The 140,065-nt window shown below is 36.4% G+C and overlaps 1 protein-coding gene across 1 annotated transcript; it reads right to left on the bottom strand.

The window, feature by feature from the left end:
- Positions 1 to 35,006: 35,006 nt before the first annotated feature.
- On the bottom strand, positions 35,007 to 116,456 carry LOC149573124 (uncharacterized). The gene is made up of 5 exons (XM_089814303.1): positions 115,873 to 116,456; positions 97,987 to 98,181; positions 58,512 to 58,541; positions 57,309 to 58,415; positions 35,007 to 35,716 (listed from the first exon to the last, which is right to left on the bottom strand). Exons 1-5 carry the CDS (start codon positions 116,224 to 116,226, stop codon positions 35,165 to 35,167), a joined length of 2,238 nt encoding a protein of 745 aa, XP_089670429.1. The 5' UTR covers positions 116,227 to 116,456; the 3' UTR covers positions 35,007 to 35,164.
- Between the last annotated feature and the right edge of the window lie 23,609 nt (positions 116,457 to 140,065).

Genomic DNA, 140,065 nt, shown 5'->3' with positions numbered 1-140,065 from the left:
ATCAAATCTGTGTGTTCAAGTGTTGCAAATGATTTTGTTTCATGCTTACAATAGGTTACTTGGATGAATGATGAATATATCAGTATACAGTTTTATTGTTTGAAATTTTAGAAGTTACTGATTTACCCCTCCCCTCTCAGTAACTTGTCATATCTTGAATATTTCCAACAATTTACATGGAAACAGAACTTGCTCCTTACACTCAACTCTTTACTAAATTTATTCTTTCAGCAATGAGAATAGATGCTACAAATTCGTGGGAACTAAGGGACAATGGACCTATGCTACATTTTTTGGAGACATGGGAGGATTTTTCATAACATTCTAGGTCATATAGTGATTGCCAAATTAATAGCAGCAATAGATACTTGGGATCCTCACTGGGAGAGTGTGCCAATACATGCCTGGTTACATCCTTGGCTTACATTGTTGGGCCAACATATAGAGCATTTTTATCAAACCATTCAAGAATGTGCTTCATGCCTAGCATTCAAGTGATGCATCTACATATGAAATTTTATCACCTTGGAAAACTATATTTGATCCTACTAGATAGAAACAACTGATTGTTCATTTTATTGTACCTAATCTAATGATAGTTCTATAAGAATTTGTAATCAACCTAGCTAATCAAAAATTAGACCCATTTAACTGGGTTATAGCTTGTATATATGTGTATAGACATACATACATAAATACATATGCATAGATTAATATATGAGTTTCATCTACATTTGCTTTGTCATTGTTTATAAGAGTGTTTCAAGGTTGGGAACCACTTCAACATCCTTTGCATGGTTTAGAGGTAATGTCATTATGGTAGAGGCTTCTACAAGAGAATGAGCCTCATGAGTTAACATATAATTTCTTAAAATACTTAAGTGCTACCTAATTATGTCTGAGGCGTTTGCACACTAGAGGCATACTCTACCTACTAGGTTGCCTGAATACCTGTATCCACAGGATTAAGACCATTGAACTACTCGCTCTAATGAATATGTAATTTTTATTTATAATTATTTTGATATAGTTGTATTTATATAACCACTAGTGAGCTTTACTCACCTAATATATCTATTTTTCTCCATACACTCACTCAGGCAAATTAGGTGGTTTTTTATAATTACAATATTATAATACCTTGGTGCAACCTTTGTGTTATAGTTTATAGTTAATGTAAGGTTAAGTTGTATACATCCTAACTCACTCCTTATATAGTTAATTTTAAAATCTTGTGACAATAATTAATGGGTCTAACTAGACTAGTCAAGTTAATATTGAAACTCAAAATTTAGCCTTCTATTTTCAAAAGCTAGGTAAACAAGGTTGCATCTGCTGAAATGTTTTAAAATAAACCACAAGTATGAATTATTCATTCTATGAGGGGACTCTTTATTCAAATGTAAAATTGGTTGAGTGTATAACTTCAATGAAGAGTTAAGTGTAAGGAGTTACTATCTTGAACCTATGCTACGAATTCTTGGGAGCCAAGGGACCCTAAACCTATGCTACATTTTTTGGAGACATGGAAGAAGTTACTACTGGCTTCAATACTTCATAACATTCTAGATCAAATGGTGATGCCCAAATTAATAGAAGTAGTAGATACTTGGGATCCTTGCAAGGAGAGTGCACCAATACATGCATGGTTACATCCTTGGCTTCCATTGTTGGGATGCACACATGATGGTCTTCAATTTTTTGGCTTTGGAACTCTCGGTATCAATCTAGATTTTGTAAAACAACAAGTGCTTGCATAATCTAGAGATAGATGGGTGATTGCATAATTGGAGTAGCTAGTTGAGATGCCTTGCAATTGAATTAGAGGAAAACATAGATTAACCAAACATATAATGAAGAGGAAACTTGAAAACTTGAATGCTGAAATGTTGAAATGAAAGCTATCGAGGATCAAACACCTATGCCAGATCTACAACATAATGTGAAGTTGATTTTAGATATAAACAAAACAAAAAACACAACATAAATCATTCCCCATTTGTTTTGATTGTGGAGAGTTGCGCGCAAAAGAGCATGGAGAGATCTAAACATTGATGGAGAGCTCTAAGCTCAAAACATTGGAGATTTCATTTTCGTGCCCTTGTGATTGCTACATTTTTTTGTCATTCCCTTATGATCTATGCATTTCATTGATGTGCCCTTGGTGAAGATCAGTGGAGATCTACAATTTCATTGATGCTCCCTTGTAATCACTGCATTTCATTATCGTGCCCTTGTGATCTCTGCATTTTATTGTTGTTCCCTTATGATCTTCATACCCTTTCTCTATGATTTCATTTTTGTGTCATGCCCTTGTCATCTTTGTGCCCTTTGCACTGCAACATTTAGGGTCAAATTCTGACAGTGATGTAATTTGTGGTGATTTTCATGTTTATTTTTGCAATTTGTGGTTTAATTCGGGCCCAAATGTAGTAGTTCTTGCTCTATCATTTTCTTCAAGGGGAGAAGAGGTACCTATGTAAATGTTCTTTTATTTTTCTTCCAAAGATGTATCTCTTTATATTTCCCTTGGCAGGTGATTAGAGAAGCTCCTCTTTATGTATATGTATGTGTATATATACATACATAAACACACACATATGTGTATCTGTCTATGTATGTATGTATGTATTAACATAAATACACATATGTATATATATATATATACATACATACATACATAGAGATCACAAGGGCATGGCAACAAGATGCAGAGATCACAAGGGCATGACAACAAATGTAGAGATGTAGAGATACATATATACATACATACATATACACATATATACATACATACATACATCTACATATGAAATTTTATCACATTGGAAAATTGTATTTATCTTTACTCAATCACCAAGAGATAATTAAGCTGAGAGGCTTTCTATAGTGGAAGCATTTATCAATGTAAACTTTTTAGCATTTTAAAAAAAAATGACAGTCATTTTAGTGTCATGTATATTAAAATGGAAAATAAATCATGTTAATAATATTGAACATTAACATAATTCAATTTAATTAATTTTGTAATTGAAACAAGAACTAGCTATTTTTATCATTGTTGTCAGCTATTATTGTGTTTCTAATTACAAAAAGGTGATCCAAACAATCATATTGAATATATAAAATATTTCATAATAAATTTATTATCAGAAGGAAAGAATCATATTTGAAATATATTTAATAATAATACACCTTTTACAATATAGCTCTTATTTTATAATATTGTTAGGAGGAAAAATAGACTAAGGAAGCATTATTGAATTCACCATTATAGAGTCTGACATTTGCATAGACAATTACAAGCTAGGTAGTTGGGTGTGAAAAGAATTGAAGCACCTCCATAATGGTAATTGAAGGGACAAATGCATGAAGATTCAACAGCCTACTTGACTTATTTTATTGTATTTTTCAAACAAAATTTTGAAGAGCAAATGCAGGCATGGTAATGAAATCACATGCCATAAATCTTGACTAGGCTTTCTATGTAATTTCTTTCTTAATTTAAATCATATATGCATATGAAAATCTCTTTCAAAAATATAATGATTTCCTTTACAATATTTAACTTAAGTTGAAGATTTACTTTGATTTTGTGCCAAGTATGATTATTTTAGAGATTCATTGAAATGGGTTGTTTGCAAAAAGCATGTTAGTTTTTAATCATGTTGCTTTGAGAGACAAAAACTTCATTTGTATAATGACAGTGAAAGATTTTTAAAGCATACTTCCATTAATTTTGGTTCTATAGTTTATTATGCTTATCTAGCTCTGTCTCTTTGCCCCTTTTGATTTACTTTTGATTGAAATATAAATGTACTCTTTTTTCCCAAATACAATTTCCTAACATTGTGTAAAAATCAGCATAATTTCACTTTTTTTTCTAGATTAGTAAATCAACATTTTCTTATCAATGTAAAATATATATCCTACTATTACTTTGTTCATTTATATATATCTAATATTTAAAGAATGCAAACATGAACAGATTTCTACATACTTAGTTTGATATGAATAGTTTTGATTGAATACAAAGATAATTTCTTGTGTGAATTCAAGACATGAATGATTAGTTTAATTTAGCATAGTTACTATGCAAGTGTGTATGTATGCATGTAAAGTAGTTCACATAGTGAACTGATATACATACATACATGCACATATGCATACAATCATCATAATTAGTTATCCTTAAATCTGACCAAAGCTATTATATGTGAACAAGAGATACATATTTAGAAGGGAATAAAAAATAATATTTACATAGATACCTCTTCTCCCCATGAAGAAAATCGTAGAGTAAGGGCACAGAAATCACAAGGGCATGACACGACAACCAAATGCAATGATCACAAGGGAACAGTAAGAAAATCCTAGATCTCCACTAATCTCCACCAACATTCAGAGCTCTCCACCCTCTTTTGTGCGCAGCTCTCCACAATCAATCAAAACAAATGGGGAATGATTAATGTTGTGTTTTTTTTTCATTTTTGTTTATAATCCATAATCCCCAATCCACAAGATCTTTTTGTATACATACATACATATACATACATACATATACATACATATATATACATACATCTATACATACATACATATATATACATACATACATACATGAAAACAACAATGCACTTTCTAAGAATTTACAATGGTTCAACAAAATTAATGTTTTACAAGAAAATATGCCTATGTCAAAGTTTCAACACACTATGATGTTGATTTTAGATAAGTTAGAGGCAAATATTCAGAAGTTTGATAATCAAAGTTCAAGTCACGAGAGTAAAGGAGGAATTGCTTTAGAAAGAGACTGCATAGTAGAAACAATAGCTAGACAAAATAAAGGATATTATGGGAGCCACTGGATAGAATCCAAGAAAATGTTTTAGTAGATACTATGACATTGGAAACACTAGTTAAATTGATCTAGTTGTTGATTAGCTGGGTTGATTTCTTATTATTATATGATCCAATGGTAATGTTACTTATTATTTTGATATACATGAAAACATAATTATTATTCATTATTATTTACATATATACATAAAAATAACAATTCACTTTCTAAGAGTTTACAATTGTTCAACAAAATTAATGGTTCACAAGAAAATGCACCTGAAGAATTGTTAGCTCATAAGCAAGAACATAGTGTTGAAATGGTACAGAATGTGCTTGACATGAGAGGTTTGCAAGTGAGGGTGTTGACCAATCTTGAAAACTTGAATGCTAAAATGAAAACTATTGATGATCAAACACCTATGCCAAAGCTACAACACAATGTGAAGTTGATTTTAGATAGATAGAGAAAAATATTCATAAGTTTGATATTCAAAATATAAGGCATGAGAGTGAAGGAGGAGCGGCTTTAGAAAGAGAAGGAGAAGGAGTGGCTTTAGAAAGAGACCGCATGACATTAACTACATCTAGACAACATAGAGGATATTATGGGAGCCACTGGATAGAATCTAGGAAAGTGTTTTGGTAGGTACTATGACATTGGAATCACTTGCAAGTGTCTTTGAGAATTTATAGCCCAAATATCAAGTGCTTGTAAGAGTGTTTCAACTATTTCCATAGTCTCCCTACAATGATCACAACTATCAAATGCTTATAAGATTGTTTCAAGGTTGGGAACCACTTCAACATCCTATGCATGGTTTAGAGGTAATGTCATTGTGGAAGAGGCTTCTACAAGGGAATGAGCCTCGTGATTATGGCATTTACACAAAAGAAAAAATTTCTTCTTCAACTCCTTACACTCAACTCTTCACTAAAGTTATTTTTCAATTCCTTGCATATGCAATTTTATCACCTTGGAAAACTGTATTTGATCCCGCTAGCTAGGAATAGTTGATTTTTTTTTTTTATACCTAATCTGATGACAACTCTACAAGAATTTGTAATCAGCCCAACCAATTAGAAACTAGAATTATTTAACTAGTTTATGGTCATTTTCTTTCTTTAAATATCTATTAGGATATGTTTTTGTAAAACTCCTTGTGAACTTTTCCCATTTTTCTTGGTTTGCATTATTTTTTTGGAGGATCTTGAGGTAAGTCACTTAGCACAGGTTGAGTGAGTTTTATTATTTTATTGTTTGGTTTCTAATGAGTGAAAAAAAATTCCAGTAGGGGTCATTTTTCAAACTTTTTTTTCTTTGACAACCATTTGACAATAAAATTACACTCGTCACATGCTAACATCAGCATTGCATCAACATCTTGTCACCCCTTCTGGCTCTATTTTAACCTACCTTTGGCCTTTTGCTCATATCTCAGGCATATGGACTCCATTTTACCCAAACAAGATATTGTTAGAAAGCTAGTTCTAAGCTCGTCATAGTCATATAGGTACTTTTCAGTTTTGAAGCTTATTTATGGTTTTTTTGCTATCAAATTCAAAGATTCTATTTTTGAGTTTAGGAGACATATCTTGAGCATCTGATCTCTGATTTGAAAATTCTTTATATCATTGGAAATCTCTTTCAAAACCTTTTCCAGTGATGTTGGTTGTTTTTTCAAATTCTACTCTAGGAACATTCTATTCAATTTTTTGCATTGTTGCATTCTAGTGGATATCTTGGTTGTTTCAAATCTGGGGATCGATTTTGTTGTTACAGATGATTCTTCATGGGTTGTACTATCTCTTGTATCGACTAGATGTCTCTTCTGGTCTATTCAAACATCATTAGTATGCATTCTTGTAATTATAATTGCATTGAGATAAAGTGTCACATTGCATTTGTATTTTGTTTCTGTTGTTTTTCCTTCTAATTTGAGCAGTGTCTTTTGAGGACACCATACAAATTATTGTATTCTTGGGATTCACCATATCATGTGCCTTATTGTGTATGCACTACTCTAATTAAAATGTCATGGGGGGTTGATTTTTTTCTTTTTTTTTTCATCTTCATTTGTCTAGTGATCGGCCCTTCTATGACATTAACCTAATGAGGTGTATGAGATTTATCACCTCAGTACACTCATATGTATTCTTTTGTGCATATCGATCATGGTTCCTTGGCATGTAGTTCTTTTGGCCCACTTTTCCAGTAGTCTATCACCTCACCTTTGTCTGCATTAAGGGGAGTTCTTCTATTGGTTCTTATGCTTCCTTGGTTTGATGGAGTGAGCTATGTAATCTATTTTTGTTCCTATGTACTAAGTAGATGCAGTGGTTGGGTGCCTATGCATTACGATGAGATGGATCATTTACTATATAGACACTCTTTTTTTCGTTCCTACTTTGGTTGTAGCCTTCCATGTTTGATTGATCAGCTCTTTAGGCTTTTGTGTTTTATTCCATCTATATCTTTGAGTTCAATTGTTTTCCTTTGTGTGCCTCCTTATTCGAGTAGTGTCTCTGAGAGCACTCATGCAAATTATAGCCTTCTCTACCTGGTCAGGTTCAATTTTAGTGAAGGTTCTTCGAGTCAATAGTTACTTTTGATAGAGCTTTGTAGCTTCTACATGCTTTAGTGGTGTTCTTCATGATCATCTTTTGTTCTTATCTTCTGGGACATTCCCTAATTTGGAGGCTTCTTCAGTCCTTCACTAGTTCTTTTTCAGCATTATTTCCATATCTTTTTTTAGGAGGGTTTTCCCCATGAGATTTTCTCTATTTCTTCTCTTTTTAGAGATTTGGTTGTGCTTGGGTACCTCATCAAACTTTGTTGTTGGGACCCAATTTTACTTTCAGTAGTAGTTTCTAGGTTTTTAGCTACTCCCTAAGTTTATCTTAAGGGGGGTGTTAAAGTAATATAGTTTTTCTTATTAATTAAATCATATTGATTTAATTATTAAGTCATTTATTATCTCTAGTTTACTTAAGCTAAAATTTGGACATATAATAATTAATTCTTTTATTAATTATTATCATATAACCTAGGTTAGTTATTTGTTAGAGTTTTTATCTCCTTTATAAGACTAATCTCTCTTTGTAATTATTACATTGATTCACTTTCGATAATAGAAATTTATCTTTTTTCTCATCAAGAATATCTCATCTATGGATTTGGTAATTCCAGCCTTCATAGCTTTTACTTCACTCTTTCTGTTACATGTGTTTGCATGCAAGTGATTCTTGGGAGTTGTTGGGTTGACCTTTCATCAACTTCAACAGTATACATACCATATCATAGAACACGTGAAATCATCAACGATGCAAATACAAGAGGATGATATGCAAACAATCATAAAGTAACCATATAGTCTATCCCAAGTCAAAACAAACAACTTGGTAATGTTATAGCATAACCTAGATCACCAAGGAAATACCAATGTAACATAAGCCAATTGGTCAAACATCATATATTTATTTGACATGCAATAAGCACATAAAGATACACAAGTCAACCAAATTGCATTGGAAACTAGGTCAAGACATACAAGACTCCACATCTAGAGGAACATTAGATTGTAATCGAGTGAGAAGGATAATACAAATATATTTTCTCTTTAGTCACCATTGAGATGAATGAATCTCTCATTTGTTCAATCTCTCTATCTAAATTGGAAGAGATGGTTTTTGGGAAGCATAAGGGAAAAGCTCCTATTTCGGATGGGTTTCCTATGAAAAAAATTCAAGATTTTTTGGATGCTATAAATAGGATTTACTAGAGGTGGTCTGAGAATCCCATGGTATTACACATTCTCTAGGCCTTGAATTCCACTATTCTTGTATTTATTCCTAAAAATAAAGGTACTAATTGATCAAATTTCCTTGGGCCCGCCCCTCATTGTAATTTGGTGTACACAATCAATACTAATTTCATTGTAGAGAGGCTCAAAATTTTCTCCCATCTTTAATCCCAAATGAGAAAGGGAATTTTGTAGCAAGGAGGCAAACTCGAGATAGGGTAGTGGTATCTTCTAAAGTCGTGCACTTTTGGAAATGTTTAAAGAGAAATATATGTTCATCAAACTTGGAACAAACAGATATTCATAACCAAATAAAGGTGAACTAGAAAGAATTTTCCTCAACTAACTATTGAAAAAAAATATCTTGAATTCCTTTTCATGAGATATTACCTGATTTTAACTACTAAAGATTAACTGAGATATCAAAACCAAACTGAACAAACTGTAATAATGATTAACTAAAATAACTAAAATAATTGTAGCAATGATCAACTGAAATAATTGTAACAATGATCAACTAAAATAACAATTTACTATATTTCATTGCATATGAGTAAAGTAAATGCATAACATGAAATAGAAAGAGGAACATACGAGAAGTAACTTGTGAGTCTTTAATTGGTTGTGCAAGCCTCAGCTTTTGGTAAGAGGAGAAGCATTGACTTAGGCTTAACCTCCCAACCTCAAACCATATTCATCCCCACACAATCTATTGAATAGAAAGGTCCTCCCTAGCCCAAGTTCATGCTTGGGATACTTTTAGTCTAGCCACCTGAGCATTCTAGTGTTTAGAATGTCTACACAGTTATGGATGGAAATGTTTGAATAATTGGCACTACTGACATCGAGTGATCATAGATGAAAAAAATGTCTTTAACGACCTTGGCCAAGATTTTCGGATGGGTTCAATGACACGATCTCCACAGCTTGACTTGACAATAGGGTAAAAATAAGTATGAACATGCATGAGCTATTAAATGATTTTCCTTTTTAAAATAATTTACACTTGTTATGTCATGTCTGATTTTTATTTCCATATTATTGTAGATTTCTATCTCACGTCTTCACCTCTCCCTTGGCTATACAACAAGGTGAGTCCCAAGTGTTTTGAATCTCAAAGCAATCAGCTACATCTGTTGATTCTCAACTTGATATAAGAATATTACATGTTTTCAACATATCACGTTTTTGTGACCTGAGAAATATAATCTTTGCAAAATGAATACCATTTGATTCTGATATTCAACAGTAAAATAAAGATGTGAAATCATATCATGAATAATTTGGTCTCGACTTATCATGAGAAGTTATAACTGAAGGATGAACTTATCCGATGATATCAAACAAGTATGTTGTACAGCATTTTCAAGATTTTGTAGCTTACTTCTGTAAATACAATGCAGTGGTATCTAATAAAATATATATCTATATATAAATTGATTGGATATGGTAAGTCAACCACATAACCTATAAGTTCAAAATTATTGGAGCCTTGGTTGGACACAAATAATCAATTACTTCACAAAAATAACTTCAACATAGATCTCAATATGATCATCAATCACATCTTCGGCAAAATATTCAATGAAATGGGCTAATCACAACAAAGAAATATGCAGAGGGATATCGGGTGGAATAATGCAAAAATATATCGTGTGTAATAATGCCTATGGTCTCTCATGGCTTCATAATGTAAAGAAGTATTCGAAAAACCTTTTGGCTTCCAAGAAGCCATAACTTTAAAAGAAAAAAACTTGGCTTCTTGAATGCCAATATGTCAAATGTGCATTTCGGTTTTTAGCAAGAATTTGAATAAATATGGAAAAATGTTTGAAGGTTTCAAGGATAATTATAATATGTTTATTTACTTGTATGTAGATGTACTTATGAGGTGACATCATATTATTTATTTTATCCAAGGTCGTATCTATTATTAAGTATATCTAAATACATTTTTTTTTGGAAGATTATTTTATCTTCTTGTTCTTGTATTTAAATGTACATATTAGATAAAATCTTGTATAAAAATAATATTATGGTGTCACCTTTATTCCTATATCTATGTGCACATACATAAATATATGTTATAATGATGTGGTGGAAAAGTCAATCAAAAGTTATTTGAGGTACATATTATTTTTAATTAAAATAATTAATGTTTTAAATATTTATTTAATAGCTCATGCATATCCATAAATTGTATCCTGATGTTCAAGTCATTAGGTCCTTACCAAGACAATTAAACGTCATACTTGTCAACCCAATAATTGGACTAAACTAGTATCTTATTCCTATTGATCTCATTTAGCAATGCTTCTCCCCTTCATCTTCTCCTACAATCACCCGTGCAACATTTTTCATGATAATAACAAGTTCTATGATAAATCCATAATAACATTTAATGTAGATAAGGAATTTAATTATTAATCATTATTCTAAAATCAAGCAACTGCTAATCATCACATAACAAACAATGGATAACGACTATCATCGTTAAATAGTTAACATAATGAATACAATAGATATATTTAACCACTCTCTTCACATGATTATGAAAGAAAATCCATTCAATCCAATGACCATAAATAAATTTAAATTAGGTCAAAATTTGGGATGTAACATACCCTCCCCCTTAAGTTTTTCATCGTCCCTGATGAATGTCAAAACAAAACTTTAAATTAATATCTATTCAGATCATTACATTAATGAAAAGTGTTGGTGTAAATAAATATTCACTATTTACACTTTACTTAAGTTTACTTAGGTTAATGTATTATTTTATTATTATGCATTATTTTATTATTTCTTTAGTGAGACACTTAGGAGTTTGCGTACTTTTATGAGTTTTCATGTTGACAACACAAAAGTAAGCAACTCTAGTTCAACACATGGTGTCTACAACATTGGAGTTTGCATAATTAACTAAGTTGTCATGTAGACAACATAGTTATTCGCACTCCTATTTTAGCACATGGTGTCTACAACATTATTTTGAGTGCTACACATTTGTAGGCTTATCCTCTCATCATCGCACTTATTGTGCTTAATGGAGGATAATCCACTTCTGGTAGACATGTGCCTTGTTATAAGACGTATCAGTGTGTTGGCTCCTAGACATTCTAGAAGCATTCCAGAGGCTTGTATATACAAGCACTCCTAGTGTACTTGTACATTGTACAAAACATTGAATTGAGTGACAATAAATCAATTGTGGATATTATTATTTTGATCTTACTCTTTTGGTCTATTGTTGTCCTTGTGCTTGAGTTCCTTGATATTGGAAGAATTTTTTTCTGAGGCAAATTCTTACATGGTATCAGAGCTATACCAAATTCTTACATGGTATTAGAGCTTGGAGAATTTCTCTTCACATAGTTGTTCGAGACCATTGTTGCTTTAGCACCTCGAACTAGATCTAGTATATCACAATCATTGGGAGTGTCTAGAGCCAAAGCGAACCTCGCCATTGTGTCTGGAATGTCGATTTGATAAAAATCAACTATAAATTTGCCAACCCTAGGCCAAAATCAATTTTGAGGCCAAAAAATTTTGCAAAACGGCAACCTAAAGGCTCGATTTGCGAAATTGGTATGATCATTTCAGATCTGTACATTTAATTTTCAAATCTACATTTTTTTTCATCTACATCTCTACAATTTTTTTCAAATCTGCATTATTTTTTTGGAAAAAATTGGCCATCAGGCCTGTATGAGTGATTTTTTTAGGTGAAGATTGAAGCTTGCTGATGCAAATCAGATATTTGCATCACATTCAGAAGGTCAAAAAAACTCCCAAATCAGATATCTACGGTAAAATCTAGAGCCAATTGATTTTTGGAGGCGCAACAGCGGCAATTTAGGAAAAATAATAATAGAGGTGATTTTCAAACAACAATATCTCCCTCATACATACTCCTTTTTGCAAGCAATTTTTTTTATTTTGGGGTGGAATTTTGTGATCTACACATTAGTGCAGGTGGTTTGAGATCTATCTTCCTAATTTTTTTCGCAACTCACAAATCCTGATTTTTGCCACTTCAAATGCTTAGTATAGCTCATCTGGACACATAATCAGGTTCCATTTTTTTTGAAAGTGCATTTTTTTTGTCTACTTTCTACATATGCAATTAGATTATAGGTTCTGTGGATAGAAATATTGTTTTTAGAAATAGGCCCTAAATTGGCTATTGTACACACACTACCTATAAAGTGCTTGAATCATACATTGGGGGGGTTTCTTTGATTTTTTTTTGCATTTTGGGGGGTACATTATTTAGTTCATCATGGAAGAGGAAGATTTAATTATCTTAACACTAAAAAATTATTAGCAGTGGAGTCAATTGGTTGTCACATATTTTAGTTAGCACAATGCCCTGCCATATGTGAAAGGTCTTTCATATGATGGTGACACTTTTTCCTTCATTTTTCATACTCCTTTATATGGATATGGAGGTTATGGATTCACTTGATGACATGAAGTGATCTAATTTATATGATTATTGGATCTATCTTTGGATGCTTTATGAAGATCCAAACATTCCTCTATTCCCAAAAGATCTTTTACCTCCAGTTGCAATTGCATCCTCTCCAAATGAGATCACATCTCTAGATGCTCTTGTTGCTACTACTGATCCAGTTCTAGCCAAAGATGTTTTGGATTCAATGCAGTAGGATACTCTATGTCTTCCTACTTCAGTTGCACAGGACAACTTCCTTTCGGACATAGCAAGGTTGTTCATGGAGTCTCACATTGAAGATGTGGGATACATCATCAATGATATTTGTCTTCTCTTTGTTGAGGCAAATACTTCATCCATTGCCACAGTGATTGATCTAGCACAATAGGGTACACCTTATCTACTAGTTCCAACATTAGTGGATGACTTCTTGACAAATATTTCAGGTCTATTTGTGGAGTCACACATAGAAAATTTGGGGACATCTTTGATGATCTACATCTTCTCTTTGATGAAGCAGAATCTTCTTCAATTGTCATGAGGGCTCACTCTGACCCTCTTGTCCATTCTTTATATGATCAATCTTCATAGATTGATGTGATTGTGGATCCTTATGTACAGTAGTTGCAGGAGGTCTCTTTATCATTTGAGGAGATAGTTTGTTATTTGGGACATGTTCTACATCCATCCTTGCTAGAACTACACTCATTCTTTTCAGTATCAACACAGGGACAGTTGAGCAGGTTTCAAAGACACCATTCATCATCAAGATTCTTTCTACACATATGGGAAGCATCTCATTTGTACCTCTGCCATTGTTTCTTCCAAAGGGGAGGAACATTATTCAGTACTCATGGATCAATTTCTACATTGGAGCAGCTATCACTGTGCAACACACTACATTTATGGGGGGGAAAACTACCTTGTCTCCTTCTTCTTCTCTTTTATGGGGGGGGACTTTTTCTGCTTATGGGGTTTTGTCCTACTTCTCTTTTGTATAAACTTGATGTATGTCATAATGTGGGGGTCTTGATTACTCCATCCATCCATGCATCCTATCTTTTCATCGCTCTTTTTGGGGTTGGGTTTTTCCCATGAGGTTTTCCCTCTTTTTCTGCTTTATAAGAGATTGCATTTCATTATGTACATGGGTACCTAACATGGCCCAGTAGTTGAGACCCATTATGCATTTCATCCTAGTTTTTGTGAGCTTAAGTGCATTCCCCTATGTTGCACTTAAGAGGGGGTGTTGGTGTAAATAAACATTCACTATTTACACTTTACTTAAGTTTACTTAGGTTAATGCATTATTTTATTATTTCTTTAGTGAGACACTTAGGAGTTTGCATACTTTTATGAGATGTCGTGTTGACAACACAGAAGTAAGCAACTCTAATTTAGCACATGGTGTCTACAACACTAGAGTTTGCATAATTAATTGAGTTGTCATGTAGACAACATAGTTATTTGCACTCCTATTTTAGCACATGGTTTCTACAACATTATTTTGTGTGCTACACCTTTGTAGGCTTATCCTCTCATCATCGCACTTACTCCTATGCTTAATGGAAGATAATCCACTTCTGGTGGATATGTACCTTGTTGTAAGACTTATTAGTGTGTTAACTCCTAGACATTCTAGAGGCATTCCATAGGCCTTTATATATAAGCACTCCTAGTGTACTTGTACATTGTACAAAATATTGAATTTAATGACAATAAATCAATTATCGATATTATTATTCTGATCATACTCTTTTAGTCTACTATTGTGCTTGTGCCTGAGTTCCTTGATCTTGGGTGAATTTTTTCCTGAGGCAAATTCTTACATGGTATCAGATCTATAACAAATTCTTACAAAAAGAACTTTTAAAAAAAAATCGAACTTTATCCCTAGAGAAAAGATGAGTGTATTTTTGAAAAATTTTGTGATAATCTTCCCAGGTAGCATTATCCTTTACATATTGATCCCACTAGACCTTGCATTGAGTCACAACTCAATTTCGTAAGCATAGCTTACACACCTTGAGTATTTTGAGTGGTTCTAATTCCACCACCCCCAGTTCTCATACTTGTAATAGGTTCCAATCAATTATATGATCATAATGAGTGATGTATTTCTTAAGGTATGACACATGGAAGATTTCATGCATCCTTGCAAGAGTAGGTAGTAGGGAAATTTTGTAGGCTACTGGGTTCATAATTTTCAATATTTCAAAGGGTCTTACATACCTTGGGGCCAACTTGGCATTATTACCAAACTTAATGGTACTCTTCTGAGGTTTTACTCTTAATAGAACCTTTTCTCCCACTGAGAATTCTCTAGGTGTTCTTTTTGCATTTTCATAACTTTTCTGTCTATTGTTGGCTTCTTTCAATCTCTTATGAATTTGGATTACCTGTTCTTCCATTTCCTTAAGCATTTCAAGTCCAACAATAATTCTATCCTCCAATCTATTCCAACTCATAGGGGTTCTACATTTGCAATCATATAGATCCTCAAAAGGGGTCATTTTAATGGTGGATTGATAAGAATTGTTATAAGAAAATTCTACCAAGGGTAAATATGTTTCCCACTAGTATTTATGATTCATACAGTAAACTCTTAAGAGATCTTCTAAAACCTGGTTTACTCTTTTTGTTTGACCATTAGTCTTAGGATGATAAGTTGAACTAATGTTTAGATCAGTCCTTAATGCTAAAAATAATGTTTGCCAAAATTTGGAAGTTATCCTAGCATCCCTATCTGAGAAAATTTTCTCTAGAACTCCATGTAATCTGAAAATCTTCTTTATGAATTTATGAGCACTTTTTGGTGCTCCATCGGTTAGATTTCCTAGTATAAAATGAGAAACTTTTTTCAATCTATCTACTACTACTAGAATGGTGTTGTGTCTATTCTATGTCATAGGTAACCCTTGTACAAAATCCATGGAAATTATTTGGTATCTCATTTGGTTGCAAAAGGCAATTTGGGTAACAATTTTGGGCCTTTATTATTTGGCATTCCAGGCATCCTACCACAAATTTTGTTATTTCCCTTTTTATTCCTTTCCAAAAATATAGAGGTTTTATATTTGGCAACATTTTAGTCACTCCAGGGTGTCCTAAATATGGAATTGAATGGGTTTCTTCCAGAATCATTCTCTGAAGTTCAATTTTGTTGGGTATATAAATCTTGTCATGATATCTTAACAATCCATCCTCTTCTATCCTAAATTTTGAATACCTGGGACTCTATGGGTCTCTTATTAGAGCTTGGTTGGTCTCTTCATAAAATTCATCATGTTATAGATGTTGTAAAATATGTTCTTTTAATCTGAAATTTAGAGTAGCCATTATGGGAATGTGTCTCCTTCTACTTAAGGTGTCTGTCACTTTGTTTTCGTTGCCCTTGATGTAATTAATGTCAAACTCATAGTCTGCTAGAAATTCTAGCGATCTCCTTTAGCTAGCATTAAGGTTGGGTTGAGTAAAAATGTATTTTAAGCCATGGTGATCAAATCAAATATCAAAAGGTGTCCCAATCAAGTAATGTCTCCACATTTGGAGGGCATGTACTATAGCTGCTATTCCAAATCATGAGGAGTGCAATTGTGCTCGTAAATCTTTAACTTCTTTGACTCGTACGCAATTACCTACTCATTCTGCATTAGTACTCCTTCCCCTAATGCATCTGTTATGATGGAAAAAAAAATTGTGGGTCAGGTACTCATAGTATGGGTGTTGTTGTTAACTTTTCTTTCAAACATTCAAAAGTTGATTGACATATTTCAGTCCATACAAATGTCCTTCCCTTTCTCTAGAGTGGCATGATCGGATAAGCTATCTTGAATTTTTTTTTGACAAACTTCCTATAGAACCCTACCAATTCCATGAAACTTCTATCATTTTTTTAGGTATATGCCATTTATTAATTGTCTTGATTTTTGATGGATCTACAGCTATTCCCTAAGCTGATATAATGTTTCCTAAGTATTGGATTTCCTTTTGATAGAAAGTGCACTTAGACAATTTTCAGTATAATTTATGTTCTCTTAGTCTTTGCAAAACCTTTTCTAGATGTTCTTGATGTTCTTTTTCATTTTTTGAATAAATTAGGATATTGTCTATAAAAATTAGTACAAATTTATCTAAACAATCCTAAAATATGTTATTCATCAAATTCATAAAAGTTGTCAGTGCATTGGTTAACCCAAAAGGTAACGCTGTGAATTCATAATGCTCATACCTAGTTCTAAATGTAGTTTTGTGAATATCTTCATCCTTAGTACGAAGTTGGTGATATCCTGACCTCGAATCAATCTTTGAAAATACTATAGTGTTTTTCATTTGATCAAAGAAGTCATCAATTCTAGGAAGTGTGTATCGATTCTTGATAGTAATCTTATTGAGAATTTTGTAATCTATGCATAATCTCACAGTTTTTTCCTTCTTCCTAACAAACAATATTGGGGCTCCCCATGGTGAAACATTGGGTTGGATCGATTTCTTATTTAGCATATCCTACAATTGTAATTTTAACTCCATTAATTATGTGGTTGTCATCCTATAAGGGGCTTGGGAAATTGGTTTTGCTCCTGGTTTTAATTTTATAGTGAAGTCAAAAACTCGCAATGGAGGAAACCCAAGAAGTTCTTTAGGAAATACATCCTAATATTTCTTTAGATAAGGGTACTTCCTTTCAAAGGTATCCTTCAAATTTCCCTTCATTTCATGTGGGGCATCCCTCAAATCTTCAATCCTTACTGCAAAGATCTCACAACCTTTTCTTCCACATTTCTTAAGTTGCATGGTGGATATTTTTTTTGATTTAATTTCATGTATAACCCTTTTTATGTTTACCAATTTGCCTTGGTCATCCAAACAATCTACAATTTTAGCAAGATAGTCAACCTTGGCCTTATGCTCATTGATCCAATTAATGTCTATAATAATGTCGTAAGACCTAAGTGGTGTCATATATAAATTCAATTCAATGGAGAAATTTGAAAAATCAACCCGAGCCTCAAACATGCACTACTCTACCTTAACCTTTGACTACTTTCCATACTCGATTGTCCATTGTTTTGCCATAAAACTAGATCTCTTTGGAAACCTACTTATTAATTTAGGTAATATAAAACATTCAAAAGCTCCAATATCAATTAAGATGGAAATAGGGTTGCCGTAGATCTTACCCAAAGCATCAATCGAGCCTATCTGTTGTTCTATTTGTCTATTGTCAAGGGTTGTGTGGATCCTTTGCTAATAAACATGTTGTTGTGGAAGGGGTGGTCGATGTGGCTAATTGGTATTGATCTTAACAGGGCATTTATTAGCATAATGATCTCCACAAGTGAAACATCCTGAAGGTGGCCCCTTCTTTTCACTGCCCTTATTATTCTTATTTGTATTGAAATTACTTTTAAAATCCTTGATTCCATTCCCTATTATTTCTAGTTTGCTAAATTTATAATCCTTAAATTGTTTCTTCTAAGATCCAGTATCTGTACTTTCTATATTCCAATTTGTTTTTCTTTTATTATCCTAGATGGAATCATCTCTCTTGATTTTATATTCTTGTCAGATAGTCTTTTCTAGAGCTTCTTCCATGGCTCAAGGAGTGAGAACATCAACTGCCCCTCCTATTCTATTATTCAGTCCCATGATGAATTTCCTCACCTTCAGATTCTTGTCTTGTTGGCATGGTGGTACATACTTCAGTAATCATGTGAATTTCTCCCAACACTTGTGTATAGTCATATCTCCTTGTTGAAGATTTTGGAAATCCAACAACTTTTGGTCATAAAAGTTTTGGGGTAACCAACAGCTCCTAAAAATGGTTATAATCTTTTCTCAGGTAATCTTAGTGATTTTAATGTTTAGGTCAACCTTGGTGTTTCCCCACCATGTAGCAACTTCTCCAATAAAGTGATATATTCCCCAAACTACTTTTGAGGTTTCTGAAAAGTTCTTAATTTCAAAGTGATGTTCCATTTCAATTAACTAGGCCTCTACATCCTCTTCAGATTCAGAACCAGAAAATTTAAGTGGTTTGATCTTCTTAATATCTACAAATAGGTCACTCACTCTTTCTTGTTTCTTTTGTTTTTTCAGTTTGGGTGGGTGAAGCTTAAGAGGTTTTATTGTTGTATTCAAAGACTTCTGTTTCCATTTTGGGAGTAGGTGAGGATTGCATTTCCTCTTGGTTATGCTCCATCTGGGCTGTCTTCTCATTCATTCTTTTTTCCATATTATCCAACTTCAGTTGCAATTCTTGCAAAATCTAAAGTAATAAATCAATGGATGATTGTGGGTTATTTTCATGGACCATGTCATGACTTGCAACGTTCTCATTGCTGCTCATTTTGTTTGTTTATTGGTTTAACCTAGAAATTGCAAAATTCTTATGTCAATTTGTTGTGTGTGTGTGTGTGTGTGTGTGTGTGTGTGTGTGTGTGTGTGTGTGTGTGTTTGTGTGTCTGTGTGTGTGTCTGTGTGTGTGTGTAAGTATGCCTTCAACAAATTAAAAGAGTTTGCGAGTGGATATAACACATGAATAAGCCAATTTTATTTAATCAACTTTAATACTTGTGTGCTGCATTTATAGTAGCCTTTATTTACAAAAATTTCCTCTTCTGAGGATGTTTACATTATGGAATCTAAATTTTGCTTCTCAGCACTCAGTTATGTTTCAAATTTGTACATATCCTGCACCATCCAAGATCTATGGAAGTGCATAAGAGAATTGTCCTAACGAGTGTTCCAATTTTGAATTAGTTTGTTTCTATATGATGCTTTACTAGTAGGAGTCCACCTGATTCTTTCCTTCTTCATTCGTTGCAAAGCTTGTTTTAGGGTTCCATTATCTTGAAGCATGGAACAACAAGTGTAATTGAAGTTTGGTATGTTCTTAATCAAGTACAAGAAGATGAGATGTCATACCTTCTTGCAAGGTGTTTTACATACTTGCATCCTGTACATTTGTTCTCAGAATTTTCAAGTTTACTAGAAAGTAATGTGCCCTAGGCTCAATGTCGAACCCAACACTCTAATACCATATGCAACAAACAAATTTTCATAACAAAATAAAGGTGATCTAAAACAAAATTCCTCAACTAACTATTGAAACAAAATATCTTGAATTCCTTTTCATGAGACATTAATTGATTTTAACTACTAACAATTAATTGAGATAACAAAATCAAACTGAAATAATTGAAATAATGATTAACTAAAATAACTATAATAATGATCAACTGAAATAACTGTAACAATGTGATGGGGACACAACCCAAGAACAGAATGGACACAACAGAAAAGGGAAATTGTATTAACTGAAAAATAAGCTAGTACATTCAGTACAGAGAAAATAAAATTCAAAACATGCCCTAAGGGCTTACAATAGCATAAATGTGGAGATAATTTCTCCTTTCAGTACCTCCTCTCAAACTCCACTCCGAACTGCCTTTTACAATGCCAAAAATCTTCTTAAATAGACTGCGGAGGGTTAAGGACTAGGAGTACATTCTAGAAAGTGCTAGTAGGCATCCACCGACCAAATAGAAGGTTCCAGAAGCTGCGTTAGAAGTCGATGCAAATCTAGAAGAATCCAGAAACGGTAATTGAACCTCCGAGAGGCATAACTTTTGAACCGTAGCTCCGATTGACAAACCGTTTACATTTTCGAAAAGATCTCGAAGTGCTCTATAGCCCTATGGACCAGCTCCGCTTGTTCCCCATTTTTTGGCCTTTTTTGAGGTCATTTAATGCCCCTAACCTGACTTTGAAGCATTCTTAGGAGGTCTCCACAACGCGAAAAACTGCAATAACTTTCAAACCGTGGGGCCTTTTGACCTGATTCTTTTTCTGGAATGCTCTAAATTACAATTACATTCATCTAGCCAATTTACACCTCCTAGTTCACCAAAATGATGGCTCAATTACATACTCCTATTTTTTTGAGATTTACACGAACACTGATAGTGGAACTGTGAGAGTTGGAACCTTTATTTGACCCAAATGGGTATCCAAAAATGAAAACACATGAAACAGAAACTAAGTCTAAGTATATTTTTTTGGGTGACACAGGATTGCTCTTATACCTCTGGATGTTCCTGCATCAGACACCCAGGGTAGATTGAAAAGTGACCCTGTCACTTTATGAATGGTAGAGAAAATCCCAAATGGGAAACCTCAGCTGCTGAAATCCAAGTTGAGTCCTCGATCGGTCATCCTTTCCATTTGACCAAATACTCTTCATACTGCCTATTTCTGGTACTCCTACCCACACGATGATCTAGAATGTCTTCTATCTCCTCCTTCTTAGAAAAAGGAATTGGACATGGCTCTAACACCAGCTCCTCATCTCCACCATCATCATGATACTCTATTAAATCTGCAATGTTGAAAATGGGAGAAATCTGAATACCATCTGGCAGCTCCACTTCATATGCATTTTCTGAGTCATGTTTCTTCAAAATTTTGTAGGGGGCCAAATTTCTTCATTTTCAGCTTGTTGTAAGTACCGGCTAGAAATCTTTCTTTTCATAAGTGCACCATGACTAGATCCCCTACTTGGAATTCCTTGTCTTCTCCTTTGATCAGCCCTAGCTTTATACTCTTGATTCATCTTGGTAATGTGTGCTTGAACCTCCTCATGTAGACGCTTGATATGTTCAGCAAATTCCTCAGCTTCAGCACTTGTCATCTCCCCTTGTTCTATCTTCCTCAATTCTGGTGCAGTCCTTGGGCTATTCCCATATACAATTTGGAATGGTGATTTTCCAGTACTCCTATTTATAGAGTTATTGTAAGCAAACTCTGCTTGTGGTAGAATCAAATCCCATCCCTTGGGCTTATCCCCAACTAAACATCTCAGCAAATTGCCCAGACTTCTATTTACCACTTCTGTTTGGTCGTCAATCTGCGGGTGATGCGTGGAACTGAAGTTTAGGTCTGTTCTCAACTTCTTCCACAATGTCCTCCGGAAATACCCCACAAATTTAGTATCTCTGTCAGAAACTATACTCCTTGGAAGACCATGTAGTCTTACCACCTCTTTGAAAAACAAGTCTACAATATGGACAACGTCATGAGTTTTGTGGCATGGAATGAAATGTGCCATTTTGGAGAACCTATCAACCACCACGAATACTAAGTCATTACCCCTTTGTGTCCTTGGCAATCCAAGAACAAAATCCATACTTATGTCCTCTCATGGCCTTGATGGAACAGGCAATGGCTGATATAGGCCAGTTTTGTGACTAAACCCCTTGGCAAGTTGACAAACTTGGCAACTCTATACAAACTTCTTCACATCCTGTGAAATTTGAGGCCAAAAATAATGTTCTCTAAGAATGGCAATGGTCTTATCTCGACCAAAATGGCTTGCCATCCCTCCACTGTGTTTCTCCTTAATCAGATTTTCCCTCATGGAACTCCTTGGAATGCACAATTGACTACCCTTGAACAACATGCCATCCTGAATCAAATAGTCTAACCACTTGGTTCTATCTACAGCAACAGGTTCTTTACAAGCTTTCCATGCTTCAGCAAAATCAGGATCCTTAGGGTACAATTTCTTGAGTTCATCAAACCCAACTACTTCAACCTGCATTACTATAAGCAACAACTGTCTCCTACTTAGTGCATCTGCAACCCTATTAGATTTTCCACTTCTATGCTTCAACACAAATGTATAGCTCTGCAAGAACTCTACCCACTTCATATGCCTCTGATTCAATTTACCTTGGCTATTTAGGTACTGTAATGCCTGATGATCAGTATACAAAACAAATTCCTTTGCCCTTTGCAAACTTAACCCTATTTGGGTCCCTGATATCCTCATGCTCAAAGTATTCTTCCAGTTCATTGATCCAATCGATCAACTCATCTGGTTTCAAATTTTCTAAAAATGCACCCACTTCAATTGTAGGTCTTTTCCCAAACTTAGTAATGGCCCTAAAAAGCCTTTCCTCTGCATGATTTAGAACTTCCCCGTCAAATTCCCCTTTTGGTCCAATTTCATCTTCTTCGTTGTCATCTTCACTTTCATCACCTGCGGCCACAGTTGCTCCTCTATGGAGCTCCTCCTGCAATGCTTGTACCTGCCTTTGGAGGGCTCTAACCTCCTTAGCATTAATAACTCTAGCCCTTCCGCCACACTCTCTTCGTGGAGGCATCTCCTTAACTCAAATCCACAACCACACAGTCCTGGTGCAAACTACCTCACAGTCGGCGCTCTATCTACACACTCAGGAAAACCAGCTCTGATACCACTTGATGGGGACACAACCCAAGAACAGAATGGACACAACAGAAAAGGAAAATTGTATTAACTGAAAAATAAGCTAGTACATTCAGTACAGAGAAAATAAACTTCAAAACATGCCTTAAGGGCTTACAATAGCATAAATGTGGAGATAATTTCTCCTTTCAGTACCTCCTCTCAAACTCCACTCTGAACTGCCTTTTACAATGCCAGAAATCTCCTTAAATAGACCCCGTAGGCTTAAGGACTAGGAGTACATTCTAGAAAGTGCTAGTAGGCATCCACCAACCAAATAGAAGGTTCCAGAAGCTGTGTTAGAAGTCGATGCAAATCTAGAAGAGTCCAAAAATGGTAACCAAACTTTCGGGAGGCATAACTTTTGAACCGTAGCTCCGATTGACGAACCGTTTACATTTTCGGAAAGCTCTCGAAGCGCTTTATAGCCCTATGAACCTGACTTTGAAGCATTCTTAGGAGGTCTCCACAACTCAAAAAACTACAATAACTTTCAAACCGTGGGGCCTTTTGACCTGATTCTTTTTCTAGAATGCTCTAAATTACAATTAAATTCATCTAGCCAATTTACACCTCCTAGTTCACCAAAATGATGGCTCAATTACATACTCCTATTTTTTCAAGATTTACACGAACACTAATAGTGGAACTGTGAGAGTTGGAACCTTTATTTGACCCAAATGGGTACCCAAAAATGAAAACACATGAAACAAAAACTAAGTCTAAGTATTTTTTTTTTGGTGACACAGGATTGCCCTTATACCACTGGATGCTCCTGCATCATAATGATCAACTGAAATCAGGGTAACGTGAATCGCAGCGAGTTACACGAGTCAACGAGTTGCGTTGACCTCGCTAAGTCACAATGACTCGTGACCCGCAAGCGACGAGTCACGAGGAGTGAATCGCGTGATTCGCGTGACTCACAAGTCACAGAGTGACTCACCTAACTTGGTTGAGCTTGACCCCGCCACGGTAGGCAAAAATTCGATCATTAAAATATATTTTTTTTGCAACTTTTTTTAATATTTTTTTTTTTTACATTTCTCACTCATATAACCCTAAAAGGGCTCCCATTACAGTCTATAGTGAAAAGAAGAAAGAGAGAAAGAGAGAGAGGTAGAAGAAAAATAGAGTTTTCTTGTTTTGCAACCAGTTGAAAGGAGGAAAAAAGCTTGCATTTGTGACATTGGAGCTTGCATTTAGATCATCAAGGAGTTTATAGGAGCTCTTCTCAACACTTCCCAAAGCATTTGAAAGAGGTAAGACTTGATTGTTTAGATTTTGATGATTTTTTTGTCTATGCTTATGGATTTTTTGCATGAATTTCTTTTGTTTGTTTATGAGTTTTTTTGTAACTTTAGATCTTCATAAAATGCAATGCTGAAATGATAATATTTGATCTAAAATGTCTTATTGCAGCAACGTTTACATTTTTCCTTAATTAAGTCATAATGGCTTCTAGAGGTAAAAAACTCAAGCTCTCTAAAGGCAACAAAAAAGATGAGTGTTGGAAGTTCACCATAGAATTTCCGGGTAGAAAAAGAACTCAAACAAAATGCCTATTTTGCAAAACCATTAATAGTGGGGGGATAAATAGATTAAAATACCATATTACTGGCTTACGTGGTCATGATATTGAGCTTTGTGGAGCTGCAACTGTTGAGGCTCAACGTTTTTTTTATGTAGCCTTGAAAAAATATGAACAAGAAAAAAAAAAAAATTTAAAACAATTAGAAGAGTTAGCTTAGATTGGTTCTAGTTCCCTTCCTTGCTCATCTACAAATGTTTTTGAGTCAGTAGGCTGTGTTGGACAAGGTTCTTCCCATCCTCCCATCGTCCTAGTGCTTATGTTGCTCGTGCTTCTTCTACATCTATTTCTTGCACTTCTAGTGATGCTACTGTTGTTGCCCCTTCTAGTAGTGCTACTATTCTTCATCCTAGAGTCAGAAAATCTAGTAAGTTGGACAATTTTTTTGTACCATGTACCACTCCTAGTGCACAACCCTCACTTGAAAGCATGGGCTGGAATAGGGAGATACATGAAGCTGGAGTAAGAGCAATTTGCAAGTTTTAATTTTTTTGCGACATTCCATTTATAGTAACCAGGTACTTCAAATTTTCAACTTCATTTATATTTGATTGTTTTACGTTTTAAGTTTTAAAATTTATATTCAATTTTATACTTTTAACTTGATGTTGAAAATTTGAAATATGCTAATTAAAATGTTTTTATAAATGTAATAGAACTCCTTATTGGCAGGAAATGATTGATGCAGTTTCCATCTGTGGTGCGGGGTTCAAAGCCCCCACTGAAGATGAGTTGAGTGGCCCCCTCTTGCTAGATATGGTTGAGGAGATGAAACTTGAGTTGGAGGACCACAAAAAGATTTGGAGTCAAAAGGGGTGTACCATCATGACAGATGGATGGACAGATAGGAGGTCCAGAACCCTCCTAAATTTTTTTGTTTCTAGCGGAGGTAATTCATCATGCTCTACTTCTTGAAGTCTAAAATTTAATGTATACTATTATTGAATAATGGAAATTTTGTTTTATTGAGTATTGATTCTTGAATGACAATTATTTTGTTTAATTTTCACTTTCAAGATCCACCATGTTTTTGAGGTCCATAGATGCTTCCTCATGTGTGAAAAATACAAAATTCTTATGTGAGACTATTGAGGAGGTCATAAGGGAGGTGGGGGAAGACAATGTTGTCCAAGTGGTGATAGATAATGCAGCTAATTATGTTGCTACAGGTAAAATTTTAACTTCTAACTTTCTAAATTCTACTTCTAAAAAATTTGCTATAGTTTTTCATTAAATTTTAAAAATTAAAAGTTGTTTAATACATCAAAAAATTTCATTGTTTACTAACTAATTTAAAATTGCTATAGGAAAACTATTGATGGAGAGACACCCAAAAATCTTTTGGACTCCATGTGGGGCCCATTGCATTGACCTCATGTTAGAGGATATTGGCAAGCTTGTATGGGTGAAATCATGTGTTACCAAGGCCAAAAATCTTTGTAAGTTCATCTATAATCATGCCTTGGTCCTCAGCACTATGAGGAAATACACGAAGGCAAAGGAGTTGGCTTGTCTTAGTATCACAAGATTTGCCTCTAACTTTATCACACTAAAATCCTTGTTGAGTTCAAGGTTAGAGTTGAGGTGCATGTTTGTTGGTCCAGAATGGAATTCCTCCTCCTTTGCGAGCAGCCCTGCAAGGATAGATGCAACAAAATGCATTTATGATGACGATGATTTTTGGGAGCCATGTTCAAAGATTGTGGAGGTAATTTAAACTTTAAATTTTAAATTTTAAAAGCTTAAGTCTTAAAATTTTATAAATTAATTTGTCTCATACATATTTTTGTTTTATTTTCGTTGTGCAACTTTGCAAAATTTCATCATTCACTAAAAAAATTTTTTGTTTAATTGTTTTGTAGATCATCGAGCCCCTTGTAGCCCTCCTACAAGTTGCTGATGGCAAGAAGCCCTCTATGGGCTACATTTATGAGGGCATGGATAGGGTCAAGGAGACTATCAAGGCCAAATATGTCGGAGTTGAGGAAAACTATGGCCCTATTTGGGACATAATTTATAGGAGATGGCAAAATCAGCTTCATAAGCCCATCCACGCAGTAGCCTATTACCTCAATCCAGCATACCATTTCTGTGATGATTTCAAGGCAGATGAGGAGGTTCTTAGTGGCCTATACACAGTGATATCGAAGATGTCCCCTAATCCCACAGATATATTGCTTGAGATGGATGCCTATAATAATGCATCAGGGCCCATTTTTTCAAGTCAAATTTGCAAAGAAGGTTGTACAAAATTGCAGCCAGGTAAAGATTGCAGCTTAAGCCTTATACAATCTAGTTTCTAAATTTCTAGCTTTAAACTTAAAGTTCAAATTTTGAAATGAGACTAATATTTTTTTGTTTTTCTTTTTTTAAAATTTAGACAGATGGTGGCAAATATTTGGGCCTTCAACCAAAAATCTTCAGCAAATTGCCATCTGCATTTTGAGCTAGCCAAGTAGCGCTTCTAGATGTGAGCGCAACTGGAGCATGTTCGAGGACATCCACTCGCAGAGGCGTAACAGGTTGTCTGTGCAAAAAATGAATAGTCTAGTCTTTGTGCACTACAACTTGCGCATTAGGATCAGGGAGATTTTGGATAGTGACACCTCTCTTATTACTCTAGAGGAGGTTGATCCAAAGTCTAATTGGATCACTGAGGCTACTGATCCTGTCTTTGATGATGAGGACCTACAGTGGCTTGACCAGGCAGATAGAGAGGGTCAGGCTGAGGTTGTGGCTATGGCAGCAGAGGACCAGAGAGCTCCAGTTGTTCCTAGTGGCACCTCATAGACATTGGTAGAGCCAAAGGCAGAGAGTATAGTTGATCCTAGAGGCACCTCACGAGCTGATGCTATGGCTACTGAGACATCCAAGACCTACCTTAGATGCCTTACTAAGAGGCATTTTATAGATTATACTGAGCCTGAGCCTCAGGTTGAGGCTGAGACTGGGGATGAGGATGACGATGATGATGATGATGATGACGACGACGATGACGATGAGGATGAGCTTGAGGATGAGGATGATGATGAGGACTCCGACTAGGAGCCATAGTTGTAGACTTATAGTCTTGTTTTAACTTTTTGTTTAATAGTTTAACTTAATATATGATCAGCATTTGGAACATTTAAATTTGATGATGACTATTGAATATTGATGTGTTGGATTTCATAATGCATAAATGATAATACATATACATTTTGATGATTTACATGGATTTATCTTAGTTTGACTTTAATTACTAGTAAGATAGTATTTACTTTTAGCAATTTACCTTTGTAAGTTTGTAACTTTGTAGTATTGTACTTATGTAATCGATATTTAACTTTTAAGTTTTAAGTTTTAAACTTTAAGTATGTGGCATGTGCATTATGATCAAATTATCTTCTATTTAATGATGTTATTGTATCTTTACGCTTTATTCAATAATGGCTGCATGAAATATTCTTTAAATCTTAAAAAATCTCAAAATTTTGAGATTTTTTCACTTTGCCGAGTCAGAGCCGGGTCACGAGTCAGAGCCAAGTCACGAGTCAAGTTACCCTTACCGAGTCTGAGTCTCATTACACTGATTGAAATAACTAAAATAATGATCAGCTGAAATAACTATAACAATGATCAACTAAAATAACGATTTACTATCTTCCCTTGCATACAAGTAAAGTAAATGCATAACATGAAATAGAAATAGGAACATACGACAAGTAATTAGTGAGTCTTTAATTAGTTCTGCAAGTCTCGGCTTTTGGTAAGAGGAGAAGCATTAACTTAGGCTTAACCTCTCAACCTTGAACCATATTCATCCCCACACAATCTATTGAATAGAAAGGCCCTCCCTACCCCGAAATCAGGCTTGGGATACTTTTAGTCCAGCCACCTGAGCATTCCAATATTTAGAATGTCTGCATAGTTATGGATGGACATGTCTAAATAACCAGCACTGCTAACATCAAGTGATCATAGATGGCAAACATGCCTTTAATAACCTTGGCCAAGGTTTTCGGATGGGTTCAATAACCCGATCACCATTGCTTGACTTGACAACAAGGAAACAATAAGTATAAACATGCATGAGATATAAAATGATTTTCTTTTTAAAAATAATTTCGAATTGTTATTTCATGTCTAATTTTATTTCCATGTTATTGCAGATTTCTACCTCACCTCTTTACCTCTTCCTTGACTATATAGTTAGGTGAGTCCTAAGTGTTTTGAATCTCAGAGCAATCAGCTCTGTTTGTTGATCCTCAACTTGATATAAGAATATTACATGTTTTCAACATATCACATTTTTGTGACCTGAGAAATATAATCTTTGTAAAATAAATACCATTTGATTCTAATATTCAGCAGTTAAATAAAGATGTGAAATCATATCATGAACAATTTGGTCTCGACTTATCATGAGAAGTTCTAACTTAAGGATGAACTTATCCAATGATATCAAACAAGGATGTCATATGGCATTTTCAAGATTTTGTAGCTTACTACTGTAAATACAATGTAATGGTATTTGATAATATATATATATATATATATATATCGATTAGATATGTTAAGTCAACCACATAACCTGTAAGTTCAGAAGTATTGAAGCTTTGCCTGGATGCAAATAATCAGTTCCTTCACGGAAATAACTTCAACGCAAATCTCAGTATGATTACCAATCACATCTTCAACAAAAATATTTAATGAAATGGGCAAATTGTGGCAAGAAAATATGCAGAGGGATATCGGGTGGAATAATGTAGAGATATATTATGTGTAATAATGCCCATGGTCACTCACGGCTTTATAATATAAAGAAGTATTCAAAAAACCTTTTGGTTTCCAAGAAGCCATAACTTAAAAAGAAAAGGACTTGGCTTCTTGAAGGCCAATATGTCAAATGTGCATTTCGATTGTTAGCAAGAATTTGAATAAATATGGAAAAAGATTTGAAAGTTATAAATCAATGATTATTATACTATATTTTACTATATTTATCCACTTGCACGTAGATGTATTTATGAGGTGGCATATTATTTATTTTATCCAAGGTCGTATCTATTTATTAAGTATATATAAATACATGTTTTACTTGGAAGATTATTTTATCTTCTTGTACATGTATTTAAATGTACATATTAGATAAATTGTGTAAAAATAATATTATGGTGTCACCTTTATTCCTATATCTATGTGCACGTACATAAATAGACGTTATAATGATGTGGTGGAAAAGTCAATAAAAAACTATTTGAAGTACACATTATTTTTAATAGAAATAATTAATGTTTTAAATGTTTATTTAATAACTCATGCAAGTCCATTGATTGTATCATGATGTTCAAGTCGCTAGGTCCTTACCAAGACAATTAAAGGTCATACCTGTCAACCCATTAATTGGACTAAACTAGTATCCCATTCCATTGATCTCGTTTAGCAATGCTTCTCCCCTTCATCTTCTCCTACAATCACCCATGCAACATTTTCCATGATAATAACAAATTCTATGATAAATCCCTAATAATATTTAATGTAGATAAGGAATTTAATTATTAACCATAATTCTAAATCAAGCAACTATTAATCATCACATGACAAATAATGGATAACGACCATCATCATCAAACAATTAACCTAATGAATACAACGGATATATTTAACCACTCTCTTTGCATGATTATGAAAGAAAATCCATTCAATCCAACAGCTATAAATAAATTTAAATTAGGTCAAAATTTGGGATGTAACAAAATTGGATTAGGCCAAATCTAATAAGTAGCGTTTTTTGCAAAAAGATCTCATAGCCTTTGATTTTAGTTAGGAGTGGATCAATTGAATAATGAATTGTGTTACTTCTTCGTCCTCTTCTGTTACTATTAATGGTGAGCCTTCTAAGTTATTTGGAGCTTCCATGGGACTTCACAAAGGGAACCCTTTCTCTCCCTATTTGTTTATTAATATAGTTGAGGGTCTGGGTAGATTTATTATGTCCCACGTTTGCCAATGCTTGACTCAAGGTTGGAGTTGGGATAATGGTAAGCATTCTGATCTCCAATTTGTGGATGTCACTGTTCTGCCCCATTATTTGTTTCTAAATATTTTATTTCGTGCCTAATCTAATGCTCAACAATGGCTTTTTTAAATATATAATTTGCTAAACATCCATATATTTCTATGAAGCATGGAAATCCACACTTTTCTAGCACAATCGTTAATAAAGGTAACAAAATAGTTGACTCCTATAATGGAGGGTATTATTGTAAGATTGAAAATATCCAAGTGAATAAACTTCAAAGGTGTTGCCTTTTTGCTATGGCCAATCTTCAAGAAGTTGGTCCATCTTTATTTTCCATTAAGGTAAAGTTCCCAAAGCTCCAAATCAACACATTTTAGGCCTACTAGTTGATCCCTATTGAGCATAACTTCAAGTCCCCTTTTGCTCATGTGGTTGAGCCTCTTATGCCAAAGTGTCAACCTGTTGTCTCCAACTGCCAATGTAGCTCTCACTTCAATGTTGCTCTCTAACCTACATTACCCAAGGACACATTTCCACCTCTAAGCCCAAGTTCCGAAAACAGGAACAATTTCAGGGACACGGGAAGGGACATTTCAAAGTTGTCCCCACCTAGCCAAGAAAACTGGAAATGTATCCCCAAGTCTTAGGAAACAGTGAACGAATTTCTAAAACTCATCAACCATCTCAGGGACTGATTTTTCATTTCCTAGCCATTTTGGGGATTGCTAAAAGTTTGATTAAAAAGGAAAAAAAATTACCCCAAACATTAAAAAATGGTTTTTCCCTTGCAAGCCCCGCATGTTGGAATGAAGACTCAAAATAAATTATAATATAATAGTGTTTATATTTTATAAAACTTTAAGTTTATAACTTTGTTTATATAACAAAAAAAAATATTAACTTTGCATTCTCATTCCCAACACAAAGACAGATGACTGTCTTGACGTAGAATGCACATGTTAAGAGGTTTTAACTTTTTAAAAAATTAACTCAAGTTGAAAAGTAGTTGTTAAATACAAGTTGAACACAGTTGTTCAACGCATCAGACTGAGACTTACTATTGGTATTCTTAGATGGTGATTGAAAATGATGTTATTTTCTATGATGATTCGATTAGATGCTAATTGTCATGCTCTATGATCATTGATGAATCATTAGAATCGAACATCCATGAACACGGTGTCATATTAGAGTGTTGGCTTCGTTGTCCTTTCATTTTTCTTCTACCTTCTTGTAACATTAAAAAAAAAATTATGGTGATCAACTTCCCCACAAAACCAACAATCGCCGTTTTTGCCCCTTGACTTTGATCAACTTGCAGATTTAGATCTATTATTGTTTTTGCCTCTCTTGAAGCCTTTTCCTATTGTTCATAAATAAGGCATTGCTTGATGAAGACCCGTGATTCTTCCTTCTCATATCTTTGCTGAGAAGAATAGGAACTACATCATTAAAAACAAATTTTTCCTTTGTTGGATCTTGAAGTGGTAATTGCCATTACAACACCCTACCAACTATATGGTACAGAAACCAATATTTGAATTTCTTTAGTTTCATCATCTAAATTTATGCTTACCGAAACTAGTTGACTGATAAGAGTATCAAATTCATTGAGGTGATTCACAATGATCCCTCCATTTTTAAATTGTACAACTTCTTGATGAAAACTTTATTGGAAGTTGAAGCCATCTCATACATGATTGCAAACTTCATCTCATAATCCTTTTAAAGTCTTCTCAATACTGACATTCAGAAGAACATTGCTGGACAGCAAAAGAAAAATCGCATCTTGTCTTTTAATCTTATTTCCGCCACTCTCCATCTGCCATCAAATTCAGTTTCTTCTCTCTATCGTCCAACGTAAGAGATGTTGTTTAATCAACAATGACTCCATGTGCCATCTTCCATAGACCAAAGTTCTGCTCGGAGAATTTCTCTATTCTCAAATTATAGCATCCTCCATTTATCTAAAGATTCTTCGAAGACTTGCAACCAGCTTCACCACAAAGCTCTAATGCCAATTGTTAATAATGGAGAGTGGTTAAAACCAATATGCAAAATAATTAAAGAATGAAAAGACAAACACAAATTTATAGTGAATCACCAAGAAGGCTACATCCACTTCAAAGTAAGGGAGTTCCTTTATTGATTACTGTATTTTTTAGAAATTGCATATACAGCAGCATCCAACAAATATATATATAACACCAATAACCATATGTTTTCATATGAAGAAGCTGAACAGTCAAAACTAAATTGGAGGGGAAAAGACCGTTATGTTTCATATTCAACCACAATATGCTGAAATCAATTCTCTACTGCCCATGTACAGGTAATGAAATGGTGATTTCAGCTTGCTAAGGTACATACCATTATTTTCTGCTAATCTACTTCATAGATAGGAATAATATGGCATCCCTCTACTTATATCCTTCTGAAAGACAAAGACAGGAAGATGTAGGTGGGCAATCTGCATTCACAACCAAGGATTTGAAAAAATAATCTAGTTGGAAAAATCAACTAAAGCTGCAACCCTGGCTGGCTAATCTTATAGAAAACTGTTGAGAAGGCATAGCCATATCAATCTGCTCAAATGCAATCTGCCAAGAATGAAAACTATGGAAAAATGTCAGCATGTAAAATGTGATAGATAAAAAACATATGGATGGCAAGCTCTTTCTAACAGTGCAGCCAAGAAAACTATCCTCTTAACTATGATACATCTAGAGCATTGGGACAAGAATCCATACAACGAGACTATCAATTCAAAACCTATCTCTAAAATATTCCACCTGTTGAGCAGTTCTGGAGATATGGTATATAGAAGATCCAACTTTATCTAAGTTGTCAAATTGAGAATGGGAACCAGTACAGGTATGTGGATACGAAACGCTGTTACGGCAGAAATGTTTTGGGGAGCTTGGGTACATTTTTGGTAAGTTCATACAAATATCTATCTATATATCTATATAATAGAATTAAGTTTAGATTGTCATGCACCAATATAGATGCCAAACAAAATCATTACAAATTTCAAATTTCGAAACATATTCTAATTTAAATTCACATTTCTGTATGAAAAGGATCAAGCCAGAATTCATGATAGGTAAGTTCAGAGTTTGCTAATCAGCAGACTAGGTCTTAAAAATATCTAAAAAGATCAAACTGGAATCAGTAAACATTTTGGCATTAAAAGTCACGAAGCTCAGATGTGTACCACCCACTGGAGATTCATTTCAAAATCTGATTCTAGCACGTTTCATACTCGGAACTGCCTGGACAAGTCCCGCAATTCAGCAATTTAAAAATTTATAATAATAAACCTTTAAACACTCAATGCTAGGCAATCCTATAAACAAGATGGCAAGCCTTGCAAATGGCTACCTAGTGACTAGTCATCAAATAATAGGAGGAAATAGAGTACTCTAATTTCAGTGACTTTTTCACTTTGTTTTAAATTTCAAGCACAGGTCAAATTCATGCTATACACTTCAAAGTGTTGAATTGCAATTGTAATTTCACATGTAAATCTCAAAATAGAAATCAATAAGCCACCAAGAAAATAATAAGTAAAATTTCACCATAAAAATAAATTAAAAAGAATTATTTTACACTCATTGGAAAGGCATTGCTTGTGTCCTGTTGCCAATTTAACACAAGGAAGCTTGTGTGAACAAAATAAGAACCCTAGGCTGAACAGTTCTGAGGAATCTCTGACAAGTGGAAAGTTTAGCAGTAGTCTAACTAAACATGCTTTGCATCTGAACATACATCTAAATACTCATAAAAACTATTAAGATACTGTTGTGAAAAGCTATACTGCATGTACCAAATCATGAGGAATGCGAACCAGTTCAAGAATTAAATTCAACTATCGATTGCTGTTGATAGAGGCTCCTTAAGTTTTTTGTGGAAGTGAAAAACTGACGCTGAAACAACTCAATGAAAATGACCCAATTGCTCGAAACAAGATGCATTCACACCAAATCACAAGTAAAAGCCTATGAAGAAGTAGTATATTAAGTTCTCTAACACTGAGAAACTTTCCCTCAAGCTGATTCATATTCAATGACATAGAACTGTAGAACAAATATGACAAAACTGCACATTCGCAATTATATTTATTGGAAGCATATAAATGATGTTATCAATATTCAATTGGTCATCAAATTGTTTGATATTTGAAGATTCAATTCAGCACTTATAAGTTCCTGTCAACAAAGTTGCATATCCGTTCTTCCATATAAATACGATCTCTGAGGCGTCGTGGCATGTGCCTCTCATCTGGGAAAATCAATAGCTCGTATTCCTTTCCTGATGCAATAAAGGCATTCACCAGCCTAGCTGTGTGTCTGAAATGCACATTTTCATCAATCATGCCATGAACAAGAAGCAACTTGCCTTTAATCTTAGATACATGATGCATCACAGAACTGTATTCATAACCTGCAGAGTTACTTGCTGGCAATCCCATGTATTTCTCTGTATAGAAAGTGTCATATCCATCCCATGCTGTTACAGGTGCACCGGCAACAGCACACTGGAACATATCAGGGCAGCGGGCCAAGGTCATAGCTGCCATGTAACCCCCATAACTCCAGCCAAAAATACCTATCCTACCAGATTTTGCAAAGCCTTTCTGAATTAGCCAATCCACACCTGTTTCTTGATCTTCAACATCAACGTGTCCCATATTGTACTTCAGTGCACCTTCAAACTTTAGTCCACGCCGTGCACTGCCTCTATTGTCAAGCTGTGGCACAGGGATAACCACAGAATTGGTATGGTATCCCAGAATATGAAGTAACCATTAATGCATAAAAGATCATTCAAAGGAGATTAATGAAACAACAAAATTTAAATGTTTTAATCCCAGTCAGAATATTTGAATATACGCAACCAAGGACATGATAAAAAACGACCAAATTTGCATCATTGTTCAAGATGAAAGTAAAGTAAATTTGGTTGTCAAGATATGGAAGTGTACCACCCATTGGTCACAAAAAAAAACCCTAGGATATATTCACTTATGGGGAGGAAAAGATTGGTTTTAGAATCAGGCATGCAAGAGGGGGGAGAGGTGGAAAGGAAGGTGAGAGGAAGAAGATAAGAAGATTTCTTAAATTATTCATAAACAAAATTGAAAATATGTCAAATGATAGCTAAACAGCAATTAGTCTGGGGTCCATGCTTCTATCTAGTGTTGATTCTTAAGTTCTCAAATAGCATCCACATAGGAAAATTTGTGAAAGCTTTACTGCCTCCTTTAGTCACAATGCATTCTGAATTCACTTTTCAATTAATTAAAACATCATGTAATCAAACAACCCATGGTAAAAACATTATTATCATATCAATGTTACTATACTACTGTAGATGAATATTACGAGTTTAAATTGATGGCTGAAAAGTTAAAGCTCAATCTGCTCACATCTATACCAGGTCCTAAAAAGTCATTTAGCTGTCTCTATGTTTCCACAAATAATTGAAGTTGATACAACTTTCGAATCTGAGTATAACATCGAAATAAATATTTCATAGACATACCCATGAATAGTAAAGATATTCTATGACCTATTCAACAGCACAAATTGTAATATTTCAAATTTGCAACTTAGTTGAAATATTCGCTATCCTCTCTTAGATGTGCTTGGAAGAAAGTCAATCATATTCTAGAAATGAGTTGTTGAAGTGCTGCAAACTAAAGTAGACAGTTGTGTGTATAAGGAAGCAATAAAACTCTATGAGAGCATATTCAAAGAAAAAGGGAAAATCACCCAAGAGAAAACTGATTGTAAGAAAAACTCCAAAAGGATAAGCACTTCTTATCACCAACTCTTCTCAAATTACAAGCTAGGTACCTTCCTGAAGGCTTAAGACAGAAATCATCATTATAACAGTATCCTGGCACTTGCAACTTGCTCACACTTGCACGTTCCTACTGCACTCAACTCCTTATGCATTCAACCAAGAAGAACTACTTAGAAAGAATGGCAAGAATTGCTCCACAATGACCCTAAGGATGTATGATACTTTTAGGTCAAGTTAGGCTAAAACCGAAATGACAGAAACACAAAAGGAGGAAGAGACATTGTTCAGAGCCAATACAATGCCTACTCATTTCTCCAGGAAAAAACTGGGTCCTAGTTGATAGAACTGCTAGGGCACTAATAACTGCCATGACACATGCAAAAATGTCATGACAAATGAAGCTGTCCGCCCTTTCTCATCAAGTTGTTTTCTCACTAACAAGACTGTAGCCTTAATCTCTTTATTTTTGCAGGAATCTACATTATTTGGGTTTGACTAAAATGCGTACAGAACACCTTAGAACCATCTGCAACCTTTGTAGGCCCCTAGACAACTTCTATAACTTCATCCTATTGCCCCAGTTTTCACCTCTACCCGAGTAGTAAAAGTGATTATTTGAGTCTTAGGGAATTCCTAGTTGTGTCTAAGTCTAGGTCTAAACCCCCTTAGGTGGAACAAGTCTCCATCAGATTCTAATTTTCCCCTTCTCCACATTTCATAGCTGGGTGGTTTTCCTTTGTGTCGAAATGATCTCGCGGATAGGTTAGCTCCTAGTCTGATGGAGATTCATGTTGCTCATACAATGACCATTTACAGGTCATATCTGCTTTCAGTCTATCAATTTCTCAATTAAAATAGACGCTTGCGGAAATCTGGAAGTTGTCTTCTCCTCGGTGGGTTTTCAACCCATGAAGACGATTGCCCACGAAGGGTACGAAATGATGCATATGGATCAAAAACAAGAAAATTGTGGGGTACCTTACGGCAGATCCACATTCCCTTTATAATTATTTGCCTCAAAAATGATTAAAGATTCATCACGCCTTTCATAATCGAATTTGACGAAAAACTCAAAATGAACTTGTCCTCGGCAGGTTTTTAAATCATGTGAAAGACAAAGATTTATGGCAGCCCCTCATGAAAATATATCTACAACTCTGAGAAACCCTAATTCTATGATCAAGTGTTCCATTAAAGACATAATGCAGGTAAAATGGAGAAATCATGAGCATATACAGAGCAAATACAATAGAGGAACATCGAAGACCAAGCTGAAAAGTCAATTGAATGAGAGAACATATGCTATTGGCCAGTTGAAAAGTCAGATGCTTACCTGTCATATTGGGTCCCATTCAAACAAAAGTTACATGCATCTCGTTGACCGTCAGATAAAAGATCTACGAAGGTCATTATGTCACTGTGCAAAGATGCTCGATGGTTAATTCATGCGACATAGCGACATGAAGGCACGTGTCTGGTGGGCCATCATTTCTCATAGAGCACTGTCAAAGTCTAGTCACGAGGTTCCATGAGGCAAAACAGTCCGACATCAGACAATAAAGTACTGCCACATATATGCCATGAGGTACATAACTAAAAGGCGGACCCACGATGCAAAGGGAAATTAATGATCGTCAAATCAAGATGAATCTACGTTCGTCGCTATCTCGCTATGTAGAGTTGCTCGACCATTATTCATAGCAACATAGCGATGGATCAACACGTGTCCTGTGGGACCAAATTCAGTTTGTGAGCTGCAAAAGGTAAGTGGGTTCCAGATTGGCGTACTACGATTGGATAGATTCTCTGATAGTAACAACTTATCACCCACTTCTAGTCGGTTCAAGGAAGAATTTTCCTAAATTTTCAGGTGATGGGAAAGTAACTACTGATGAACATATTAAAGCTTTTTTCGCGGCTACTCACATTTTAGGAGTATCTCATGAAGATGTAGCTGTAAGGCTTTTTGTAGAAACTCTGATAGAAAATGCAACGGATTGGTTTTATCAGTTAGATGATGGCTCAGTCACAAGTTGGGACACAATGAGGACGGCCTTTGAAACAAGATTCAAAATGGCTGAAGATGAGCATATCCTACTAACACAACTGACATCTATTAAAAAGCAACCTGCCATTAGTATGAGGGATTTTGTTGCAACTTTTAATAAGATCACTAGTAGGATCCCTACTGTTGATGGATCCCTACTGTTGATAGACCTATTGCTGGCAATCTGAAAACATTCTTCATAAGTGCAATGCCGCCAGATATCAATTATGATTTGAGGAGAGCCCATCCCACAAATTTAGCAGATGCACAAAAGAAGGCAATCGAATTTGAAGATGACTTCATCTCTGTCGAGAAATGGGAAAGAGAACTTCAAACCAAGGGACGTTCTAGCAATACTTCTTCGTCTGATGAAATGATTCAAAAGTTGTCAAACAAATTGGTGGCAGTGAAGAGGCAATTACCTGGATTTAATCACTCTTACCAACGGAATTATCAAAATCCACTAGGAAGGAGTAATGATGGAAAATTCCCGTAGCTTACAGGTTCACAACCGAGGTTGGCAATTGAGGCGGCACCTAAGAAAGGAAATATGTGCGTGCTTCATTTGACAACAAATCGTGATAGTGAAATCTGTCCGGAAACTATTCGTGTGATGCAGTTGGTATCCACTAATGAATTGAATACTGCAACTCCTTGCTCTGAGTTAGATTTGTACTCAAATGGCAACTCTGGAAATTTATTTTTGGAGTATGAGTCGAACTCTAAGCCAAAGGGCGAATGCTATGCAACTATCAACGAAATTTCATACAATGTGTTAACCCGAAGTCAAAAGCTCAAAAATCAATCCTCCAATCATGCTCTTAGAAGTGATCCCACCTCTTCTTCAAATAATATTCACATTGATCAAGGAGCATCGACATCTCAAACAAGTAAGGACAAAAGCCCTTTAGATTTCATCCAATTTTGCAAAGAGTCAAACATTCAAATCTCTCCTATAGATTATTTGAAATCTCATCCCTCTGAGTTGAAAAGATTAGTAGATCATTCTAAAGGAGGTGCTTTGAATTTGAACCATAATGTTACCACTGAGGAAGAAGATGAACCTTTGACATCTAACCTGTTTAATCAAGAAGACTCCACTATCTTAGCGACTTTCTTGGGCAAAAACCTGACCCATTCTACATCTCACTATATATCAACGGATGCAAATTAAGTAATTGCATAATAGATTCAAGTGCATAAAACAATGTGATGCCTTATTCTATAGCTAAAGCCTTGGGCCTCACCCTTACTAAAGTTCAGGGAAGATGTTATTCAATGGATGCTAAACAAGTCCCCTTGGGCAAATCAAAAATGGTGGATATTCCGGCAAGCTATGGCCTACTCTTAGGCAGAAGTTTTTGTAGAGATCTAGGAGGGGAAATAAAGTTAGACTAGTCTCGAGCAGTCATACCCATAGGAAGCAAGAAGGTCAAATTGGAACCTGAAGAAAAGGCAAAATTTACTGTCTTAAAGTCAAATGATCCTAAAGCCCAGATTCTCTATCAAGAACTAGAATTTGGCAATTACATGTTATTTACTGAAAATACTTTGAATGAGCAAGTAATTAGAGACCCAGAAATGAAAATCCTCAATGAAGAAAAAGAATCATCATCTATATGGGCACTGGAGTTCGATGGAAGCTACTCCTCATCAGGATCTGGTGTAGGTGTAGTGTTAATACCTCCTAAAGGAGAACCCAAACCCATGGCTTTCAAATTGGAATTTGGAAACACGAATAACACAGCAGAATATGAAGCCTTGTTACTTGGGACAATAGCTACGAAAGAAAAAGGAATAAAGATCCTAAGGGCTTGAGGTGATGTCGAACTCATCGTGAGATAGATTAAGGGTCAGTACTCTGTAAAGAATCATAAGTTACAGAATTACAGAAACAAAGTCTGGGATAAAATAGAAGGCTTGGATGCATTCGATATCGAGTCGATACCAAGAGAAATGAACACTAGAGCAGATTCACTAGTTGTTTTTGCCTCTTTATTGCTACCATACCCAGAATTCAAAGATAAAAAGTATCAAGTGGAAATTATATATCGAGCCTCTGTCCCCGACAATGCAAAATTCTGGCAAGTCTTTGAAGACAACAAGAGTCTACAATTGTTCTTGGAAAATGACAAAGTTACTGGTAAGCACCAATTCAATGAAGACAATCATGGAGACCATGACCATAAGCAAAAAGATCAAACTAGTGAAGTCCAATTGCGAGGTAATATTACTCCCCCATACTTTGTATCTTTAGAAAAGTTGTTTAATAGGCATGATGCCTACATAAAGAAAAAGAGGACGGAAAAGGATCCACTACTAGAGAATATGAAGGGGTGAATATTGGAGATGTGCAAAGTCCTAAAATGATTGATATTGGAAAGTGTTGCTCGCCTGAACAAAAGTAAACTGCGAGACAACTTTTTGTAGAGTATCAAGATGTATTCGCCTAGAGTTATGAGGATTTGAAAAGCTACAAAGGTGGGAAAGTAAAACATCAGATTCCATTGAAGCCTGATGCAATCTCTTTCCGACAAAAGCAGAGGAATTATAATCCTAAAGTAGCAAATACTATATTTCGAGAAGTAGACAAGATGCTAAAAGCGAGGATCATTTATCCCATCCATCACTCCACCTGGGTAGCTAATATAGTACCAATTAGGAAGAAAAACAAAGAAATAAGAATCTACATAGATTTCAGGATTTTGAACCAGGCATCCTTGAAAGACAATTTAGCTCTTTCCAACATGGATCACCTACTACAAACAGTGGCTGAAGCGGAAATGATGTCCATCCTCGATGGGTTCTCAGGATACAATCAAGTCGAGGTGGAAGAGAAGGACCAACACAAAATGGCTTTCACCATTCCTTGGGGTACGTTCACATATCATAGAATGCCCTTTGGGCTTATCAATGCCAATGCCACATTTCAAAGGTGTATGAGTAAAACTTTTGCTGATCTAAAGGACCGGATTATTGTTTTATACATGGATGATCTCACTGTGTTTTCAAAGAAAAGAAAAAATCACATAGAAGATTTGAAGAAGGTATTGCAAAGATGTCGGGAACATGGAATCTCACTTAATTCCTAAAAAGTTTTTTTCTATGTGACAGAGGGAAAGTTGCTTGGCCATATAGTTTCCCAAGAAGGTATCAGAATCAACCCTTAGCGAGTCAAAGCCATTCGAAGGTTAAGCCTGCCAGTAAACAAAATAGGAGTTAAATCGTTCTTCGGGCAAGTGAATTTCCTCAGAAGGTTCGTACCGGATTTTGCAGAGACTACTAAGAGTATTATGGACATGATGAAAGGAAGCTCAAGTTTTAAATGGAATGAAGCTGGGAAACAAGCCTTCCAGAATATAAAGATTGCTATTGCCAATGCTCTGGTATTATGTCATCCAAACTAAATTGGATTTCATTATTTATTGTTACGCCTCTGAACACACTTTGTCAGCTATCCTTATGCAAGATAACAAAGAAGGGATACAAGCCCCTATTGCCTTCATGAGCATACCTCTGAAAAGTCATGAGTTGAAGTACTCCCAAATTGAAAAACACGCCTTTGCAGTAGTCAAGGCACTAAAGAATTTTAGGTTTTATATCCTACACTCACATTTTGTGGTTAATGTCCCTAATGTAGCAATAAAAAGTGTGTTAACACAACAAGATGTAGGGTGCAATGCTAAAGGGACGTGGATAGCAAAAATGCAAGAGTATGACATCAAAACCAAGCCTACTAATTTAGTGAGAGGTAATGCTTTATGCAAAGCAATTGCAGAGAATAAGATGGCTGAAGAACCAAAGGAATTGGGAGAGAAACAGTTAGTGTTGGCAGTAGGCCTATAAGACTCTTGGTTCAAGAACATTACATATATACTGACATATGGAGAATGTTCTGAAGGCATGACTGCAAGCAAAGAAGAGATCTCAAACTAAAAGCTGCCAAATACGTAATTTGGGATAACAAATTGTTTAAGAAAGCTGCAAATGGTACTATCCTAAAATGTGTAGATAAACAACATGAAAAGTTGTTGAGAACATTTCATGATGAAGCATGCAGTGGACATTTTTCATCTTCGGTCACGACCTTCAAAATATTAAGACACTGCTACTACTGGCCCCGAATGTTTATGGATGCTTACTCCTGGGTGTCAAAATGCAAGAAATGTAAGATGTTCACTGGGAGACCCCAGCTAGTTGCACTGCCCCTTAGACCTGTCATCATTGAAGGTCCTTTCCAACAATGGGGCCTCGATTTCATTGGTCCCATCAATCCAACATCCAGCGCTGGTCACCAGTATGTTATAATTGTGACCGATTACTTCACCAAGTGGGTGGAGGCCAAAGCAAACAAGAAAACTACTTCCGAAGTAGTTTGTGAGTTCATCAAGGAAAACATACTGGTTAGATTTGGTGTCTCCATCAAACTAGTAATGGATAATGTGGCATGCTTCTCTTCAATTGAGATCACCAAGTTTTGTTTCAAGCATGGCATCACAGTCAATTGTTCATCTGACTATTTCCCGCAAGGAAATGGTCAAGCGGAATCTAGTAACAAAAATTTGATGAATATTGTCAAGAAATTGGTGTTTGATAATCAAAAAACTTGGCACAAGAAAATTCATGAAGCACTATGGGAAAATAGGGTGACCCCTAAGAGGGCAATTGGCATCTCTCCTTTCGAATCGATCTACGGAATTGAAGCTAATCTTCCATTACCTCTGGAATTGGCTATGAGCAAACTCAGAATAGTGATTGAAGATGACATCTATAGAGATGGACTAGAGAAGAGGATTTTGTACCTAAGCAAACTCGAAGAGGAAAGAGAAGAAATCGTGGATCACATCACACAACACCAGATGCGCGTGAAGAGCATGTTTGATAAAAGGGCGAGATTGCGGAAGTTCATGGTAGGAGATAGTGTGCTATTGTGGGATAAGCGAAGAGCACCAAAAAGTATGCATAAGAAATTTGATACCCTACAGAAAGGTCCATTCACTATTCATTAGGCATTCGAGAACAACTCGTTTAAATTGGCATATCTGGATGGCAAAGTGATACCCCTGACATTCAATGGCCAGGATTTGAAGCCTTATCAAATTTAAAACAAGTAACACCCGTATTGTACTATAGTTACGTTTAGTTCCCTTTCTTGTTTTCCTAGTTAGGTTTCCCTTGTTTCCCTCGTTCCCTTGTGTTATCTTGCTTTTGTTTTGTTGTGTAGCCACCTTTTAATTTTGCGAAACCAAAGATTTCGGATTCCTTGCTTCGGTATGGCCTACCCAAGTCCCCAGACAAAGCCAATTGTTGCCCCACTTTTCACCTCTACCCGAGTAGTAAAAGTGATTATTTGAGTCTTAGGAAATTCCTAGTTGTGTCTGAGTCTAGGTCTAAACCCCCTTAGGTGGAACGAGTCTCCATTGGATTTCTCATTTTCCCCTTCTCAACATTTCATAGCCGGGTGGTTTTCCTTTGTGTCGAAATGATCTCGCGGGTAGGTTAGCTCCTGGTCTGATGGAGATTTATGTTGCTCATACAATGATCATTCATAGGTCATATCTACTTTCAGTCTATCACTTTCTTAATTAAAATAGAAGCTTGCAGAAATCTGGAAGTCGTCTTCTCCTCGACAGGTTTTCAACCCATGACGATTTCCCGCGAAGGGTACCAAATGATGCATATGAATCAAAAACAAGAAAATTGTAGGGTACCTTACAGCAGATCCACGTTCCCATTATAATTGTTTGCCTCAGAAATGATTAAAGATTCGTCACAACTTTCATAATCAAATCTAGCGGAAAAATTAGAATGAACTTCTCCTCGGCGAGTTTTCAAATCATGTGAAAGACAGATTTATGGCAGCCCCTCATGAAAATATTTCTACAACTCTTTGAGAAACCCTAATCTTGTGATCAAATGTTCCATTAAAGACATAATGCAAGTAGAACGAAGAAATCATGAGCATATATAGAGCAAATATAGTAGAGGAACATCGAAGACCAAGCTGAAAAGTCAATTGAATGAGAGAATGTATGCTATTGGCCAATTGAAAAGTCAGATGCTTACCTGTCATATTGGGTCTCGTTCAAACAAAAGTTTAATGCATCTCACTGACCGTCAGATCACAGAAGATCTACAAAGGTCGTTATGTCGCCATGCGAAGATGCTCGATAGTTAATTCATGTGACATAGTGACATGAAGGCATGTGTCTGGTGGGCCACCATTTCTCACAAAGCGCCGTCAGAGTCTAGTCACGAGGTGCCATGAGGCAAAATAATCCGACATCTGACAATAAAGTACTGCCACGAGGTACATAATTGAAAGGCGGACCCATGATGCAAAGGGAAATTAATGAGTGTCAAATCAAGATGATTCTACATTCGTCACTATCTCACTATGTAGAGTTGCTCGACCGTTATTCATAGCGACGTAGCGATGGATCAACACATATCCTGTGGAGCCAAATTCAATTTGTGAGCTGCACAAGGTAAGAAACATGGGGCCAAATTCAATTTGTAAGCTGCAAGAGGTAAGTGGGTTCCGAATTGGCGTACTACGATTGGATAGATTCTTTGACAGTGACAGAGGTGGGTCAATTTTGCAAGCACCGTCAGATCTTTAAAAATTAACGCTTCTCGCTATGTTGCTATGGAAAGATGCGTAGAAGTTAGTCTTAGCGACAAAGCAACCAGAGGGACCCATGGTAGAAGTTATAAATGAAAGTCATAATGTTTAAATCGCAATCGTTAATTTGAGATCGACGACCAGAATTTGAAAATGTAGTGACCATTGTAGCATGAAATATATGTATTTGGCGAGAAACAACAAAAGATGACGAAAACAATGTTATCACAAGGTTTTCTGAAGACTGCAAGAAGCTGAACAGTCATGGAGTGTTTTCCAGAACATCTCTGATTCATAATCATCAATAGAAGAGATAGCACATGCTCATATGGCTGATATAAATTCAATATTTTCATGTTTTATTCTTTATTATATGACTGTTGCTCTACCAGAATTTAGAAATGATAACAATAGACTAAAAATGTAACCTCATTTGATAATACAAAGGTCAGCTAATTTTTGGTGTAGATTACTTGATGTTGCAGAGCCAATTGAATGGTATTTTGTGTCACTTATTTTCTGTTCCATTCTCTTAAATGTTAATTTTATGTTTTCTCTTTTGTCTGAATTAAAACAAGGAACAAACAGAGTTTCATTCCGCTGTTTTGAAGCAGTGAACTGAATATGATAAGTATTGTCACCATAGGTTCAAGAGAAATCTCTTAGGTGTTTTTTTTCAACTAAACCCTTCTTTCTCTATAATTAGTTTCTTGCTGAATCACTTTAGTTTTAGTTAGTTTGTACTTTTGAATTGATAAGCCTTATGAGTTAATAAGATGTGTGAGTTCATAACTTAATTTAATCTTCTAAAACGTTTTCTTGCTTGAGTTAGATCCTGTTTAGGCCAGGCTCGGTTCACCTCTCTTGTTCTCAAGTTAATAACATACCTCATTTTAGATTTAGAAACAAACACGATTCATTGCAAATCTGCAATAGGGAGCTGTAGCTAATAATTTAGAGGAAAGTTAGTCTTTTTTAGAAGCAATTTTCCAACTGTTGTAACCAGATATTGTTCACAAATTTAGGTATATAAGAGTTGAATCAAAAAGAACAATCTCTTTACCAACACATCCTTAACCAGGAACAATTGAATTAAGAGCAGCTTAGAATGCTTCAACTGACATATTTTGGTGATCAAACTTGTAGGCTCCCAAATCCCTAAAGATAAGTTGTTTCAGAGTGTCATGGGTATCAAACACAAAGCAAAAAACTTCTAACTAATGCTTGGCAAGGAGAACGATGGACCAATTTGCTAAAGTGGGTAATGGTTTCATCAGCTTTAAATCATTAGTATTAAGTTTCAGAGTTTGGTATACTTTCATGTTTATTAATTATTAACTTAAATCTACAAATCTGAGACAATACATGAATGGCAGTACTGCATGTGTCTAACCTTAAGAATTTGTGCGAAGGGTCCTCACACTTGCTCACTGCTGTTGATGTTTCATAAACAACTATTGCTCCCTTCCTACCTTCTGAATCCCATTCACTCTTACCTTGAGAAACATAATCAAATTTCATAATCCTAAGAATCTTCATATAAAAGTGGGGGCAACCCAATTCTAGCCTAAGCCAACAACACCAATGAGGAAAGAAGTCAAAGAACCTACCTAACAGTTTCTATAGTCTGAGACCTTTGGCCAAATTGTAAAAAGGTAGACAGCTAGGACACCTCCACAAATCTTGATGTCCACATTTGTTTTCTACTGTTCTTTCGTAGACTAGGAGCTTTGACCTTCTTCGAGACCAATTCCACATTTATCATTTGGTGATCTTTATTAGAATATTATAATGTTTCTTTAATGGTCATCTTAGTCTTTACTTTATTAGGTAGTTTCTATTTCTATCTTTAGTTCACAATTGTTTCTTTTAGAAACATCATCTTTGTAAATCTATATAAGGAGCTTTCATCTCCTTTGTTTCATACAACTACAACATCGATTGGCCATAACATGGTATCAGAGCAGGTCGATGGAATTTCATAAAATTTGGCGGATTTTTTAAGGAAAATTCGAGCCTCTTTTGATCTAGAATTATTTCTAGAAATTCACTTTTTGATTTTTAGAAATAATAAATCGTTAGAGGTATTTTATGAAACTTTTGTAGTTCGTCTTCAAGGATTTTTGCTAGAAATCACAAGCCTAGTTAAGAGTTTTGATTCCGCAATTTCTTGATTGCAGAAATACAGGTCGCAAAACACGAGACTTCACGAGGTTGCATGGGATTCCTTTGTGGGTTTATGATTTTTTCCTCAAAAATTGTATGATGGTTTATAATTTTTCTTCACAATTATCCATTGGGTTTAACCGTTTTTCCTCAAAAACAAAGCTTTGTATTCTCTTATTCGTGTCTCAGGTTTTGTTTCGTTTTGATTGATATTTTCACCCCAAAAATCACATTGGGTTTTGATCAATTTCACACCTCAAAAATTGTATTGAGTTTTCGTCAATTTTTCTCCTAAAAATTGTGGATTTTTGTAGTCTATTTTGGGGCATCATGCTCATCTACAAAGTTTGGAGGGTTTACCAATTTTTTCTCAAAATCATGCTAGTTGTTCTCAATGTTTGTCTCTATCTCTAGGGAAGAGCACCTCACTTATCCAACATCAAGTTACATATTTTATGATGATTTTTGGTTGGATGTTTTGCCGAGTTTGGGAGGGTTAGTGGCAAACTCATCTCAATGGCAGGCTCTTGTCTCCTGTTGCAAAGCATTCTGAAGAAGGGGACACCCTTCTCTATTCTTTTATTGATGAATTATAGCTTCTTGGTCATTTACATTTTGCAGATCCAAGGAGGGTCTCAACAGTAGCAAAATGTTTTGAAGAATTCATGACCAAAAGACAATAGTTGGACAATGACCATTAAAGGAGGGCATTAGAATATTATAATGTTTCTTTAATGGTCATCTTAGTTAGCCTTTAGTTTATTAGGTAGTTTATATTTCTGTCTTTTGTTCGTGATTGTTTCTTTTAGAAACATCTTCTTTGTAAATCTGTATAAGGAGCTTTCATCTCCTTTGTTTAATACAACTACAAAAACATCGATTTACCATAACAATCTTTGTGTACCTTATCCAAGGACATGAGAATTTTCTGATTTGTCTTCTAATGATTCCACCGTGTCAAAAACTTATTCATCTTTCTAAGTAACACAATTTCAGTTTCAAATCTTTCAGTCTTCTTCCTTCAGCTTAAGCTGTTTTCTAATGTCTTCCACTGTTTCCTTTGCATCTTCAACTTAAATCTTCATATCATCTATCACTTTTTCTGCTTCTCTGCGATCTCTTGGTATTTGTCACATTCTCTTCTTGTAGCAGCAACTTCAAGCTTTGATTTTTCTTTGTAAGTTTCTTGATTTCATCTAAAGCACTTATTAGCTCCTCTTCAAGATTTATTTCTTCATAAGTGGAATCTTCATGTACTTCTTCCATGGCCCTGAACAATATTTGTTCAATTAAGGATTCTTCATATGTTTTAAGTTTCTCCAAAATCTATTAAGCTGTGTTAGGATGCATGACTTTCACAAGTTTTATCTCTGACCAGTCACATAAGATTGCCTTCATGGCTTTTGCATTATTTTCAAAATCCTTCTTCCCATCAGCACCCTTGGAGGAGTTCAAGGAATTGTACAATACTATAACCAGTCTTCATCCCAAATATTAAAACCAATAGACATTAGATATGTACCTGTTCAACACTCCAAAATGCATAGTTGGAGACATCAATAAAGGAGCTCTATTCATAGCAAGACCTTCACAAGAACCCATGTGTGCAACTAGGAACAATCTCCAAGCATTAAAGCTCTATTTCCAAATGCACCCCGCTTTGATACCAATTAAAGAGCACACAAAAAATACTGAGAGGAGGGGGGATGAATCAGTATTTCAAAACTTTCAACAGCATGAAACCACATAAAACATAATGAGAGCAACAATAAAGATGCATATACCAGATTTCCCAAGGAAAATCCTCTCGGGTAAAAAACCAAAGTAATAGGTTTTATTAACATATATGGGCACCAACCCATATTACAAAAGTTAGGACCAACTCATAGAGAGCGCCAACCCTCTTTGAAGCAATCAACTCCAGTCAGCTAAGCCACCAACCCCAAATACCTATGTTACCAAATTCTTCCCTGTCAACCCCAAAGTCTCATCTGGTTCTTGTAAAAGTCTTGTCCTTGTCATATTCTCACAAAAGTCTGCCCAAATTTGGTCAGATGATCCTAACACAAATTTTGCCATTTTTAACCCAAATTTCAAAATTTGCAAATCTGCGGTAGGACCCAGGTCGAATTTGGCCAAAAAATGGATTTTTTTTTTACTTTTTTAAAGTTTTTCTATGTCTATTTTAGGCAATCCAACCCTTCAACTCTATAATAGACCACTAAAAAGACCAAAAAGGTAAAACATATGTCATTTGTGCTAAAATATTTTAATATGTATGGTAGTGTATTTTTCTATGTTGCTTTACTATTAGCATAGTGATGTATGAGCTTATTTGTTTCTGCATACATCTTTATATATATATTTTAACCCACCTTAAAAAATTTGAGTGAATTTCAAACCCAAATCTCAAACCTGCATCCGAACTAGGAACTTAGCAAAATACACTAAGATCATGAATTATTTTTCACATCAATCTCTACTTTGTCTTCACCCAGCTCCTTCAATTTTACCAACCAAAAACAATTCAACCTCATATGGCTCAGCAAGGAGATACAAAGTAGAGCCAGGAGATACGAAGTATCACTAATATCTTTAAAAACTCTATTTTCAAATTCACTTTGAACATACTGCATAAATTATGTATGTGGCATCAAAAAGAAACAAATATCTTCTCATACATCCACAACCAGCTTCTCAAATAAAATGAAATATATACTGTCCGACTACAAAGGTTTAAAAACAATCTTACTTGCACTCAAGAACTAATAAAGTATCCGCATATTTTTCATCCACCATACTCAACCAGAATATCATCTATTTCGAAACATACTACAATTCAAAATATTCCTCCCAGTCACAGCCAAAGAAGTCATCACACACTATCAAAATAAATCTGCAGCTAGTTATATTATCTATTAGACCCCACAGTTTCTTCACAAAAATGATTCACACTGCACAGCCAAGAATAGTCATCGCTGTATTCTAAAACCCCATCCGCAGCATACATTCACTCTTTCATAAAGATAGCTCCTATCTTTAAAACTCGATTGCTAATAAAAGTGCCTTCTGAACTCGGACTCTTACTCAACTCAAAACATCCAAGAATCATTACTTGATACCTCACCCACTATCATGCATTGACTCAATAACACACTCACAAGAAATGCTCTGGTCAGGAATAATACTTCACAGAAATAATGCACTGCTCTGTTTATTTTAGAATTACAAAAACAGCTCATTAGTATTGCCGTCCAGCAGACCAATTTATAGAGTGCTTGATTTTCAAACCAGTCATAAAGAATAATAAATGCAGCACATGCAAAGCACACAGCTGAGAAACTCTTCGCAATAGAAACTATAGCAGAGATATTGAAACTTGTCTACTCACCTTATCCTTGTCTTGCAAATCTCCCATTAGTACACACGTCTCATCCAAAAACATGCCCAGCCTTTGCAAGAATAGTCAACACCCCTTATTAGTTGACTTTTATCATATTAAAATCCATTTACCTGAAATTGGCCAGATCATAAAGAAACTTGTCTGATTTGCTGACTCGGCATTATTTTAATTGTTGTTGTCTACTTGTTGCTCTCAATTTCATCACTGCTCTTGTTTCTTGAAATCTCTTATCAAAGAAGTCAACCCTTAGATTATTAATATGCTGACATTTAATCTGACAAGTGGACAAACTAGCAGCTGATGTAGACCCACAGATAGCTTAAGCACGTCAAGCGGCTCAATCCATTCTTTGAAATTTAAACGACCTTGATCATCAACCTTTGACATCAATGACATATTCAAAAAACAGTAAATTAAAAGATCAAAATGATCAAATATGTCTCAAGTCTAAAGGCGCATCATAAGCTACTCAAACCGACTAGAAATTTATTCATGTGCTCAAGAATTGAGTCAAGTTACAAAGCTACAAATGCAAAAAAGTTATGAGATAAAAACAATATTTCAAAGACCACCAACAGCAGATTGCATAAGCAATTCATATATCAATACCTCCATAAGAGTGATTTGATATATCAAACAATATGATTATGAGATGGCTATGATATGTCTAAATCCATCAAACAAACTTAATGACAATGTAACCATAATCACTGCCCAAAAGGAAGACGCTAAAGATAATTAACTAATCATTAGTTCCGTGTAAATATTAGAGTGGGGTTGTCGTTGCACCAAAAGTCCGATCTATTAATCCCTGATACAACCACTCAACTTATCATGCACAGGAGGCAATGAAGCCCTTGTCACGAATCCTAAGGGGAGCCCCGTAATGTCCTTCTCTAAGCTCGCAAATAAAGAGGAGAATTTATAATAATAATAATAATTTAATCCTTTCTTAGCATTTAATAAATGAACAGAACAATGTATAAGTTTTGCGCTGCTATTAAGCTTTTCTACATTATAAACATAAATATACATGAAAAGAAAGGAAGTGAGTTCATAAAACACAAGACAAGGAGGGGATTAGGGAGCGTAACACCTGATCTACGTGAGAGAGAAGCCAAGAAATGCACTACCATTAACCAATTGGGGATATAAGGTTGCTGAAGCGTTCATTAAAGGATATTATTTTTTTATGCTATGACAGGAAGGAAAAATTGAAGGAAACAAATCTGTCAGGTTGCGGTGCAGGCCTGAAATGACCTCTGTGAAGAACAGAGCTCACCAAAAATAGTCTTTCGATACCTACAGGTATCCAGAGGCTTTAGAAAGAGAAAGGCAGAATTGTGCAGGAAAGGATATTTGAGACAAGTATTTGGCCCGACATCTGAGCATTCAGAGTCTCGCCAAAGAATCCAATCTATCTTCAGTAACCAAGTTGCTCAGGGTAAATAACATACGGAAGTCTAAGCCATCTCCATATGTTATTTTTGAGGAAAGGTTGAACTGTTCAAGTAAATCACACTAGCGGGGTTGGTCGATATTAGCACCCAAGAGAAGGGACAGCAACCATGAGCAAACGTCCATACAGGAAACCATAGAGTACAGTCGACACCAGTTAGGAAGCTACAACCTTACCACAGGACCAACAGACGTGAGCTTTGGAGCTGAAGTTCTCAACCGAGTAATATAGAGGCAGTCACAGAATTGGTTTGGGAGTTAGTTGGAAATTCCAAGACCAATCACTTAACCCAGAACACATTCACAGAAAATGGAGAGCAACTGAGACCAACAGCCTTGACCACGATGCGTTGAGTCTCTCAACCAAGGACATGCTGAAGGGCAGCACCAGTCTGAAGGGCATAGTAATAATCCAGAGTCGATAAGGTGTTGCCAGAAACTGTGGTCAACTCCCAGTCCGATCAGGATAGCAGCAACAGGAGCTCACAGGTGAAGGGGAGAGGAAGCCTACAGCAAAGAACAGGATCATTGGCAGAATGCAACAAGGTTCTTTTCGAATAGTACCCTTGTGATTGGTGTTGAATGTTATTGATTTAATATTCATAACTCTACGACTGTGGAAGTAGATTCCCCCTGAACATACATATATATTTACTGTTTTTTGAGCTGTATTCGACAGTAAAATTGTTTTGATAAGTATGCACAACTGTTATCATTAAACACTTGGAATTTGTTATTAGAAGAGGTATTTTGAAATAAGTTTCTGGGGGGTAGTTTATTATAAGCGCTGAATAATTTGCCAACAATCTCCCCTTCAATGTTACCCAAGGGTTTGAGGATTCATACCTGTGACCAAGCCTTGATACCACTTGTTAGAGTGGGGTTGTCGTTGCACCAAAAGACCAATCTATTAGTACCCAATACAACTACTCAACTTATAGTACACAAGAGGCGGTTAAGCCCTTGTCGCAAATCCCGAGGGGAGCACCGAATATTTTGCCAGCAGTAATGTCCCCGAGTAAGTTCAATTAAATATATAAATATAGCTATGCTGATTGTATTTGAGTTAGCTTAATTTAGAAGAGCAATTACAAGTAAATCATTTAATAGACTATATTTTAAGTTAAGCAGATCATGTTATTCCAGTTATTGCTCCCATCTAGAAGAATGAGGAGATGAGAAAAATCAAGATTAGTAACCAAACACTTCAAGGAACTCTAGAAGACAGCAAAAGAAATGATGAGATTAAGGAATTGGACAACATAGATGAGACCTATGACTTGAATCATTGTCTAGACAAATCAGATAATGGAAGTTTGGGAAGAGATAGGTTCGGTTTTGGAACAAAGGATAACTTTCAGCTTATTAATAATCACTTGTTTGAGGTTGAAGCTAATGTGACCTATGATAATCCATTTTTGAGAGTTGGATAAAGAAGCCACTTTGGAATCATGTTACAAGATTAACAAAATGATCATAAAACCTAAAACACCAATACATTTCCTATCAATTAAGTGTGGAAACAAGCTTGGAGTAGTGACAAACCAAAATGATGCTATCACCAATCACTCGGCAATCAAATTACAAGATATTATAGTTCAGGTCAGGTCAATGAAGAGGATTACTTTTGATCAAAAATCACAAGTTGAATGTTTAGGCTTGGTTGAAAGAAGGACGACACTTCAAATATATCAATACCTATGTCCAAGTGGTTGCCGAACCAGAACCATAGCTAGCTTTATGGAAGTTAATTGTGAGAGATCTACAAATACCATTCAGATTTTTGCCTCCACCATGGTGAATAGTAATTCCTACCAGCATTCTAGGATATTGCTATACAATCCTTCCAATAAATCGTGATGGCTGCAATAGATTGGAAAACATAGAATTTTCTTCTTGACAGCTTGAGAGAATATTGTTTGAGCAATTCTCTTTTTCCATAAATCAGAACTAATTCTTTGGGTTTAGACAATGAACACTTCTTAAGGTTCCAAAAGAGGCAGTGACAGTTTGGGTATGAGAATCAGATTCGTGAAATCAAAGTGTCCTGGTTCTTTTCTAAAACTAACTTGGAACGCTGGAATCATTTGAAAATCAATAGTCATTGAGCCTGTGATGATTTTGGAAAGTTATAGTGTTAAAGTTAGAGATTGTCCAATTATGTATTTCAAAGGAGTTCACGCAACATTGGATTGTTCTTCCTACTGGTGGTTTTCAAGAGATCATTTTCACTAGTGTCCAAGAGGACTACATTATGAGCAAATAGTGCTAGACACCTTCAGACCCTAGGATTTGTATGACAGGTAGATTACATAAATTGCTTCGTAGTATGGCAGATATTGACAGACTTTGTGAGTTCAATGACAACAACCAGAAGCAACGAATGCATTAGAGCATCTGACAGACTCATTTGGGACCCTGGTATCAACATGACTGTTCAAGGTTGCTTGTAGGTAGTAACTGTAGGAAAGGGAGACTGAAATGACCCTTGCACTTAAAGTATGAAACAATATTTAGAAAATATCATATTAGATGAATATAAGTGAAAAGACTTGCTCAAGGACAAAAGAAGCCATTCAATTAAGGAATCAATAATATTATGTTTAAGCAGTTTTTAACTAAATGATGAGCAATCCATTCTTGGATACGATTTGTAGAAGGCATGGTTACAAGGAGTTAAGTTTGTCAATAAATGAATAAAAGATAAACATTACCAATGAGAGAGATTAGGGCAAGCAAAAAGATATAATTTTTGAAGGACATCCCATTTAAGACATATAACTTTTAATACCATGTCCATCAAATAGATACTAAGGGGAGAAGTTGTGGATTCATCAAAAGATATGACAGATTTTGTTATTTGACTATTGGAACTTAGAATGGAAGTACCCATAAGAAGACTTTGAACAGCCAGAAGAGGATGGTGTACCATCCACCATTCACTAGGCCAGGGATGCACACACTTAGAGTCTAATAATCAGTCAAGGCATGATTATAAAGAAAATATTTAGAAAGAGCAATTAGAAATAAAAACCGTATCGCTTTCATATGCAATCAGATCCCTAATTACTCAACATGGAATTATAAGCATACAAATTTGGAAAAAATTATCATACATTTTGCTCTATCCATTCCTACATAACAGCAGACCAGTTATCTCATATACAAGTAAACATCTTTTCTGATCAGTGACAAATATATTTGCATTGAGGAAATCCTATCCTTGGATAACCAAAGATATACCAGATTTATATTTTTATTCAACGTCCTTTCTTGGAGCAAGACTCCAGAACTCCTATCAGATCCTTTACTACTCAAACGCATGATTATTAAGACAGTATTCAGGAAGAATAAACAGACTAATACAACGATCATAACCTATTTCTTCACACAAAAAGTCAGCTACAGATCAGGAATTCAGTCTATCTTATTATGTTTGTAAGGAATTCACCTAGCACATTCAAAATACCAAATAGCCCTTAGCAGACTTGTTGCATCAGATCTTCTTTATATCCTAAATTAATCATTCTTGCATAAAGGAAATTACATTGCATTTGATGCATGCATTTATCATTGCTCATTGACAAGTATCTAGTTAATCTCATTAAATTTATACATGAATTTCCTAAAGGATCATGGAATCATATATGTCAATCTCTCAATTATATAATCCCAATCAAGACCTTAAAACATTAATCACAATCAGCCCTTTGTGCAAACAAGTTGACGGCATAACCTATCCAATAATAGGCAAAAATCCTAAAAGAACCCACAAGGGTTATTACATGCAGCCACATCATCTTGTTAATCAAAGGACCAGGTCAAGTGTTTTTTTATCTAACATTTTACTAAATTCCATGAATAAGTTCATGATACATTATTTAGCACTCAAGCTAATTACAAAGAGCTTCATGGTTAGCATCAAGTCCTTCCACGGCTTTAGATTGATTATAAATTTATAACTACTTTTAGCTAAAAAATAAATTTTATTGTTAAACCTATTTTAATATATACTTTGTATCATTTTACAGCAATTTGGGTAATACGCTTTTAAGGACAAATCTTCTTTCTCATATTTGTGTATGTGACATAGTGAAGATAACCAAATTTCATGAGCCACCACATTTAGAGGAAGCTGTAATGTCTCCCTTTTGTGGCCTTTTCAGCACCTTTAGAAACTCCAACTCTCTTGGACAGTGGCAACCTTTCCAGAATAAATTTTCTGCAATGGTAGCATATTCAAGAAATAAAGGCAAGTCTCATTGCACTTTCTGAATGTAGTTTAGATCTACATTATGGGAGCATTCCATATTCCTTGAATAAATTTGTTGCTTTTAGAAAGCACCGATCTTCAATAAAATTGATTTCCAACGAGTTTAAGGTTGTTTCATTGTTGGAGCTCATAATTGAGTCACTTTAGTATTTTCTGCAGCTTGGTGGTTGTGCAGAAATATAATTGATTTTAATTATGAAGTGGCTCTTATGGTTAAAAGTAAATTAAAATAAAGTCACTTTATAAATGAACATATGACCCTTCTAGAAAGTTATTAAATGATGGGAAAAAAAACTTCTGGAAAGCTCCCCAATAAAGATTTTAAAAGAAAGAAAACAAAAGGAGGTCGGGAGGAGTCATAAGAAAACAAAAGGAGGTCGGGAGGAGTCATTTCCATTATTCTGGATAATTCTTGGCATTTTGGTATTTTCTTGAAACCTCATTTCAAGATTGTTTTACTACCAAAAAAACAGATAACACTACATCAGATAATGTAAGTAAATCCAACCACAATTAATACTTTGTCAATTGGAAATTAATTAAAATGGATAGTGATACTGACCCTCCAAACCAAGATGCCCTTGCTGCATAGGTATTGTGCTCTCATATCAACAGTGTTCACCCATGAGTTGTAAACAGTCTGAACATGTGGACCCCCATACACATGTACTAAAGTCTTGTAAGGTGGAGGCCCAAACAGTTCAACAGATGGTCTGTATATTGCTCCATATAAAAGAGTACCATCACTTGCTGTTAGCTGAACTATCTCTGGAGCTAAAGTTATTAATCTTTGAATGCGAGGTGTTGGAGATGGTTGCTCATATATGGGTAATAACAACTTACCATCTTGTAAGGAACGCAGTGTGACCTTTGGTAAGGATTTCAAAGAATCATGGATATCTACAAACCTCTGCATCTGATGATCCAAGACCACTGAATGTCTCCCTTCCTCCTGTGTCAACCTTTTTGGCTTTTGAAGTGGGTGGTCAAAATTAGGAAAGAGCAATGTACTGTACAAATGAGTCTCTAGAGGATTATCTAGCGTCCCAGTAAAATAAACAACACCATTAATCTCATCTACTCCAGCAACCTGTTCAACCATCCACTCACCCTCAGTAATGGCACCTAAGCAATAACCTTTCCCATCATAAACATACAAATGCTTGAATCCAGATCTCTCACTAGCCCATATAAAGCCTCCTGCCAAACGATCCAGACCCTTATGCAAAGGTGTAAAACAGTCATTCAAGTTTACCCAGATGTCATTCTCTTCTATCAAAAGAGTTTCCCGCATCCCAGTCTTTACATCAAATTTTAGAAGCTTCAACTTAGAGTGTACCCTATTCAAAACTTGTGCAGTCAGTACATTACCCTGCATCCATGCAACCCTAGCTAAGTATTCTTCCTCCAAATCATCTTTGTTCAATCCACAGGACAAATCCATCCAAGAAATGTCACCACCAGTTGCTGGAACAACACCAAGGCACACTTCCACATTTGCATGACCAGCAAAGGGGTAAGCATGGTCTTCCTCCGCTTCTCTACCAACAGTTGCTTTACCTTGATGCATGATCCTATAAAAAGGTATTTCAGAAGCATCAACCTGTGCAAATGCAATATATTTACTATCTGGTGACCACCAGAAACCATTTCTTCTCTCCATCTCTTCCTGTGGCATAGACAACAAGATTGGTGGAGCGCCAAAAGGCACAAGAACTCGCAGTTATCAAAGTAAAACAGGCATAAAATTAAGATAATAACATACCTGGGCAATATATTCAGCAATGCCATGTGTCTGCAGAATATCCAACAAGTCAAAACAAGGATTAAATTGAATCTCTACAGTGCATTCAGTAATACTGTAGTTGTATATTGATTAAAGTTCAAGATGCAAGAAACATGTACAAATGTTGATCCGAATTTTAATAAAGACGGAAAGCATTTTGACATACTAAGGATCGCGAAAAAAATACTGATAATTGCATACCAACATTGAGAAAACTACCCCTAGAAGTTCTCTGTCATCCACACTTCTACCAACTGGAAAATCAAATGAAGTTAATATAGCAGTTAAAGAGAAAATACAAATAATAACAAAATAGATTTCCAGATATAGGATTTTCAAACTTACCATTACATGCAAAACAGGAGAATCTTAAATCAATATATCTATGGTGGGTGCCAAATTTATATGTCAATTTTTACAATAGATCATCAGGTAATGTTTCATTATCTGAAAGTTGTAACCGGACAAACTTCTTACTTCTCTCAATTAAAACTCAAACTCTTTTCTTCATACATATGATTTAATATTGGAATAAGCCAGATGAAAAGTGTGGGACTAAGCTCAGACACAACAATGGATTAGTATAGGAAAAAATTAATAGATCAAAAATCACATGATATTAGGATTAGAGGTTGAGAGCCAAGACAATTTAAACAGTGCACTCATTGTTTTGGAACAGATTTTGATCTGGAGGAACTGAGAGAAACAATATCTGAATTAGGGATTCTTAAGGAAGCTACGAGATTGAATCTATTGACAAAAAGAGATGAATCTGGATCCAAATACAGAAGGATCTAAAGGTTGGGTTGGGCCAATTCATGATCCAAACTCCATTTTCTCTTTCCTTTCGTTAAATTCTGTGGCTCTTATTAAACAGAACTTCCAATAAATCATAGTTGTATCCAAACACATTATTCTTAATCCCCCCACGAGGGTTTCCCGAAAGTATCCTTTTACAGAACTCTCCTGTAAATGTCTTAGGATTTCTTTTGGAAGGGTTCTGGGAAAGTACTCAGTCAAAATAAGCCAACAAAATCAAAATCTAGACAACAATAACATAGAGATATCCACAAAATTGCTTCCGGAACAATTTTTAATGTCAATGTTAAAAGAAGTTGAGCCAATTATCTGCAGAAGTGTGTTTTCATTATTTGCTGATTTGATTATTGCCTTTCCAGAGAACAATTTCATAATATTGTCAGAAAGATCTAGTTCATAGTGAAGGTTTAATTCAATGTCTTTGTCAGGTAAAGCACCCAATAAAAGGCTTTAATTAGATTTTATGTATATTTTGAGCAAGTCAATCAAATTCATGGTATTATATATTCCCTCCAAGTAATATAGCTTTTATACTTTTAGAACATTGTCATACATTAAATTATTTATTTTGAAACGTGCATTTATTAAAAACCAATACCCAAAAATTTTTAGAAAGAAAAATATATATAAATTAACATAATAGAAGTATCAAAAACAAGCAAAAATGTGTTATTAACATCAGAATCCAAAACAATGCATTGACAACATTACATAAGACCTAAAAATTACGTGCCCTTTTTGAAAACAAAGTCATTAATCTGACTTTTAATATTATTATTTAAACTTCCCTTGCTCTATCATATAGCCGATACAAGAAGAATAATCTTGAGAAATGGAGGTGACAATATACTAATGTTGTTGGGTTCTACCTGTGTTCAAATTATCTTCTCAATGAAAACAAAGTCAATCTTAGAATAGCTTCTTTGAATTGAGAAGATGTAACTCCCTTGCAGGACCTTATGTGTAATGTCCCCATTTTAGCAGGTTCTTGTAGCTTGGCAATGTCATTTTGTCATTGCAAGCCTTGTGAGCTGGCATTTTGTTTTACAGGTCTCTGTTGAGAGACTTGCTATTTATAATAAGTAAATTCTGGGCGGCTACAATTTTTAGCAGTGTAGTTGAGGCACCTAGTGATTGGCATCTTCAGTCATTTAATGGAGCTTCATATTATAAGTTATTTACTAAACCTATCTTAATAAATAACTTTACCATTATTTTGTTATAATTTGAAAGTGTGTAAGTGAAGAATCTTTGTTAAAGATATGGTAGGGTCGGTCAGATCTGATAAATCTGTATACATTTGTGCATGTATGTATACCAGTTCATCATATGAACTGGTATACATGCATACATATACATACTCAATCAGAACTGTTATTGCCATCATCGAAATAGCTCTTGAAATTGACCAAATTAAAATCATCAAACCAAGTATAAATTCTGAAGCATTCATTCTCTTGGATCATGTTCGATCAACCAAACAAATTATGGTTATGATTGTTTATTCCAGAATAAAGTTCGCAGATGATTTGTTTAACCTAATCACACCTGATTAAGATCAAGTTTCTTAATTAATGCTCTTTAATATCTAATCGTGTCTCTTCATAAAGAGGCATATGGTGAATAGACTGGACCGTCAATGATTGTGTCCCTTGGAGCAAATATAAGATAAGGATCCAGAAAAGAGATATGACCATCGAAATCAATAAATGGTTCTATCTCTCTGCATTAATATATCAGATCAAGCATCGGAGGTAAATCACAGAAATACTTATCTCTAAATTGATAGTTGTCTGACTTATTATTATTATTACCTGCAAAATCAAAGAGCATATCAGTATTACCACAGTCTGATACATTTAGAACAGTATTACCTCAGTCCGATATCACAGTCTGATTATAAGTTTGGCAGTCTTTTACGATCTTTAATGAGAAGTGTGAGGAAGAAGCCAAGTTTCATTTTGTAAATATAAAGAGGCTTTCTCTTGGGAGTCAATCCATTCCATGACATTTGATTTTATCACATTTTGTGAATTGCTAAGGGTTTCTACATTAGATTTCTGTGAGGACTGATTTCTCTATTTGGTGTTGCACTTTGAGCCATTCAAATACATGGTGAATAATGTCTGAAATCTGAAGATTAACTCTGCTTTATTGGTTTGGTAAATCGGTACCAAGGTATACTGATTTGATACATTATTGCTGCAATAGTATCAAACGGTTTTTACTGATACCTAGCCTTCAAATCTGTTACATTCTATTGTTTGAAGGTAAGTAAAATCCCTGCACAAAGACGTTAGCAAGCTGCAATTTGGCGCAAGTTAGCACAGCACATTGGGAGGTGAAAATTGTCTGCAATTCAAGGCCCCAAGCATCACACTGAGACGCGAACATCTTCTCCAAATTGTGGGGTGTCCATCAACTCTAGAAAACACCACCGGGAGATGTATATGAGGGCTGTGATTTCCTATGATAGAGCAGTGTTTGGTTGTCAAAAGGTGGCGTTTGAAGTCTGAAGGTATTCTGCTAGCAACATCTCTCTTGCCTACCATATCTTGAAGAGGCATGGGAAATTCAAAAGATCTGCAGCAAGATTTATATTGAAAGCCTAGGCACAACCAGGTTCCATTAATTCATTTCCTTATCATGAGCACTAAATGTAATAATTGCCTCAATTGAAATTACAATTAGAATTCTAAGTCGGCAAACCTTATCAGTTGTTTCATTTCATGATATTTGTTTCAGCATGTATATATATAGTTGAAAATACAAAAAATCATATATATTGCAAAAAAGGCCAAAAATTTGCAAACACAAAAAAACTCTTCAGCATTGGTATAGGGTCAACCAGCAGGGCTCTTACATTATGCTATCATTATGAGAAGTTATCAAAATTTTATTCTTCTTAAGTAATTTTAATAAAGCCCTACCTACTGAGAAAATGATAAGGAAGACCTTAGAGGAATCTATAGGTCCCCAATTGCCTTCTAATGTTCCTTCTGAGAATGCTTTATGAGAATGTCAAAGGAACATGAATTCGGAAAAATATGTGAGTATATGGAGAACTGGAAATAAACACTGAAACAGCTAGTTGTTGCCCCTATTTTCAACTACTCAAAATTTGAACTTTTATACTAAACCCATAATCTAGCTAGTAATGTAAATATGCAATCCTCACGACCCTTTAGTGTTAGTGAACATGTGTTTTCAGTCAATTCATGTCGCCTTCATTTCTCTATTGTTGGCATCATAGTTACGGGAGTCTGACTCGCCTCTGACTCGGAAAATCAAGATTGGGCTCGGACTTGGACTTGGCCAAGACTTGGCAAAGACTCAAAAAATTGAAAAACCCATGAAATTCAAAGATTTTTAAGGATTTAAAGATTTTTTTACGCATCATTTCGTCAATTAACATCAAATATACAGTAATTCAGACAAATAGAAGCTACTTAACACTCATACACAATTTTACATAGATCACATAAGTATAAATGAAAATGTCTAAAGGAAAAAAATTGAATAACACAATATAAAGTTAAACATAGCGTCACTGTCAAATGTCTACAATATATGAAATCCACAGAATCAAAAGTTCAAAACATATATCAAAATATCAGCTAGAGTGTAGAAGACTAAGGCTCGTAGTAGCCTATGCCTTCTTACGAATATGCCTAAAATAAGTCATGGAAGACTCTAGAGCCATCCTCTCTCCTTGTGTTTGAGGTTGAACCTCAAGGGCATCCTCATCCTCATCCTCATCCACACCCACATAATCTTCATTATTAGACTTGGATCCATCACTCCTAGCCTCAAGGTCCTGCACTCAGTCTCCTTGCGGTGTAGCCTCCTCGACTGCCATCGCTACTGCTTCTGCCTCCCAATCCACCTAATCAACCCACTCCATGTCTTCATCACTCAAGACATGATCAACAATCCCTATGTTCCACTCTGCATGTGGATCAACAATCTCGAATACAATCGATGATATATCAGTGCCCTAGATCTGTCTATGGAGAAGGCGAAGGTTGTAGTGAACAAACTACAAAGACAAAATCATTCAATTTTTGCACAAACAATGGAAATGCAAGTAAGTTTGTAGAACCCTCCTCCAAATGCTTCCTTTAGCTCCTCTCAATACTTAAGTGCAAGCTACAAAGTGGAACAAATAATCAACAATCGAAATGGGAGAGCCAACTGGTTTGCTAATTTCTCTCTCAAAACCCCAATACTCTTCTCTAACTATTTTCTTTGTATCAGAAGATGTTATACAAAGCACAAACAATCACTTAACCATTTCTTTTATTATTTTTTGCACTTTATGAGTCATGCTGCCAAAGAGAGTCCAAAGCTCAGGACTCTGCGAGTCAGGAGAGTCCTTGGACTCAGCGAGTCCATGGTGACTCTACCAAGACTCTGGCGAGTCCGAGGCCAGAGGCAATCTGCCTCTTTCTAATGGACTCTGGCTCAAACTTGGCAAGTCATGCTCTGACTCCAAAGTCTCAGAACTATGGTTGGCATACAGTCATGGCAAGCTTGATAAAAGAAGGCAAGTGACATTTCAAGTGCATAAGATATACTATTACATAATGTCAAGAGAAATATTATCCATACATAGTGAACATCCTTGGAAAAGTAAAATACACAAGGTCCACACCTATAAACAACAACATGCAACTTGAAGATTATTTTCAGTCATTTTAGACAACTCAAAAACCATGTTAACACATGGGAAAACAGTCAAAGAAAAATGCATGTCATTCAATTAATTTCAATTTGCATCACCCATGCCATGCCAAAAGAGAGTAAAAGTTGTTGGTCTTAACTTAGAAGTTAACAACTTCCTATCCAACACCAAAATCAAATTGATAACTTCAAGAAAAGTGGCGATCGAGATTATGCCTTGAGTCTAAAAAGGCCAATGAGTGTCTTATGAGTAATATGGTAGTAAACTTCATCAGCAGTGTTTAAGGTTATCCAAATTCATAACTTGACGATGATTATCAAAATGCCAACGGGGAAATAAGGAGTGAAGAGGTATAATCTCTCTATTGGAAGCCTATCCAAAGGAAAAGTTAATTGTAATCAGTACTTTGCACCAATTTTATAAGTTATAGATTATGGATGTAAACCTTATCCTCAATGCTTTGCAAGTTACTTATTTTCAAACACCGAATAATGGTAAGAGACCATATTGAACATTTCCCTCCATCAAAAAATTCAGTATAATGATAAGTGGGAAACCTCTCATAGTATGCCAAAAAAAAAATGTTTTGTTTACTTTCGAATGTCAAGGTGAAAAGAAAGAGTAGCAACATGGAGGTCATCGACAATAATATGCAAGTTGCAAATTCATAATCTCGTCCAATGTGAGAAACAAAAGTAGCCAAAAATTCCCATACCGATGAGATCATGATGATAAGCTATTTCAATGGCTTGTCCAAGTGACATAAACTACCGATGAAGTTATAGAAGCTTCGAACAGCACATGAACATAAATATCAGAGCTAACTTAAGCATGTGTATCCAAGGTGTCAAAGGTTTTATAAAGTTCATAAACTCCCAACATACTCTATCTTAGAACATCTCAATGCTTCAAAATATTCTGTGGGAACTTTTCTAAGTTTAGAAACTTGTTATTTTATTGCTTAATGATTACTAAAGAAGGCAGTTTTGACAAATCAAATCATGACAACGCAACTTGTAACAAACAGGCGATAGTGACCAACTTGTCTCCAAATTTGTTGGGAAAGATTTAGGAAACATCAAATCAACTTAATTGTCACTTAATTACGTGGTAATTGTTGGAAGTGTTTTCTTGGTGCTAGTAGATCACAGTAAAACGTTTCATGAAATCTGCCCCAAAGAAATGTGGTTGCATGGAATACCATGATTGCAATAAATGAACTCAAAAGGTTATAAAAAATCTCAAGTAAATGGAACTGGCAAGTGTGTAACCAAAACATTAACATTGCTGATATTTCCATTCTTATGTGTTAAAATAGGGGGCTTTGGAATACTTTATGAACTCCCAATGCAGCATAAAAGATATAAACATAATCTATTTATTGAAAAGGCTTTAGAGACTATCAAGTGAACACAATCACGATGCATAGGGCTGAATTTAACAACTTTTGCCAGTGGCAAAATACGCGCAAGTTGTGGAATCATGTATGAGGCATTTAAACTATTTGACAGAATCATTTGACTTGCAAATGCAAAGCCAAATTTCACAATTGTGGTCAACTCCTTGCACAAGCTAAAATGAGAGTTTTGAAACAATGTATTGACATCCATCAAAATGCAAAGTATGGGGAATTTCGCTCTAATGTTGTAGTTGCAATCATCTTGGCCGAGATGCATGTGAAATGTGAATGTGCAGAATAAAGCATGTAAACTGGTAGGAAAAATGCCTCAAATACATCTGGTCATGTGAATACCTCAATTGCAAGATGTGCACAATTAGAATTTGTTACGAAAGCCTTTCTAACTTAGGAGCAAATGGAATCTGCAGGTGTAATTCCAACCCTCACTTATTTCTCCGTGTGGTTTGTGATAATACAAGAACTTTGCAACAGAATATAGATGTTCATCAAAATATAATGTTGGAGGGATTTTTCTTATCTGCATATTGTTTATGTTGATTATGTGCCTTTTAGATATTTTCTCAAAGAGCCCTCATGATATCCTGATTCTCCTACAACATATTCCTAGCACTAGGCACTCTACTGTCACTCATCAACAAATCAAGAAAATTAGGTGCTTCATAACCATACAAGGCCATGAAGGGTGTCATTTGAATAGAGAGAGGATAAGTGGTGTTGTAACAGTACTCACAAAGATGTATCCACTTAACCCATCCCTTATATTGCCCTTTAATGTAGTTCCAAAGATATCCTTCCACCCATTTGTTAACTATCTTTGTTTGACCATCGGTTTGTGGGTGACAACTAGTACTTGGAGTGAGCTCAGTCCCACAAAGTCTGAAAATCTCCTGCCAAAAATGACTCATAAATCAACTGCCCCTATTTCTAACAATACTCCAAGGCAACCCATGTAAATGGAATATCTCATGAAAGAATAACTTTGCTATCTGTGCAGCTGAATAGGTAGTAGTAATTAGAAAGAAGTGAGTATACTTAGTCAAACGATCGACTACCACATAAATGCAATCCTTACCCTGTGCTTTCCGTAATTCTATAATGAAATGCATAGATTTGTAATAACCCTCCTCAAATCTGCTCTCAAAAAAATGCTGATGAAGGCTCAAGGAATTTCATCAAACAATTCACATGCAAGGGATGTATGACTGATATAGTATTTCAGCTGGCTTTAAATGACTCTTTTTACAATTTTGCATCAATGAGAATCTTGTGCTAGAAGACTATAATGGACTACACAATGACCTAACATGAGTGTGCTACTAATTTTGACAATATTCAGTGCATATATATGATCTAAGCATGAGAAATGAACACTTATAGCCAACTGGCATTTTTACAAACAGTTGGTATGCAAACTAACTCGCTGAAAAATAATGATATTAAATTGCTTAAATGACATCAGCAACTATTATCTTCTTAATTGCAATGAAAAAATACAATGCTCATGAAATATGGCCAAGACTTTGGCATTTGCATGGATTACAAAATGATAATGCTGGTATAATGCACACTTACAGCTGAAACTTATAACACCCTAAAAAAACAATACTAATAAAGGAACCTGGTTGTAGATGGCTGTAATAATTTTCTTCAATGCTGCTCCTTCTGTTTTGCTTTTTCAATTTGCTTTTTCGGACTACTTTTTCGGCCTACTTTTTCGGTTCCGCTTTTTCCGACTGCTTTTTCGACCTGCTTTTTCGGTTCCGCTTTTTCAGGCTGCTTTTTCGTATCTGCTTTTTTCAAACTGCTACCCTATTGAATCTCAAGACCATATCTTTCAATGGCATCAAGATTTTCAGCTTGAAGGGATTTCGTCCTTCAAACTATTGAGACATGATCTCTAGAAAATTTCCCAATTTCTTTGATTTTCTCAAGCATGAATAAATGAGAGCTATCCTCTTTCTTTTAATCCCTTCCTCACTTGCTCCACGCTTCCGTCTTGCTAATGTGGGATAATACATGACTTTTAATATTACTTCTTTCTTCTTTTTACAAAGTCCATGTATGTACTCAAAAGGGGGACTTGATTTTTATAAAGTGACTTTATGAAACATTATAATATTTAATTTAAATAGTCACTGTACCATTGTAACTTCAAACATTAAAATAATATACCAAATAAACTTGAAATCCCACATATAATAGCTCATTAGAAAGAGCCCAACAAAATGCATCTCATCCTGTCACTGAAAATTGAAGGCACTGCATCCCCCTATTGGCTTACTAAAAATAGTAAGTCTTCCTGACAACCCAACAAATGAACTCCGTTTGGCCTGTAATTAAATTTGACTAGGCCAAATAACCTCAGGATCCCTTTTGAAGTCCTGGTTAGCCCTCGGGACCATACAAGAATGGGCTAACGACAACATACCTCCAAACTGGCTAAGTGGGGGACATTACAGTCCGCCCCTCTTGAAATTGCTTGAGCCCAAGCAATCTCAACTCAGGATGCTGAATAATCTGCTCAATTGGTAGGTTCCTCCACTTTACTAGGTACTCCCTGATAGTTCGCCTGCGAAGCACCCTCTCCCTGGAGTCAAGTATAGCCTCAGGAATCAAGATAAGTTTTCCCTCATCATTGAGAGGTGGCAATACTACTGAAGGCACCACATTATGCCCCAATGCTTTCTTAAGGCGTGACACATGGAACACGTTATGTACTTTACTATCTACAGGCAGCTCCAACTCATAAGCTACCTCACCCACTCTCCTGATTACTTTGAATGGTCCATAGTAGCGTGGTTTCAATTTCTTTACTCCACTCCTCTTGAGAGAGGACTGTCTATATGGCTGTAACATGAGGTACACCATGTCTCCTACCTCGAAAGATCTCTCAACCCTGTGCTGATCAGCATATTGCTTCTGCTGATTTTGTGCCCTTTGCAAATTTTCCTTCAAGGATCGCATAATGTCCTGACACTCCTGCAATATATCCTTGGCCTTAGGCACCCTACTGTCCCCAAATAACAAATCCAGAAAATTAGGAGCATCATACCCGTACAGTGCCATGAAAGGGGGCATTTGAATAGACATATGGAAAGAGGTATTATAGCAGTACTCCCCTAGATGCAACCACTTCACCCAAGCCTTCTGCTCTCCTGCAATGTAGTTTCGAAGGTACCTCTCGACCCATTTATTCACTATCTCTGTCTGCCCATCAGTTTGGGGGTGGTAACTGGTACTCGGAGTTAGCTCTGTTCCACACAACCTGAACAACTCCTGCCAAAAGTGGCTCATAAACCTACTATCCCTGTCGCTGACTATGTTCCGTGGCATCCCATGTAATCTAAATGCCTCTCGAAAGAATAGCTCTGCTGTCTGTACTGCTGAATATGTGGACGAAATCGCAAAGTAATGTGCAAATTTCGTCAATCTGTCTACCACAACAAAAATACAATCCCGACCTTGTACCTTGGGGAGGCCTGTAATGAAATCCATGGAAATGCTATCCCACTTCTTCTCTGGTATGGGTAGGGGCTGTAGTAAACCACTTGGAAAGAAATGTTCCTGTTTGTTCTGCTGACATACTGGGCACTCCCTAACAAACTGAAGCACCTCTGTTTTGAGTCATTTCCAAGTGAAGCGCTCTCTCACCTGCCGATATGTCTTAAAGAATCTGAGATGTCCTGCCAATGGTGAATCATGAAATGCCCACAAAATCTTCTACTTCATAGCAGACCCGAGTACTAAATAAATCCTTTCCTTGTAGATGATCAAATCATTTACAACAATGTATCGACTATCTTGAATAGTTCCTTCAATAACACTAGATGCCCAACTATCCTTGGCATACTCTGTCAAGATCAACTCTCTCCAATCGTCCATGACTATCCCAACAGCAAGCAAATGAGGCCTTCTGGATAAAGCATCTGCGACGATATTTTTCTTCCCTTTGACATAGACTATGTCAAAATCATAAGCCTATAACTTACTCACCCATTTCTGTTGCCTGTCATTGAGATCCTTCTGTCCAAGGAAATGTTTCAAGCTGTTATGATCTGTTTTTACTGTGAATCGGCTCCCTGCTAAGTATTACCTGAACTTAGCTAGCGCGTGCATGATTGCTAGCATTTCTTTGTCATAGATGCTGTAAGTTCTCTCAACACCTCGTAATTTCCTGCTCTCATATGCGATGGGATGTTTGTCCTGCATGAGGACAGCTCCTACGTCCTCTCCTGAGGCATCACACTACAGCTCAAAAGGCCTGGTGAAATCTGGAATGGCTAAAACAGGGCATGTACTCATTAGCTTCTTGAACCTATCAAAACAATCCTGAGCCTTCTCTGGCCACTTGAAACTGTCTCTCCGTGTCAAATTTGTAAGTGGTGCTGCTATCTGTGAAAATCCCTTCAGAAATCTGCAGTAGAACCCGCAAAGCCCAAGAAATCCCTTGAGTTGCGAAGTGTTCCTCGGCGGTGGCCAATCCAGAATGGCCCTAATCTTGTCTGGGTCAACCCGAACACTTCCTGCACTAATAATATGCCCTAGATAGAGCAACTCTGTCATCCCGAACTCGCATTTACTCATCTTGGCATATAATGACTCCCTCTCTAGAATGTTGAGCACTACATCAATATGCTTCAAATGTTCCTCCCAAGTATAGTTGTATATCAGTCTATCATCAAAAAAAATCAACAAAACTTCTTCAACTGATCTTTGAATACTCTATTCATGCAGGACTAGAAAGTGGCGGGGGCATTAGTCAACCCAAAGGGCATGACTAAGAACTCAAAATGTCCATAGTGGCATCTAAAAGTTTTCTCCACATCCACCTCTTTAACCCGTATTTGGTGGTAGCCAGATCTCAAATCAATCTTAGAGAAATAGCACGCACCGTGCAATTCATCAATAAGCTCAACAATGCACGGAATAGGGTATCGGTTCTTGATTGTCTTCTTGTTTAGTTCCCTATAATCAATGCACATCCTCATTGTACCATCCTTCTTCTTCACCAATACTACTGAAGAAGCGAAAGGACTCTTGCTTGGTCGTATGTGCCCCATGTCAATCAACTCCTTGATTGCCTTTTCTATTTCATCTTTATATCTCTTTGGATGGCGGTAGGGTGTGATGATGACTGGCTTAGCCCCTTCCTCTAACTCAATAACATACTCAATTCCCCTATTCGGGGGTCTCCCTGGAGGTATCTCACCAAACACCTTAGTATGTTTGGTTATTATTTTTTGTACATCAGGGGGATACTCCTGTTTATGTTGCTCTGTCACCTTCTTCACCAATACTACTGAAGAAGCGAAAGGACTCTTGCTTGGTCGTATGTGCCCCATGTCAATAAACTCCTTGATTGCCTTTTCTATTTCATCTTTATATCTCTTTGGATGGCGGTAGGGTGTGATGATGACTAGCTTAGCCCCTTCCTCTAACTCAATAACATACTCAATTCCCCTATCCGGGGGTCTCCCTGGAGGTATCTCACGAAACACCTTAGTATGTTTGGTTATTATTTTTTGTACATCAGGGGGATACTCCTGTTTATGTTGCTCTGTCACCTCAGGCATTACTCTGAACTCTGTTGTCCACTGCACCTGGTCGTGTCTAAAGAAACTCTACATCCACTTGAGTGACACCACTCGTAGTCTCCCATCTGACAAACCTCTGAGTACTATCTTCTTACCATTTGCCTCAAACCTTATTTCCATTTTTTGGAGGTTAAATGTAAACTCTTCCAAAGATTTCATCCAATTCATCCCAAGCACCATATCCTGATCACCAATGTTGACAACAAAGAAATCTCCCACCATGTCATAATCTCCCAAACGAAGCTGCAAGTTGGAGATTTTCTTGGGATAGTCGATTTTGAAGCCGTCGGCAACCATCACTTTAAATCCCCTTTGCTCTTCTATATGTAGCCCTCTACGTGTCACAAACTTTTCATCAATGAAGTTATGTGTTGCCCTTGTATCAATGAGTGCCACAAATCTTTGTCCATCCAAAGTTCCCCTAACTCTGAAAGTGATGGCCTCCTGTATACTGGACAACTGAGCTATTGTGCTATCACTGTGTGCTTCCTCATGTGAAGAATTATCATCTCCATCTGATACGGATGACTGCTCTAAATCTCCATCCACTGACTCTTCGGCTGAAAAGTACTCCATCTACTTGGCTTTTTCTTTCAATGGACACTTAAGTGACAAATCCCAAGGCTCCCTGCAATAAAAACAAAGCTTCTTCTTCCTGAGATCATTAAGTGTCTCATTGTCCAACCTCTTACTTTCCTCCTTAGGTGGCTGACCCTCTCTACGAAAAGGTTTACTGTCCTTATCTTTCCTCGAAAGGAAACTCTTTGCCTGGAATTTATTTTTAGAAGCTGAAGAGGAATCCATGTCACGAGCTTTCTTAATGGCTTCCTGCAAAGTGGGAGGGTTGAGAGCTTTAATCCACCCTCTCAACGGATCAGCTAACCCATCCATAAATAGAACCAGTATCCTCCGTTCAGATACATCTATTACTAACACTGCAAGTTTCTGAAATTCTGAAATGTATGTTTCCAATGATCCCCATTGTTTAAGCTGAGCTAACTCCTTGAAATGTAGTTCTGGATCCTTCCTATCAAAACGTTCAATCAGTCTCTCCATAAACTCCACATATGAGGTAATGTGTGCATGACCCATAGTGACCATACCATGATGCCACCACTCGTGTGCTAACCCATCCAAATGAATTGTTGCATACTTAATAGCTTCTTCCTCAGGCATAGGGTTCAATTGAAAGTATGTATCAAGATTTTGAACCCAAGCTCTTGCTGTAGACTTTCCCGAGCCATCATAATATGGTAACTGAAGTTTCCCTACTTTCTTTCGTAGCTCATAGCTCTGGTTCCTGTCATGTCCACGTGGCATATGTTTCATCCGCACATCCATATACTCCCTAAAGGTAATTGCAGCAGTAAAATCTGGACCTCCAGCTTCCCAATCTCTTCTCAACTGGTCCTGTGTATCAGTGATCTGGGGCTCTGGTACGAGCTGCTCTAGGGCTCTAGGAGGAAATGTGGGAATCATGGGCCTTGAACTCACTGTCCTAGCTTGTTGGGGTGCATGACCGAAATTGTTCCCAACTTGTTCACTTCCATTATGTGTCCCATCCTGATTGTTCCCATTCTGATTGTTACCATTTTGATTATTACCATTCTGATTATTTCCTCCACCCATGTTAGCATTCAACCCCATTTGACAAGCCATCATCTGCATCATAAGCTCCATTCTCTGATTTTGTTCTTGTGCCCTCTGTTCTGCTAATCGCTGTCCCTGTGCCAAGGTCTCTAATAACTGTAAGAATCTTTCCTCTCCAGGATCCCGAGCATTCCTGTCTCCCATATTGCCGCCTTGATCAAAGAATATCTCCTCTGTGTCTGTATGACTGGATTCTATGTCCACCTACACGGATGAACTAGACTGTTTGCTCTGCAGGTCTGAAATCCTATTTTGTCTTGCTCTGGTATTGCGAAAATTATAAGGCCCCTGTCGCATGCTCAAACATAAATGCTCTGATTTTAGTGTTTTGACATTTCGTCGAACACTTTCCCCTCTATCTAGCTGTTCCAAATTCTCTATAAGACCTCCACATGATGGCAGGACTTATTGCTCTGATACCACTGTAATAACCCTCCTCAAATCTGCTCTCAAAAAAATGCTGATGAAGGCTCAAGGAATTTCATCAAACAATTCACATGCAAAGGATGTATGACTGATATAGTATTTCAGCTGGCTTTAAATGACTCTTTTTACAATTTTGCATCAATTAGAATCTTGTGCTAGAAGACTATAATGGACTACACAATGACCTAACATGAGTGTGCTACTAATTTTGACAATATTCAGTGCATATATATGATCTAAGCATGAGAAATGAACACTTACAGCCAACTGGCATTTTTACAAACAGTTGGTATGCAAACTAACTCACTGATAAATAATGATATTAAATTGCTTAAATGACACCAGCAACTATTATCTTCTTAATTGCAATGAAAAAATACAATGCTCATGAAATATGGCCAAGACTTTGGCATTTGCATGGATTACAAAATGATAATGCTGGTATAATGCACACTTACAGCTGAAACTTATAACACCCTAAAAAAACAATACTAATAAAGGAACCTGGTTGTAGATGGTTGTAATAATTTTCTTCAATGCTGCTCCTCCTGTTTTGCTTTTCCGATTTATTTTTCCGGACTGCTTTTTTAGTTCCGCTTTTTCCGACTGCTTTTTCGGCCTGCTTTTTCGGTTCCGCTTTTTCGAGCTGCTTTTTCATATCTGCTTTTTTCAGACTGCTACCTTATTGAATCTCAAGACCACATCTTTCATTGGCGTCAAGATTTTCAGCTTGAAGAGATTTCATCCTTCAAACTATTGAGACATGATCTCTAGAAAATTTTCCAATTTCTTTGATTTTCCCAAGCATGAATAAATGAGAGCTATCCTCTTTCTTTTAATCCCTTCCTCACTTGCTCCATGCTTCCATCTTGCCAATGTAGGATAATACATGACTTTTAGTATTACTTCTTTCTTCTTTTTACAAAGTCCATGTATGTACTCAAAAGGGGGACTCTTGATTTTTATAAAGTGACTTTATGAAACATTATAATATTTAATTTAAATAGTCACTTTACCGTTGTAACTTCAAACATTAAAATAATATACCAAATAAACTCGAAATCCCACATATAATAGCTCATTAGAAAGAGCCCAACAAAACGCATCTCATCCTGTCACTGAAAATTGAAGGCACTGCATCCCCCTATTGGCTTACTAAAAATAGTAAGTCTTCTTGACAACCCAACAAATGAACTCCGTTTGGCCTGTAATTAAATTTGACTAGGCCAAATAACCTCAAGATCCCTTTTGAAGTCCTGGTTAGCCCTCGGGACCATACAAGAATGGGCTAACAACAACATACCTCCAAACTGGCTAAGTGGGGGACATTACAAGATATGCATTCCCACTTCCTATCAAGGATCAAAAGTGGTTGTAACAAACCTGCACGGTGTGTGTGCTCTTGTTTATTCTGTCAACAAGGACACTTGCTAACATATCAAAGAATCTCTAATTTCAGCCCCTTCCAAGTAAATCTCTCTCGAACCTATATATGTGTCTTAAAGTACCAAGGATGACCTTCCATAGGTGTATCATGAAAGATCCTCAAAACCATGTTCTTCACCTTAGATCTAGAGATCAAGAATATCCTCCCCTTGTAAATGATGAGATCATTCACAATCAAGTCCCCTCAACAATACCTGAAGCCCAAGAATCCTTGGCATACTCTACTATAATCAAATGTCTCTAATTTTCTAAGATCTTTGCCATGAAGCTCAAGTGTGGATGACGAGATAAGGTATCAGTAACAACATTATATGTTCCCTTGACAAAGGAAATGTCAAAGTCATAAGATTGCAACTTGTTCACCCATTTCTGTTGACTATCATTTAGATCCCGCTTCCCTAAGAAGTGTCTCAAGTTATTATGGTCCATTTTAACAACAAACTTACTACCCACCTAAGTACTGCCTGAACTTGGCCAATGCATGCATGATGGCCAACATCTCCTTATCATATATATTGTAGCTCCTCTCAATACCTCTCACCTTCCTCCTCTCCAATGCAATTGGATGTTTGTCCTGCATAAGGACTGCTCCAATTCCCTTACCCGACGCATCACACTACAACTCAAAGGGTTTAGTGAAATCTGGTAATGCTAATACAGGACAAGTGGTCTAAGTCGTTTGAAAAACTCAAAGCATTCATGTGCGTCATGACTCCAAACAAAAGGTCCCTTCTTAGTTAGATCAATAAGAGGAACTGCGTGTCGTGAATATCCATTAACAAATCTGCAATAAAAATCCCATAAGCCCAAAATTACTCTTAATTGTGTAAGATTCGCAGGCGTAGGCCATTCAATAATTGCCTTGACCTTGTCTGGATCCATACGTACCCCTTCTGCATTGATGATGCTGCCTAAGCACAGCAACTCTCTCATACCCAAGTTATACTTGGATTCCTTAGCATACAAAGATTCCTTGGCACAAATGCCCAAAACTGTATCAAGATGTGCAATATGCTCTTACCATGTTTAACTATACACCAAGATGTCATCAAAGAAAACTAACACAAACTGTCTTAACTGTGAGTGGAATATCTTGTTCATTGTGGACTGAAAAGTAGAAGGGGCATTGGTTAGCCCAAATGGCATAACCACAAACTCAAAATGCCCACAATGTCTTCTTAATATCCAGCTCCCTAACACAAAACTGATGGTTTTAATAAGCAGTACACAGGAGTGATTCATGAACAGGACTTACGAAGCCCGTCTGGCAATCAGAAAACAACGGTACTATGCAACAAAGATATTAATATGTCAGGACAGACATCATACCCAACACCATCAGCGATGAAGTTTTGCAATGGAGTATTAATGCATGTACACTAAGAAAATACAGGTCAGTGTTCGAATGAATGAAAATATCAATTAATAAAACAATATCATGGTGAGTAATATAAACGGAAACATCAACTAAGACAGGAGCAGCATCATCAATCAACTCCATCAGGGAGCAGCAGTAATAAGTATCAAAATCTGGATGAAGAGAAGCAGTGAAATTCAGCAATAAAGTATTGTTGAGCACAAGAGCAAACATAGATGGAATTAATATATTAATTATTCTGAAATGAATATATGGTTTCAATAAAAAACAAAGATTTTATCATAAAGGAAGCCTACGCATTAAAAATGATGACACTGATATCTCTTCCTAAACAAAGATAGTCATGAGAAGGGGAGATACAGTTTTTAAAGTTTAAAGGTTATGTTATCAAAAGATATGATTTGTCATCTTGTGAATAGATGTATCTTCTCAATAAGAGACATGCTTATTCATGCAAAGACATATAAATATAAAAGAGGAATACAATAAAAGAAAGTGAAAAGATGTATAATGAAAAATAAGAAGAATAACGAAGTGAGCAGTAAATGAAAATAAGGATGTGTAGAAGTTCGCAGTGAATGAAGGAAGTGTGAAAATAAGCAAAGCAGAATATTATAAAAAGGATTGAAGTCAGAGTTAAAGAAGATGTGCAGTATATAAAGGGGAATAAAATATACATGTATATTCAGATTTTAATCTGATATATATATAAAATACAGTAGAGAGAGTAGAGTGAAAGAGAGAAAAAGGATATTGTATAATCAGAATTTTATCTGATATATAAATATATATTCTTGTGAGTATAAGGAAGATTGAGAAGTAGAGTATAGGGTTATTGGCTGACTTCAAGAATGAATAGTGTATAGATTTTATACAGAGATAAGAAGAGAAATTGTGCAACAAGGATATCCATCATCAGCTGAGTGAGCAACATTGTCAAGGTGGAAGAGAAGTTTGTGCGCAATAGGTTGGTGCTCACAAAGACAGCAGTGGGGGTTGGTGTTATTATGATAATAGCTAGTTTTTATTATCTCTATTTAGTTTCTAATGGCTATCCATTGTAATCTTCTATAAATATTAGAATGTTTTTAATATTTAGTTTTATGTTTCTAAAATAGAATTTCTATTCTTTATGATTGTTTCTTAAGGAAACATCGTTCAACCTCTTGTATAAATTGATCTCTTGTTCACCATTAATAACAAGAAAATATTTTCCACAAAGCCAACACTCTAACTACAATCAATAGGGCACTCCTTGACCCTACTGTACCTTCCCACCCTGGCATGCATATTTGCTTCTAACTCTCTCTATAATCCGACTAGGGTTTTTGTTCAGAGAGATTTGAATCCGCCAACTTCTAGTTCGGTTTTGCAACCCATTTCTGTCCAAATCTGTCTATTTTTTTCTACACATTTCTACCATTTTTTAAAGTTGTTTTGCAAGCAGGGCCGTTTTTGTTCAAAACCTTAATTTTCTATACCAGATCAAAAGTTTTTTTACAAATTCTTGATGGGTTTTTTGAGAGCACAACTGGGTTATTAGATTTTTCGAGGTGTCTCGATTTGTGTGCCTCAATTTTCGAGCCAATCGATCCAGAAACTCACAACATATTCTTTGACTAGCTGTGGAAATCATCTCCTACTTATCAACATATTCTTTCTGGATTTTCAAGCTCTCTTCTGGATCACCCTTCAAATTTTCTGGGTCTACTTTTTGAGGGTTACATGCACTTGCATGTGCTGCTTTACCACGCAAAGTCTCGTGGTTTACCTCTCTTAAAAATTCTGGTAGGTTTTTATAAATTTTTTCCTCAAAGAAAAAAAAAAATCTGATGGGTTTTCATATTTTTTTCCTAAGAAATTTCTTATGGGTTTCTATAAATTTTCCCTTAAAAATTTATGATTCTGTAATTCGCAAAGTTGTGTGGATTCCTTTGTGGGTTTGTAATATTTTCCTTAAAAATAATCTATTGGGTTTTACGATTTTTCCTATTAAAAAAACCAAGCTTTGTAATGTTGGGTTTTGATTGATCTTTCACCTCAAAAATCATGTTGGGTTTTGATTTTTTTCACCTCAAAAATCATGTTGGGTTTTGATTGATTTTTCACCACAAACATCATGTTGGGTTTTGATTGATTTTTTCACCTCAAAAATCAAGTTGGGTTTTTTCAATTTTCTCCTAAAAATCATGGCTTTTTGTGTTTTGTTTTGGAGCATTATGCTCATCTGCAAAGTTTTGGAGCATTATCCAAAATACCATCAGCAATCTTCTCAGCAGACATCCTCTGTTCCAGATTCGGAAAGCTCCTGGAAAAAGAACATTCGATGAAACTATTGCCACTGAAACTATTGCCACAAGTATGGGCACATGAAGGTTGAATAACAAAAGCACTTAGCTGCCCTATCTAAGCAATCTAGTTCACAGCCCAAAGCGAATAGTGCAAAGCCCCTTGAGCAGATAGAATCTGTCTTTTATGCTTTTTGACAGCTCTATGCTCTGGATAGATTAACCATTACGGGAGAGTATTACGAAAATAGATAATTTCTATTATCTCTATTTAGTTTCTAATGGTTATCTATTGTAATCTTTTGTAAATATTAGAATGTTTCTAATATTTAATTTTCTGTTTCTAGAATAGAATGTTTCTATTCTTTACAATTGTTTCTTAAGGAACCATCGCTCAAGCAAATATTTTCCAATTACTTCGTAATAGGTGCTTCCAGTAGGTCAGAGCCTGCTTAGTGTGGGAGTTGGAGCTTCCAGTGAGTCGGTGCTCATAAATATAAAGGGTTGGAGCCTCTAGTAGGTTGAAGCTTACAAACCATTGTAAAAGAACAAAGTTTATATAAAAGCATTTATTGTCATTGTTTTCTCCCGCATTGGGTTTCCACGTAAAATATTGTGTCACTGTATTCGTGTGCATAATTGTCGATTCCAACATCTAAAGTTATTGACATTATTGCTTGGATAAAAAGTTTTAAATTGGAAAAATTCTTATTATACTTATTCACCCCTCACCCCCTCTCAGTATAATCGTGTGCTCTTCAACCTTAACTCCTTCAAAGTTCTATGTTTTTATACCACGCCTCTCAACCAATCTAGAATCAATGAAATTATGGGTGGCATCTGTGACAAGCAAAGTGATGATCTTTCACCCTGCTAGAGCTCTACGTATCTTGAAAGATTCTTCACGTTGAATGCTGGTGAGACGCGCTTCTTGAAGATTCACCTCAATCTCTACTTCTCCCTCATGTTCGGACTTATCTAACTTGGAATCTTCATTATCTATTTGCTGATCTGAATCAGATTCCTCATTGGACAATAATGATTCGCATCATAAGGCCCTTTGCAATAGAAGCACAACTTCTTTCTCCTCAAATCATTCTCTCATGGTCTAGTGGAAAGGCTGATTTCCCTTTGTCCTATCTTCCTTCTTGGGAAAGTTTTTGTTGTCCCGATATGAGGTAGATCCTTTTGATGAGAACTTGCTAGAAGGTGTTGCAAGTTCCATGCCCCGTGCCTTCTTCATTGCCTTTGTAGTGTTGGTGGTTCAAAGGCTTTGAGCCATCCCTTCAAGGGCTCCATCAACCCCTCAATGAACAGGACCACCAATCACTTGTTACTAATATCTGGAACCAAGGTTGATAACCTCTAAAAATCAACAACATATGTTTCAACAGTTCCACGTTTCTTTAATTCTGCCAACTCTCAAGAACTCACTTCAAGATCCCTAACATCAAATCTCTCGATCAATCTATTAGTGAATTCATCATAAATCGTAATGAGATTATGACCAAGAGTGACCAGCCCATGATACCACCATTCATGAGCAGCTCCCTCCAAGTGTAGTGTTGCAAATTTGATGGTATCCTCTTCAAGTTGGTCTCAATGAAAGTTAGTTATCAAGTTTGTGTACCCATGACCTAGCTGTACACTTGTTACTTCCATCAAAAGGGGCTAATGTAATCTTACCAAGAGCTTGTTGATAATCCAATCTTGCTGGAGTATGTTGTTCATTTCTTCCACTATTTCTCCTATTCCTTTGATTTATGAACTGATCAAAGGTCCATTGCTCTCTTAAATGAGGAGGTAATGTGTTAATAGATGGTACAGCCTGTCCTCCTGTCATTCCTAATCCTGTATGGACCTGTTAAAAAAGGTTGCAGGATGGTAAACTGAACGCTGAAAGTATTCCAAGCAGGTACTATTACAATAATAGATAAGACGTCTATTATTAGTTAATGGTTATCTTGTAAATATCTTTAGCTTTAGTTTGCTTTCGTTTTTTGCTTTCTCTGGAATAGAATGTTTCTATTCTTTACGATCGTTTCCTAAGGAAACATCGTCTCTTCCTTTTGTATAAATTGACCTTTCGGTCACTGTTATTAATAAGCAAGTATTTACCAATTACCTCGTAATATGGTATCAGAGCTAAATACTTAAATTTTTTCGGAAAAATTTATAATTTCTTCTTGAAATTATTTGTTTAAATTTTTCCAAAATTATTTCAGCTAATTTCTCCAAAACCCACCTAGGGTTTTTCTGCTTGGAGAAATTCCCGAATTACGGGTCTGCAAATCGCGTGGAAATCGTGGCCATTTTTTGAAGACTCGCGTTTTTGGGGTGAAAATCTGCATGTTTCTGTATCAAATCTTCATGCTCTTAGCCGTCTCAGTCTGTCATCGTGCTCTGGGAAGCAGATTCGACCATTTTTCATCAAGAAATCTGAAGTTTTTCCAAGTTTTTTTCAGCTAGGGCCTTTTTTTTCGAAACCCTAATTTTTGGGGTCCAAAAAATTTTTTGTTTGCAAATTCTTGGTGGGTTTTTTGAGAGCTCAACTGGGTGGTTGTCCGCTTTTTCTGGGTGCCTCGATTTTTGTGCCTCGATATTCGAGCCAGCGGATTCAAAAAATGACAGCAGATTCCTTTTGGGTTTTTCGAGCTCTCTTCTGGATCATTCTCTGATTCTTCTAGGTCTTCCGTATTTTTGCCTCGAAGAACGTGTCTTCACAGATTTTCACAGTTTTTCATTGAAAAACGTGCCATGGCATCTCTGACAAATATTCTGCTTGAGCATAATTCCAAATTCAATGGTCACAATTATGGAACCTGGAAGCAACGCATCATTGCAATCTTCGAATATCGAAACACTGATCAACTTGTTCTGGGTGTTACGCAGCGTCCGACTTCTCCAGGTCCTGATCAAGATACATGGGATCTGAATAATCGAGAGGCAGTAATGCTTCTCAAACTATCCGTAGCTGATGACCAGCTTTCTCAGATTCCATCCGGCAAGACAGCGGCCGAAATCTGGACACATCTAAAAGGTCTTCATGAGACTTCCGACAAGAGCAGAGCCTTCTTTCTGAAAAACACTCTGTTTTCTATTGTCATGGATGAGCGCACCTCGCTCCAGGCACACCTAAATCGGATTCAGGAAATCCGTGATCAGTTACTTGCCATCGGTCGCAAGATGGAGGAAGAGGATATTGTGGTAATCACTCTTCGGAGTTTACCAAATTCCTCTGAGCATTTTATCGAGACTCTCAACATCACATCTACTGGTGTTGATCTAAAGTTCACTGATCTCTGCACCCTGCTACTTCAGCAAGATCGGTGGAAACAACAGTTCGGTAGCAGCTCCAGTTCCACCTCCACTGAGCAAGCCTTTGCTGCGAAATCCTTTCAGAAGGATAAGGGCAAGTTTCAGCAACCATCTATAGGTACAGCCCCCTTCTGGTTGTCTCAAAATTGTTTGGTTGGCTGGAAGTTGTTTAGAAGCTGGAGCAGCCAACTATAAACATACACAGTTCTCCTTAACAGATATAAATTGTTTACCAGCTATCTATTTCCAGACTCGCCCATTCTTCCTTCAAATTGAATTCCCATGAAATTTACAATCTTTTTCAAATGCAATAGCAAATATCTTACAAACTGATTATATCTTAAGCTCCACAAATTTGGATACCATGACTTATCTTCCAACAGTAACGAGATCGTTAGGCAAGAGGGCTTGTGTCCTCAAAGCCCTTGAAGAAAATCTCTACAGTATTGCCAAATTCATAATTATCTAAGCATGCCCAAAAGAGAGCACTCAATACCTGTTTATGCACTTTCTCATGGACTCTGTCTCTTGTTTTGTCAATGTGGGATAAAATACATAACATTATTTTTTTCCTCCTATTTTCTCACAGCTCTTATTTTTCCGTGAGTGTTTTTTCTTAAATATTTCCATGTTACCTTTTTATATCTCCAATATGTTGTAAAATAAAGGGAAACCACTTAATTTGAATATTTCCCACTATAAATTAAGCATTAATTAAGTTAAATAGTTAAACTTAACTTTATAAAAGACTTTATTAATGCATAATAAATTATATCAATGAAAAATAAATGATAATGCATAAACTCCAAGTATTTGATAATTATTTCGTCTAAAAAATTAAGGTGAGTATATGTTACATGCTCATGTGTCGTTGGAAATGTTAAAATCAACAACTATTTCATGAAGACTATAGCCATGCCATCCTTACAAACTATAGTCGGTTAAAGGAAATTTTTCGATACTAACTTAAATTTCTGCAAGTCGCTGAGAATTGCGATTTTTCTATTAATGGAGAGTGTTGAACGGAAAATATTGACATTAAGAGGTTATGTGCACAAACTTTTGCATCATTCAAATCAGTTGCGGCGGAGATTGTTATCTCTCGGAGCTGAATCAATCAGGGAAGCTGAAGCACCAGTCATTGGAGCACTGCTAATATTGTAAATCTGGAGTCAAGAATTAAGCAACTGTGAATTTGAACCAAAATTTTTAGATGATACGGAAAGGAGTTAGCAGTATTGTGTCGTGGCTCTGCTTTGATACACAGAGTTTGGTCATGACATAGCACAAGTTGGTACGCAACAAAGGACAAGAGTTTTTCTATGAATGTTTACAGCGTTGATACAAGTGTTTTTATTTGCTGATAAATATGGATGCATTCCATGTTTGGATTTCAGATTCTCGGTGTGCTCTGTTTGCAATTGCAACAAGGGAATATTATGGTCGGATTACAGATTATGATAATAACCATGGATTTGATTGTTGGCAAAAATATTTTTGGTGAAATTTTCAGGGAATCGTAAAAATATATAATGTTGGGTGCTTAGTGTTCATTGCAATATGCTTCTTGTCATTGGCATAATTCTTTTGGAAGGATCTGGTTTTGGAGTGAGATTAAAAGTGCGTCTCAAATTTGGGATTATTCCAAATTAGTGGACTGTTAACATTCCTTTCAATTTCAAGATAACAGCTAATTCAGGTTCTTAAGGTTGTCTTCTCCTCATTAACATCAAGGTGTTGCATAAGGTGAGGGTATGGACAGAGAATGGAAATTACAAAAGAGGATCTCAATCATTAAGCTGCAATTGATATATTGCATGACTTATCACTTATCAGTTGAATGTGTTCTTTCATTGTAGCACTTCCAGTAATTGCTGCTATAAAAAGGTCAGATTTTATATTGCACTCAAACAAATGAACTCTATTTTGACATATGCATTCTTGCACTTACTATCTGATTGTTCTTCATGTAATCTGCAATCTCCGTGAAATGCGAAACCTCTACAAGGACACATACTTCTTACAAGCAATGAGCCTTCGTCTATGCAATCTGTCTGTTGAAATGTTTATGGTGTAGAATGCATAACATGTTCTAGAAATCAGTATAAAAAGCAAGAGTTTGACATGATGCCTCAACAATAACTCTTGGGGAAGTAGATAAGGAAAGTGCAGAGAATCTGGAGCAGAACAGTGGTGGCTTCTTTCTGTGTTATTATATTTTTCTTATTCGGGCATTGCTAGTTGATTTGGTCAACTTCGGAACCTGTATTCAAGAACAATTTGTATGTTGACAATCAGAGCAAACATAGTTACTACAATTTATCCATCAAATAGTTGTTACATAACAATTGTTTGAAATTATGTCTAAACATTTGAATTGTGACAAGGTGTACTTGCATTTCTGTATATCTTTGGATGCAAGTCATACTTCTACTTGTACATTCAAGCATAAATATCTATCATTTGCAAGACTTAAAAACTGTTACATTCATTGCTGGCAAACTGTTGGATAAAATACCTCAAGCAACAGACAGTCCAGTGTCTGGAAGAAGATAAACGTCAAAACCATCAAGACAGGAATGGCCATTTCAGTAGTATTAGTGTGCATCAGAATTTCACAAACATGTTTAGGCAACTACCAAAAAAAATTATCAAGGAGAAGGAATGAATCCTTGAAGAAAATATTTGCCTCAATCAAAGCATGAATTACTCTGCAAGTTGAATGCAATTGAGAGATGTTTATCCACAATAGAACAACTAGCTTCTAAGAGTAAACAAGTGAACATCTTTCTTGTAGTGATTCTTTAGGCTAAGCCAGTGTTGTTGAGACATCTCGATAGACAGGAAAGATTTGCAGTTACTCGGTGTATTGCTCATGTTATGCGAATAACAACATCACATGATCCTTACAGTAGGGATGTTATGGAGGTATTCTAATCGAGTGTGCAAAGTTTCCATAGGTTGAGTAATATTCATATTCCATCTTTTGGTAAGACTGTCAGAATTTTTTAATCAATTGCAAAACTTAAAGCTTGTGTGATTATGTTAGATCTTGGTTGTGAAGATTTAATTCTTGATAAGTTCCATCAGTTTTTGATTGCTATTGAAAGGGACCACAAAGCGAAATATTTTATCTTCTATGTTGTCTATTATGTCTGATCATTGAGGAGAGTGATGACGATTCACAACACTTCGTATCCACCATATGGGCTAATTTGAAACAAACACATTACTTCTTTTGATGTTTGTAGTTTGGTTAACAATGTTATCAAACATTGTGAGCAAAAATTGAAACCATTCCTAACAAGGGGCAAGATTGAGAAAGGAAGGAATGAAGATTTATTTCAGCCTATAAGGGTCATGAAAAGAAAGACAAAATTCAGTCATATGGGCAGCTTAGGAGATGAAGCTATTGGTATTCCTAGGGACCACAAGGTTGAAAAAGACACAATCATGGATCAGCTACCTCGGAGCCTCTCTGCATTATGGCATCGTATCCTTTGGTTGATAACTATAGGGTTGATAAAGCATCTTTTGGATCAGCTAATTGTGCGGCAGCAATTGAGGATAGGCATAAGGATATTCACTCTTATGATGGTAATCCTTTGATCCAACATACTGTTGATTAGATGAAGCATAGTGAAAATACAGAACTTAAACTGATTGATAACTTACTCTTTCAGATGACTGTTGATTGGACATTTGAGAATCCACTATTTGAGCTGGATGATGGAACATCTCTTGAGATTGATCAAGAATCCCAACTCACTATCTGACAAGAGTACTTTCCAGATTGGTGCTAATTGCAGCCAAGAGGTGGCTGCCTTGTTACATTTGACAGAGGGCCATAATGTTGATTACAAATCAGCCTTGGATAGAGACTTGGCTATCAATATCGCCAGGGGTACATAAGGAGAGAAGACAGTACACACGAATATCCATTGATACTTTCTCCTTTTCACGCAGTTGGGACTCAAACACGTTGTTTTAACGATTCATCTAGTGCCTATGATAACTCTACCATCACAAAGGTTGAGCATGATGATGACATTTGGATACAGTCTATTCGGTATGGGATTGTTGAGCTTGGTATGCTAAATGTGCTAGATGGTGTGAATTTTTCACAAAAGGATGTGCATTGTACAACTCCTAGTATAGGGAGACAGTTATGGAATCCTAGTGTTGATTCAAGATTCCCACAGGAATCAATTAGTGCATCACGTTACGGCCACATTGTATGGGATGCATTTTATTTTCAATTCAGCCCACCTGTGAAGGACTTGCTATTGCAATTATTGCATAGGTGTGAGATGGGTGATAGGTTTTGTATGCTCTCCTTTATGAAGGAGGAAGCTATGTCCAGTAATGTTGCTAGTTTTCTTCTTCAGTATAGTTACTGTTGTAGGATACATGTTAGAGGGGCAATGATGTGGCAGTTGGACATATTGGATATTCCACCTGTTATGGGTATGGATCGACAGAATATTACAGATGGTATGGAAGGTGGATTGTTCTTTTGTTTGTGGGACCCAAGAGGAACATTCTCATAGCTAGTAATGTTTTAGGGAGTTGGATGGCATAATGTTGAGCTCTCACCTTCATTTGATCTTAGTGGTACTTGTGATTTCAGCTGAAGTGAGGTTCTCTATTGGCTTGAGGATCTCCCCGTATATGATAACAGCATAGAGCAAGTTGATTCAATTGATCATGCACATGGGGTGATTTGGACTTCCTAGTATTAGTATGATTGGTGCATTTTGTTGTGGGATATTGATGAGTGGTTTCACAATTCTGAACGTGAGGTTTGTACCAAAGTAGCACAATGGCTTGTTTGAGCAACCTCCTTGAGATTGGTATGTCATCTAGGCATTTTGGTCACAACATGCAGATATGGATTGCTCGAGGGCAAGCTATCTCTGGGGAGGGAGGACAGTAATGTTCCCTTTTTCTGGTCATTATTTCCTAATGCATCAATAGCCCTTTCATCAAGATCTTGTGGGCTAACCAAGACTTTTCAAGAATCGGTGTGAGTTTTAGCCTAGGCACTTTCAGATTCAGGCCAAACCAAGTTGATACAATAGGGATTTCTAGATAGTTACAATTTATATCACATCAGCAGGGTTCTGTATTTCTGGCTTTTCAGTGTTAGACTTGGAGTGTCTCACTAAGATCTTTCCAATGAGCTATCACACATGGCAATTGGTTATTTACTTCAATGCCTGAAAATTACATAATTTTATTGAAGTGACTTTTAAATTAAATGCATATTAATAAGTCACTTTATTATTAAAGGCTATATTATTCTCGAGTGGAAAAAGCACAATTTAGAAGAAAAAGAGAATAAAAATGAAGAGACAAGCATGGGAATAGGAAGAGTCGCTAGGTTGTGCTTAAAAGGAGCTCATTTCAGCGGGCTTGGATATTGGATCTGATTTCTGATTTCTCTTGGAGAAATTGTGGAAGCTTCAACTTTTATTAAGGATCCTGAGGACGGAAACCTTCAGGCTCTTCTCGGTGAATCAGACACAAACCTGGTTCAACTTGTGGTGGATTTGAGATGGAGATCACACTGCGCATATAGATTCTTTCTCAAAATTTTCCAAACTGACTGTGTCACTGTATCTAAGTTGAATTTTGGTGTTATGTTACTGTATTTCTGATCATATAATACAATAACTTTATTTTAAATCTAGAAATATTTGGTGCTTTGCTGGTTTTAAACTTGAAACTGTGCATGTATTTGTGGTTTGATAATTCTGGAAATTATTTGTAAGGAATTTGGTTAAGTATCCGGGTGGGATATGACAGAAACCAAGGGAAAATAGGCTAACAACAACATTGTGCTGTGAACTCTAGAAAGGGGTAATTGTTAAGGAATAAGGATCAGATTATAATACCTTTTGTATTTTATATGCTTGATATAATGAATCCACTCTCACAGAATCTCCTTGATGATATGACTGATTTTTTTTCCTCTTGCAGTTTGTACGGTTAGATATGTCTGCCACCTTGTAAGTATGTCTTATATTACTTGAATATGAAATGCACATATATCTAATTTAGATTGCTGCAACTTTAGTAATATTGTTTAATGTATGCATGTTCCAAGTGCTGCAGATCTGATTATATATTTATATGAACCAAGAAGGAACATCTATGTAGAGACATGTCTCTACATGGCCCAAGCCACATAGGGACATATCCCTACATGTGGCGTGCCTGATAATCCCTAAAGTTACTGATTCAAAACAATTTAACATTTTATATGAATGCTGCTTCAATACAGCGCTTGATCTCATTAACTAATGCCAATACCATATGATAATAATTGGTCTTGGCCGGCAATTGTATTGCAAGGAATATACAACCCAATCTTGGAATATATATATATATATATAAAGGACACATTTGTATCATTAAATCAATAGTAATTGCTGCATATTGTTTACCGTACTAGGTAAAGAAATCAATGCATACAGACAATGGATCAAAATAGCAAAACTTCTTATATTATTCGCATACGCCAAAATATTACATTATGCTTATGATGATTCCAATGATCCCGAAGGGGGTATATATACATCTCAAGGAACCTTCTCGAAGGTGTCCGTCGGCTACATAATAAGAACCTTCTCAATACCGACGAAAACCTTCCCGATACCGACAACATACATCCTCACACATACCCTGTCGACTACACAGTATTTATTGACATCATCCCCCCCAAAAAGAAAAGTCGTCTTCGGACGACCACACAACAAAACTCAAACAACTAACTACATTTATTTCTAAAAACAACATAAACATAGACATCATGAACCAGAAGGTTGTGTCTCAGAGTGTGAAGACTGGCTATGTCGAAGCTGATATACTTGTTCCGTCCGGACCTTCAAATCAGCTCTGATCTGAGAGTTCTCCTCCACTACTTCTTTCAGCATCAATGCAACCTCCTAGCACTCGGTCTCTTTCTGATCATGAGCCCTCTTTGCTGAGTCCTTCTCCTGAAGTGTTGCTACCAAACACTACTCGCTGCTACTAGCTGTTGTTCCGCCTACTGCTTCCCTCATGCACTTTCCTCGAGTTGTGCTAACAGGGCTGTCCATTCTGCTTCCCATGCAATCTGCTAGGTGACAAGTCGATCGGCCATCTCCTCCTAAGCCTTCTCTGCCGTCTCCTGAGCTTCCTGCCCAGCCTCTGCCCATCTTCTCTCTGTAAGCACCAACTCTACCAAGGACTTGCTCTGCTCTGCAATGACAACAAGGCGAGAACGAACATCCTTATCCTTGTCCTCTGCTATTGGTAAAGGGTCTGACACCTGCACCCTTTCATCTACTTTCTCTGCTACTGTTGCACTCTGATCCTCCACCCCTGGTGATGCCAGTACCTAAACTACCTCACTGTTCGACCAAATGGCCTCCAACTGCGTGAGCTCTCTCATGGGAGACTGAATGGAAGGACCTTTGGCAACAAGGGCAAGTAGCCATCACCTCAAGTACTCACTCGCCCGACTTGTTGAGCTAACCCATTCCATTGCTGGCACTTGGGGTTCTACTTCCGAAATACTGAAATCAACATCCTGATCAGTTGCCTCATCCAACAAAGTGTCAGCTATGGTGACTACTGCATCTGCCCCATTCACCTCTAGACGAACCTGCTCCTGTGTGCCTCCCTGACTGACTCCTCCCTCTACTATCTGCTCTACTAATATGCCTTTATCAATTTGCTGAATATAATGCCATTAGGTCAGTTACTTGTCCGTATAGCTGCAAAAATCCCCCCCGGAGTCACTTGACATTTTGCCCTTCTTCCTGTATGTCATATGGCCATACAGCTTCTCTGCTCCTTGACTAGCAAGCACCGTACGAATACAGCCCCTCCACTAGGCGATTCCCAGAATGGATGCCTTGGACAGAAATTCAATTCATCAACTACTACAGTTCCAGTACGGGTGCTGAAGGAACACTACCAAAATCCATGTTGCCCTTGGACGCCATACAGCTGGTCGTTCTCCTTCTATGCTGGATGTGATCTCAAACCCTTGAATGTCATACTATCGCCTCTACATACATGAGTTCGCCAGGCAAAAGAATTAATCAATAACCTGTTTCGTAATCCGATTGGACGCCTTCCAGTAGATGCCTGATGCGTGTCTTGGCTTATGGTTTCCCTGAATACTGATACTCAAACTCCTTCCTGCAATGCCTTTATAACTTGCTTCCTATTTGCCTTGCCTTCGAACTAATAATGCTCCAACCGTACGGTGCCTAGCAAATATCTTGCAGTTTATTGTTAAATGTGTGATGCTTGCGCTGGCAACTTATGATGTCGTACGACTTCCAATGTGCAAACAACCATACTTAAAAACTTTGCAAAGTTTTTCGTATGGCTATATACCTTAATGCCGTATGGTGACACTGCTGGAGCCGTACGGTGACACTGCTGGAGCCGTACGGTGACACTGCTGGAGCCGTACGGTGATAGTATGCAAACACCATGTCGTACGGTGATGCAAACATTCTGTCGTACGATGATGCAAACACTTTGCCATACAATGCTCACTGCCTACTCCCTCCTATGTCTGTACGGTGTCTAGACAGTCAATGTGCCTAAGACCAATGCCTCGAATGCCTCCAGGAATGACTTGTCTTGTGTCATACGTATCCTCTTTATATTCCATGACACCCCTATGTCTGTACAGTGGCTTTATTGATAATGTCGTACGTGACCACTAAGAACACCGTACGGTGCTCCTTGGTCAACTATTTGATGCAGTACGGTCACTTGACCATATGGCACTGCTTCTTTTTTCTTTCTTCTTCTTTTTTTTAATGACTACTCCTTAATATGCCCTCATGGCGACTTAGCTGGCATGCAGTAAATTTTCAACTTACATCCGTTCACTGTTTCTCGATCTTCTTGTCCATCCAGCGTCCATAACTTGATCGCTCCATTATCGCCCACTTCCCAAATCTGATATGGTCCAACCCACTTGACTTTGAACTTGCCTAGCTTGATCTCATTCCGGCCATCGTACTTCAACACCCACTGTCTCGGTTGAAACTTGTTCAATTTCAAGTGCTTATCGTGCCATGCTTTACGCCTGTTCTATGTCACCTCTGTCGCCCATTGCGCCAATAATCGCTTCTCCTCAAGCTTGTTCAATTTATACAACTACTCCCTTAAGCTTTCCATGTCACGTAACTTGTTTTCCAGTGCTATCCTCAAGCTCGGTATTATGAATTCTGCTAGTACTACGGCCTCCTGCCCGAACATTAATTGAAACGACGTGTGCCCCGTTGTCACCTTATACGCCGTGCAGTAAGCCCAAAGAGCGGAGTGTAATTTTTCCTCCCAATCTTCACCTTCAACTACGCAGGATTTGTAGATAATTGATACCAGGATTTTGTTGGTAGCCTCGGCCTGTTTGTTTGCTCTTGGGTAGTATGGGCTCAATAATGAATGATGAATTTTGAACTCTGTGGTGAGCAGTCGAATAACATGGTTTACAAAATGTCCACCCCTATCACTTGTTAACTACAACAGAATCCCATACCTGGTAATAATTTGCTCATAAATAAATTTTGATGTGCTTACTGCTGAGTTATCTAGTAGTGCACGTACCTCCACCCATTTGGTCAAGTACTCCATTGCTACGACAATGTATCGACATCTTCTGGTTCTGCTCACCTTCAGGGGTCCAATGAAGTCCAATTCCCATCGTTCAAAGAGTTCCTGGGCATCAAAGGGATTCAGAGGCATGAAGTCTAGCTTTAAAGGTTTCTCGGCTCGCTGACATGTATCGCATGCAACGACCCACTCCTAGTGTCGTTGTGTACAGTCGGCCACCATAGTCTTGCCAAGATTATCTTTCGTGCAGTTGTATCTGGCCCCATGTGTCCTCCTGTCGGTCCTTCATGTGCTTCCTTCAGTACCCTTGGGATCTCTTCCTCTAGGATGCATCGCCTTAAGATCTCGTCAGGTCCCATTTTATATAATAGCCCATTGATCAATTGGAACGTTCGGCTTCGCAACACCAACTTTCGTCTTTCATTTGGTGGCATGCTACTCGAAAACTGTCCCACTGAAAGGTACTCTCCAATGCTCGTGTACCATTTTGGCAATACAGCAATCTAGAACAACCGTGCATCAGGAAAGTTATCATTCACACCATCTGCCGGTTCTCCTGTTTTGAGGCGTGACAAATGATCTACTCTTACAGGTTTCTTTCCAGGCCGTACAATGATCTTGAAGGTAAACTCTTGCAACAGAAGTAACCAACGACTAATTATTCCTTGAATGACAGGTTTATTGACCATATATAGCAGAGCCTGATGGTTGACATAGAAGACGAACGGTGTCGCCAGCAAGTAATGACAAAACTTTTGCACAACGTAGACCATTCCCAATGCTTCCCGTTCCGTTGTACTGTAATTTTGTTCAGCCTTTGATAGTAGTCAACTAGCAAAGTAGATCGGGTGATCCAACTCGTGGCTACCCGTCTGTGCCAAGGTTGCTCCAATTGCATAGTTGGACGCATCAACATGAACATGAAACTCTTTGTTCCAATCCGGATACGCCAAGATGGGTGTCGTCGCCAATTGCACCTTGAGCCCTTCAAATGCTTCATCCTATTCTTTCTCCCATCTGAATGATTCTCCTTTGCATGTTAACCTGTCCAGCGGGTATGATACCTTGGCAAAAAAATTTACGAACCGTCTGTAATAGCCTATATGTCCGAGGAAAGATTTTACCTCTGTTACATTGGTGGACGGCTGCATCTCCAATATGACTCTCACCTTGTCTAAATCTGTCTTCAATCCTTCCTTACTATGTGTCCGAGCAACCGTCCTTGTGGAACCATAAACCTGCACTTCTTCGGATTCAAGGCTAGGCGCGCCTGTCGGCATCTCTCCATACATTCGCCCAGTGCTGCCAGATGTTTGTCCTTGAAACTGAATATTGACCAATCATCCAAGAATGCCTTAAAGTTCCCAACGGACATTTTGTCAAAGATGTGCAGCATGATACGCTGGAATGTAGCAAGCACATTGCACAAGCCAAAAGGCATCTAGTTATATGCGTACACTCCATCTTCTACGACAAATGTCGTCTTCAGTTTATCCTCCGCTGCCATTGAAATCTGATTGTATCCGGAAAATCCATCCATGAATGAGTAAATCTCGTGTTTGGCTACCTCCTCGAATATGTTGTCTGTAAATGGAATTGGAAACGAATCCTTGATCGTGACTGCTTTCAGGCATCTGAAATCAACGCATATCCGGATCTAGGTGGTGTCCTTCTTCAGTGAGATTACTATGGGCGACACCCATTCACTTGTCTGCACCTTGAAAATAATACCGACTTCCAGAATATGGTTGATCTCTTCTATAACCCGTGCTGCGTAGTTCTTATTCATCCTGGAAGGTCGCTTCCGTACGGGAATTGCACCTTCAACCAACAGGATGCGGTGTACACACAACTCTAGTGATACTCCCTTCAAATCCTTGTATGTCCACGCAAACACGTCTTTGTATTCCAAGAATATCTTGAATGCCATTGCCTTCAATATTGGATCCCAGTTATCTCCTACCAATATGTTCCTTGGTTCGGCCTCATCTCCCAAATTCATTGTTTGCAGTGTGGCTTCATTGTATTTGATGGGCTCCCCTTCAGTGAATGCATGGGCGGGTGTTTCATCAAGCGGTGCATTCCCCTCTTTTACCTCTGTGAATTCTCATGGAAATCCATCAGCGCTATGTCCTTCCTCTATCGTCAGTACGTTGCAACTCCGAAACAGTTCATAGTCCTCTATTTGCCAATGGTATAGACTGTTTACTGAATCCAAATCATCGTCTCCCTCCAATCGCAAGACTCCCTCCTGATCTGGTTCCATACGCTGCCTCCCTTCATCCTCTTCTTCAAAATCTAATGACAGAGCTTCTTCCCTGACTATTTGAGTGTGTAAATCGATGAAGTATTTTCGCCCCTTGCTTTCAAGTGATAGAGTATTTTTCATCCAATCATGCTTAACTCTAGCTTGTATCAGCCACCCTCGGCCCAGAATGGCATCGTACCCTTTCCTTTTCAGCGAGATCACGACGAAGTCAAGCAGGAATGGTTGTGTTCCAATTGTTACTGGTTGTGTTGTCAGGACTCCCGATGGTTTGATTCCATGTTGGTCGGCAGTCAACAACTAGAATGTAGGTGGCCACAATGTCGGCTGTCCCAACCTCTTCTAGGTATCCTCTAGTAACACATTGACACCAGATCCTCTGTCCACAATTGTATCCGTCAAAAGTCCCGAGAATTCCCATTTCAACGACTATAGGATGTCGTCCGGATGAAAGGGCTAACATCAGTTCTTCTGTACTTGCCCCACCTTCTTTTTCCCTTGTTCTGTTGGTAGCTTAGGAGTTGGAGCTATGTTTGTGAGTGTCGTATGAAGTTGAGGCATAGTAAGTAGCAAATCATTTAGTTTGAGAGGCACCTCAGTTTGTAATATTTGTCGTACAATGTTATGTTCTACACAGTTCCGTGTAGAGGTACCAGTAGTGTCCTTTAGGTGTGTTTTCTCTGCCTGCGTTGCTTTCTGGATTTCTACCCGCGCTTCCTCCAGTCGCTTCTTTTCTTCTGTCAGGTCAGGATACACTTTCGCTTGCTTCCATGTGATGGCCAAAACCTCTTCTTCGTCGGTCCCAATGGTGATCAAATTTACTCCTGACTGCGGGCACTTAGCATCTTCATGATTGCCAAATCCGCACCATCTGCATAATAATTTTGGTGTGTTTGTCGTTGTACAGTCACGGGCAAAGTGGCCCCACAAATTACATGCTCTGCATTGCACTATCGGTCGGCCATTCGCATCGTACTGAATTCAACTTTTGCTACCATTATTATTGTTGTAATTGTTGTTATTTTGTCCTCGTCAATTATTTATGTACCCTCCCGACGTGGCACCCTCCGTACTGGTGTTCCCACTCCCTCCTGACGCGAAAGCCTCCTGTGTTAGGAACACTTGCTGAGGACCTCATGTTTTCAGATTGAACGGGCATTCCTTTGTGGAATGCTAAAGGAATGCCCCCATGATCTGGCAAATCTCGCAAAATTGGTCCTTCGGACAAGATCCCTTTGTATGGCCTTCTTTCTTGCATTCGGTACACCATAGCTCATTTCCCTTGGTCTCCTTCTGCATGTTCTTGAATTCTTTCATCATCCGGATCATATCTTTTTGAAGAGCGTGGACCTTATTGCTATCCTTTTCGTCTTCACTGCTTTCTTCTTTTGAAGATGTGTCATCATCTAAATCAGATGAACTACTCTTCTTTTTCGTCTTCTGCTCACTTTCCAGGTTCATTGCCCGGTTGTAGGCTCCAGTGTATGACGATGGCGGCACGATCTTCATCTTCTTTCACAACTTCAGGTGTAGGCCTTAAATAAACCATCTTTTCTGCAGTCCGTCAGCCGGTTTATTTTCCATTTTATTTATCAAATCTTTTAATTTCCTTGCGTAGACTCGGACCGTTTCATTTTTTCCCTGTTTTGTATTGTATATCTCCACTACAATTTCGTTGTCGTCCCGCAACAGTTGAAATTCGGCAGTAAACTCCTCCTTAAGGTTGTCCCAAGTGGTTAATTTATGGGGATCTGCATCGGCGAACCAATCAATTGCAACACCTCGTAGGGTGGCCGGAAACTACCAAACCCATTCGTTTGTATTTGTTATGCCATTTGCCCTCCAAATCATTTCGCATGTTTTACAATGTTTAATCGGATCAGCTGCTCCATCACCATAAAATTTAGGCAACTTCTCCTTCGGTCCTGCCATTCCGGCATGAACGCTTTGTATCCCGACACCGATGCTTGGTATCCCAATGCTAAAGGTTTGCACTCCTGCACCAATGCTTTGTATCCCGATACCAACACTTTTTGGTGAAGAAAGGTCTTCGTTATGCGAATCTGTCTGTTCTGGAAGTGTATCGCAGACGAAGAGTTCACTCCATGCTCTTGCTCCCTCGATACTCCAAGTCGTGCGAGTCGATTCTATTATGTCTGGATTCTCTTCCCTCGGGGAATACAAATTCAAAAACTTCTCCCTTGCTTCTTCCACCAACTCCACCCGCTGTCGAGTCTCCTCCAACAATTCTTCCGCGCTTCTGTGTCCATCGGCAATCTTCTGAAACCTCCTTTTGCATTCGGCCTATTGTGCCAAGATTAAATTTTCCTGCGTAGTACGTATTCCATCTTTTCCCTTTATCTTATTTCGATCCTTGTTAAGTTGATTTGGCATTAATCTTCATTCCTCCCTCCTTCCAGGTGCATGGGGCAACGGTGCCAAAGGTTCATTTCGCATGTTTTACAATGTCAAATCGGATCGGCTGCTCCATCACCATCAAATTTAAGCAACTTCTCCTTCGGTCCTGCCATTCCGGCATGAACACTTTGTATCCCGACATCGATGCTTGGTATCCCAATGCTAACGGTTTGCACTCCTACACCAACACTGTATCCCGATACCAATGCTTTTTGGTGAAGAAAGGTCTCCGTTAAGCGAATCTGTCCGTTATGGAAGTGTATCACAAATGAAGAGTTCACTCCACGCTCTTGCTCCCTCGGTACTCCAACTCGTGCGAGTCGATTCTATTCTGTCTGGATTCTCTTCCCTCGGGGAATACAAATTCAAAAACTCCTCCCTTGCTTCTTCCACCAACTCCACCCGCTGTCGAGTCTCCTCCAACAATTCCTCCGCGCTTCTATGTCCGTCGGCAATCTTCTGAAACCTCCTTCTGCGTTTAGCCTATTGTGCCAAGATTAAATTTTCCTACGCAATACGTATTCCATCTTTTCCCTTTATCTTATCTTGATCCTTGTTAAGCTGATTTGGCATTAATCTTCATTCCTCCCTCCTTCCAGGTTCATGGGGCAACGGTGTGAAATGTTTACCGTACTGGGTAAAGAAATCAATGCATACAATGGATCAGAATAGCAAAACTTCTTATATTATTCGCATACGCCAAAATATTACATTATGCTTATGATGATTCCAATGATCCCAAAGGGGGTATATATACATCTCAAGGAACCTTCCTGAAGGTGTCCGTCGGCTACATACAATATGTTGGCTACATAATAAGAACCTTCCCGATACCGACAACAACCTTCCCAATACCGACGACATACATCCTAACACATACCCTGTTGGCTACACAGTATTTACCGACGACACATATGAACTATGATCGTTGATTCAATCAGGTCGATATAGTTATGATCAATAATTATCATTGATTAATAACCATTAGATAGTAATGGCCTATTGTGTTTGTGTGTGTGTTTGTGTGTGTGTGTGTGTGTGTGTGTGTGTCTGTGTCTGTCTATCTGTGTGTGTGTGTGTGTGTCTGTGTCTGTGTGTGTGTGTGAATGATCTGATGATTATTAATCAGTGATAATGTTTAACAAACATGACAGTTTGATCAAACTAATATGACTGAAGCTACAACATTGACACTCCCTCTTAGCTAGGGAGGATAGTTTGTATGATCAGCATATTGCACTCTTGATTTGTGAGAGAGGATTATCATTTTAATATGATATATATTAAAAAGTGTGTTTAAGGATAGCAACATATACCCATCACTTAAACGTTACCTTGTGTGTGTGTGTGTGTGTGTGTGTGTGTGTGTGTGTCTGTGTGTGTGTGTGTGTCTGTGTGTGATGATTATTAATCAATGATAATGTTTAACAAACATCACAGTTTGATCAAACTAATATGACTGAAGCTACAACATTGACACTCCCTCTTAGCTAGGGAGGATAGTTTGTATGATCAGCATATTGCACTCTTGATTTGTGAGAGAGGATTATCATTTTAATATGATATATATTAAAAAGTGTGTTTAAGGATAGCAACATATACCCATCACTTAAATGTTACCTTGCAGTATCATCAAAGTATGGTACTTCCAAAAATATCAAAAAAATATTTCAACAAATAGAAATGAATGAGTTCTTCATACTGATGTATGAAACCCCCATCGGCTGATATAGGCTACTTTTTGTCCATCGATTCTTTTTTTAAATTGTCTAGGTAAATTGATCACTAACTGGAGAAAGAAAAAAAAATATGCTGAAAGATTAGCCAATGTTTTATGCTAAGTTCGTAGAATTATATATTATACTAAAATAGACAAGCATTACAAGACATTTATATGAATGTACAGAAGCTTTTGCTTATCTAATATATTTGTCATTCTATAAAGTTTAATGATTTGCCAGTTATTCTTTGATATAAAATATTTTGTATTCCTTTAAGTTTTCCAGGTTTACTCAATGTTTCTACATAAAAACAGGCAGCAAATAATATTTTGTCGAATCATGTTGTAAGCAAATAGTACTTTTTTCAAATCATATTGTAAGTGGTAAATTCTCTCTCACCTTCCCTTTTCCTCGGGCTCCAAAAGTTATTTGCTTTGGCTCTCCACCAGCGATAGATAAAACATAGATCTCATCATCTTGTACATAGGCTATCATGCTTCCATCAGGTGACAATTGAGGATCAAGAAGTGGAGAAGATGGTGTGCTCTCCAATCTCAAGAGTAGCTCCATACCAGGAAGATCTTGAACATAGATCTGTCCATACAATATTACATGTGAAACCACAACTTGAAACAATACTACAAAATAATTTGCAAAGATGTGAAGGGATAGCACAAAGAGTGGGTTGCTGTAAAAAAAAATTAGCAAAGTAATTAAAAAGGTACACGTAGATCATCAATGCTGTTAAAACATATATATATATCTTACAACTGGAGAAAATGGAAATAAGGCATTTGTGCTCAAGTAAAATAGGTTTTCATTATAAACCCCCATGTCATTTTAACCAGTTGACAACACTATAAAACAAAATTAGTGTCACCACTAGATATAGTGTCTCCATTCACAGTGAAAAATATCTTCAGATGTAAATAATGAAATTAAGAGCTGTGAGCTTTCCAGTTAGAATATAAAGCATTGTTACTACATTATATAGGCCAACAGGGAATTTGAAATGCCCATTGCAGCTCAATTAATAATGGAAGCTACGAAAAAAGAGGTGTTAAAATAGAGGAAAGGCAAAAGACAGGGAGATCAACAAACTGTAACTAGAAATCTAATTGGCTTTATCACTTACGACTTGAGTGTTTCATCTCTATTATAAAAAAAATTGTGTTCCCCATGATAAGGATGATCTTGACCAGGCTTGCTCGATTAACAGAGCCAAGTGTTTGGTACAAACGTAAGTCCAAAAGGACAAATTTGGGCATCCCATATAATAATACTACTTTCAAATTCTCTCTACAAGAATTACTTACCACTTCCAATAGTACACCCAGATACTTTGAGGTCCTTGTTCTAATTCAATCTGTAATCCAACGTGATTCTGATACCATAAAGGATTTATTAAAAACATCAAGCAGAAGAAAAGAAAACTACCCATAAAAGATGATAGATACTCAATAGCATATTTGTCTGGTGATTATTATTTGTCCGGTGATTATTTAGTTTATGTTCAATTGAATGCTTTCTAGATTGCACAATATTATATGTTTGCTCATGATTTGAGCTGATCCATAGCTTCACAATTGTTCAAGACTTGATCGGGCGTTCATTTTGCAATAGTATCAACAGTTCATTCAGCATTCAGATAACTGGAACTGGCAACATTAAGGACAAACCATACTGCCAGTAGAACCTACTACATCCTAGCTTTAAGTATAAAAGACACATATAATTAATCAAAATGTTGTTGGCCCTACAAGGTAAGAAATGCTCCAAACATTACTTGATGTGGGGGAATCTCCTAACATACTCAAAACATGTGCTGTCTTATGCCATAAGAGGGTTACTCCAATCAACATTCATAGACAAGAACCAAGAGAATAAATCAAAAACATTGCAAGAAATAACTTGCCTTCTTTTTCTCAATGAAATGAAAATGCACACATGCTCTTCTATTTCAATAGAATGAAATTAACAATTCTTCAATTATAGAAGATTAGCCACTTAGGCTTTACAACTTTGCAAGAAAGAGCTACAAGCTATTCTTCTACATCCCTTACTACTCTTCATAAATGAAGAGAAGAACTCAACTCCGAATGACTAATCTCTAGCCCAAGTCTCCCTTTTATAGAATCCTTGTGTCTTTTGAAAATTCCACTCCCGCTCTTGATGAACAACATAGGGCTATCAACAAAAGCAACACACAGCCAATAGATGACCTTTCAACTTCCCAGTAAGCCACCTAAAGAGATTTCTTTCCAATTTTCCCAAGTGGGTGCCTAAAAAGGTGTATTTTCCCAATACTATGTGAGCACTCCTACCCTTCCTTGTTCCCACATCAAGAAGGGTATTTCTATGATTTTAGCATTATAAATGATAGAAAAAGGTATCCCTTAATAATAAAAACAATTGTCGTTACACAAGCCATGAAATTAACTATTTTCAACCTCTTATGTCATTTTGGACACTTTCTTAGGTATATGGAGACTTATGTGTGATTGCAAAAAGCCTATGTATATTACATAAAATAGAGATAATTACAATATACTAGTAGAGCTAAGAAGAGAAAGATATCATCATAATGATGTATTTACTTCTAGCTCGACACAAACTATTTTCTATTTTGCTTCCCACCATTGACATTCCACCGATTTTTTTTGGGGGGCTTGGCGAGTTTTTGCCAAGTGAGAGTTTTCCAAGTATGCTTGCATAATTTGTTGCATTTCTCATATCCAACCCTTGCATTGATTTTATTGATTACATTAGTGAAGATGGTTGTGCCCACACACGAGTGCGTGCACGTGTGGGTGCGTACGACGAGATCTTGTGAGACCCGAACTCCCAAATTTAGGTTAGTTGAGTGTTTGTACATTTGAAGGTTAGGCTGGGGACTTGCGTTGCCTACGAGCACTCATCATGTGATGAGCAAAGTTATGTAGGGTAGACGTGTGGAGTGGCTTCTCTCATATACTCCAGCTCGAAAGTGGCCGACAAGGTAATGCGAATAGGTTTAAATAAGTGATAACCCAAATTAATAAATGGGATAATAAAATTTAATGATAATATAAGAGTACACCTATATGGTTACCAAGCGTCCTGAGGGAGCCGATACAAGGGTGTGGTGCCTGTACAATTGCCAGACTTCTACGGAAGTTGGTTCGAGGACACAATGTGATGGCCTCCTCTTAGAGTTGAGTCCCGCACCAAGTGTGATGGCCCCTAGTTGGAGTTCAGTACCGCACCACATACGGCTTAGGCTTGTCGATGCCAAGTGACCACACTCCACTAGAGTCCCTACATAGTTAGCCTATAGCATGTCTGGCTAGTAACCTAATGTATTGCATTGTCTTCATGATCATTGAGTTGTTTTCATGCACTGATTGGAGTGTGTGTAAGCCTTGTATGCTTTCTCTTACGTGACTATAGTTGGGTTGCTATCTCCATGAGCACAACAGGGTGGGCCTAAGGGTTCCACGTGGTTAGGAGGCGTTGCTACCTATACCACTGCTGGTATCGGAGAATATGACGGTCTTATTCTAGTTGCAGGACCCTGCCTTGACCTTTTCTCTCCTCTTGTCCTCTTGTTCTACTCAGACATTCTTGATGTATGTTATACTTGAGATTTATGCTTTTCTTGATGCATATGATATATTATGTTGTTATTTAGTTGAATAGTATGTTAAATATATTCTTTTTATTGCTTTGATTTATATTTGATGCTATTGAGTATATATTCCTTGATATATGTGTATCCGGTACTCCTTGGTATGGAGGTTTGTTTTATGCTTTTGTTTAGATTAGTTCCTTGGGTGCATGTTGGATATTTAGTCGCACCCTAGGAAGGCAGCAAGTTGTATGATGAAAAATGTAGGTCATGTTTCATGGCATGCAACGGAGAGTTGTATCAGAGTTTTGTCGTGTGATGCAAAAGGCCATCATATGCACTTGAGTTCTATCGTACAACTATCACATGGCTTCTTTCCATATTATCGCATGGCTTCTGGAGTTCTATGTACCAAGTTGATAGACAAATATCGTACCTCAAATTGTGGGTATTTCCCGAGTTTTTCTGAGGCTACGACCTTGTGATTGGAGTACCCTTTTGAGAGTTTTTTTTCTTCCCAATTCAGTACAAATTGCTTTTATTACAAAGTAATTGGTAAATATTTGCTTGATAATAACAATGATCAAGAGATCAATATATACAAAAGAATGAACAATGTTTCCTTAAAAAACAATCGTAAAGAATAGAAACATTCTATTCTAGATACAGGAAACTAAATATTAGAAACATTCTAAAATTTACAAGAGATTACAATAGATAACCATTAAATAATAAATAGTGATAATAGAAACTATCTATTATCATAATACACTTACTGGTTAATCTATCCACAACACCAAGTTGTCCTCTAAATTGGACAAACTTATCTGGACCAAGAGGCATGGTGAGAATGTCTATAGTCTGATCTGCTGTAGGAATCCACTACGAGTCAATTGTACCATCTTCAACCAGCGACTATATGTATTGGCTGTAAATGTCCACATGCTTGGTCTGTTCATCGAAGATTGGATTTCAAGCTAACTTGATAACACCTTGGTTATCAACAAACAAAGTTGTCGAGCCTACTTGTGACATCCACATATCCCCACACATCCGATGAAGCCAAACAACTTCACAACCTGCCTTAACTATCCCCTATATTCAACCTTTGTAGAGGAGAGAGAAACTACCTATTGCTTCTTACTGGTCCATGTGACAGCACCGGAACCTAAACTGAACACATATCCATAAGTTGACTTTTTATCATCAACAAAACCTGCCTAGTCTAAATCTATGAACCCACTAAGTTTAGGATTAGAACTCCGAGAGTAAAGAAGTCCATAATCAATAGTACCCTTCACATAACAAAGCACATGCTTTGCTCCCATCCAATGATCAGCAGTAGAAGTTGTCATAAAACATGAGATGTAGCTGACTATGAAGTTAATATCGGCTCGAGTAGCAGAGAAGTAGATGAGGTTGCCTACTAGTTGCCTGTATGTAGTATCATTACCTAGAGGAGAATCAAAATTCGCTAACAACTTTAGAACTTTTTCAATGGGTGTAGATGCAGACTTGCAGTCCTGCATACAAAATTTGTCTAATAAAGCCCTGGCATATTTGGACTAAGAAATGAATATACCAGTAGACTACTGCCAAACCTCAACACCTAGGCAATAATGGATGAGCCCAAGATCAGTCATATCAAAAGACTAGCATAAACCCTGTTTGATATGTCGAACTTCCAGTATTGATCAAATCATCCACATAAATTATCGGAAGGATGATGTTATTGTCAGTGGTGTTGATGTACAAATTTGAGTCTGGAGAACTCCTCTTTAAGCCTTGATCGCTTAGGTACTTATCAATTTTCATGTACCATGTCGTAGGGGCCTGCTTCAAACCATAAAGAGATTTTTACTAGTCTAAGAACTTGGTGTTCATTACCAGCAACCTTGAAACCAGGACGACATGTCATGTAGACCTCTTCTTGTAGGTCACCATTCAGGAAAGCACTCTTGACGTCCATTTGATGGACCTTCCAACCAAACTGTGTTACCATGGCTAGGACTAATCTGATTGTGCTCATCTTTGCAATAGGAGCAAAGGTCTCCTCGTAATCAATGCCCTGACACCAAGAAAAGCGCTTTGCAACTAAATGAGCTTTGTACTTATCCAAAGTACCAGCAGACTTGTATTTGATTTTGTAAACCAATTTGCAGCCAATGGATTTCTTCCCTAAAGATCAAAAAGGAGTCAAGTGGTATTCTTTAGCAGGCTCTGGTGTTCAAATTTCATGGCTTGTTCCCACTTTGGAATTCTTTTAGCCTCAGAATATGTTTGAGGTTCAAACGCACTGTTAAAGTTGGCCATGAGAGCAGAGTTAACTGACTCTATAGGTTTTCTCTTTTTCCGAGCAGTTCTCCCATCAATGAGCTCATCAGCTCGAATATCAACAAGTGCCTTAGCCCACCCCTTAGGCCGGAAAGGAGAATGACCAACATTTGTATCAAGAGATGCTTTATGATCAAGTTCCTCATTAGAAGATTCGGGATCAAATTCAGGTGAAGCATCTACATATCTAGGTGATCTTGCAGGAGAAGCCAGAGGTCTCTATACAGGAATCATTGGTATAATTGGAGTTGCAAGAGATGTTGAAACCCTCCCATCAGGTGGACCTAATAGAAGTTGAACTCCCAAATCATGAGCCTTCATAAGTTGGTCTACTGGATCAGGAACAGGAGAAACGGCCATGAATGGTCCTCGTTGTTCATCAAAGACTACATCACTACTGTACAGGAAACGAGATGTCTCAGTGTCGATGAAGCAGTAGGCTTGTGAAGATTACTATATCCAGCAAACATGAGTTTCTGACTCTTGGCATCCAACTTGGTGTGTGACACATCAGGGATACAAACAAAAGCAAGAGAGCCAAAAACATTCAAGTGACTAATTCTGAGCTTGCGATCTGACCAGGCCTCTTTTGGGGTCTTACCTTTGACCACCACTGTGGGTGATCGGTTCAAAAAATAAACTGCTTATGCCGAAAACTTCTTCGGAACATGTTTGTGCTCAAGCATGGATAGAGCCATCTCAGTGATTGTCTTGTTCCGACGTTCAGCTACATTTTTCTACTATGATGTGTGGGGTGTGGTTAACTGATGCTTGATGACATGAGTATCACAGAAGCTAAAGAATTCATTAGGACAAAATTTCCCCCATTGTCTGGCCTAAGAGCAATAATAGATTTCCCACTCTTTTTCAACTAAAGGTTTAAACTTATGAAATACAGTAAGTGCTTCTGATTTCTTTTTAAGAAAATATACCCACATTTTTCTACTAAAATCATCAACAAACAACAGAAAATACCTAGACCCAAGAACAGAAGGAGTGGCCATAGAGCCACAGATATTGACATGAAGTACCTGAGAAGCTCGCCATGAATCGCGACTGGTGAAAGGTGTACAATGTTCCTTCCTAGCCTGGCATGCATCACAAACTTCAAGTTGTTGAGTTTGAATCTTTGGCAATCTGAGGACAAGTTCTTCCCAAGCACAATGAGAGAGATAGTGCACATTTAGGTGCCCATACCATTGATGTCAAAGTGTAATGACAGAAGATTGTTGAGCAGCCATAGCTAAGTCCCAAGAATCACCAGAATTAGTAAGTCGAAAAAGGCCATGATCCTTAAGACCCATTGCAACAATAGACCGAGTCGCCCTATCAGTGATAGTGCACTGATGTGAACTGAATGTGACATCCAACTATAGAGAATGTCACAACAACTGACTGACTGAGAGTAGATTTAGTTCCATCCCTGGAACCTAGCATACATCGAGGAAAAAGAGATTCCTCCCAGCAAACTAAATCTGAATGTCACCTTTGCCAACAACAGTGTACTTTTCCCCTCCACCAAAAATAACGAAATCTAAATAAAGTTGGTAGTCACCAATCTTCGCGAGGTGGGGGAAATGACGAGAGGCACCTGAATCAATGTACCAAGTAGACGGCTTCACGTGATTTGTAGGTCTTTTAGCCATGAAGGCGTAAAAGGGAAATTATGTCTGCCCAATGTGCTCTGCACTGTTTGCTTTGGGTTGCGAACCAGATTGCTTAGATTGGGCAGCTAAGCATTTTCGACATTCAACCTTCATGTGACCATACTTGTGGCAATACTTGCATTGAATTTTCTTTTTCCTAGAGCCTTCTAAAGCTGAAGCAGAGGACTTCTACTGAGAAGACTGATGTGAATGAGACTTGCCTTTATCCTTCTCAAAGGATTTAGAAGCAAAGGCTCGCTATGGAGGTGTAGCTGGAACTGCTATTGAATTGTTGCTTCCACTGATCTTGCTGAAGCAGAAGTGTGCAGAGATTTGTGAACTTCAGATCAACACTAGTAGAAGTGATGTCGAGAGTCTCGATAAAATGCTCGTAGAACTTGGGTAAACTCCTAAAGGTCGTGACCACAATGTCCTCTTCCTCCATCTTGCGTCCAATGCCAAGCAACTGATCACAAATTTCCTAAGTCCTATTCAAGTGTTCTTGGAGCAATTTCCGCAAATCCATGACAATAGAAAACAAAGTGTTCTTCAGAAAGAAGGCTCCGCTTTTGTCTGAAGTTTCATGAAGCGTCTTGAGATGCTCCCATATCTCGGAAACTATCTTGTCGGATGGAATCTAAGGGAGCTGATCATCAGCTATGAATAATTTGAGAAGCATCACTACCTCATGATTATGCTCGAGACCAGCTTGAATAGGTCAAGTTGTAATACCCAGAACCACCTGATCACTACTATGATATTCGAAGATGGTTAGCATCTGCGATTTCCTTGTGCCATAATTGCAATTGTTTTTTCTTCTAATTTCCTCAAGCAAAATATTAGTCAGAGATGCCATAGCACATTTTTTGAGTGAAAAAGCCTGAAAATTTGTCGAGGCACGTACTTCAAGGAAAATATGATGTTGAATTTTGGATCCGCTGGCTTGGAAATCAAGGCACCCAGAAAAAAAGGATGACAAACCAATTGAGCTCTCGAAAAACCCACCTAGTATCAATAAAAAAAAATGATCTGGTATAGAAAATTAGGATTTCAAACAAAAACGGCCTAGCAAAATGAAAAACTTTAAAATAATGGCAGATGTGCAGAAAATCGCATAGGCAGTCCACATATAAAAAGAAGCTGCAAAAAAAGATTAAGTTAAATTGTAAACACCAAAGAAACAACTAATAAAACTATAATTAGAAGTTTATTTCCAAGGGCATTGGTAGAGTTATGAGTGTTGATGGAAGGTCCTATGTATAAGAGATAAGGGGAAAAAGATCATTGTGGAGAATATATTCTATTTCTGATTCTCACTCCTCGTGGAATGTAGAACATGATTCAAAAAATAGAGGACGCAAACCCTCAAAAATCAAGCATTTAAAGGATGAAAACCCTTAAATTCTCTTCGCAAGTTAAGGATGAAGATTCTTAATCTTTCAATTACTAAGGGACAAAATTCCCTGATTCGGGAAAATCTAAAGGCACTTCCAAAGTAGACATGCAAGAGGAAAACATCACAGTTTGAAGGAGAAATACAACAGAAAATGAAGATAAGTTCTGTTTTCAGAATTAGTCATTGAATTGTAAAGTTGATTATTCTAATAAATATAAATGTAATGCAACTATCATTCTAAGTTGGATTTATTGTTTTAGAGCAAAAATAACAAATGTTCTAGAAAGGGGCATTAAAAAAATTATCACTAGTTGTCTCTGAATCTTGATCAAATTGTATTGAAAATGGAGACAAGAACAGTTGATGACCTTAAGGACTCTCACAAAAGGCATAGAGAATCTTAATGTTTTAAGAGTTGTTTACTAAAATGGGTTAGTGCTAGAGGACTGAAATGTCACAAGTGCATCAACTATCTAGGAAAAACCTAGAAACAAGTAACAAATGTTAGAAGTTTAGGCGTTTTATCTAGACAAACGTTTTTTTCAATGTAAGTTAAAGGAAGGAGGATCAATTCTCAGAAGTTGTGACGTGTTAAATTAACCTTTCCGTGGTTTTTAGAGTCTTAGTTATTAATTTCTACAGCCATAGGATAGATATTTATTTTTATTTGTTTGCACTCAACCTTTGTATGCATAAATATTTCCTACATTTGAGGAGGTTTTGAGCTTAGTGAGGTGGTTAATTTTTCATTAATTTGTATTATCCTACACTTCATTTGTCATTAGTTAAAATATTAATTGGTGTATGTAACTCCTTTTTAAGGTATCACCACAATCCTTGCAAGGACTCGAGGAAGATAATTCTTTTATCCGGTGCACCGTATTCCTTAACAGTAATGCTTGAATGTGACTCTTTCCATTTCGCATGTGTTGCCTACTACATAAAACACACAAAGGAACTACAATATTCATTGCAATGAGTGTTAAAATTGGAATGCGATTCCTTCAATGAGTGACGCTATATTTCTTGTGAGGAATATACAATGCAGCTCTTTCCTTTACACACATTCATTGTCTGCTCCAATTGAACACGCAAATGAATTTTTCTATTCCTTGCAATGAGATTTAAAATGTAACTACTTTCGTTTGACATGTTGATTGCTCAAAATGAACATGCCCAGCTCAGAAGGCCAAGCATGCTAGATTTGCAACTCATAGAGTGCCTCCTTCATTAATAAACTTGTTATTTTTTCTGCCAAATGGTTTGCCTACTTCACAAATTGTCTCAAATTGATCATGGTATGATCTTATTTTAGTTTGTGTAGCTTATCCTTCAGCATTTAATAAATCACAGACTGATATCATTTCTGACTTGACTAAAGGATCATAGAGACCAATTGTCTAATACCAAGAAGCCTGAAGATAAAGATATTGTAGCTTTGGATTTACCAAGTTTCCTGTTGGCCTAGTTTTTCACGTATTAAAAATTCTGAAATATTTTAGTGAAAATCTAGTTTGCCTTTAGAAATTAGGCTTATATGTTTTTGAGTCATTGTTGGCCCTAGAAAACCCCTAATTTGGTGTCATTGTTCCAATATTTTGGTTTTGCCTTAAGGTCCCTAAGCTAGGTTTACGTGGTATGCATTTTAAAGAAATGCGTGGGAAATTCCTAAACAATCTTTTAAAAATCCTTTTTATCTTTTCCCACTTACCTTTCAAATTTATCTGCGTTACCTTTACTTTACCCTAGGTCCTATTTTGAAATCGTAACCCAAGCTTTCATTATAAACCTTTGACCTTACTAAGGTTACATTTTATGTGTAAAAATTAACCAAGTCACGATAGCCCTTGATCTTTCAACAGATCAAGGGTTGTCGCTTCGTCGCCTTAAAAAGTTGCAAGGTTTTTATCCTTGGCGACATAGCGACAAGGTGACATCTGTCCACGGGACCCAGTAAATGGCAAGGTTTTCAAAACAAGATCGTCGTAGAACAAATTCAAAATCAACAAACCTTGCTTTGTCACCAAAAAAACTTGCTCGTTCTTTATCCTTGGCGACACAGCGACATGAAGACACGTGGAATATGGTGGGACCAGCCCTCGCAGGAAGTTGCCGCAGGTTCGAGTCATCAAAGGGTTTCCAACTATCACATTTTCATTCGCCATGGAAATAAACTTTATGCAGAAAAGGCATTTGGTCAAAACCATCAGATCTTTTCAAGATCAACTGACGTCACTTTGTCGCCAACGGAAGTTGCATGGTTTTTATTCTTGGCGACATAGTGACAAGACGACACGTGTTCGGTGGGTCCATCTCAGTTGTAATATGTTTGTTTTATTCCTACTGTCAGATTAAAGGTTAATCAATAGATGTCGCTCTATCGCCAATGAGAGTTGCCAGGTCTTTACTCTTGGCAACATAGTGACAAGGTGACACGTAGCATGGTGGCCCACTTTCAAAGGAGTTTTGATGTATTATCCTCGATCGTCAAAATACACAACAGATCAAAGGTTGTCGTTATGTCGCTAAGGGAAACTGCTCGACCTTTTTCTATAGTGACATAGCAAGAACTCGACACGTGTCCGATTACATATATGAGTAATACGCAAGTTGCCAGTGAGGTGGAGAAAGGTACATATGTCAAGTTTTAATTGGGTTGACTACAGGTCGGGAGTTTGAAACTAAGTCAAATTGTGTTTAATTTCCTAATTGTCGAATTTTTATAAATTGGCAGCCTATTTTCAAACTCAAAAGAGAATGCCACTCTGTTTCTTCTCCGTAGCCATTTATGGGAATTAAAAGCTTCTCGTGCGAACTAATATGGGGAATGTAGTGAAGAAGGTTGAGAATTTCATTCTGCAAGTAGATTTTCTGAAATCTTGGAGCCTGGTTTCTGTCAAAAACCTATTATTTCGCCTTGCTGAGCCGTGAATTTTCTATTGCAGCGTTCAGAGAAGAGGCAAAAAGGTCAAGTATCTCCCTCTGCACATAAATAAGAATTCTGATATTTTCTTCATTGTCGTTCATTATGCCTCCAAAGAAGGGTTTTTCTAGGAAGGTTGAGTATGCAAGTAGAAATATTCATGATGATTTTTTAGAACAATTAAGTGAACCTACCAATGAGGCTGCCCAGATAAAGAAATTGGTTCTCGTAAACCCTAAGCTGCGAGTTGTAGATGGTTTATTTGGCAAAGGGAACTGGATTCGAGATGCAATAACTTCTAAATCGAGATTACAATTATTCAAAAAATGGTTTTCAAAGAGAAAGTTATTTACCCCCCATGGAAATATTTGGAATTTTGACCTAGGCAAGTTAGTAGTTCCCAGAGTCTTCATGGGTTCAGACCTCCTCACTATTGTATCTCGAAATTATGATCCAATAGCTAGGATGGTGAAGGGGATAAATGGAAAATGCTTGGTGAAGATTACTACTGAAGAAATTCAAGGAGTCTTTAGAATGGATCCTACAACAGATTATCATTATGTTATTGATTTTCAGGGATTGGAAAAAGAATATTTGTCCTGCAAGGATCAAATTAGGCAGGGAGCACTAAGAGGACATTTAGCCACAATTGGAAACATATATATATGACTTTGTGTAAGGGTTTTTGGTGAAGATGAACAAGAATTTATGCCAATAAAGTCAATGTATATGATGTTGCAGATTTCTTCTTTTGGAGTTGATATTATTTTTGATTTTGCATCTTTTCTAGCCGAAGAAATTCATGTAGGTTTGACTAGAATTGCAAAAGGGAAAATTGCAAAGACCTTTGGTTTTTACTCTTTATTAATGCACATGTTTCTGTATAACGGGGTCACATTTTTTTAGAAAGAAATGGTGTTAACAAGAGAACATGATGGAGAATCTCTGCCAGTCCAATTATGGAGTGCAAATATGACTTGGGATGCAAAGGAGGCCAGTTTTGTAAGATTTGATTGATATTTTGCATCTAGACTCAGGAGTCCATTATTAAAAGATAATCCCAGGATACCCAAGGCATTGTTAGATTTCATTAAGCCTTTGGACAGCCCCAACAATTTGAAAGTTTCCCACAATTGGGCGGATATTATACCATATCCAGTGTCAACAGTATTTAGAGTATATGGATTCCAAGAAACTCCACATGTGCTTCCCTACTAGGTACCTCTTAAGGTAGGGATAGCTGAGATGTTGTGGCAAATAGGTGGTTTAGAAGAAACAGAACTGACTAGTAGGTCAAGAGGCTCTATTTTCTCATCTTGCACAGTAGCTCATCAATTTATAATCACAAAGGGTGGCTAGTTATTTTTGTACAATATTTTAGACCCATACAAAATGGCAGTGTCCCATTCTAGATTTAATGATAATGAAGGATTTTTTGAAATATTCAGACAAAGGGCCAGGACTAGTGCTCGCAAGCATCAATTCTATTTCCCTCGGGATGTAATAAGGAATGAATTTTCTCTCCAAGAGCAAGAAGTCAAGAAGGAAAAGTGGAGAGTCTATTCTAGGGTTTTGGAATTCATTAATTGTTTTGAGAAGGATTTATAGTCCATTAAAAGATGCAAAGACATCAGCAAACAGAGTAAACAAATTGATGATCACCTTCTTAGAGATTATGGATGCAATGAATGAAAAGAAGACTCTTCTTATCAATACTTATCCTGACAACGCAAGGGAGGTAATGAAGTAGTTATCTTTTACTCCCGCAGTAGGATCAAGACAATTGGTGATCCAAAAGAACTCTGGCTATAGCATAATCACGAACAGAGAACATGCAGCTAACAAAGGAAAGCAGGTGGTTGGGTCAATAAGTACTACTTTGATAAAAGGATTCCAATCGGAGGAAAAACCTGAAGAGCCAAGGCCTAAGAAGCAGAAGATAGATGAGAAGCAAATGTCACAAGCAGAAGATTACACACCTTCTCAATCTCCCTTGCATATAGAAGTGGAACAGCTTACTAGAGAGCAAATTGAACAATTAGGATCCCAAGGGGGACTGTTTATTACTATTGCAGAATTGGAGGAAGGAAATCCCCAGGAACCTCCCATGCCTAGCCTTGAACTAATTGTTGTTGATTATAAAGGGAAGGAATTAGATCCAGTAGTAGAACAAGCTAGTCATGAATTTCTATCAGATGACAATTTTGTCAAATCAAGGGCTTTCTACCAATTTACTTGGAAAAGTAATATTGAAAATTTTGAAGAAAGATGTAATAAGAGGAAGACCGAACATCTGGAAGAAGGAAGAAGAATGATTACATCATCTGGAGTTCTATTTTTGCCAAATTGGGATATTGCAGATGCCATGGTTTTTAACACTATCACCAAGAAGATAAATGTTGAGGAAAAGGTGAAAAGAGGACTTACAAGTGCTAAGTTTAGTAAAGATCATGCTACTTTAGTAATCAGGTCTCTAAAAAGAGGATCTGAAGCCAGTTTTTCTCAATCTAATGATATTGGATTAGTTGGAAATTTGATTGTTAAGAGGGTAGAAGATACTTCAAATGATGAGGCCGCAGAATTCAATGTTAAAATAGCTACCCTCGCATTAGCCACTGCTAGGAAGGAGAAAAGACAAAAACTGGAATTGCAAGAAAAATATGAACAGGTTCTAGATGCTTACAACAAGGAAGTGAAGAGGATTGAGCTTGAAACTAAGATGGTGGGGTATAAAGAACAATCTAGCAAACCCAAGATCATTTATCCTCCTCGTCCTCCAATTGTACCCTTCAACACAGTTCCTCTAATAGAAATGCCAAGCACCCCACAGGGATTCCAAGCATATACAGCTGAAGAACTTGAAGAAGAAAGGAATAAAATATGGTCGTTACATGGAGCTAGGTGTTCAATATGAAAATAAATTAAGAGACTCCATTATGTATCGGATAGATAGGATAAGCTATCATGTATTCTATGAACAATTGTCAAAATTAATGAATATATAGAATGGGATAAAGAATAAAGCCATCTTGAAGCCAATTGTGAAAAAGTGGAAAAGTAGGGATAGTAACATTACAATTGTATGTTGTTTAGTTATCAGACTCTCTTGTGAACAGGTAGAGAAAACTTTTGATATGACAAATGGCTTATCTAATTTTGATAATGACAGAATTATGTTACAAAGGAGGATTATTAGTTATTTTTCAAAATATCTTAGTGAAAGTTTTGAGCTTTTCCCTCATGCACTTAAGGTTGTAGATAGATTGAAAGATAATGAAGAATGGGCCAAGGAGATGGATGAGTTATTGTGCATTAGGTTGAATAAAGTCATAAATGAAAAAGGACACATATGGTTTTCCAAAACAACTGAAGAAGTTGTTAAAGTTCGGATATTCTTTGATTCTTTCAAAAAGGAGTTTGATGAAATTAAAAAATTGGGAGAGGATGTTTTAAAGAAGTAACGGGAGATATTGAGTTTTAATTGGCCAGATAACTCACTTTTCAACAAATGAATGGCAGATATTGCCCAATCAGATCAATTGACAGCTGAAGAAACCGATGAAAGTGGTGTGGACCCAAATAAGTTACAAATAATAGATGCACCAAAAGAAAGAAAAGAAGATCAACCCATTGTCGAAACAAAGGCAATTAGTCAAACTGATAATTTGGCAGCAAAAAAACCAACTGTAATTGTTGGCATGTCAGTTCAAGATGATTTGGAGGGAGATCAACGAGTTGTATTAAACTTCCAGATATTAGAACCAGACACCTCATATGCAAATCAACTGGTCCCACAGTCAAAACAACAACAACTGCATTCAGGCCAATCATCGCATGAAGTCTCTTAGCAACAAATGGTCCCCCAACAAGAAGATTCATGATATAGACATTCTGTTGCAAGAAAGTAAAAGAGCACATTTTTGTCTTATTATGGTAGTGACCTTTATTTGTGAAATCTTTTGTCTTAAGGACAGTTGTCCTTCTCTAGGCCTGAAGCTTGTTGCATCTCATATTATATAAATGAGATCCCAAGGATAGAGAAAGGGTCTGAAACTCTTGTAATTTTAAGTTTATGCTAGTCTTGCATTCGGTCCAATAAGTCTTAATGTTAACTTTGTGATGTGTTTTTCTCTGCAAATATGAGAATACATTGACATTGAAAGATCATGTTGTCTTGTCTTGAGTTATAATGAGTTTACATCAGTACTGTGTGGTTTTCAAAACAAATTAATACAAAGGGAAAGTTCTGCCATATATGTTTACTCTGAATTCTGTCTCCATTGTTGTGTATTGGTTATCTTGAGATTGCATTACAAGGTTTATGCAATTTAATGCAGCTAGGATAGGTTGTATATCAATTTGTTGTTGCTTTAAATTCAAGGAATTAAGTAAATGCTCCAGTAAATTGATAGGATTTCTAGCTACACAAAAAGGATATTCATAAGAATGGGGTTTAGGGTTAAGTGCTGATATAATTGATTGTAAGTCAATTAATTAGGTCAAATTTGCTGGGAAGACTCTGAATGCCAATGGATAGGGAACTGATCATTTATTCAGTTGCATGTTGAAGAAATCATGAAGTTGCATGAAGCATAAATATAAATCAAATCAATCTTTACTTTGTTGTATGAAGAGTTAAATTGTTGGTCAGCACTTATTTGCTATAATCCCTTGTATGTCATTGTTAGCTATTGCTGTCAATGATTATTTGTGATGTATAGAAGGATTGTGACCATTTTCTGCTGAAAAGGGATAGAAGTGAAATAGAAAATGATGTTAATGAGCATATGTTGAAATCAAGAACCATAAACCAATTATATGTCCATATATTCCTCAAGTACACCCACCGTGGTTTTGCAGAACCTAAAGAGTAGAGAATCTCTATGATTCTGTTGAAGTTGAGTCCAGATCTGAAGTTTTCTTAGTTGAATATAGGAGGCTGTTAACCCTTAGATCAAGTTTTATCTTCAAAATCCTGATATCAAGTGTTTTGTTGCTTGGTAGTTTTGAAACACCAACATTTCCTATCCCCTATGACTCTGTTGTTCAATCCTTGTACCTAATTGCAGAAGCCCACTGCAAAGAATGCATTCAGTGCACACATCAAGGACAAAGGCAGGCACAACATCTGCAATTCATCCAATGACTCCTGCAAAGTCAGAAATGTATGGAGAGAACTAAATTGAGCGGTTTTTATAGTAATGAACCCTAAAATATTACGGGAAAATACCCCCAAAAAAGGTGAACTAGCACGCTAATGGAAATCGAGGCAGGCAAATGCTGTTGAAAGTGACAAGCAAGAGGTGATAGAAGGATTTGTATTTTTTGGCTCTTCGGTAGAAACTTGGCATTATGACTAATTTAGTCATAAGGAGGGGTAATAGATAGATTCTGATAATTTACAGAATGTATAGAATATTTTACGTAGTTTTGAGAAAATTTTAACTAGGTAGGCTGTTCCAACGACGTTCATATTATTGTTTGGCATTCAATAAGTTTGTTCCACCAATAGTAGGTAGTAGGTTTCTTAATCTAACCCCGGCATATTTAAAGCTACAGAATCTAAAGAAAGAACTTTGCGTGTGTTAAATTCTTATTTAAAAGGGTAAGATATGCTGAGTGTGACCTGTGTTCAAGCTCCTTCAGACATGCTGCCAGTACATAAATGCGAGCCATACTAGAACTAAGCGAGGCACAGATCTCTGGAAATTTTGGAACTTCCTAAGACTGAGGAAAAATTAAAGTGACTGAAAGCATTTGAAATGGGTGTAAGAGATTCGGGACATCATTTCATTATCTGATAGCATGGTGTCAAAGCTGGAAGCTGGGCATTTTGACAACAATATGATGTATAGGAAATGACCTGACATTAAATGTTTTTAACCTGATCCATAAATCCAATAACAACTTATGAGACCATGCAGCTGTAAAGCGATCCAAAACACGTGATGTTTTCAACACCTCCCGTATGGATGTGTTTAATTTTACACGTTACTAAACCGGAATTAGAAAGAGCTAGAAATAAATTAAATTCATATTGATTCGCTTTCAGGGAAGTTCATCTGCTAATAATTTTGATCAAGAATTTCCCTGAATGGTTAAATTGTTCTACCATAAAATGAACCTCTGAGATGTGGCCATATATATCCTTGATGTAAGTCTGGCATTCCACAACAAGGTGTCTCTCGGATCAGATTAAACAAATTAACGAAGCAGAGTTTCAAGATTTTTTCCCAAATGAAGTTCAATCTTCATTGATTCATATTGAATGTGTCACAAGAAGCCATCTTTCAATAGTCCAGCAATATAATAGCATGGGAAGATACCGTTATAGGATACATTAGTGATCATTGGAAGTAGGGAGAAAAAACGAAATTACCCCTGCAGGGAGAGGAAGCATGAGACGGTGTGGGTGGTGAGTGTTTGCCCAATCATAGCGAGTGACGCCCAATCCGCGCTCCCGCAGGCGCTCCCTTCTCATCTTATCGGCAGAGGAGAGATTGGACTCGTCCACACCACCTCCTGGGGGACTCACCACCAGCTCCTCCCTGCCTGTGGATGCAGCGATCACGTAGAGCTTTCGGTGCAGTGTGGCATCCGGACTGAACAGATAAGAGATAAGCGTGTCATCGTGGGAGAAGGCAAAGGACCCTGGCACTGCACATCCAGGCAGAGGGTTTTCTACTATGTCTTCGATATCCACATGGAACTCATTCTCTTGTAGATGGGGCATTGAACAAGCTGGATTTTCCACTGCACAACAAAGACTTCTCCTCCCTCACGCTGCACAACAAAGGCTTATCTTTCTTCACACTGCACAACAAAGGCTGCTCCTGCACCTCGATCAAAGGGCTTCGCTTTTGCCCCTCCCTGCCATTATAATGGGGTTTCCACACAGTAGAATATTGTATTTAGGCAAGCATCGTCGGAAGCCTGTTGCATAATCTATTCATTGGGTTATCTCTTTTATCTTTCGCTCTCATTACGGTTATAAATTCAAAGAATTTCTACATAAAATCTTACTCAAATGGTGCTCTCTGTGTCGCATGCGATCGTGGGGGGTTTTCTTGGAGTGGGGTAAATGGTAAAACATCTGGCGTCCAGGTCTCCCAACAAATTCCATTGGAAGTGCTTTGGTTGACCGATTAAAAGAAAATTCACAGTGGATGTTTTGTTGTCTCCTTAATAATTGAACAACTTTTTAACTTTGGCTGAGTCAATCTTGTTTTGGAAAAAATTATCACACAAGTCTTTTTGTGTATGAGTAATTTTTTAGCTTTCACGGGCATCATTTGGATTAGTTCGTTTAGTCTGTTTCATTTCATGGGATGCTGAGGTAGCACACTTTAATATAAAAGTTTTGTTTTCTTCCCTTTTTTTTGAGAGGGATAGTTTTAAAACCGAACATATTTTCGTCCTTTCTTTAGTGGACAAATTATATAAAGATATAAATGTTTTAGATGTCTATGATTTTTATTTTTTATTTTTTTATTATATAGTTTTTAATATATTATGTCTAGCATTTTTTAATAATTATATATTATAATCATTATAGATTTTTTTTATTTTATTTTTTTAAAGAGGGGTAAACGCTTTGACCTGGAGCTATGAACCAGTGAGGCCACAAACGGGGGACCTCATCCCCATTAGATTTGAACCTTGATGGCAAGGATAACAACTCAACAACTTAAACATCACAACATGCCACTATTGGCATAATTATAGATAATTATTATATTTTATTGATCATTGTTATTTTATTTATGAAGTATCTTAAGTTGATATGTTTTTCACTTTAAAATCAAATGTTCTATGGATTCAACCTAATGATGGGTGGATTGAATCAATTTCGACAAGGTTCCTAAGTGTAACCTAGAGCCATCTAAGGTTGGGTGTGTGCTCAAAGACCACAATGGCAAGATTTTGGTGATTGAAGTCAAGAACCCACCAACTCGAACAAACAAGGAGGCAAAACTAGTGGCAGCATAGTTTGGGATTCTATGATGTAATAGATTGGGTTCTAGAAATTTCACTTGGAGGGGGACTTGATTGTGATAAATGTAACTTGGTGCCGAATGGGTCGAATTGGAAGCTAAATGAGCTTCTCTCTTAAAATTTGAACTATTTTAATCTAATTGGAAGAGTTTAGAATCTCCCACACCTACCAAGATGATAATGTTAAGGTGGAGAAGCCATTAAAGGTGGCAATGGATTTTGAATGCTAATGTCACTAACAATAGATTTTGGGGATCTAAATATTGAAAGTGGGGAGCTTGCAATGGTGGCAAAGGATGCTCATTGATAGCAAATGTATGCCCAAGGTAAAGGAGAATTAAATGGGTAGGGTAAAAGGCAATAGATGGATCTATTAGCCATGAAGCTCCATCTGTAGTCGTCATTCAAGATAGATCCAATGATGTACCTCAATGATTTGGAGAGATAAATGACCTTTTGTAGGACAATAATTCAACAACAACTAAATATAATATTTGACATGCAAGAATCAGCGGGAATGTTTTTTTATTAAAGGTATCCTTGAAGAAGCCTACCTCAACTCAACCTATTGTTACTGCATACAAATTAATGTGGTGTCATTATTCATGGTCTAGGTATTCCAAGCCTTAGAAGATAAAAGCATTGTGAAGATCTTAATGCAAAAAGTGGTTAAGGCAAAGTGGAGGGTCAATGTGTTGTACTAGTTGGACATGGTGTTCTATGAATTTGGACTTCATTTTGCAATAATAACATGGTTACAACTCACCTTCCACTACATTGGCTTGTGGAATCGCTTTTTTATTTGGTCAATGGAGGTTGAGGAGGAAGCTTAGCGCCTCCGAGTTTGTAGGGATTCCAACTTTCTAAAAGAATTGGTAGGCATGGTCTAGGTGGCATGAAAACCTCTAAGTTTGGAACTCTAATCCCCACCCTCCAATTGCACTAAGTAGGAGTGAGAGGAAGAGGATGTATATTATGAGCAGTGCTCCTTTCCTTTATATATTTTGACATAGCTTGGTCATTGAGTTTTGAATCAATGTTTTATGTGTAGCCCTCTTGGTGTCAATTTAATTGATCAAATATATTAAAACTATTGAATTTATATGTAATTAAATGGTATTTGTATTATATTGTTCTTATGCATAAGGGTTTTTTTATTATAATAAAAATAGGTTATGATGGAACCCGAAACCCCGTAGAAAAAACAAAAAAGATATACAAAATAGATTCTACCGGGTTTTACAAGGACTTGGAACATACAATAATAGCAACAAAAAACCTAGGTTTTACAAGGACTTGGAACCTAAATAGTAGCATACAAACAAAATTTAGCTAGAAAGTAAAAACAAGAGTAAAAAACACACAACACAGAGATAAAGAACCAGAAACCTAGACCAACAACCAAAATTAGCAGAACAAAAATAGGAAATTTCCCTATTACTCTAGCTTCTCCACAACCTTCATCAAATGTTTGGTAGTATTAGCAATTTCCTGAAGGAGACCATCAACATTGGAGACACGTGTAACTTCAATGGCCCTTTTTGTGCTCAACCTAGTCATGGGGGAAATATTTTCCTCATTGCTCCTACTAATGCTAATTATCGATGCATATAGGTTGGTAGTGATCATGTTCATATGTTGGTCGCTATCCTTGACCAGTTGCCTCAACATAGCTTTATAGGCTATCAATTTCTCAGGAATGCTCCTTATTTTTCCCTCTAGCTCAATTCTTTTGGTTTTTCCATTATTAAGATTCTCTGCAAGTCTTTAACATTTTTCCTTAGGGTCATAATTTCATTATAGAGACAAGTATCAACCTGTAGAGTCATGTTTGCCTTCAATTTGGCTTTGTTAAGAAATATAAGCCTACCATCGATATTCTTCTCCTCAGTCACCTCATCAACACTCTTCAACTCAATATGATCAATATCAATGTAGGCCTCTTCAGGCATAGAGTCCTTTTCCCTAACTAAATTCTTTTTCTCAATGTCTTTCATCTAGGTAGTATCAGCAATATTTGGCTCTTGGGTAATAAGGATTGTTTTATCATCCTTATTAGTATCCTTATCAACATCAAGGGTAGGTTTTTTATCTTTCACATTGTTGTCTTTGCACTTTGAGGAGTTCAAAGAGACATTTGGGTGGACTTATTCCCAGGGTTCGAAGAACCCACATTACTCCCTGTGTCGTTAAACTTAGCCACAGTATCATCTTGACTACTTGAATACCCATCATTGTTTGAGCTATGATCTCCACTCTCTATTTATCCCTCCTCTTCTTCATCATTCTCCACTTCTGTGGTGCCCTTATCTTCTTCTGAACTTTCTTTAGGTCTAACCTCTAGTTTGCCCTTATTTCTACCTTCACCCTTAGTCTTCCTATTTTTCTTTTTCTTTGCATAGTCCTACTCACTAGCTAAGTTGCTATCGAACTCAATATCCATTTCCTTTATCTCCTCAATTTTAACATTGTGGGTTTTAATTTATTTGGCACTAGATCTATCCAATATTTCCTTCTCATATATATGTTTTCTCTTTCTAACTGAAGGAGAGAGCTTTACAGCGTTCCCTCTACAATATTCCTCAATTAGTAAGATTGGCCCTTCATGGAGAATGGGCCTGGAACTTTTTTCCTATGAGCACTAAGGTTGTTTAACAAGGAAAATTTCAAGTAGGATAGAAAAGAAATTGTATCCTTGTATCTGAAGTGATTTAAAAAAATGAAATGGAAATTATGCACTCTTTTAGACCTCCCATCAAGAATGAAATACTCATGAATATAGGACAAAACATCTTGCCAAAGGACCTTAATCTATTCAAGATCAAAGAAGTCCCCTTCCTTTACCAGTTTTCTTTCTTCTTCAGGGTTCTCTGAAAATTTCTTCAGGGCAGCATTCGAGATTTTGGTCACTTTCTTGAATTTGATTCCTCCAACAAGGAGCCCAGTAGTTTACAAAATAAATTCTTCAGTGATAGACATAGAAACCCCGTGCAAAGTCACATTCTCCCCAGCCCAATTTCTAAAAAAATATTCAGTAATATGGGGTTTATAGCCATGCAATTTCTCTAGGTAACTAGTTACCTTACCTTTGTGAAGGATGTTCTAGACCGTTGTTTTCTCCTTCCAGTGCTTACAATTCATAAGTTCTTTCTTCCTCAGCTCACCGCCCATACTATAACCCACACTAATAACCAAACTTCTGTAATGAGGAAAAAAATTGCATGAAATTTTTTTGCAGGCTTTCACTTTTGATTCCAATATCACCCACAAAATGTGCTAGTTTAAGAAGGTAATAATGAAGAGGTACCTCCTTGAAAAAATATTATCATTATCATTAAAGTTACATCTGCCATCAAAATTTGAAACAAAAAACTTAATTAAATTTTGTATTAAACTTAACTTTGATTGTATTTATCACATCAAATTAAATGATCGCCTTTAAATCCATTTCTTGGCTTAGGTTATTCATCCATAACAATAGTGTGTCTATACCCATTTCTTTGTTGGCAATCCAGTCAACAATCCTATTACCCTCACGATAAATATGGATGATAAAAACTTTTTCAAAGTTATCAAGGAGACTTTTGATTTCTCCAGTAATAAATTCAATATTCCAAGTTATGGAATAATTATTATTAAGCATGTTGATGATATTGAAGAATCCCTTTCCATCTATAAGTTATGAATATCAATTTCCACAGCCCTACGAACAACAATCAAAGTCATCACCACTTTCGCCCTGTGACTAGTAGAGGAGCCAATAGGAACAACCACATCATCCACCACCCTATAATTATGATCTCTAAGAGCCCAACCACACCTAGTTCTCCCTGGGTTACATTTGGAAAATCCATCAAAATTAGCTTTAATCCACCCATTAGGAGGAGATTTCCATATCACTCCCTCTCCTCTAGTTTTATCTTTAATCTCTTTGCATCTAATAGGGTGATTAATATTGAATATGCCTTCATTGTTGTATTGATTAAGGAAATTTTCTTTAAGACTCCTAAGGATTTTGTGGCCAAACACCCAAGTAGGACATTCTTTATCTATGAAATTCATATTATTTCCTTCTTTCCAAATCCCCTAGCAGAGGTGTGGAAGAGAAAAGCTCCAAAGGGAGCAAACGATTGAACAACTTGTAGGACATTTCCAACTTTGAAAACATTCCATAAGGTTGTTGGGCTGAACCCACTAAAGATTCTAGTACTCGAGAAGGATATTCCAAACATTGTAACTCGAATTGCAATGGAGGATAAGGTGATCACTATCTTCATTTTCCTTTTTACACATAATACATCTATTAACTATATAAAAAACCCTTTTACGAAGATTGTCTATATTTAGGTTCTTATTTTGAAGAGCGATCCAAAAGAAATTTGAATCTTAGGGATAAGACCCTTCATTCAAGATTTGGACCAAGGAGGTCGATTGGCATTAGTGCCAGTCCTAAAAATAGAAGCCACTTTATAATTCCCACTTGGGTCAACTCCCCAAACCAAAAATCCCCCTTGTCCAGGTTAAGGCAAAAGGCATTGAGAGAGATTTGGATAAATAGAAGGTCAGGACTAATCTCCACAAGCTTCACCTAGCCATCATTCCTCCAGTAGTTAGCGACATAACACCCATAAGTATGCTTGCATCTTTCAATAGTAAAGGCATCAAAGTAAATCTGGAATAATGGAAGATCCAAAATCCATATATCTTCCCAAAACCTCACCTTTCTACCATCTCCCAACTTCCATCTGCACCCGTTTTGAAGAATATCCTTTACTCGAACAACATTCCAGACGGAAGAGGAGTTATTGATCCCTGGACAATTCAAGTACTCAAAGAGAGAAAGGGCATTTTTAAGATATTAATGCTTACAAATGGTACTCTCCAACCTTACTTCACTAAAAAATCTTTATTCATACTTTTAATGTTCCTAATACCAAGTCCCCATTTACACTTGCACTTACAGATATTATCCCACACAATTAATGAAAGTCTTTTCCTTTTTTTAGACTCGGTCCATAAAAATTATTTTCGATCTTTTCAATTGAGAAGAGTAACATTTCCAACTTAACTGAGCATGTTTCCTTTCCAACCTGCCAAATTTTTGTTAAACTTCCCAACCAATTTCTCCCAGAAGGAATCAATTGGTTTTTGGCCCAACGCAAGCCCAAGATAGCTGCCTAGAAAGTCACCAATAGAACATCCCAGTATATTAGCAATCTTCTTTTGCTTTGGAATAGGAGTATTAAGGAAGAATATAGAACTTTTCTCCCAGTTAACCAATTGCCTCGAAGTATCAAAATACAAATTAAGGGCCCTTTTAAAACTTCTAATTTCCACCAAAAAAATATTATCATCAACAAATTATTCATGAGAATAGGATAGATGTTGGGATGAAGGATTTATACCATGAATATCCCCATTTTCCACAAGAGCTCTGATGCACCTTCCCAAACATTCAACCATAACAGTAAACAAAATCAAAGATATAGGATCCCCTTGCCTCAACCCTCAAGAAGGTTTTAAAAAGATGGTGGAAGCCCCATTAACCAAAATAGTGATAAATGTCATGGTAACTAATTGAGAAATCAATTGTAAGCATCTGGCACCAAATCCAAAAGTATTAATAACTCTAAAAATGAATCTCCATTCCACTCTATCATAAGCCTTTTCAATATCCACTTTCATTACAAAACTTTGAGTGTTAGAGGAAGCCATAGAATTAATGTTTTCATGCACCACTATGATAGAGTTCAAAACTTGTCTTCCTAAGACAAAACCATTTTGTTGTTCAAATATCAGATTTGGGAGAATCTTCATAATACGCAAGGTCAAAACTTTAGAAATAATTTTATAAATCAAGTTGTAAAAGCTGATGGGTCTAAAGAGCTTCGGGCCATCCAATCCCACATTTTTAGCTCTCAAGCATAAGAAGGTGGAGTTAATCTCTTTAAGTATTTTTCTGGCTCCAAAGAACTCCTTACGACATTGCAAACATCCTTTTATACAACCTCACATAAAAGCTAGTAGAAAAAAATGGGAAATTCATCTAGGCCAAATGATTTATCCCTTTCAAAATATTGAATAGCTTCATAAATTTCTTTCTCAGAAGGAATAACAGTCAGTCCAAAATTTTGCTCTTCAAAGACTATTTTGGGGATAATTCTAAGCAATTCATCATGCTTAATCTTATCAATATTTTGATTTGCATAGAGAAGAGAAGAGACGAAGAATACCAGTTCATCAACATTCTCTTTCTCATCAGTCAATTCATTTGGAGCCACCTTCAGCCTAGTTAAATGATTGGTTGCCCTATGTTTCATAGAAGCCAAGTGATTTTTTTTGGAATTTCTATCTCCTACTTGCAGCCAAATAGCCCTAAACCTCTACCTCCAAAAAGTATCTTCCTTTATGACAATATTGTGGAAATTGACCAAGTCTCTTATGCATAAGGGTTGCATGTAATATAAATTATGACAATTTAAAATTTATATAAAAAATAAGATCTATTTGCAATACAAAATCTATGACTCTTATCATTGATGGCTATGTTCAAATTTACCCTATGGCGAAAGGGTTTTTATAGTAGTCTTTCAAACCAACCATGGAAAAAATAAAGTGATGTGTGAGCATCTTTGGAGTTGGGAAGAGAATTTTCCCTTGATGTTGAAACGTTGGCATCCTAATTTTGCCCTTCAACAAATATTTTTTATAAGATTCTTCTCTAGGTAAGACTTCATAATATCCCTCTTCATTTGTGGTTTGATTCTTTGCTAGAGACAATTGGAAATTCATTGGGCAATTTATTGATGGTAGATAAAAGTTCTTCAAATCTCTTTCATTCTGCATATGCCCAAATATTAGTAGAAATGGATTTATCTTTGGGGCTTCCAACTATAATATCAATAAAAACATCTAAAGGTTGTTGTAATCATTCGATGGACTATGAAGGGGTTCCCTTCAGATGTAGATAATGCTTCCAAATTGGACAGGTAATTGTGTAATGTAGAAAAGATAAATAGATTAATTAGGCTATGTAGTGGAAAGATGTCACCCAGTAGCATTACGCAGTTGAGAAAAAGGGAAAGAAACAAAGGAGTTCCTCAAAGGTGGATTTTGAGAAGGAAAATTTGAAGCCTCTTGAATCCCCTATATAGGAAGGGTAGGAAAATAAACTAAATATTTGTTTAAATGAGGAAGTTAGGGAAGAAGCTCATACAAAATAAATATGCACCCCAAAAAGGAAAGAAAAACTAAATAGACTTAAGGGGACTCAGAGTAGGGAGGTATTTGTGGAGGAGACAACCCAAGTATTAGATTCATGCATTAAGGAAAATACAAGGGAATCAATTGATTCAAAATTGTAGAAGGAAGCTACCTAGCTAGAGGATGGTTGGCAAATGATGAAAGGAAGGAAAGGCAAGAAAAGTAAGCAAACTTTTGTTATATTTTGTGATCCCATTCTAAGGAAGATACAAAATTAAAATCTTAATTCGAGTTTTTTCTACAACAAATATGTTGGCTCTTAATTCAATAGTGTTTAAATAACCAAATAACTAAAACTAAATGCACCTAAGGGTTGTTGATTCCTAATATGTATGCACATGAACAGGACTTGGGCCAACTATAAGGCTATACTCCTTCTCTTCAGGCTCTACAAAATTGATGTGGGTACACTACTACATTTGACATCATTTTTCTACCAAAATTTTCGACCATCAACTAAAAAATTTTAGTTTAGTCGGAATGTAGAAGGGAATTTTTTTTTTTTTAAAACTAAGCCCTGTGTTGGTCAAAATGGGGGGCTTAGATGTAAAAAATAAAAACATTTCATGTTTGTTGTTTTTCGCGCACGTGGGATGTTTTTTTGGAGTTGGATACTTGATACACCATCACCAGACAAAAAATTGGATGCCTTGGTTCTGCCCTAGCTTGCTCACGACTGGAGTTGGAAACTTGATATTTTGAAAAGGAGGTGATCAATCTTTTGGAAGTTTAGATTTGGAAATAGCAAGGCCGAATGCATAAGGTAGAGTTTCAATTGTTTTCTCTTTAGATTCGTTGCTTTTACATTTGCCAAAAGAAATTTCTTATTCTTTCATCTCTTCATTATCATTTGTTCCATGATTCTATTCAATGCAGTTGTATAACTTGTACATGGCTGCTTCTTTTCAATCCAAGGAATCATTATGTCCAATTCTCTTCCATCGGTTTGATGGGCATTGTTTCCTTGTTCTTTCTTTGATGGGCATTTTTTTCCCTTGTTCTTTCTTATCTTTTGAACTTGGTAGCAAGTGCAAGGAACCCATTCTTCACTTTCCTTGTATGGTATTGCTTGGCCGGTGATGCCCTCTCCTCAACAAATTCTATGATATTTCATGCTTGAGAATATGCCTCCCTCCGAACAATCCTTAATGGACTTTGCATGACTTGGAACAATGTTCTCTTCTATGCTAGTTTCCCGATGTCAAAAGTTAAAATTAATCTCTTTTATATATCAGGTTTGGACTTCATTCCTAGAGGCATCAATTCTAATTTTTGGCAGTTTTGTAGAACATCTTTTGTGGACATAATTTACTCCTTACCTACATTGCAAACAACAAAGAAGGAAACATCTGTTTTGTTGGTTTTGCTATTTTAAAACTATTTTAATCCTTTTAAAGCCTTCATATCGTATATGTACATTTCTTGATCACATGGCTACATACATCATCGTGAAATATGGAAAAAAAATAAATTATTATTTTTTGATAATAATTATAGACTATAGAAAGCCATATTTTGGGCATAAAAAGGGCATTGACATTTGACACAGATTAAGCCTTCTTAGCTTGCCATGCCATTTGCAAAACCTTCAACAAGTTATGTGCCCTATAAACCATTGATCATAGATATGCTCAGTTCCTTCATTAACAACTAGGTGGTATTTTTCGTCATGTCAAATTATGTGATGTTTAATTAGTACCGATCTTGAAACAATTGCAAGAGTAGTGGTTTACAAGAGCTCATCTCTTGTGATTACAAATAGTCCACCTAGCACTCATTACATCCATGTGATCCTCATACATTCGAAGCATTTGAGATTTATTTGGTGTTGTTGTTGCAAGACTAGTACAAATTTGTTTGCATCTACAGAAAAGAAAGCATGGAGAATGTGAAGGAGAAAATGTTGTAGGTCTAGGAGCTCAAAATTTTGTTAATAAAAAAAAATTTGGGTGCCCATTGTTTAAAATTTTATGGAAGGTTCTCCAAGGCTTAACAACCATGTTTGAATGCTTCAAGTGGGCTAGAGTTTGGTAGGACAGACCCGAAGCAGAGGAATTTGTCATGGAGTTGACAACAATAGCATTGGATGTTTTGGATAATCTACACTCCCCATTGGACAACCAATGACATGTGTGTAATATGTGCAACCCAAAATCATGTTATATAAAAAATTTATATATAAACCAGTAAACTAATTAATTAATATAATATTCTTGTAATCCTATAAAGATATATAGGAGGGATGTGAAGTACATATCTTCCTATTAGTTTATTCATTATTGTATTTACATATAAATTGTTTTATAGGAATATATATAGGAATATCAAATTATATATTATATTGTACAACGAACCCAACCAGACTGATTTTGGGATTGGTTTTCCATATTGGCAAAACCAATTTTTGTAAACTAGCAAATCACCACAGAGCAGTTGGATGTTTTGTGACAAAAACCTAGAAAATATAGTTGCATTTATATAGGATGAAGGTTTATTAAAATTTAAAGAGGGAAATATGTAATGGATATAACAGTCCAAGAGATTTGACCAGCTGGAGATGAATACAATAAAGAACTGGGGCATAGTAGATTAGATAATATAATAACATTACAACATAGTGCACATGAATAAGAAAGGAAATTAGGAAACTAATGGAATTCTCATCATTCTAGCTTCATCATCACCTTTTACCATATATTTGCCTTAACAATATTCCCAAATGAAAACACTAAAAAAATTCCAATTTCTTGTGGCTTGTATCAGATCAGAATGTCAGCATTGCAGTGAGAAAATGTGGTTATCTGGATATAGGAAGAAAATCAGGATAAGATTGTAAGAGCATGATGGCACACTGGGCTGCCTCTATGTTTGATCTTTTTAATTCTTAGATGGTTCATGGTGATCTTGTTGGAATTTTTGCAATGATCACTACTACATTTAACCTTATTTTTCTACTGCAACTGTGTTTCTTTTTCTCTGCTTCATTTTACTAAACATTCGCTATCAACAAAATATTGATTGTGTTTCGATATTAAAATGTATGAGGGTATGTGAAGACTTTGCCTGTTATCCACATAAATTTATTGAGAAGCACATGAAGTTTTGACAACTCATGCACCCTTGTGATGCAGAGGATAGGGTGATGGACCCAAGTAAAAACCCAAAATGAGCAAGATTGTAGGAGTGTTCCTAGTGACCCTTCTAAGTCCTGATAGGCAAGTTTCACAACCAGTCAACTCTAGGATGTTTTAGGGTTTCAATAGGGTTTTTATAGTCCATCTAACATGTTCCCATCAACACCTTTCAATTTCCATACCTTGCAAGCCAAAATGCATAACTCACCTAAATGTTGTCAATGCAAAATTGTAACTTCTATAATAGTAGCAAGACAAAATGGTGGATATCTTTTGATTTTCACAAATGACACAGTTTCAAACACCCTTTATCTTCATTCAAAAAATATGTAAATCTTGGATGGGCTTCCTTTGTCAAGTATCAAAGATTCTTCACAACGACCCTATTTCAACGATGAAGCAATAGTGCATTTACAAAGCAACTTATAAAAGTACTCAATGTATGGACTTCAGAACTTGCACATGTTTCTAAAATGTCTTTAATTAGACAAATCCACACTCAATTCCACTCTATGGGTTTCCTAACCCCAAAAGCCCCAATTCATCTATTCAAAACCCTTGTTTCCAGGGTATCACCAATCTCCCATGTGCCAAGGTTTTTTGGACTAATTCAAATTGCAGACATCTATGTTTTATCACCATAAACATGAATCAACTCTCAAACCCTACCCTCCTTAAGGCAAATCTCTCTCCATATGACTGTCCCCTCCAAATAACCCTTATTTTCACCCTTTTTGTGTATGGTGGCCACCAAATACTTAAGTTGGTGGTTCATTACCGGGTTAGAAGCATTCAGACAAGTTAGAAATCTGCCATTCCATGAAGAATTAGATAGTATTTCATGGAATGACCTCGATTGTTTGAAAAAAACTTCAAAATTGTTAACAAACTGCCTACTACAGCCAGAAATCTATGAATTTGAACAAACAACTTACAAATTTGGATTCAAATCTTGGTTTAAGACATCAAGAAATGTCTAAGAATATAACACAATGCATTCCAATTCTAAAGATGTGCAAGAAACTCGAAAATCCTTCAAGCTATTGTTAAAACCAAGCACTTTTATTTAGTTTTTTCTAAGACAATCTGTACAATCATATATTTATAGTTTTAGGAGATGGTTAAGAACCCCTTTAACCGACTCCAACTCCTTTCACTTCCTATTCCTTCATAAAATTTAAACTATGGAGTTTCCCTCCAAAATGCCCATCTAGCCGTTACATTCAAGATTTGAATTTTCTAAAGCAATAAACTATGTTTTTAAGGAACTTATTGAATGTTTTAACTTATTTAAGGACTTGAGATTATTATGACATCATACTAGACCCTATCACATGACTCCTCTACCTTAGACGACCTCTAGATCCTATTCCATGCCCAATTACAACTTTTCAATATGAAAGTCTTTCAAGACATTATATAATATTATGACTCTTTATGCTTTCAAAGGCCATGATTGGATGCAAAATGGACCAATTGATACCATGAGATTCTCCATGTCCTCTGTGATGACCTGGACCCTCAAGGTACCTATGATGAGCATATGATGCCCCTGCATCACCTTGCCTCCTCAACTGGTTTTATTTTCAGGTAATAGGTAACAAAATTTCTCTCATTCATTTTCTTATATGTTTCAGCTTAACTCACTTAATGTTCTTAGGATTATTTTGTGTTAAAACTTATTCATACATAGTCATTTGGATTGGAATGCTTAGGACTCTGGCTACAATTCTAAAGAGGAATTATTGGAGCTTGCTTTCTTGCCTTGAAATCATTCCACCTTTAGCTCTCGACATTGATGCAGAGACCTGGGTGGACTTTCAGTTATTCACAATAAGAGGGACTTTCCTAGTGTTCTCATAACACAATCAAGCTTCTTCATAGGATCACTCTCCTTGATCTAATCAACTCCAAACCGTATCACAATGCACATACCATTCTCTTGTGCCACCATAGGCTCTACATCTTAGAAATCATCCCATGTCCCTCAAATGGATTCACCAAGCAATCTTGTTCAACAACCATCAAATGCCCACAATGCCTCAATAGGCTCCAATCTTGACTTCACTTCAACTAGGTGTTTCTGTCACCTTCATACATCTCAAACAACTTCAACTAACCTGTTTCCAAGGTTACCAAATGCTCATCTTATTATCTGATACCAAAAACCCACTACAAGCCCTTCACTAGGCCTATTTCCCAATTAGCCCTGCCTAATCAGTTTTTCACACTTTTCTCTCACTTTTCCCAAAACTCTCAGAAAACTAAAACCATATCCAGATACCGTTTTAGATTCTACACAATATACTTCAAATGCTCATGCTACTCCCTTGGAACAAATGCCCAAACCAACACTGTTGCCCCACAATTAACCCTCTTTTAGCCCTTCTATTACAAAGCAACCACTAGCATATCTCATCTCACAAACCATCTAACCTTAGACAGAGTTGTCTTGTCATCCAAAACAAAGGATTTTCAAATTCATAGGAGATTCCATCAAGTTTTACACACCCAACCAACAAACCCTCCTTCCTAGAGGGTTTTACCAAACTCACCTTTCCAAATGTTTCATGATCCTTCCAATGGATCCAACACCTTCATATAGCCCTAACATGACCTTCCTTGTCATCAAATATAATCCTCCTTCAGATGGAACCTCCAGACCTATTACTGTCCCAACACCTAGTAACACCTCCAGACCTATGATTCCCACAAAATATTTATCAACACTTACCTTGTTGCTTGTAACAAAATGTTGTATTTCTAAACTCATATCTACAAGCATTTGAAGCCTCCAAATATATTATTCCTTTATAAACTCTAAGTTAAACACTAAATCCATTTGACTTTAGATATCTTGATCTCTAATTTCTTTTCCAAAATCATCCTCCAAGGTGGAACTCACCAATCTGCTCTTCTTATATGCTTATGGAATTGTTTTGGATGTTCCAAAGAATTTCAACATCCAACCTTTATAGACGTTTGAGTCCTAAATTCATGTCCCTTGATGTTAGGCCCAAATGGTCTAAGGATTAAGTTTTTTAAAATTGTACAACCACCATGAGGCCAAACTTGCATAAGCTAATTGATTTGTAATTAAGTGAAATCTGATTTCTTCTTTTGACCCTTAGGCCAACCCACCTAGGCCTATTTTTCAACAAATTTCAATTGCAATTATTTCATGGCTGAAATTGTATGATCTTAGGCTTACGAGTTTTTGAGATTTACCCATCTTTTGAGCTCACATGTTCTTGATTGAAGATTGCATTAATATTTTTCAATCTTTTATTCATCTTCATTAGTTGATGCATTAATCACATTAGTCATTGCTATTAAGATCAGTCATGGCATGCTATTGTTAGCACCTAAGTAACTTTCACCTTGTGACATCTCTTTGAGGCATTTTGCAAATAACTAAGATACATTGTCTATAAATCCACATTTTGCAAACATCTAGGCCTTCTAGAAATTATAGGATCATTTTAGTTACATTTGAAAACATTAATCAACAATTTCCATATGTGCAGATATAAACATTAACTACAACATGTCCAATTTATTTGCAAGTATATTTTCCTGTGAAGAAAGACCATGCCTGACAATATGAACCCATAACAAAATAATGAGACAATGGTAGCATTGTGGGCTCAGTTCTGAAGAAAACTTAATAAATGTTATTATCCTTGCAAAAAGTGTAAGGGCTTAAAGAATCAAAGAATTCTAATCACAACAACCCAGAGTCATTGTAGGCAATATGGTCATGTTGAAGGGGGCCACGATTTTCGTCCATTACTAAATGTGGATTTCCTATTGGAGGAACATGAAGGTGTGAATATCCAAGCTGAGGATAACACTCCCATGGAAGAAGATGATAATGTGCCAGAGGACACGATTGAAGAAGATGGTATTGGGGCAGGTGATGAAGAGGCTCACAATGATGGTACTAGCGAATTTGATAATGATGATGAAGATGGTCTTGATATACCTTTACTTGAGAAGGCACACGAGCCCTTATACAAAGGATCCCAAACAACTCTACTCTTGGCTATAGTGTTGTTGGTGAACTTAAAGGTTATGAATGGTATATCCAATGTAGCAATGTCACTTATGCTAAGGTATGTCATTTTTTTCATCTTCAGTGTTAGCATACAATTACTATTCATTATATTAACAATGCATATTTGTTGTTGTAGGTTAATTAGTGAGTTTTTGTTACCACCATCAAACATTTTGCCTCGTTCGTACTGAGAATTATCTAACATTATGGATCAAATTGGAATGAAGTATCAAACAATACATGCATGTCCCAATGATCACATTCTATATCATAAACAACATGAATTTGCAACAGAATGCCCTGATTGTCATGTTAGTAGATATCGGTCAAATCAAATTTAAAAAAAAAGTGCCTCACAAAGTTCTTTAGTATATTCCCATTATTCCACATCTTCAACGGTTATTCAGGTGCGCTAGCTTGGCACAATTTATGGATTACCATGCATGCAATAGAAGTCAGGATGACATTATGCGAATGCCTGCCAATGGTTCTTCATTTAAAGAGATAGAGGAAACATGGTCACACTTTAAATAAGAACTTCATAATCTGAAGCTTTCATTGGTGGTAGATGATGTCAATCCATATGGAGATATGAGATATGTTTACTCAGTGTGGCCTATTTTGTTATTAACAATAACATTCCTCCTTGGATGTCCATAAAGAGGTAGCACATAATGTTGTCAATGATTGTGCTAGGTATTTTTTTAATTTTATAGTTATCTAAATTAATTTATAAATAGTGCATGAAAATGGTTATAATACTTACATAATGTTTATGTTCATTCAATTGCTAGGTAAATACCAAGTTAAAGATATGAACATGTATATTGAGCCCCTAATTGACGAGTTGTTGAAGTTATGGAATGGCATCACTATGTATGACATCTCTAGACTGATAGGACATCGACAATTTTAATTCCATGCAATGCTTGTATGGACAATACATGATGCCCCTGGGCTAACTCATTTTTGCAGTATGTTATATTGTTAAGATCACATATTTTTGGTCTGTTATAGTGCTTACACATTACTATTGAATTCTTAAGTTGCGCATGATAATTGTACATGATCCAATTATACATGATCTTTTACGTCTTCAGACAAAGGAAAAATTTGCATATCCAATTTGTGGTCCGAAGATGAAATGTCGTCATTTGAGAAGTTTAGGAAAGTAGGTGTTTGATGAGTTTAGACACTTTCTCCACAATAATCATAGGTATCGAGTTGTTGAAAAAAATCTTTTCAATGGGAAAGAAGAGACATCATCAAGGCCACAAAGAATAACACCTCATTTATGGAAGTTGGAATATGATCGACTAAATCGTCGAAGTAATGTCCAATTTGTCATCCGAAGTTTAAAATTTGTATTTTGATATTGTCTTATATTTACTAATACTATAATTGATACTCGTGAAGGTCGTCAAGGCATCAATGACCAACTTCTTAGAGGAATGAAAAGTTATCCTACTCAATTTAGTAGGTTACCATACTACAAAGATCTCCCAATTGTGCATTTGTTTGATGCTATGCATATTGGAAAGAATGTAATAGAGACACTATGGAAAATGTTTGATGGAAGGCATGATAGAGAAAAAATTGCCAAAATTTGTACTGATATTCATGAAACCAATCATGCACTAAAATTTTTCATTGAATCAAATAGCAATGGAGATCGCATAAATACAAGTGCCCTTCCTTGGTTATTAACAGAGCAACAAAGTGATGCATTAAAAGAAGTCATAAAAAAAGCAAAATTTCCAACAGGATTTGTTGCAAATATAAGCACTCTTCTATCAAAGAAAGGTGATTTTGGGCCAGGGTTGAAAACACATGATTGGCATACCTTCCTCAAGGTAAGTCATGTTCTCTATTTACAGTATATTTGTAAGATTGAATGTAGTAACAATTGCATTATTTAATAATATATTGAAATGATCATTTTTTGATGATTGCAGTTCGTCCTACCTCTATCCCTTCCACAATAGTTTGACAATAGTATTAAACAAGTTATATATGATCTTGGAAAATATATGAGGTTAGAAGTGTTTTTTCTTAGATTTGTAGCTTTTTATTTGAAATCTATTGTATAATTCTATTTGAAATCTCTTTTATGTGTTTTTGTGTGTTGAATCTCTTTTAGGTGGTTATCATCTTAAAAAATTGATTAAAAAGATATAAAATATTGGAAGAGAAAAATTCCACAGCTTATGTGTGAAATGCAAAAGTGTTTACGTCCAATTGTTTTCAATGCTCAAGAACACTACCTCATACATCAAGTTGAGGAGATTAAATTGTGTGGACCTGTACAAGCTAGATCAATGTGGATGGTTGAGAGGCACTTGAAATTTATGAATTGGTTAGTTTGACGAAGAGCACATCCTAAGGGTTCTATGATAGAGGGATATATGATATACCAAACCATGGTGTATATTAGTGAATATCTTCTAAAGTTTGCAACAAATATCCATGTAGATCGCATTTGGGATCCCAACTGTAATGACAAATTCAAAGGGGAGTACCTGATGGGGAAAGGTAGATTGAGGAGGGTGAGAGGTAATTATAATTTTTTTTTTGTAATTTAATAATTATTATCCATCATATATATATATATATATATATATATATATATATATATATATATATAAGTTGTTTCTAACTGGTATAATTGTGTTCTTTATAGTTGCTCATGAGTGGGATGCACTACACTTGTATATTGCAAACAATCTTGATTGGATGACAGTATGTGATAGAGGGATATATGATATACCAAACCATGGTGTATATTAGTGAATATCTTCTAAAGTTTGCAACAAATATCCATGTAGATCGCATTTGGGATCCCAACTGTAATGACAAATTCAAAGGGGAGTACCTGATGGGGAAAGGTAGATTGAGGAGGGTGAGAGGTAATTATAATTTTTTTTTCGTAATTTAATAATTATTATCCATCATATATATATATATATATATATATATATATATATATATATATATATATATATATATATATATATATATATATATATATATATATATATATATATATATATATATATAAGTTGTTTCTAACTGGTGTAATTGTGTTCTTTATAGTTGCTCGTGAGTGGGATGCACTACACTTGTATATTGCAAACAATCTTTGATTGGATGATAGTATGGATTGAACAGTCTCAAGAAAATGGTCGCTCATTAACATGGGATGGTGTTGCATCGTTGGTTAAAGAAGCTCATCGTAATGGAGATTCCAATGTTATGCCAATGGTACTTGATCTAATAGATGGCTTAAGAGATACAAAGGTACGTATAAGATTACTAATCATGAGACATAAGTTTAATATCAACTCATAGATCAATGAGAAGATTCTTGACATGTTTGAATAATTGCAGGTCAAACACCCCAAAGCTATGTACTACCATGGTTATAAATTCTGCACAAAAAAGTTAGATGAAACGAAGAAAATGTGTGATTTCGGGATAAGTGTTGTTTTCACAGTCACCAATATTTCATCTAAAACTGATATACATCCTCAACAATTTGAAAATCGATACTATGGCATTTTGAACGATATACTTGAGTGTGACTTTAATTCATTCAAAATAGTTCTATTTGTTTTCAAATGGTTTAGGTTATGGCTGAATTGAAATGATCCCGATAGGACTGTTATTGAACATGATAGTGGATTTACTATGATTAATACAAGGTCATTTGAGCCGGTCAGAGATGAGCCCTATGTTCTTGCAAGCCAATGCGAGCAAGTGTTTTACTTTGGTGTTCCATACAAACTAGGTTGGTCATTTGTTGTTAGACATGACCCAAGGGGAAGGCTGGTAAAGTATAATGTGATCGAAGAAGAAGATATTGAAGAAGCACAAGAGAAAGTAAATGATTATCAGGAACGACAATTACCCAGTGATGAAGAAGAAGAAGATGGTAATGATTTTGGTCATGCTAATGATAATGGTGATAATGATGATGATGATGCTGATGACGATCATGATCATGGTGATGATGGTCATGATGATGATAGTGAAAAGATGATGATGATGGTGATGAAGATAGTGGTGGTGATGACGACAATCAAAGTGACAAGTACGATGATGGTGATGATGATGATGATGACGATGATGACATGGATGAAGATCATGATGATCAATGAAATGTCCAAGTAGGATCAATGTCAACTATGATGGGGTCTTGTATGACCAAATTTTTCTTTCCAAACCATATTTGCACATATAAACATTAAGTAGACCATGTCAATTTTTTTATAGATATAAACATTAGTTACACTAAATTTTTAAATTAAGACAAATATTTACATATACAATCTACTTTATTATTAATATTTTTTTTGGTAAGTCTATTACTTTAATTTCGTTGCTGATTTCTAAGACTTACTAATTTTTTTCACAAGGCGATATGGATGCACCATCTCAGAGACCTTCAATAGAGGTAAACTTTAATTATTATAAATTTTAATGTTAATATAGAAACAAATGTCATATTATTATGTTCTTTTCTTTATGGCTTTGAAGTTATTTTGATGAAATTATAACGATGTTTGATGCCATAGATGATAGGAAAAAGCTAGAATGATCACTGATCAAATGCAATTCATATCTACATGACATTGCCCTTAGTACTGACCCTATATTCATCACCCAACAAATTAAGCAAAGATACACTGATGAACTTGTTAACATTATCATCGAGGGTGATAGAACTGAGGAGAAAGAGGCACTGAGAATAGAATTGGACCGTAGAATCCAATCTTTGAAAGTAAGCAGTAATTCGACTAAAGTAGTAATAGAAGTTCAATAGATATTAATATTTTATAGTATCTTATGGATCATGATCTTTAATTTTATGTGTTCTTGTATAGACATATGTGCTAGTTGCGACATCACATGGTGAACATGGTGAGGGTTGTTGTGCACAACCTTCGTGTAAGTAACACTTTGTTTGTTTTGATCAACATTATAACACTTACCTTTTTTTTTGTGGAAATTTCTCACTAGTATCCCATTTGATCTTTATCCATTGCAAATTTCTTTGCTAACAATATTCTATTCTTTAGCTCATGATGAAGTGCAGACTCCTCCTTCGGTTGGCGGTCCAGCATTGCCTGGTGTATTGTTGGCAACAAGGATCGTGCAAACATCCTCGTCTATGCCCACTAGAACTGGTAAAACCTTGTTTTGCTATATTTTGTAATGTGCTATTTGTAATGTATTTCTACAAGTTGATGAACAATGAAGTAGCATATCAATGCTTAAATGATGTCTATAGAAGCCTGCATACACACAAACACATGCATACACACACACCACGCATACATACATACATACATACATACATACATACATACACATATATATATATACACACCCACACATAGAGAGACATGGAGATAAGCAGGGAGATAGAGCAACAGAGAGCAGTACTATTGAAGCTGATCCATTTCTTGGAGTAGTTTGCGTGATTAGTACTGGTTTGTATGAAGGGACATTGTTGCTAAATAAGAAAACTATGTTTTCATTAAAAGAACAAAAGCTTCTAGGTGCTTTAAAATTGTTATTATTTAAAGTGTAAATTTAGTTTACTTTTACATTACTCATTTGGACTGATAAATCCTTTATGTTTTTGTAGGTAATAATGCTTTCTTTGAACATCTTTTTTAGATGGCATTGAGACTATTCAGACCCACCATACGTAAAAGGTACGTAGTTTCATATCATTGCTACATAATTTATTTTTCTTCCATTTATTGTAATATATTAAAGTTATTGATCTAACAATCTATTTGTTTTTAAAAAGGTGGAATGTACAAGTTGTGGAATTAAAAAATCAGCTGATTGCATCTTTTGAGGAGAAATTTGGGAAAAACATTTTTGACACTGGCCTACTTCTGAAAAGAGCAGCAAAGCATATAAAGACTGTGAGGGATCAATATAGAAGGGCTCTTAAGGATAACCCAAAGTACAATCGTCCTCCTATGATTCCACCGATGGAGTGGAATGAAATAATAGAAGATGCAAAGGAGAAAAGGCTATGTGAAGATAGAGATAATGAAGCAACACAGGGCAAAAAGAGGTATGTCATTATAGTATTGAGTACATTGTAATCATGCACTAATTATTGATATTTGTAAATATATAATCTAATATGTTTGAAATTGTTCATAGATTGCAGGACACATCCGTGGCTACAAAAGCGAGAGTAGAAAAGGTTGGCCAACACAGACTTGGCTCTGGTGGCTATATGAATCTCCAGTATCAACTTGTAAGTAGAGCAATGAAATTTCCTTTTTTTTAAAAATATAATGTTGCAAACAATTTTGTTTAGTGAAACCATACATGGAAAACTGACGTTATCAAGCAAAAAATACAGGGCACAGAATTCAATGTGGAGGTCATAGATGAAGATAGAAAAATTGCCTTGAAGGAAGGCTATAAAGTTGTGGATGCATGCCTATGTGAAGAATCTATAAGCCTTGCCCAAGAATCCAGTGCACCAAATGATATCTCATAGATAAATTGGTCAGATGAAAAGTAAATGAAATTGAATAGTTGAGAAGATTCTTTTTTGGTATTAGTTTTAAACATAAATTGACTACATAATAATGTGCATAACATTTTATTGCAACCTTCATATCCTACCACAAAACCTGCTCGTAATGAAGGCCATGATGTGCATTATAGTGGTGGAGGTATTAATTTTCTATTGGAAATTAATTATGCAATTATGAATACAATTTAACATCTTCAATTGCAATTTGACGTGTATCCTTTTTTTGAATATTTTAGAGCATGTTGAACATCATGCTGAAGGAGTGGACCATGTTCCAAGTGTTCAACATGTCGATGTAGTGGCAGATCAAAATGTTAATGTACATGATGTGGCATTGTCAGGTAAGAAAAATGCATGTTATGTTGTATTCATACTTAATTATAGACTTGTAATAGTTAGAAAAAGAAAAAGAGTATGCCAATTTATCCCATTCACTTGTTCTTGCAACAGAGCCCCCTTTAGTGCAGCAGCCCCCTGCTCCTCCAAAGAGAAGGAGCCATTGTAATTTGACACTACACATGCCAGAAGAGGAGGGGAATGATGCAGATATGGATGCTCCTATGAGCGCTTTTCTAAGAGAGCTCAGAAAAACAAAAAAACAAAATGATGTTTTAAAAATCTTCTTTGATAAACCTTGTTGGATAATGAAAGAACTTTGTTTTAAGTAATTATGCATGAATGATTTGTATTAATACAGATTTTTATTTTATGTTAATGAATATTGTTATGTGTTAATGAAGTCTTGATTAGTATTGTGTATTAATGAATTTTATATTGTATTAATTAATGTTATGTGATTGTATTGATTGAATGTTATAGTTCATAAATGGATGAATGAATGAATGAAGTATGTAATTAGATGATAATGAGTACTTTAGATTGATGTTAGGGGGAGGGGGGTGAGGCCATATGAGCTTCAACCTTCATGTGGTTGGCCTTGTTAAGTAGAGAATATTATAGTATTCTTGAAACCAAGTGAAGCTCAAACTAAGGACCCTTTTTCAATATGTTCAAGAGGGTCAGACAAGCTAAGGACCCTTTTCATTTTAGTCTAAAAAGTAAATGTATTCTATTGCAACAAGATGTATCTCTATTTTCCTACCATATTGATGTCCTCACTAGAATCCAAGGAACTTTAGGAAGTTTATACGTTAACAAATTCCACGTCTCTGGCCCATCAAGAATCCAAGGAACTTTAGGAAGTTTATACATTAACAAATTCCACGTCTCTGGCCCATCAAGAATCCAAGGAACTTTAGGAAGTTTATAGGTTAACAAATTCCATGTCTTTGGCCCATTAAGAATCCAAGGAACTTTAGGAAGGCTAGAGGCTAATTGACACCTCTCCTCTATGACTGCTCCTACATGCAACTAGGCCTAATTAGCCCTCCATTTACAAAGCAAATCCTTGTTTCTCTTACTTCCAACATTCCAAACCTTGACATAGTCTTAAGGAATCTATTAAATAGAAGGATTCCTAAATTTGTTTGAACTTCCACTCACATCTAAGCATTCTTTCATCAAACCCTCGTTTTAAGGGTTTCTAGCCTAG

This window comes from Cupressus sempervirens, chromosome 2 (assembly GCF_028749045.1).
Source record: "Cupressus sempervirens isolate cs-2001-9-10 chromosome 2, ASM2874904v1, whole genome shotgun sequence".
Taxonomy (NCBI): Eukaryota; Viridiplantae; Streptophyta; class Pinopsida; order Cupressales; family Cupressaceae; genus Cupressus; species Cupressus sempervirens.
Note: the sequence above shows the minus strand (reverse complement) of the source record. Positions and strands in the feature narration are given on the sequence as shown.

What these genes read in the sequence shown, in the direction of transcription:
- LOC149573124 (XM_089814303.1), bottom strand. Translation starts at nt 116,226, where the DNA reads ATGCCCCATCTACAAGAGAATGAGTTCCATGTGGATATCGAAGACATA. An exon ending in TGCTTCCTCTCCCTGCAGGG is followed by an intron (nt 98,182 to 115,872) that starts GTAATTTCGTTT and finishes TTGTATGGACAG; the next exon opens with ATCTATGTTCAAGATCTTCC. An exon ending in AGGGCATCTTGGTTTGGAGG is followed by an intron (nt 35,717 to 57,308) that starts GTCAGTATCACT and finishes CCTGTGCCACAG; the next exon opens with CTTGACAATAGAGGCAGTGC.